This window comes from Prionailurus bengalensis, chromosome X, assembly GCF_016509475.1.
Source record: "Prionailurus bengalensis isolate Pbe53 chromosome X, Fcat_Pben_1.1_paternal_pri, whole genome shotgun sequence".
NCBI lineage: Eukaryota > Metazoa > Chordata > Mammalia > Carnivora > Felidae > Prionailurus > Prionailurus bengalensis.
This window is the reverse complement of record NC_057361.1, coordinates 67204432-67348610: the sequence shown is the minus strand read 5'-3', so window position 1 is coordinate 67348610 and position 144179 is coordinate 67204432. Positions and strand designations below refer to the sequence as shown.

The 144179-nt window shown below is 36.4% G+C and overlaps 2 protein-coding genes and 2 non-coding genes across 5 annotated transcripts; 3 read left to right on the top strand and 1 right to left on the bottom strand.

Moving 5' to 3' along the window:
- The first annotated feature begins 11230 nt into the window (after window positions 1-11230).
- LOC122478074 lies at window positions 11231-11333 on the top strand. Its single transcript, XR_006295840.1, has one exon. It is a non-coding gene; the product is annotated as a U6 spliceosomal RNA (small nuclear RNA).
- A 478-nt stretch (window positions 11334-11811) lies between these two features.
- LOC122478118 lies at window positions 11812-11965 on the top strand. The gene has a single exon (XR_006295869.1). It is a non-coding gene; the product is annotated as a small nucleolar RNA SNORA62/SNORA6 family (small nucleolar RNA).
- A 2229-nt stretch (window positions 11966-14194) lies between these two features.
- Window positions 14195-17785, top strand: LOC122477716 (SH3 domain-binding glutamic acid-rich-like protein 3). The gene is made up of 3 exons (XM_043571034.1): window positions 14195-14336; window positions 17051-17218; window positions 17621-17785. Exons 1-3 carry the CDS (start codon window positions 14289-14291, stop codon window positions 17684-17686), a joined length of 282 nt encoding a protein of 93 aa, XP_043426969.1. The 5' UTR covers window positions 14195-14288; the 3' UTR covers window positions 17687-17785.
- A 23324-nt stretch (window positions 17786-41109) lies between these two features.
- On the bottom strand, window positions 41110-125716 carry SH3BGRL (SH3 domain binding glutamate rich protein like). Of its 2 annotated transcripts, none has more exons than XM_043571520.1 (4): window positions 125471-125716; window positions 54410-54595; window positions 49650-49730; window positions 41110-42460 (listed from the first exon to the last, which is right to left on the bottom strand). In XM_043571520.1, the coding sequence occupies exons 1-4, from the start codon at window positions 125513-125515 to the stop codon at window positions 42428-42430; spliced, it is 345 nt and encodes a 114-aa protein (XP_043427455.1). In that variant the 5' UTR covers window positions 125516-125716; the 3' UTR covers window positions 41110-42427. The 2 variants fall into 2 exon arrangements, with proteins under 2 accessions (XP_043427455.1, XP_043427456.1); XM_043571521.1 differs by lacking the exon at window positions 125471-125716 and adding an exon at window positions 68996-69082.
- Between the last annotated feature and the right edge of the window lie 18463 nt (window positions 125717-144179).

The window sequence follows — 144179 nt, the reverse complement described above, 5'->3', positions numbered from 1 at the left end:
ATGATCCTTTTAATAGCTGTAGAAAAAGCATTTCACAACGTTCAACATCCAGTCATGATAAAACCCTCAAAAAAGCAATGTTAGACAGGACATACCTCAACATCATATAGGCCATATACAAAAAACCCACAGCTACTATCATCCTCAAAGGGGAAAAAGAGAGCTTTTCCTCCTCTGAGGAACAAGACAGGGATGTCCAGTCTCATCGCTATTATCTAACATAACACCGGAAGTCCTAGCCTCAGCAATCAGACAACACAAAGAAATAAAAGGCATTCAAATCAGCAAAGAAGTCAAACTTTCATTATTTGCAGATGACATGACACTCTATAGAGAAAACCAAAAAGTCTCCACCATAAAATTGCTAGAACAGATACATGTATTTCCTGAAGTTGCAGGGTCCAAAATCAATGTAAAGAAATCTGTTGCATTTCTGTACACCAATAATGAAGCAACATAAAGAGATATCAAAGAATCAATCCCATTTACAACTTCTCCTAAAACCATGAGATACCTAGGAATAAAGTAGGAAATGAGATACCTGACTGACTTATTTCGCTTAGCATTATACACTCTACTTCCATTCACGTGTTGCAAATGGCAAGATTTCTTTATTTTTGACTGCCAAGTAGTATTCCATTGTGTACATATATCACTTATTCTTTATCCATTCATCAGTCAATGAACATTGGGCTCTTTTTGCTATTGTTAATAGCACTGCTATAAGCCTTGGAGTGCATGTGCCCCTTCAAAAAAGCATTTTTGTATCTTTGGATAAATACCCAGTAGTGCAATTGCTGGGTCATGGGGTAGTTCATTTTTAATTTTTTGAGGAACCTCCACACTGTTTTCCAGAGTGCATGCACCAGTTTGCATTCTGACCAACAGTGCAAAAGGGTTCCCCTTTCTCCACATCCTTGACAACATCTGTTGTTTCCTGAGTTGTTAATTTTAGCCATTTAAAAAAATTTAATGTTTATTTTTGAGAAAGAGACAGAGAGAAACAGAGTGCAAGTGGGGGAAGGGAAGAGAGAGGGAGACAAAGAATCTCACACAGGCTTCAGGCTCAAAACTATCATGAAAGAGCCCCACAAGAGGCTTGAACTCACAACCTGTGAGAATATGACCTGAGCCAAAGTTGGACGCTTAACCAACTGAACCACCCAGGTACCCTAATTTTAGCAAATCTGACAGGTGTGAGGTAATATGTCATTGTGGTTTTGATCTGTATTTCCTTTATGATGAGTGGTGTTGAGCATCTTTTCATTTGTCTGTTAGCCACATAAGTATTTTGATGACATACAGGAGGGAAAAAATTGAACTCTGGGAGTATAATTAAATGCATTTATAATTTTGAATACTAGGAAAATTAGTGACTTTTTTATGCTATGTACTCTTAACACTATTGGGATTTCATAGTGTTTTTTGCTTTTATTTCCCTTGCCTCCAGAGACATGTCTAGTAAGAAGTTGCTATGGTTGAGGACAAAGAGATTGTTGTGCTTTCTCCACTAGGATTTTGATGGTTTCCTGTTTCACATTTAGGTCTTTTCATCCATTTTGAAATTCTTTTTCTGTATGGTGAAAGGAAGTAGTCTAGTTTCATTCTGTATGTCCCTATGCAGTTTTCTGAGCACCATTTGTTCAAGTGACTGTCTTTTTTTCCATTAGATATTCTTTCCTGCTTTGTTGAGGATTAGTTGACTATACATTTGTGAGTCCATTCTCTATTCTGTTCCATTGATCTATGTGTCTGTTTTTGTTCCAGTACCATACTGTCTTGATGATTACAGCTTTGTAATAAAGCTTAAAGTCCAGAATTGTGATGGCTCCAGCATAGATTTTCTTTTTCAACATCACTTGGACTATTCAGGGTCTTTTCTGGTTCCATACAAATTTTAGAATTGTTTCTTCTAGCTCTCTGGAGAATGCTGGTGCTGTTTTAATATGGATTGCATTGAATGTGTAGGATTCCTTGGGTAGTATAGACACTTTAACAATATTTGTTCTTCCAATCCATGAGCATGAATGTTTTTCCATTTCTTTGTGTCTTCTTCAATTTCCTTCATAAACTTTCTATACTTTTCAGCATACAGATCTTTTATGTATTTGCTTGGGTTTATTCCTAAGCATGTTATGGATTTTGGTGCAATTTTAAATGGGATCAATTCCTTGGTTTTCTTTCTGCTGCTTCATTATTGGTGTATAGAAATGCAACCAATTTCTGTACATTGATTTTATATCCTGTGACTTTGCTAAATTCACATATTGTAGCATTTTTTGGTGGAGTCTTTTGGGTTTTCAATGAGAAGTGTCATGTCATCTGCAAAGAGTAAATGTTTGACTTCTTTGCCAATCAATATGCTTTTTATTTTGCTTTTTTGTCTGTTTGCTGTTGTCTGTTTACTGAGGCTAGGACTTCCAGTTCTATGTTGAACAACAGTGGTGATATTGGACATCCCTGTCATGTTAATGACCTCATAGGGAAAGCTTTCAGTTTTCCCCCATTTAGAGTGATAGTAGCTGTGGGAATTTGATGTATGGCTTTTATGATGTTGAGGTATGTTCCTTCTATCCCTACTTTCTTGAGGGTTTTTATCAATAAAGGATGCTGTATTGTCAAATTCTTTTCTGCATCTATTGAAAGGATTATATGGTTCTTACCCTTTCTTTTATTTATGTGGTGTATCAAATTGATTGATTTGCAAATATTGAACCACTCCTGCAGTCCAGGAATAATTCCCACTAAAAATTGGTGAATAATTCTTTCAATGTACTGTTGAATTCGATTTGCTAGTATCTTGAGAATTTTTTCATTCAGCTTCATCAGGATATTGGCCTGTAATTCTCCTTTTTAGTGGGTCTTTGGTTTTAGAATAAAGGTAATGCTGGCTTCTTAGAATGAGTTTGGAAGCTTTTCTTTCATTTCTATTTTTTGGAGTAGTTTGAGAAGAGTAGGTATTAACTCTACTTTAAATGTCTGGTAGAAATCCTCCGGGAATCCATCTGACTCTTATTTGTTTGGAGATTTTTGATAACTGATTCAACTTATTTGCTGGGTATGGGCTTGTTCAAATTTTCTATTTATTCCTGTTATGGTTTTGGTACTGTGTGAGTAGAGTGTCTAGGAATTTGTCCATTTCTTCCAGATTGTCTGGTTTGTTGGCATATAATTTTTCCCAGTATTCTCTTATAATTGTTTGTATTTCTGGGTCATTGCTTGTGATCTCTTTCATTCGTGATTTTATTTATTTGTGTTTCTTTTCTTTTTGATAATTCTGGCTAGGGGATTATCAATTTTGTTTATTCTTTCAAAACAAAACCCACAGCTTTTAGTTTCATTAGTCTGTTCAACCATATTTTTGTTTCTATATCATTGATTTCTGTTCTAATCTTTATTATTATCCTTCTTCTGCTGGTTTTTGGCTTTATTTGCTTCTCCTTTATCTATCTTCTTTAGGTGTGAGGTTAGGTTGTGTATTTGGGGCCTTTCTTTCTTCAAGAGATAGGCCTGAATTGCAAAGTATTTTTCCTCTTAGGACTGCCTTTCTTACATCCCAAAGTGTTTGGACCGTTGAATTTTCATTTTCATTTGCCTCCACGTATTTTTAAAATTACTTCTTTAATTTCCTGGTTGCTCTTTACCCCTGTACCATCATCAACAGAGCTCCTCCTTGTTTGAAGTGTTGGAGTGTTTGGACCTTTAACTAAGTGTTCTTTGATTTGTTTGTTGAATTAAGCCTGGAAAAAAAGGAGAGTGAAACCCTGATCCCAAAAAGAGAAAAGGAAAGGAAAGAAGGAATAATGAACATAGAATAAAAAACTATAAGGTTGATTCCAAAGAAGAAGGGGAAAAAGGCGGGGGGAAGCAGAAGAAAAGGGAAAAAAAAGAAGACAAAGGAAAAGAATAAAAAATCCTGATCCAAAGAGAGAGAGAGAGAGAAGGAAATGAAAAAAAAAAAAAGATAAGAAACTATGAGCCTCATTCCAAAATAAAAAAAGAATGAGGACGAAAATAATAAAAGAGTTATGTTTTGGTGCCTACGAGGTGCTGACTCTGTTGGTCTAGAGGAAAGGCCAGGTATTTTGGCTCAGAGTCAGTCTTGCCCCAGTAAATACGCAGTTGCCAGGCTTGGAAGGGCAAGGTTTAGTGTAAGTGGGTTACACCTCCATTGGTGGCTACTGTATTGCTCTCTGAAGTCCCACCATTTTGGTGTTGGCAGGGGGAATGACGCCACCCCAGTCTCTTGCCTTCACCAGGGATCAAACCCTTGCTGTTCAGGCAGGCAACTCTCATTGAATACCTAAGGCAGTCAAGTTGCTCTGGGTCTTTTCTTTGCCTATGCTTTTTCTTTGGTGTGTTGCTGGGTTGAAAATCCAAAGTCTTAAAGGACCTGGCATGGTGTGTATACACCTCCTCTGGAGTACAGCCTCACCAAACTGATGATGAAAGGCCTTTGGCTGGCACCTGCAGGGACTTTTGTCCTTGGGGATGCAATAAGCCCTCTTCCAAAAGTACCCCAGGAAAGGGACTGTTCTCTTTCAGTGCACCCCAGAGATCTCTGCACCACGCTATGCACTCCAGGGCCAGCTCCCTCCTCCCCAGCAGTGTCCACCACAGCTCTTCTCCAGAGAAAGTCGCATACTTCCAAAACCTCAGAGTTTGAGCAACAAAGGCTGTTTGCAAAAAGTACTGGGACACTCAGTACTTCTCACTTACCAGTCTGTGGTCCAGAGAGGTTTTCTTTTTGTGCTAATTCAATGATGCACTATCTCTCTCTTTCTCTCCCTTTTGTCTTGCCACAGAAAGTTTTCCCTCCCCTCTGTGGCTCTGCCATTTTTCTCTTCCTCAGTTCACTTCCATCCACCTGGAACCTGCCAAGCTGTCTCCCTCCAACTGTGGAGATCCTTCTGCCACCCCACAGATTGATTTCCTGGGTGTTCCAAGTAGTCTGACCTCAATACATCTGTGTTTGAGGGATGAGAAAAGCCCAGGGTCCCCCTACTTCTCCACCATCTTAACTCTTCCCTCTAGTCTAGTTTCTTAAGTCAGTCCAGCCAACCTACAGTTGGTTTCTATTGTAGATGTGATATAAGTTCCTTAATTCTGTGGCTTAAAATTTTGTTAGGAGTGCATAATTTATAATTGTTTCCATAGGGAACATTACAAAGACTACATGTTGCTAAAGAATTTAGAAGAATTTCCCAAGGTTTTGATGCCTCTATATTCTACTCTTGAAAGTTTTGAAGGCTAATTTGAGTTACATTATTCCATATCAAATTGGAAGTCATACGATAGGTTATAGAGTAGGATTTTAGTGAGATTTCTTCCAAAAATTGTTTATAGAGTTCATATATCTTTTTTTTCCTTATAACTACTAAGCATAGAATTAGAGAGGGGTTGTTTATAAAACACTATACTTATTTTCTTGAATTTTATCTCCATTCAATAGTTTTGAGGTAAGTAGTTTCTCAAGAGTCTCAATGATAGGAGAATGACTCAATGGTATTATCTAGTGAGGGTAAAAGGGGACCATTAAAAGCATCATCTCATATGTGTTCCACAAAGCAACCCAAATCATACATGTTCCTCACATGGTTTCCTCCAATCTGTAAGTCAAGATAATTATGGCACATACTTGTATATGACCAAGATCAGTATAAACTTAGCTGTCTTTCATCCTGTTTTACTGTCTTTGGAATGGGCAATGCAACAAAATTTTCCTTTTTTTTTTTTTAACTTTTTTCTAATGTTTATTTATTATTGAGACAGAGAGAGACAGAGCATGAGAAGGGGAGGGGCAGAGAGAGGGAGACACAGAATCGCAGGTTCCAGGCTCTGAGCTGTCAGCGCAGAGCCCAATGTGGGGCTCGAACTCATGGACTGTAAGATCATGACCTGAGCTGAAGTCGGACCCTCAACCGACTGAGCCACCCAGGTGCCCCTGCAACAACATTTTCTAAAAGGGATGCTTTTTTTTCATTTTGCTACAGTTATCTCATTCACAGATTTTATTTTATTTGTATCATTTCTCTGTTTTGCTAAACTTTCTTTTACAACGTTATCTTAATTTTCCTTTTAATCAGGGGGAAATGAACTGTCTTCTATATCTATACATTGCTTTTTCCACATTTTCCCCATCATTTAAAATCTTCTTACATGTAAGTGGTTTGCAAGATTTTGTATAATTTTGTTTTTTATAAAGGAATTCAATTAGGAAGACTTCTACAAGCATTTTATTAGAAAAAAAATTCTAAACAGAAGAGTGTGGTACATTCCTGTAATGTAAAAGAACTCATTCAGGCAGTGTACATTGCCTGAATGTAAAAATGAACACTTGTCTCCTACATGAAACACAAGTAATTTATGGAGGCAGTGTTGCTCAAAGAATAGACAATAGCACCATGAATAAGGAGACTTGAGTCTGCATTAACTTTTCTTTCTCTTTCTTTCTTTCTTTCTTTCTTTTTTCTTTCTTTTGAAATATAATTAAGATACAATGTTATATTAGTTTCAGGTGTACAATACAATGATTCAACAATTCTATACATGACTCAGTGCTCATCAAGATAAGCCATTAACATTTTAAAATCAGGTAATTTATTTACCATTCCTGGATTTCAATTTTCCTATCAATTAAATAGTGAAAATATATTCCTTTCCCTTATTCACAGCATTATTGCCAAGATAATATTATATGGTATATATGAAAGTGTTTTAAAAAGTACAAACTTATACAAAAGTATAATTATTTTAATGTATGTATTAAACTGTAATAAATTATTTATTTAAAAGTTTTTGGTTAAAGTGCCTAATCCTTTCTCCATCTATAAATATTGTACATTGTTTTGTACTGTTCTTAATTAATATCATTTGAGTCACATTGAAAAAAAATACTACACCTCAGAATTTGTACAAGAGATGGATATTTATACATACTTTGGCCTCATGAAAACTTTCTGAATAGAACTATAAATGTAGCCACTTTTTCATTAATAGAAATAGCTTTGTCAAATTCATGACATATTTTTTCATTTTTTTTAACTTTTTTTAAAATTACAGTTAGTTAAGTGCGCCTGGATGATGCAGTCAGTTAAGCATCTAACTTCAGCTCAGGTCATAATCTCATGGTTTGTGGGTTCAAGCCCCGTGTCAGGCTATGTGCTGATGACTCGGGGCCTGAATCCTGCTTCAGATTCTGTGTCTCCCTCTCTCTCTGCCCCTCCTCCACTCACTCTCTCTCTCTCAGAAATAAACATTAAAAAAATAAAAAGTATAAATTCCAGTTAGTTAACATAGAGTGTAATGTTATTTTTAGGTGTACAATATAGTGATTTAGTGTTTCCATACAACACTTGGTGCTCATCACAAGTGCCCTCCTTAATCCCCATCACCTATTTAACCCATCTTCCAACCCAACTCAGTTTGTTCTCTATAGTCAAGAGTCTGTTTCTTGGTTTGCCTCTCTCTCTCTTCTTTTGTCCGTTTGTTCATTCATTTTTTTACATTCCACATATGAGAGAAATCATGTAGCATTTTACTTTCTCTGACTGACTTATTGCACTAGCATAATACTCTCTTAGCTCCATCTATGTCATTGCAAATGGCATGATTTAATTCTTTTTTATGGCTGAGTAATATTCCATTGTGTGTGTGTGTGTGTGTGTGTGTGTGTGTGTGTACCACATCTTCTTTATTAATCTATTGATGGACACTTGGGCTGCTCCCATGATTTGACTATGGTAGATAATGCTCCTATAAGCATTGTGGTGCATGCATCCCTTTGAGTTAGCATTTTTGTATTCTTTTGGTAAATACCTAGTAGTTGAATTGCTGGATTATATGGTAGTTCTATTTATAACATGTTGAGAAATTTCCATTCTCTTTTCCAGAGTGGCTGCACCACTTTGCACTCCCCCCAACAATGCAAGAGTGTTCCCTTTCTCCACATCCTCACTAACAGCTGTTTCTTGTGTTGTTGATTTGAGTCATTCTAGCAGGTGTAAGGTGGTATCTCATTGTAGGCTAATTTGAATTTCCCTGATCAGTAAATTGTGCATCTTTTTAAAAAATTTTTATTTATTTTTGAGACAGAGAGAGAGCGAGAATGAGAGCATGAGTGGGGGAGGGGCAGAGAGAGAGGAAGATACAGAATCTGAAGCAGGCTCCAGGCTCCAAGCTGTCAGCACAGAGCCCGGTGCGGGGCTTGAACTCACAAACCATGAGATCATGACTTGAGCTGAAGTTGGAAACTTAACCAACTGAGCCACCCAGGGGCCCCAAATTGAGCATCTTTTTATGTATCAGCTATCTGTTTGTCTTCTTTGGAAAAATGTTTATTCATGTATTCTTCCCATTTTTAAATTAGATCACTCATTTTTAGGTTGTTCAGTTTCATATGTGCTTTATATACTTTGGATACTAACCCTTGATCAGATATGTCATTACAAAAACCCTCTCCCATTCAGTAGATTGCCTTTTAGTTTTGGTGATTTAGTTTGGTGATTTGCTTTGCAGAAGTTGTGTTTGTTTGTTTGTTTATTTTGTTTGTTTATGTAATCCCAATAGTTTATTTTCAATTTTGTTTCCCTTAACTTGGGAGACATATCTAAAAATAAGTTGCTACAACTGATGTCAAGGAGTTTACTGCCTATGTTCTTCTCTTCTAGAATTTTTATGGTTTTCTGTTTTGCATTTAAATCTTTCATCCATTTGAATTATTTTCTGTGTATTGTGTCAGAAAGCGGTCCAGTTTCATTCTTTTGCATGTAGCTGTCCACTTTTCCCAACATCATATGTAGAAGAGACTGTCTTTTTTCTATTGCATATTCATTCCTGCTTTTTTGAAGATTAATTGGGCATATAGATGTGGGCTTTTTTTCCTGGGTTTTCTATTCTGTTCCATTGATCTATGTGTTTATTTTTGTGCCCTGTACCATACTGTTTTCATCACTGCACCGTTGTAATATAACTTGAAGTCCAGAATTGTGATGCCTCCAGCTTTGCTTTTCATTTTCAAAATTGCTTTGGTTATTTCGGGGTCTTTTGTGGTTCCATACAAATTTTAGGATTGTTTGTTCTAGCTCTGTGAAAAATGCTGGTGCTATTTTGACAAGGATCACATTAATGTGTAGATTGCTTTGAATAGTATAAACATTTTAACAGTATTCTTTCAATCCATGAACTTGGAATGTCTTTCCATTTCTTTGAGTCTTCTTCAGTTTATTTCACCAGCGTTTTACAGCTTTTAGAGCAGAGTTCTTTCACATATTTGGTTAGGTTTATTCCTAGGTAACTTATGGTTTCTGGTGCAATTGTAAATGGTATCAATTCCTTGATTTCTCTTTCTGCTGCTTCATTATTGGTGTATAGAAATGCAACAGATTTCTGTGCATTGGCTTTGTATCCTGTGAATTCACTGGATATATATCAGTTCTAGCAATTTTTTGGTGGAATCTTTTGGGTTTTCAATCTAAGATATCATGTCATCTGTGAAGAGTGAATGTTTGACTTCTTCCTTGCCAATTTGGATGCCTTTTATTATGTTTTGTTGTCTGATTTCTGTGGCTAGAGCTTCCAGTACTATGCTAAATAACAGTGGTGAGAGTGGACATCCTGTCTTATTCTTGACCACAGAGGAAAAGGTCTCAGTTTTTTTTTCCCCTTGAGGATGATATTAGCTATGGGTTTTCCATATATGGCCTTTATGATGTTGAGGTATGTTCTCTCTACCCCTACTTTGTTAAGGGTTTTTATCATGAATGGATGTTGTACGTTGTAAAATGTTTTTTTTTTTGCATCTTTTGAAAGGATCATATGGTGGTTCTTATTGTTTTTTTTCTTATTAAAGTGATGTATCACATCGATTGATTTGTGAATATTGAGCCCCCCCTTGCAACTCAGGGATAAATCCCCCTTGGTCATGGTGAATGATCTTTTTAATGTATTGTTGAATTCATTTCACTAGAATTTTGTAGAGAATTTTTGCATCTGTGTTCATCAAGGATATTGGCCTTTATTTCTTTTTTTTTAGTTGTGTCTTTATCCTGTTTTGATATGAGGATAATGGCCTCACAGAATGAATTTGGAAGTTTTACTTCCTTTTCTTTTTCTTGGAATAGTTTAGAAAGAACAGATATTATTTCTTCTTAATTACCTACTATCCAGTAATTGCATTACTAGCTATTTACCCAAAGACTGTAAAAATACTATTTCAGTGGGATACATGCATCCTGATGTTTATAGCAGCATTATCTACAATAGCCACTTTATGGAAATAGCCCAAATATCCACTAGCTGATGAATGGATAAAGAAGATGTGTTATATATAATATAAACTTATATATTATATTATATTATATTATATTATATTATATTATATATATAACAGTGCTGTTACACACACACACAGACACACACACACACTGGAATATTACAGAACCATACAAAATAATTAAATCTTGCCTTTTGGAATGACATGGATGGAGCTAGAGAGTATTATGCTGAGTGAAATAAGTCAGTCAAACACCATGATTTCATTCATATATGGAATTTAAGAAGCAAAATGAATAAGCAAAGGGACCAAAAAAAAAAAGAGAAAGAGGCAAACCAAGAAACAGATTCTTAATTATAGAGAACAAAATGAGGGTTACCAGAATGGAGGTGCATGGGAGGATGTGTAAAATGGGTGATGATTAAGGCGTGTACTTGTTGTGATGAGCACTGATGAATCACTACATTGTACACCGGAACCTAACATTACACTTTATGTTAACTAACTGGAATTCAAATAAAACTTAAAAATACAGAAGCTCTTATTTGAATTTTACAAAGGAAACAAAGACAGAAAAAGTTTATATACTTGTTGAATTTCACAAACATAGTAAATGGTAGAACTAGTATTTGCACCAAGCAATTGGATTTAGAATCCACTTACTTAATCAGTACACCATATTGCCTTTATCTGTACTAACGGAATGGAAGTTGCAGAACAACATATACAATATGATTCCATCATGTATATGTGCCAGGCATTTTTCTAATACTTCACATACACTAAGTAGTATAACCCTCATAATATCTCTATAAAACATATTATAATTTCCATTTCACCCATGAGAAAATGGAGGCACAAAGAAGTTATATAGGATGCACTATATTACACAGTTGTAAGTGGTAGAGTCTGGGATTGAACCCAAGAAGCCTCACTTCAAAGCCTGTGTAATAGTGCTCACTTTAGCAGTGCATATACTAAAGTCAAAACAAAACAGAGAACATTAGCATGGCCTTTGTGCAAGGATGACACGAAAATTGATGAAGCACTCCATATTTTTTAAAAAGTAGACTGTGGGGGCGCCTGGGTGGCGCAGTCGGTTAAGCCTCCGACTTCAGCCGGGTCACGATCTCGCGGTCCGTGAGTTCGAGCCCCGTGTCAGGCTCTGGGCTGATGGCTCGGAGCCTGGAGCCTGTTTCCGATTCTGTGTCTCCCTCTCTCTCTGCCCCTCCCCCGTTCATGCTCTGTCTCTCTCTGTCCCAAAAATAAATAAACGTTGAAAAAAAATTAAAAAAAAAAAAAAGTAGACTGTGTACTTAACTTTCATGTTATAAGTGACCTTTATGCCTTATAACTTAATAAATGTCATCATGTTTGTGAAAAATATACAAATCAAACTGTTAATAGTGGTTTCCTCTGGGAGGAGGATTTTAAAGAGAAGGTGATAGTGTAATTTTAATTTTTACTCTCTATATTTCTATGTGGTTTGACTTATAAAATGTGCATGAATTCATGTATTATTTGTATGATCAATAAGTCATGCACATTGTTAGAGCTTGGAGTTGAGGCCACTGGCTAGCTGATGAACTCAGAATTACAGGTAGTATGCTACATGAGGGGCAAGTCTTTTGGTAACATCACAAGGGTCTTTGCGCCAATGAGTGGACTTTGATAGTAATTCTTGCTACAAGTAAAGAATAAGTAATTAAATACATAAATAGTCACATATATAAAAGGACAAGAAAAAGTATACTAATTTCCTTAGAATATATTTTTTCCAGTCCCACAAGTTTCTGTCCCATTCTTGAGAATGATTTGAACTCAGATACAAACTGCCCAAGTAGACAGGGAAGCATAAACAAACATCTACATAGATGATACCACTGCTATCACAAAGAAATATCAAAAGAAAATGGAGATCTCATATTGTTCCTAACCTAGACTCCTTCATTGGTTATATCCATCTCCTTTGCCTCTCTCTCTTATATCCAAATTCTAGCAGTCCCCTGTCCTAAATATCTTTCCTTTTCACTATTGTCATTTTATTTTTGTATTGCTGCAAGTGCTTCCAGTCTTTCCCCCTTTCAAGTCCACTTGATATTCTAGATTGATCCACCTTTCACACAAAGAGCTAAATGCTTCAGAGATGTCTAATCATCCATGGATTAATAATAGATATAATTTATTGAGTGATTCATAAGTGAAAGATGCCCTTAGGCAACATCTCCAACTTATTTAATCTTCACAGTAAATTTGCAAGTTAAGATTTTCCACATTTTTATAAAAGAAGAAACAGCCTTGAAAAGACTATACGTCAAAATCTAACATGAAACCTGAAGGCCTCTGTGCTTTCCTATTTATTTCCTCAGTTTCTATTCCTCCACTTGCTCCCAAAGCTCCAATTACCACATTGCTTCATGACTGTTCCTTCTACCCAAAACTTCTTTATTATTATAATTTATTGGCATACTACACATCATTCAGGTTTCAGTTTAGCTCTCACTTCTTCAGGGACACCTGCCTTGACCCACCTAGCCTGATTTAGATTTCTGTACATTGCATTTATCTCACTTTAAAAGTTATCACTCTGTGAGTAACTTGAAGGTAAATGCTTCCTCTTATTCATATTGATATGCTTGTTCCCAAACATCACGCAAGCAGTCAGATACTTACCAATAACAATTATTATAGGGGCACTTGGGTGGTTCAGGCGGTTAAGCATCCATCTTTCGCTCAGGTCATGATCTCACAGTTCCTGAGTTAGAGCCCCATGTCAGGGGCGCTGACAGCTCAGAGCCTGAAGCCTGCTTCAGATTCTTTGTCTCCCTCTTTCTCTGCCCCTCCCCTGCTTGCACTCTGTCTCTCTCTCTCTCAAAAAAAACATTATTTTTTTAAATAATAATTATAATTTTCTAAACTAACGACATGTCAGACCACGTGCCAAACACTTTTACATACTCAGTTCATTTAATCCTGATAATGATGCTGTCATGTAGGTGTCACTATTCACATTTATACACTAACGATTGAGAAATTGACATTCAGAAGGAAGTAATTTGCCCAAGATCTATAGTTATCAAGTGGCAGAACCATGGAATCCAAATTTGCTTAACAGAAAAACTGGTGCTAAAATTCTTTAGTTCTTTAGTGTCAATTTCCATTGCTCAATTTTGGCAAACCAAAGAAATTCTGCAAACATTATCACTATCTTCAACTACTTGAAAATAAAGGCTAGAATAATGAGCTACGAATGTATTGAAGAAGTAGACATTAAAGCACGAAGTCATTGTTTTATACCAGGTGTAGGGAGGAAGTGCTAGGAGAGTTAGCGACTATTGAACCCACTATTACATAAACCAAAAGATCAAATCATAGGAAAGCTTGCTGTCTTCAGGAAGGGAGGAACATGGGAGTGGGAAAGTAGTCACCTCCCCAAGCTAAGAAAAAAAGCATCAAAGGTTGCTATGGTGGTCCCGTCCCTTCCTGTCCAAGTAAGCATTGGCGCCACTTGCTCTGTCACTACAAATTTAGGGAATACAAGTTTTAATATATCTCTTTATTTGCTATAACATTGTATTTTGATCATTTTCTCCCTCAGGTGTCTCAGCCCTTCATTTGCGGCTGTGGTTGCCAGACAAAACAGCTCATGTTTACCACCATCCCTAAGCAGGGAGTGGGAGAATGAGTAGCAGGAATACAGAGTCCACTAATTCTTCCATCCAGTCCTCCCCTGTGCCTCCCAGGCCAATGAGGGGAGAAAAGAGGCCTTAACAGAAGTTTATCACCCCAGAGTTCATGCCCTCTCCCCCAGGCTGGCAGTCACGATGCTCCAGTGTTCCTGCGTCACAAGGGCACTACTTTCCCAGCCAATCCAGAGTGTACAGGCCAACGGCTCTTAGCAACAGTCTGAGAAAAGGCACAGCCAGGTTTTGGGACTTCTGTTAGCTCAGCCTTAGGCGGTAATGAAGTGACTGACTCTGGGTTATTTCTGCAAAGTAGCCTTTAAGTGGAAACGATGAGCTCCATTAAAGTCTATTACACCAGCGTGTCAGGGTCTAGAGAGGTGAGTGGAAAGAAAAGAGCCTTAGCCGGCAAAAAAGACTAGAGTGAAGACATTCTAGTTGGGGACTTCAGGATTGTGCTAGGGCATTACCATCTCCTTCTTGTCTTTCATTCTTCAGCTCCTTCCTCTCTAGGTTTTCAGGAATGGGAGGTGCAGTGGACAACAGAGAATGTGGTTATTGCCCTCACCCTGGTTGTGCTCTAAGAACTGACTGCTTTGGGAGGTTTCTGGGTCCTGAGTTCAGCCAACTTTATTATTTACAGTAATTTTGCATATGTTTCAAATGGAAGAGATAAAGAACCTTTTTCTTTAGGATGTTTAGGATGGGAGATGGAAGAGCTAAAGAACACTGTTTAGGATAGGAGAGGGAAAATGCCAGTGAGTGAATGGCCATAATCCTCAGAGAAGATTGGATAACCTCAAAAAGACAAACTTAATTTCTAAAAAGAATATGTATTTGCATAGATCAGACATGTCTTAGGTTACAGTTTAGATGAACTATTTTGACCATGTTGTAGGAAATATTGTAGAACGGTGGTTTCAAACAACAATATATTGTGAGCCACATGTGTAATTTTAAATTTTCTAGTAATGACTTAAAACAAGAGATGAGATTGATTTTAATATATTTTATTTAACACAAAGTTTACAAAATGTTATTGCAACATATAACCAATATTTAAAAAGAGATGTTATGTATTTCCATATTAAGTCCTCAAAATCCAGTATGTATTTTGTACTTACAGAACATTTCATTTTGGACTAGGCACACTTCAAGTTCTCAATAGTCACATGTGGCTGGCTAATGGTTATCACAGCTCAGCTATACAAGGAATGTTATATGTCTAAGAACCTCATTCTGCAAAGTTTTTGGAAAAGCATGAAAACTGAAGAATTTAGAATGTATTATAAATGGCTAACAAACATTCATCACACTCCTTCGGTGTGTTAGGCACCATGATAGATGCAAGGAGCAATGAGATTTTATCTCAGCCTAGAAATAGTGCAATGCTTCTGCATAAAGCCTTAACAACTAAGGATTTCACCTGGGTACTAAGAAACAACAATAACAAGAAGCAGTTTTAAAACGAAAATCATGGACCTTTTGACTATTTTTAACATTGTAATTTATGTTATTGGATATGGTATTAAGATTCTATAAGAGGGAATGATTTGAAATCATTAAGGACCATAATGGATGCAGCAGAATATTCACCCAACTGTTGGTCTGTGTCTCTCAAACTGTAACATAAAAATCATCCGGAGGGCTTGTTAAAACATTCCTGAGAACCATTCCCAAATTCTATAGTTTTGGGGTGGGATAAGGCTGATGACGCTGGTCTTATAAATCACACTCAGATTAGCACTAGTCTAACAACTGTTTTCATAATGTGGTTCCTCTAAAAAGAGTTTTGAAAAAAACACTATAAAAATGTGACTTAAGTCACATGAATCATGCTTTTGCAAATTTGAAGACTAATGAGCCTCAGAAAGTAGAAATGTTGCATGATGGAATTTCAGAAACTTCTCCACTATCAGTTGGAAATAGACAAGGTTTTCTAAGCCTGACTGGATTATATTTTTAAGTCATCAAACAAAAAACCTTCTGCCATGCACTTTCACAGAAGTCATAATTGAATAAACTGGGGTTTGTACTTGTCAAATTGATTTTACATATGTTTTCTTATTCTAGCATCACAGATTTTATGTGGCAAAATTGCCCAAGATTGTCATGTGAAAATGTAGAAAACTCAAATTTTAAGATTTATGTTACAGTTATTAACAAAAAATGTACTTATAAACTATTTAATTTTTTTATATTTTATATTTGAGAGAGACAGACAGAGCATGAGCGGGGGGGGGAGGGGGTGCAGAGAGAGAGGGAGACACAGAATCTGAAGCAGGGTCCAGGATATGAGCTGTCAGCACAGAGCCCGACATGGGGCTTGAACTCATGAACCGCAAAATCATGACCTGAGCCGAAGTCAAACGCTTAGCCAACTGAGCCACCCAGGTGCCCCTACACTATGTTTAAAAGATAACCAATTATTACAATTATACTTTGGCAGTAGTGTTTCGGGGGAAAAGACAATGGGGGTGGATATACAGCCTTTTATAACAGATAACAGATATGTAAAGTTCATATAGGAGGACATAGCAAGAACTGACCACTTTTATTCACTCACAGTTTTTGTAAATCTTAATCCTCTGATTTATTTTCTCATTGTGTAGATTTTATCTCCTCACTTAGGCATAGTCTCCAATTATTGTTAAGAACATGCAGTTTGTTCTTTTAAATGTAAAAACCTGGTATCCTATTCATTTCCTACACAGGACTACCATAGATATTAGCATAAATTAATGCAGTGATGAGCTGAAATGTGTGCTTCAACTGTTAGCAGAATGTTCATACCATTTCATATGAAGTTTGAAATCAATATGGTAAATATTTATACCCCATTAGACATTTTTAACTCCCACTGACACCTTACTGTATTTCTTCATATACATATTAAACATATATACTATATATGTGTGTATGTGTATGTGTTTATCACAATAAAATTACCTAATTTTGCTGCTCAAAAAAATCACACCATTAAAATCTATTACCCTACCATAGCATAATGGATAGGGAAAATAAAAATAAAACATAAAACATTGGGGCCAGTTGATTAACATCTTTCCATCTCTTTATATCTTTGTCTATCTAGGTGAAGCAGAGACAGGAAGAAGTTACCAGAATTTTAGATACTTACAAAATAAAATATGAATTAATAGATATTTCTGTGAGTTTGAAAATACTTCAGGAAATGAGGACTAAAGTTTCTACCCCTAGGGCTCTGCCACCTCAGATATTCAATGGCCAAGAATATTGTGGGGTAAGAGTAAATTTCCATTTTTATTTTATTTTCATTTCGTATTTTAAGATTATATAAATGGGGAAACAATACATTTATGGACTGTGAGGGTGAGGTTTTTTCATTTACATAATAACTTAATTGTGTTCCTGAAGATAAGGCAATGTGTACTTCATTATGAAAAATACCATAAAAGGAAAGTATATCATGCTGCTTGTTTGGAGATACACAGTATTTTTCACCATACGTTATAGGATGAAATAACTGATACCTTGGGGAAATTCTTTTAACTAACTTAGCTGGTAGACATTTGCAAAGGCCCAGGCAAGATAATTAGCAAACTGACCTTGACACTTGAATTTAATTGTTTCATAAGTGAAATTATCAGCATTGATGTTACAAGTTAATTTTAATTCCTTTTAGGATTTTGAAATGTTTCACAAGGCAAAGGAGAACAAAGAGATTCTGAAATTCCTGAAGATGGAATGAATGTGCAGTGATGATACAAAATATGTTTACCAAGGTAGATCTGCATATACTTCCATATACATTGGTTACTTTTAATTAAAAAAAAATATGAGAGCTTCATAAGGTTAATTGATATCTAGATTCATTTGCAATCACTAACATGGGGCTTTTACAATTTCAATTTTGCTTTACAATCATTTCTTTGTTACATAGTGAACATTTTACAAAGATGTGTAAAAAACATTGTTAAACATTTATCAAGATCAAACTTCTCTTTATTTGACTGTACAAATGAGTTTAATACCTTTTTCCTTTTGCAAACTGATTAATTCATAATATAATTTTAGCAAAGTTATATATTTGATATTTGGTGTATGTGGTTTTATGCAGAAAAAAATATGTCTTTCAGTGGATACATACCAAACTGTGATAAATGTGGCATTGGATGTAACAGGGGATCAAATGTGTGTAGTTCACATGAAATAATGAATAGTAACTAGAAAATAGTGTCAAATATATTAACTAAGATTCATAAGCATCACGAGAGTATAAAATATACTATACTTTTCATACAAATAGAAATACAAATTTTCTGTTTTAAATTATACTGCTTTAATTGAAGAAATTCATACTAAATTAACTGTTGAAACACATGTGAACACAATTTAAAACTGACAGTAAAATTGTAAAAAATACACTTCAGTTTTGCAAAGAAAGTTTTAAAGGAATATATTCATTACCATAAAAACAAAAAGGTTTTCCTAGAAAAGTCTCAGAATAGAAAATATCTGACATATTCTCATAAGAACTTTAAAGGAAAATGAAATCATGGCCAAGTATCAGTTATATATGTAACCCAGTTAGTTCCTGAAAAAACAAATACAATAGAATCTTGGATTGCAAGTAACTTGTTCTGTGAGTGTTCTGCAAGGAGAGAAAACATTTATAATAAATTTTAACTTGATAAATGAGTAATGTTGCAATGCAAGTAGTACATGATGCTGAACGCCACATGATTACAACTGAGCCAACAGTTGTTGAAATTTGCTTTCTATACAACTGCTTTTGATTACAAGCATGTTTTCAGAATGAATTATGCTCACAAACCAAGGTTTTTCTGTGTAATAATTCCAAATCAACACTTAAATGGTTTCATCCTTTACCTTCAATTTTTTTTTCTTCCAAGATTTTATTTAAATTCAAGTTAGTTAACATATAATGTAGTATTGTTTTCAGGAATAGAATTTAGTGTTTCATCATTTACATATAACACACAGTGCTCATCTCAACAAGTGCACTCCTTAATGCCTATCACCCATTTGGCCCACGCACCCCTACCTCCCCTTCAGCAACCTTCAGTTTGTTCTCTGTAGTTAAGAGTCTCTTATGATTTACCTTCCTCTCTATTTTTATCTTATTTTATTTTTCCTTCCCTTCCCTTATGTTCATCTACTTGGTTTCTTAAATTCCACATATGAGATAAACAATATGGTATTTTTCTTTCTCTAACTGGCTTATTTCACTTAGCATAAAGCACTCTAGTTCCATTTATGTCATTGCAAATGGCAAAATTTCTAATGATTTCAAAAAGATTTCATTCTTTTTGATGACAGTAATATTCCATATTATATGTATACATCTTCTTTATTCATTCTTCTGTCAATGGACATTTGGGCTCTTTTCATAATTTGGCCATTGTTAATAGTGCTGCTATAAATATTGAGGTGTATGTGCTCCTTTGAGTAAGTATTTTTGTATCCTTTGGATAAATACCTAGCAGTAAAATTGCTGGTAGTTCTATCTTTAATTTTCTGAGGAACCTCCACACTTTGTCCAGAATGGATGCAGCAGTTTATATTCCCACCAAAAGTGTAAGAAAGTTCCCCTTTCTCCACATCCTCAACATCTGTTGTTTCCTGAGTTGTTAATTTTAGCTATTTTGATGGGTGTGATGTGGTATTTCATTTTGGTTTTGATTTTAATTTCCCTGATGATGAGTGATGTTGACCAGTTTTTCATGTATCTGTTAGCCATTTGTATGTCTTCTTTGGAAAAGTGTCTCTTCATGTCTCTGACCATTTCTTAACTGGGTTATTTGTTTTTGGGGTGTTGACTTTGACAAGCTCTTTATAGATTTTGAATACTGGCTTTTTATCTGATATGTCACTTGTGAATATCTTTGCCTATTCCATAGGTTACCTTTTACTTTTGTTGATTGTTTCCTTCATTGTGCAGAAGCTTTTTATCTTAATGAGGTCCCAATAGTTCATTTTTGCTTTTATTTCCCCAGTGTCTGGAGACATCTGTAGTAGAAAGTTGCCATGGCCAAGGTCAAAGAGGTTGCTGCCTGTGTTCTCCTCTAGGATTTTGATGGTTTTCTGTCTCACATTTAGGTCTTTCATGCATTTTCAATTTATTTTTGTGTATGGTGTAAGAGGGTGGTCCAGTTTCATTATTCTGCAGGTCACTGTCCAGTTCTCCCAACAGCATTTGTAGAAGAGACTGTCTTTTTTCCCATTGCATATTGTTTTCTGCCTTGTTGAAGAATAGACCATAAAGTTGTGGATCCATTTCTGGGTTTTCTATTCTGCTCCATTGATGAACATGTCTGTTTTTGTGTCAGTACCTCACTGTTTTGATTACTACAGCTTCATAATATAACTTAAAGTCTGGAATTGTGATGCCTCCTACTTTGATTTTCTTTTTCAATATTACTTTGGCTATTCTGGGTCTTTTCTAATCCCATTCAAATTTTAGAATTGTTTGTTCTATCTCTGTGAAAAATTCTGGTGCCATTTTGATAGGGATTACATTGAACGTGTTGATTGCTTAGGGTAGTATAGACATTTTAACAGTATTAGTTTTTCCAATCCATGAACGTGGAATGTTTTTCCATTTCTTTGTGTCTTCCTCAATTTATTTCATAAGCTTACTATAGTTTTCATCATACAGATATTTTACCACCTTGGTTAGGTTTATTCCTAGGAATTTTATGGTTTTGGGTGCAATGGTAAATAGGATTGATTCCTTGATTTATCTTTCTGCTACTTCATTATTGGTGCATAAGAATGCAACCAATTTCTGTACATTGATTTTATATCCTCCAATGTTGCATAATTCATCTATCCATTCTATTAGTTTTTTGGTGGAATCTTTGGGCTTTCCATGTGTAACATCATGTTGTCTGTGAAGAGTGAAAGCTTGTCTTCTTCCTTGCTGATTTGGATGTCTTTTATTTCTTTTTCTTGTATGATTGCTGAGGATTCCAACACTATGTTGAACAACAATGGTGAGAGTGGACATCTCTGTCATGTTCCTGACATTAGGAGGAAACCTTTCAGTTTTTCTTCATTGATGATGTTATTGGCTGTGGATCTTTCATATATGGCCTTTACGATGTTGAAGTATGTTCCTTCTATCCCTGCTTTCTTCAGAGTTTTTATCAAGAAACGATGCTGTATTTCGTCAAATGCTTTTCATGCATCTATTGAAAGGATCATGTGGTCTTTCTTTTTTTATTATTTTTATGTTATGTTTTATTATTTTTATTATATTTATGTTGATTGATTTGTGGTTATTGAACAACCCCGCAGCTAAGGAATAAATCCCACTTGATCTTGGTGAATAATTCTTTTAATGTATTGTTAAATTCAATTTGCTAGTATCTTGTTGAGAATTTTTGCATCTATGTTTATTGGGGAAATTGGTCTGTAATTCTCCTTTTTAGGGGGTTCATAGTCTGGTTTTGAATCAAGGTAATCCTAGCTTTATAGAAAGAGTTTGGAAATTTTCCTTCCATTCATATTTCTTGTAACAGCTTCAAAAGAATTCTTTAAATGTTTGGTAGAATTCCCCTTGGAAGCCATCTGACCCTGGACTCTTGTTTGTTGGGAGATTTTTGATTACTGATTCAACTTCTTTACTGGTTATGAGTCTGTTCATTTTTTTTTTATTTCTTCTTGTTTCAGTTTTGGTAGTTTATATGCTTCTAGGAATTTATCCATTGCTTCCCAATTGCCCAATTTGTTGGTATATAATTGTTCATAATAGTCTCATAATTCTTTGTATTTCCATTGTGTTGGTTGTAAACTCTCCTCTTTCATTCATGGTTTTATTTATTTGGGTCCTTCCCTTTTTCATTTTGAGAAATCTGGATAGGGGTTTCTCAATTTTGTTAATTCTTTAAAACACCAGCTCCTGGGCGCCTGGGTGACTCAGTCAGTTAAGCATCTGACTTCGGCTAAGATCATGATCTCACAGTTTGTGAGTTTGAGCCCTGCGTTGGGCTCTGTGCTGACCTCTTGGAGCTTGGAGCCTGCTTCAGATTCTGTGTCTCCCTCTCTCTCTGCCCCTCCCCTGTTCATGCTCTGTCTCTGTATCAAAAATAAATAAACATTAAAAAAAATTTAAAACACCAGCTCCTGCTTTCATTGATTTGTTCTACTGTTGTTGTTTTCTTTTTAATATCATTTATTTCTGCTCTAATCTTTATGATTTCCCTTCTTCTTCTGGTTTTGGTGTTTATTTGCTGTTCTTTTTCCAGCTCCCTTTGGTGTAAAGTTGGGTTGTGTATTTAAGACATTTCTTTTTTTTTCCATCTTCATTATTCCCCATAATTTTATCTTCTATATCATTGAATCCCTGCTATAGTTCATCCATCTTCACCATCATGGCATCCATTTGAGATTTCATCTTGGATATAGCATTTTTTAAATTGGCCTGACTAGACTTTAGTTCTTTTATCTCTGCAGAATGGGATTCTGGTGTCTTCTATGCTTTTTTCAATCCCAATTACTATTCTTGTATTCGTGATTTTAAATTTCTAGTTCAGACATCTTACTTGTATCTGTGTTGATTAAATCCCTAGTTGTCATTTCTTTCTCTTCTTTTTTGGGGAGGTGAATTTCTCCAACTTTTCATTGTCATTTCTTTCTGTTATTTTTTGGGGAGGTGAATTTTTCAATCTTTTCATTTTGGAGGAAGAAAAAAATAGTAAAATAAAATTAAACATAAAAATTGAAAACGAAAAAAAACCCCAAAAGTCAAATAAAGGAAGTTAAATCTTAGGTGTGTTTCAGTCTTCTTGTTGGGAGAAGCTTGATAGAAAAGAGAAAAAAAATAGAAAAGAAATAAAAAAAAACTTAAAAAAAATTAAAAATTAAAAACAAATTTAAATAATAAAATAGAATATAATAAAATAAAGAAAATATAGTAGAATAAAAAATTTGCTCTTTCTGTGTCCAAGAAAGAAAAAGAAAAGAAAAAAACAAAAGGAACACAACATAAAAACTGTAGCAAAGAAACAAATTAATAAACAAAATGAAACCCAAATGAAGCTAGATCCAGTTTCCCCGAGAATTGCAACTTTGCAGCACACTATGGTCCACAGTGGGTGGTAAGTGGGTGATAAGGATTTTTGCTGGTCTTTTAGGGGATGTGCCTGGAGGGCACAGGTGGGCAGGGCTTAGTGTAACAGCTCTGTTCTCCTGCTTAGCATACTGGGGTAGATCAGTGTGAGTGTGCTAGAGGTGAAAATGCCTTCAACCCACTCTCTAGCCTCCAGAGGGGGAATTTCCACCTTTACAGATGTGTTATCAATTACCCCTCTGTCTCAGGCTTCTGTCAACTCCTTGTCTTTACTGTGTGTTTAAGCAGTCTGACTGCCAGGAGGTGCCTCCCTCTAGAATTTTATCTCAGATGGGGCTGTGCTTCAAAACCCCACATTTCAGAGACCCCTGTGGTTTGGACTCACCCTGATTCTCTGGAGAAGGGTCTTGCTGAGCAATGACTGGGTACTGACTTGTCCCAGAAAACATCTTCATGATTGCATAGCAGCAGAGTTTGTGGTAACTCACAGCATACCGCAGGTGCCAGATTTTGATGCACTCATCTGGCATCTTTGTTCCAATATCAGTAAACGTGGCAGCTCTCTTGGGTATACTGGGATTTTTGCCCGTGGGGAGGCTGTATCACCTCTACTAAATGCACTGCAAGCAGGAGAACTGCTTCTCCCTGTGTGGCAGATGGACCCCTCAGACTGTACTGCCTGCTCCTGAGGAATCATCTTGCTTCCTTGCCAGAATACTGATAGGCACTGAGCTCTGAAACTTCAGACTCTCCTTGTGCTTCACTATTTATATAAAACTGGTGGTATTGAAATCCTCTCGTTTTTCCTTGCCCATGATTTTGGGGAACAGATTTTGTGTCTTCTGTGAGTGTTTCCAGTCTTTCTTTCTCTCTTTCTCTGCAGCTACTTTCAGGGGGAATGCTTTTCTTGTGCAATCCCAAAGCATTGCACTGTCTTCCCCTTTCTCTTTCTCTCTCTGTCCCCTCTCTGCAAAAATAGCTCCCTACCCACAGTGGCACTGCTGCTTTTCACTCCCCCCGCATTTATCTCTCTGCATCATGTACCTGCCAAGATCTCTGATTCAAATTATGCAGATTATTGCATTAATGCTCAGATGAATTTCCTAGGTGTCCAAAATAGTTTGATGCTGATATAGTTGTGTTTCAGGGATAAGACAAACCCAGGGTCCCCATACTACTCTGCTATCTTAAATCCCTCCAGTCATATGGCATTTATGCACATATATATATACATATATGCACATATATGTATATATAATATATGTACATATGTATATGTATATGTATATACATATACATATATGTGCATATATACAAGAGAACTGAAAATAGGTGCTCAAACAAAAAAAAATACATCACAAATATTCATTATGCATAATAGCCAAAAAGTGGAAACAACCCAAGTGTCTATCAACTGATTAAAGGTTAAACAAAATGTACTTATATCCATACAATGGATATTATTTGACAATAAAAAAAATGAAGTACTAATGCAAACTGCAACATGATGAATCTCAAAAGCATGGTACTTAGATGCAGCCAGTGACAAAAGACCACATATTTTGTGATTCTATTTATATAAATGTTCAAAATAATTAAATGCATAGATAGATAAAATAGATTAGTGGTTGCATAAGGTGGAGGGAGTGGGAGATTGGCAGTGACTGCTAATGCATACAGGGTTTATTTGTTGTGTGATAAAATGTTTGAAACTTAAGTTATAGTGATGGCTGTGCAAGGTTAAGAATATACTAAAAACCATTGAATTGTACACTTTAAATAGGTGAATTACTGTATGTGGATTATATATCAATGGAGATGTTTAAAGGTAATTATGCTCAGATAGTATTTATATTAACAATATGGTTAATGTTTATGTAGGAACTCAAACTTTTGTTAAATAAGAGACAGCTGATAATATTCAGGGATGAGGTTGGTAGGGTGAGGGCAGAAGAACTGAAGGCTCAAATTAATAAAATGTGAATAACTATTAATCAGTTTTACTGGAATTCTTCAAAAGAAAAGAAATATTTATTTTACATGGAAAAATGCAGTCAATGTCAATCTTTCTTTATTTTCACTATCCACATCAGGGTAACAAAATCAATGTGAGCCTTCCTTTTTCCTTTTCCTAAATGAATGGAATATGTGATGTGAAACCTGGCTCCACAAAATTCTCTGAATTTATACTTTCCAAAGCAAGTAAATAATCTGTTTCAAAATTCTGTTTCCACATTATACCTGGTGGACATAACAAATATGTACAAAACATTCCACCCAAAATACAATAAAACAACAACAACAAAAGAATAAATATTCTTTTCAAGTGCACATGGAACATTCTTCAGAATAGATCATTTTTAGGCCATAAAACAAGCCTCAAAAAATTTAAAAAAAATTGAAATCATACCATGTATCTTTTCTGACCATAATTGTGTGAAACCAAAATTAAATCATAAGAAAAAAATTGGAAAAAGTAAAACATGTGGAGACTGAACAACATTATAAACAACCAGTGGGTCAATGAAGCTATCAAAGAAGAAATAAAAGATTACATGTAAACAAATGAAAAGTGAAAACACAATGGTCCAAAATGTCTGAGACACAGGAAAAGAAGTTCAAGCAGGACTACTTCAAGAAACAAGAAAAAACTGAAATAAACAATCTAACCTTAGGCCTTAGGAACAAGAATACAAAGAACAAAAAAAGCCTAAGGTAAGTAGAAGAAAGGAAATAATACAGATCAAAGCAGAAATAAATAACAAAGAGAATAAAAAAGAAAAAAAATCAATAAAACCAAGAACTGGTTTTATGAAAAAATAAACAAAATGGGCAAATGCTTAGCCAGACTCATCAAGAAAAAAAGAGAAAGAACCCAAATAAATAAAATCACAAATGAGAAAAAAGTAACAATTATCAGTACAGAAATACAAAGGATTATGAGAATACTATGAACAAATATATGCCAACAAACAGGTCAACTTAGAAGAAATGGATTATTTTCTAGAAACATGCAATCTTCTAAAACTGAACTAGGAAAAAAAAAAGAAAGTCTGAACAGTCTGATTACAAGTAATAAAATTGAATTGGTAATCAAAAAACTACCAAAAAACAAAAGACCAGGAACAGATGGATTCACAAGTGAATTATACCAGACATTTAAAGAAAAATTAATACCTATTCTCCTCCAACTATTCAAAAAACATAAGGAATACATCCAAATACAATTTACAATGCTATAATTAGTATAATACCAAAACCAGACAGACACCACAAAAAAACAAAAAAAAACAAAAACAAACAAACAAAAAAAAAACAAACCTATAGCCAGTATCCCTGATGGGCATAGATGTAAAATACCTCAGCAAAATATTGGCAAGTGACAAAGAAAAATACATTAAAAAGACCATTCACCACAATTAAGTGGGATTTATTCCCACAATACATTAATGGTTCAATATTTGCAAATTAATCAACATTATATACCATACCAACAAAACAAAGGATAAGAATCATACAGTCATGTCAATAGATACAGAGAAAGCATTTAAGATTCATCATACATTCATAATAAAAAAACCTCTCAATAAAATGGAGTTAGAGCTAATACATCTTAAAATATTAAAGGCCATATATCAAAACCCCACAACTAACCTCAAGCTCAATGGTGAAAGACTGAGAACTTTCCCTCTAAAGTCAGGAACAAGACAAGGATGTCCACTTTTGCCACTTCTTTTCAACAGAGTAGTGGAAGTCCTAGACACAGTATTCAGACAAGAAAAATAAATGACATCCACATTGGTAGAGAAAAATTTAAACTATCACTATTTGCAGATGACATAATATACATAGAAAATTCTAAGGACACCACCAAAAAACTACTAAAATAAATGAATTCAGTAAACTGTCAGGATACAAAATGAATACCCAGATATCAGTAGTGTTTGTATACACTAATAACAAAGTCACAGAAAGATTAATTTTCTTTGCATTTATTTTTTTATGCTTCACAACATTTTTTTTTTATTTTAGTTAGCCAACATCGTAAAATATTTGTTTTAGGGGTAGAATTCAGTGACTCATTACATACAACACCCAGTGCTCATCACAAGTGACCTCCTTAATACCCATCATCTACCTAAGCCCATTTGCCACCCACCTAACTCCCTAAATGCTCAGTTTCTTCTCTATTAAGTCTCCTGTGGTTTGTTTCTGTGTCTCCTCTTCCCCACTCCCCTACTTCCCATATATTCATGATGTGTTTCTTAAATTACACACATATGAGTGATGTCATATGGTATTTGTCTTTCTCTGTTGACTTATCTCGCTTAGCATAATACCTTCTAGCTCCATCCCCATCATTGCAAATGGCAAGATTTCATTCTTTTTTTAATATGAAATTTATTGTCAAATTGGTTTCCATACAACACCCAGGGCTCATCCCAACAGGTGTCTTCTTCAATGCCCATCACCCACTTTCCCCTCCCTCCCACCCCCATCAACCCTGTTTATTCTCAGTTTTTAAGAGTCTCTTATGGTTTGGCTCTCTCCCTAATTTTAATTTTTCCTTCCCCTCCCCCATGGTCTTCTGTTAAGTTTCTCAGAGTGAAACTTAACATAAGAGTGAAAACATATGGTATCTGTCTTTCTCAGAAATCATCTGCATTCTTATACACTAATAATGAAGCAACAGAAAGACAAATAAAGAAACTGATTCCATTCACAATTGCACCAAGAATCATAAAATACCTAGAAATAAAGCTAACCAAAGATGTAAAATATCTGTATGCTGAAAACTATAGAAAACTTATGAAGGAAATTGAAGAGGATACAAAGACATGGAAAAACATTCCATGCTCATGGATTGGAAGAATAAATATTGTTAAAATGTCAATACTACCCAAAGCAATCTACACATTCAATGCAATCGCAATCAAGATTTCATTCTTTTTGATGGCTGAGTAATATTCCATTGTATATGTGTACCACATTTTCTTTATTCATTTATCTGTTGATGGATATTTGAGCTTTCTCCATAGTTTGGCTATTGATGATAATGGTGCTGTAAACATTGGGGTTCATGTACCACTTCAAACCTGTATTTTTATATCCTTTGGGTAAATACCTAATAGTGCAATTGATGGATCATAGGGTAGTGTTATTTTTAGTTTTTTGAGGAACCTCCATACTGTTCCAGAGTGGTGGCACCAGTTTGCATTCCCAACAACAGTGTAAGAGAGTTCCCCTTTCTCTGCATCCTTGCCTATACCTGTTGTTTCTTGTATTGTTGATTTTAGCCATTCTAACAGGTGTGAGGTCGCATCTCATGGTGGTTTTGATTTGTATTTCCCTGATGATGAGTGATTCTGAGGATATTATCATGTGTCTGTTAGTCAGCTTGATGTCTTCTTTTGAAAAATGTCTATTCATGTCTTCTGCCCATTTCTTAACTGGATTTGTTTTTTTTATGTTGACTTTGATAAGTTCATTATAGATTTTGGATATTAACCCTTCATCGAATATGTCATTTGAAAATATCTTCTCCCATTTTGTAAGCTACCTTTTAGTTTTCTTGATTGTTTCCTTCACTATCTAATGCTTTGTATCTTGATGAAGTCCCAATAGTTAATGTTTGCTTTGTTTCCCTTGCCTTTTGCCACGTATCTAGCAAGATTTTGCTGCAGCCAAGGTCAAAGAGGTTATGGCTTGTGTTCTTCTTTAACATTTTGATAGTTTCTTGTATCACATTTAGGTCTGTAATCCATTTTGAACTTATTTTTGTGAATGGTGTAAGAAGGTGGTCCAGTTTCGTTCTTTTGCATATTGCCATCCAGTTTTCCCAACACCATTTGTTAAGGATACTGTCTTTTTTCCATTGGATATTCTTTCCTGTTTTTTTGAAGATTACTTGACCATATACTTGTGGGTCAATTTCTGGGTTTTCTGTTCTGTTACATTGATCTATGTGTCTGTTTTTGTGCCAGAACTATACTATCTTGATGACTACAGCTTTGTAATATAGCTTAAAACCTGGAGTTGTAATGTCACCAGTTTTGTTTTTCTTTTTCAGGATTGCTTTGTCTATTCAGAGTCTTTTGTGGTTCCATACATATTTTAAGATTGTTTGTTCTAGTTCCTCAAGAAATGATGGTGGTATTTTGATAAGGATTTTTGTTACATGTGTAGATTGCTTTGGATAGTATAAACATTTTAACAGTGTTTGTTCTTCTAATCCATGAGCATACAATGCTTTTCCATTTCTTTGTGTCCTTTTCAGTTCTATATTTTTCAAAGTACAGATCTTTTACCTCTTTCATTAGGTTTATCCCTAGGTATCATTGTTTTGGTGCAATTGCAAATGGAATCGTCTTGATTTCTTTTTCTATTTCTTCATTATTGGTGTATAGAAATGCAATAGATTTCTGCAGGTTGATTTTATATTCTGAAACTTTGCTGAATTTATATATTAGTTCTAGCAATTTCTTGATGGAGTCTTGTGGGGTTTCTACATAGAGTATCATGTCATCTGGAAAAAGTGAGTTTGACTTCTTTCTTGCTGATTTCAATGCCTTTTATTTCTTTTTGTTGTCTGATTGCTGAGGCTAAGACTTCCAGTTCTATATTAAAAAGTAATGGTGAGAGTGGACATCCTTGTCTTGTTCCTTACTGTATGTGAAAGGCTCTTGGCTTTTCCCTATTGAAAATGATATTACTTGTGAGTCTTTTTTACCATTGCTGCTTTCAGGATTATTTCCTCAACTGCATAATTTTAATTTGACTATGATATGTCTTCATGATGATTGGCTTTTGTTGAATTTAATGGGAGTTCTCTGTGCTTCTTGTATTTTGATGTCTGTGTCTTTCCCCAGATTAGGGAAGTTTTCAGCCATAATATGTTTGAATAAACCTTCTGATCCTTTTTCTCTTTCTTCATTTCTGGGATACTATAAGAATGTTATTACATTTTTTTTTATAAATTTTTTTAACGTTTATTTATTTATTTTTTTTTAATTTTTTTTTTCAACGTTTATTTATTTTTTGGGACAGAGAGAGACAGAGCATGAACGGGGGAGGGGCAGAGAGAGAGGGAGACACAGAATCGGAAACAGGCTCCAGGCTCTGAGCCATCAGCCCAGAGCCCGACGCGGGGCTCGAACTCACGGACCGCGAGATCGTGACCTGGCTGAAGTCGGACGCCTAACCGACTGCGCCACCCAGGCGCCCCACGTTTATTTATTTTTGAGACAGAGAGAGACAGAGCATGAACGGGGGAGGGTCAGAGAAAGAGGGAGACACAGAATCTGAAACAGGCTCCAAGCTCTGAGCAGTCAGCACAGAGCCTGATGCGGGGCTTGAACTCACGGACCACGAGATCATGACCTGAGCCGAAGTCGGACGCTTAACCGACTGAGCCACCCAGGCGCCCCTGTTATTACATTTTAATAAGTCACTGAGTTCCCTAGGTCTGCCTTCATGATTCATGACCTTTCTTCCCTTGTACAGAAAGAGAAATTTAAAAACAAATACCATTTACTAATGATCCAAAAAGAATAAAATATGTAGAAATAAACTCAACTAAAGAGGTGAAAGTTCTGTACTCTGAAAATTATAAAACACTGATGAAAGAAACTGATGATGATATAAGCAAATAGATATTCCATGCTCATGTATTAGAAATATTAATATTGTCAAAATGTCCATATTATCCAAGGAATCTACACATTCAGTGCAATCTCTCTCAAAATGCCAATAGCAATTTTCACAAAACTAGAGCAAATAATACTGAAATTTTTGTGGAACCACAGAAAGCAATCACAAGAAAGAATCAAGTTGGGGGGTATCAGAATTTCAGAGTTCAAGATCTATTACAAAGCTGTAGTAATCAAAGCAATGTGGTATTGGCACAAAAATAGAAACATAGATAAGTAGAACAGAATAAAGACCCCAGAAATAAACCCACATTTATATGGTCAATTAATCTATGACAAAGGAAGCATAAATATACAATGAAAAGGCATTCTTTTCAACAAATCTTTCTGGTAAAATTGAACAGCTACATGTAAAAGAATGAAATTGGACTACTTTCTAACACCACACACAAAAATAAACTAAAAATCAATTAAAGGCCTAAATGTGAGCCTGGAAAGCATAGAATCCCTACATGAGAACACAGGCAGTAATTTTTCTGATATTAATTTTTCTAAATATGTACTCTCAGGTAAGGGAAACAAAGGAAAAACAAACTATTGGGACTACATCAAAATAAAAACTTTTGTACAGTGAAGGAAAACATCAAGGAAACAAGAAGACAATCTACTGAACAGACTATATTTGCAAAAGATGTAGTTGATAACAGGTTAATATCCAAAATATATAGAGAACTCATACAACTCAACACCAAAACAGCAAATAATCCAATCAAAACATGGGCAGAAGTCCTGAATAAACATTTTTGGAAGACAGATACAGATGGACAACAGACACATCAAAAAATACTCAACATCAGTAATCATCAGGGAAATGCGAATCAAAACCACAATAAGATATCACCTCACACCTGTTAGAATAGCTAAATCAAAAAGACAAGAAACAACAAGTATTGGTGAAGATATAGGGAAAAAAGAACATTTTTGCACCGTTGGTGGAAATATAAATTGGCACAGCCACTGTGGAAAACAGTATGAGGATTCCTCAAAAAGTAAAAATAGAGGGGCACCTGGGTGGCTCAGTTGGTTAAGTATCCAACTCTTGATGTTGGGTCAGGTCATGATCTCATGGTTTGTGATTTCCAGCCCTGTGTCAGGCTCTAAATTGGCAGTGTAGAGCCTGCTTGGGACTCTCTCTCTGTCCCCCTCTCTCTTCCCTTCCCTCCCCCCACATGCATGCACACATGCGCTCTCTCTCTCTGTCTCTCAAAATAAATAAATAAACTTTTAAAAATTTAAGAATAGGAATATCATGTGATCCAATAATTCCACTATTGGGTATTTACACAGGGACAACAAAAACATCAACTCAAAAAGATATATGCACCCTATGTTTATTACAGCATTATTTACAGTAGCCAAGACATGGAAGCAACCCTAAGTGTCCACCAATAGACAAATGAATAAGGAAAATATGGTATATATACACAATATTACACAGCCATAAAAAAGGATGAGTTTTTGCCATCTGAGACATTATAGATGGACCTAGAAGGTATTATGCTAAGTGAAACAAGTCAGATGAGAAAGACAACTACCATATGATTCCATTCATAAATGAAATCTAAAAAAAATAAATAAACATTGGTGTCTGGCAAAATGGGTAAAGGAAAGAGGGTGATACAGGCCTCCAGTTATGGAATGAGTAAGTCATGGGAATAAAAAGCAGAGCATAAGGAATAGTCAATGATATTGCAATAGCAATGTAATGACACAGATGGTAGCTGCACTTGTGGTGAAAATAGCATAATGTATAAACTTGTCAAATCACTAAGTTGTAAATCTGAAACTAATGTACCATTGTGTGTCAACTATACTAAAAAAAAAAAGAAGAAGAAAAGAAAAGAAGATCATAAGGAAGAGAAAAACGTTTATTTAAAATTCTATTTACCCCTCCACTAAGATTCTCAAATAAATGTTGACATTTAGCAATATAATCAAGAACCAATTTGCATTGTTTGTTGAAAATAGAAATTTTCGTGAAGGTAGCAAGGGTTGTATTTTCGAGGCAAATTTTGTGAAAACTCTTTATAAATCTCACCTTAATATTCAGAACTTCACTTGCTTTTTTTGTATCCACTTATATCTACTAGCATATGGTGCTAAAGGACACTGACAAAATGAAAGATTTCAATTTAGGAAGATTCAATCTATCCTTTTAATTTGAATTTATATATAGTAAGGTACAGCCTAGTAAATATAAACATCTCAAATATATCATTTGCTTTTGAAGGATTCTAGTTTTGACATTGTTAACTTATTTGGTAGTTTAAAAAATTCCAATGTAGTTAACATACAGTGTTGTATTGGTTTTAAGTGTACAATGTAGCAATTCAACAATTCCATGTATTGCTCAGTGCTCATGAAAATAAGTGTGAAAGATGCCTTTTAACACTATAATTCATAAGTATGTATATATAATATGTTGACCCTTACATTTTTTTTAAATTTTTTTTTAACGTTTTTATTTATTTTTGGGACAGAGCGAGACAGAGCATGAACGGGGGAGGGGCAGAGAGAGAGGGAGACACAGAATCGGAAACAGGCTCCAGGCTCCGAGCCATCAGCCCAGAGCCCGACGCGGGGCTCGAACTCACGGACCGCGAGATCGTGACCTGGCTGAAGTCGGACGCCCAACCGACTGCGCCACCCAGGCGCCCCGACCCTTACATTTTGAAACATAATCTCTTCATATAGAATGGAAAATATTTTGGTTTTTCAAAATGTCATATTGGCAACATTATGAGATTTATTTCTCATATGAGAAAACACACCAATGGAACATATAATTCCAAAGATGTTATAGTGTCTAATTCCATCTTGTGAAAATTTGGATTGAAATAGAAAATAGTTAAACACAAACTAAAATGTTTCATGGAAGACAAGGTAAATTTGAAGAATGAAATAGGTTGACATTGTTTTCAATAAACCACCATCATTGTTCTGAGCATAGAATACAACGATAACAATCTATCAAACAATTGAATTAAATGTTAATTTCTTTCTCTTTCCATGTCCATGTCAAGAATAGCAATTGATATGGGAAACAAAGGCAGAGGGAAATAGCAGATAGAATTAAATTTCCTTATAACCTGCAACCCATTGACAAATAGTTGAGGCATTTAGAGTACAATTTTCCTCCGGGAACTCCCTACTTTCTTAATGTTAATGCTTTGCTAAAGGGGAAAACAACCTTAGTTTGACAATAGCCAGGCCTCCAGTACTTGTGAGTCTTCTTTAGCATATGAAAATCTCATTGGAAATTTCCCCTTGACTTTACCTCCCTCAACTCCCAAATATATATATATATATATATAACCAGTCTCTCCACAGCATCTGGGTCAGCTCTTCCTGTCCACAGGTCCTGTCGCCGTGCTTTAATAAAATCATGATATTTCCACCAAGGACATCTCAAGAATTCTTTCTTGACCATCGTTTCAGAACCCCATGAACCCCACCATCACCTCCCAAAATACTCATCATATTTTGTGCCCAAATGCCAAACTATGCGCCCTTTCATCTGGACTCTGAGTGGTGCGAATTTGGTGAGTAGTTTCTCTTTTCTTCCTTTACTCTCATTTCAGGGGCCTTTTTGAGGAGTATGGTCTTATTGGAACAATTTCATGTCAATTGCTCAGGCTACAATTTTCTTGCCCATGGCTACTCTATGGGGAGGAGAAAGCCTGCCTTTTGGCTGGAAGTTAGTACCCTGGCCAGAATGGTAATAAGATCCAGAAACTTGATGCCCTCTCTTTATTCCTGTCTTTATACAAAGTTGTCTGTTTTGGACATGGGACAGCCACCTAAGTGACTAGCATGCTGCCAGTCTTAAGATTCCTGTGAGAAGTTTCCTCCTCATTGGTCTAATGGGATCCCCTCCACATCCCTGGTCTGGCCCCTTCTGGTTGTGAGACCTCCACTGGGAGCCACCTGAAACCAGTACCTGATTGAAATAAAACCCAACTGGGGACCATTTCCTAGGAAGTCAGCTGTAAGGACTACATGTGTTGGAATTTTGTTTAGATCATGATGGATTTCTAGCTTTACTGCTTTCTGTCATTGTCCTCAACTACAGAATTGGGTAATTTTGTAAAACTTTTCCAGTGTTTTCCATGGGTTAAAAATGGCTGGTTTTTCATGGCTTTCTCTGCAAGGCAAGCCACAGTGTGGTACATGGCCACCAAGGCACAACATCGCCTTCTCCACAGGACAAGCCACAGGATGGCACAGCAAGGCCTACTCAACAAGGCAAACTTGGTCCATATGCCAGCCCCCACTTGTAGTCTAGAATGCAGTGGGGAAGTGGGGGGAGGGCTGGCCTCCCTCCTACAGGGTTTCTAACAGCCGTTTGGTGGATCCTCGACCTTTGACTTCATTTGATGGATGCCTCAGGTCGCTTTGACACAAGGAACATCTGATATATCCTGAGCATGGGACACCACCCAGGAGTCAAGGGGGATCTTTGTGGTAATGGACCTTCTCTATTTTTTCTCTTCTGTTCCCAAGGACTCTCCCTTGAGATGCTTTTTTAACCCACTGGAAACAATTCAGATTACAATATTTAGGAAAGGACTGATATCCTGTAACACTGCATGGCCTTTGTAGGATCTAGCAGTTAGATCTCTTCTGCAGGAAACAGGGCAAATCGACAAAGGTCTCCTAGGCCCAGACCTTCATGGTTCTAAATCATGACCTGGATCTAAAGGCCTCTTATTATCTAAACTGGCCTCCTCCAAATAAACTCAGGTTGCTGGAGGAAACACAGGCCATCCCTAATGAAGGGGATACTGACTCTCTCTCTCACTGTTCCTAATAATGGGAGCTTCTCTTTCATTCATATCCTGGGTAATGGCTTTAATTGGAACCAAATGGTTAGTCTACCCCAGGACGGGGACTTTAAGGAATATTCCCAAGCAGAGAAGCTGCCAAAACTCCCTTTGTTTTGGGGAAATTCCCTGTCTATTCTGACCTGATATGGACTGCCTAATTCCACTAGTTGGTGGAAAACAAAAAAAAAACAAGGCATCTGCTCCTCTGTCTGAGCTGACAAGCTGTAGAACTGGGAACTCTTTCTCTACCTGCTGGCAGCATTTCACCTCTTCTGCCTTCTCCTGTTTCTGCACCACCTCGGGTGTGGCCTGAAAAGCTGATTCTGTACCATTCTCGGTGCCTCCTCAGGCACCACTGGCTGTCTAGGAGCAAAGAGCACTCACTTGGACTGCCTACTTCAGATTTTGCCACCAGTGTCTCAGGTGAAAATTGATAATGGGGAACAGATTGTCTTTTAAGTGGATGCAAGTGGAACATATTTAGTGTTTAAGCTAATTTAATTTTGTTGGTTTAATTAAAATAGACATATCTTTAGAGTTATCAACATTAAATATAAAACTCTTATTCTAACTAGGATTATTGAAGAAATAAGCTCGTGCTGTCTTTATTGCAATTTGTTAACAAAAAAGATGACTAAAAATGATGGTTAATTCTGTCTCAAAGTTTTCATGGGTAATTGTTAAGATAGCTTTCAGTCTTCTGTAGCCTAAAACTTTAACGTGTTGCTCACATGATAATTGGGATTGAATTAAACTGAACATGGGATTAAATGAACTGAGGAAGATTATAGTTTTGATTCTTGTTGAAAATATTGCTGGTTCTCTAATGTTTCCTCTTCCATATTAAGGAAACTGTCTCTTAAGATATCTATGATATACAAAAATGTCATAAAGTATTTATTTGTAAATTGAAGCATTTATCTTTTCTCTCTACATAATTCCCCTGAAATTCAAAAACTCTCAATGAGTATTCTTTCTTTCATGGGAATTACAATTGTTTGCATAAGTTCAATAAAAATGTGTTCATCTTATAACAGGTCACTGTTGGAAATACTGGTAATTTTACCAAGGCTTTGACTGGAATGTCTTATTTGAGGATGGCATTCATAGAGTCAGATATGATCAGACAGCTTTAAGGAACTAGGGTTGCCTTTATAAAACATGGAGCCATAAAGCCCCTTGGAAATGTTGGCCTGGTGCCTTGCTTACAGAGTTCCCAGCAGTCTTACCAGTTGAGTAAAGAATGTCACTTCCTGGCAGTTGCAGGAAACTCAGGATACTTTGAGGACCTTCTGAAGAGGAATTTGCCCAAATCTACAGGTATTGCAGGCATGTCTGATGGCAATACTTGGCTTCTGGCTTGGAGAGCCACTAAACATTCAATCTAGATTTCTTATGAAAAGTTCCAGCAAAGCAAATTTTAAAAGATCTGTATGATCAATCACTACTCTTGCTGAGTTCATGTAAATAATTAGGCCAAGGTTGTTAAAACTGGACTTGTTTTACAAATGAATTAGTCTTGATTTGATTATCTCCAGAAATGAGGGTTACTAGAGAGAAAAATTATTTTAATAATGCACATTTCTGGATGTTAAATTTTAGTTCTGATAGTCTTTAAATGTTGTTTGCCTAAGCTAGACAACTTGAGGTAAACTTCAGAGATATTGTCACAATAGAACAGGTATGGACAATCTTCTTGCTTGTTATTCTGTGGGGATAGTAACAGGTCCCAATGGGTATATTATTTATTTAAAAAACTAGAATGGGATGGATTTCCCCAACAATTTTATGAAAAGACTATAGTGCTTTATTAAATTATTCCTTGAGCCCAGTTTAACTCATACATCTCTAAATGAATATACAAGTCATAGTCTCCCTAAACCTTATCTGTAGTTATTAGAAACCCACCCCGTATAAACGAAGGAAATATGGTTTATTTAAAGGATTAGAAGTCTACTACAGGTAAGGGATTTAACTCCAAAATGGAAGGGCCTCTACTGACTCATATTATGGAATCCCACTGTAGTTAAATTAGAAGGCCATTACTCATGGACTCCTATATCAAGAATTAAACCTGGGGGCACCTGGGTGGCTCAGTCGGTTGAGCGTCTGACTTCAGCTCAGATCATGATCTCACGGTTTGTGACTTCAAGCCCCATGTCGGGCTCTGTGCTGACAGCTTGGAGCCTGGAACCTGCTTCGAATTCTGTGTCTCCACCTCTCTCTGCCTCTCCCCTGCTCAAGCTCTGTCTCTTTCGTGTCTCTGTTATGCCCAGAATTTGTGATCCCCAAATACCGCCAGGGAGCCAAGTCCGATGTAAAAACAAAAGAGCCTTTTATTCGAGCTAGCTCGAGCTCAATCCCCTACCTGCACTGGCTGGGGAAGGGTCCGAGTCCTGTTAGGCAGGTGAGCGGGAGGTTACTCAAGGGGAGGAGGCATGGTCAAGGTGAAGGACACAGAACAAGATGGAGTTGGCTGGTGTAGGCCCGCCCTTTCAGTCTCAATAAATAAACGTTAAAAAAAATTTTTTTAAAGAATTAAACCTGTACCTTCCTCACAGGAATCTAGTATTGTTGCAGGATTTTTTACCACAATACACAGAATTCATTGCCTTGCCACTTTGAAGAACAAAGAGGTGGACACAAAATGAGCAGCAGGCAAAATTTATTAGAGTATAAGATTAGAAAGGAAGAATAGTAGGAAAGCTCTGTTTACAGAGAAGGGACATTCAGAAGTGAATGCCTGAGAACTCTAGGCAAGGGTCCTTGTTTTATAAGGTTCTGGTCAGCCCTCCCTCTTCCCTTCTCCCTTATTCCTTCTCAGGTTCTACCCTTATTGTCTTTTGGGGTTTTTTAATGTTTATTTATTTTTGACAGAGAGAGAGAGAGCATGAGCGGGGGGAGGGTCAGAGAGAGAGGAGGACACAGAATCCGAAGCAGGCTCCGGGCTCTGAGCTGTCAGCACAGAGCCCAACACAGGGCTTGAACTCACAGACCATGAGATCATGACCTGAGCTGAAGTCGGATGCTCAACCGACTGAGCCACCCAGGTGCCCCTACCCTTATTGTCTTGATAGCTCTAGGTGCTGGGTTGTCCATGCCTGATTGGCTTGTTTTCGTTGTTATGAGGGGTTGTCTATGGCCGCACTTAGGTCTTTTGTCAAATTCCAGAGGGAAACCTGAGGAGGAGTAGGCAGTGTCTGTTACATTCTTAAGAGGAACTTTTATGCCCAGGGTGGGTTGCTGTGGTCAGACACTACCAGCATTGTTCCAAAATGTGTCTTTCCCCACCCAGGGACCTCAGATCCTAGTCCTTTCCCTCTCTGCCTATTTCATCCTTTTTTTTCCAATCATAGTATGCCAGCTGACATGCCTTCTTATTCCTGTGAACCAGTGGAAGACCTTAAATTTCTCTTCAAATGACAATAAAGGACTGGAGATTTTTTTTTTTGGCTTCTCTTTCTCATAATATTAACCTTATTTTGTTGTCTTTTCTGGTGTCTGCCTGGTGCCAAGACTCCTTCACCACCATAACTTCTAGCTGACAGATGATCTTTTCTACTCAAGGAAGTTCATATATGTTGTCTACCTTAGATTGGCTGCCTTTGCCTTTGGTAACTCCTGTATATGAACACCCAACTGACCAATGTTGACACACAGTTAGGGACATCTCTACACCCCTGTTCAGCAGGAAGAAGTTACAGAAGAAAATACCTTCCACCCTCAGAAACCTTAAAGATTTTAAGAGTCAAAAGTTTTCAGGGGGAAAGATGTGGGGAACAAAGGCAGAAGGAAATGGCAGATAGAATTAAATTTCCTTATAACCTGCAGCCCAGTGACAGATACTTGAGGCTGGCAGAGTAAAATGTTTCTCCAGGAACTCCCTATGTCTTAATGCTAATGATTTGCTAGAAGGAAAACAACCTTAGCTTGACAATGGCTAGGCCTCCAGTATCCTGTGAGTCTTCTATAGCATATGAAAATCTCATCGGAAACTCCCCTTGATTTTACCTCCCCCAACTCCCAAATATATATAACCAGTTTCTCCACAGGGTTCGGGGCAGCTCTGCCCATGGGTCCTGTCCCTGTGCTTTAATAAAATCAACTTTTTGCACCAAAGACATCTTCAAGAATTCTTTCTTGGTCATAAGCTCCAAACCCTACAAACTCCACCATCACCCCAAAAACCTCATCAGCAATGATTTCAAAAATTATGAAGAAGGTATTTGTAAGACACTGAACTGCTGGAGGAATGATTAACTCTTCATGTTCATAGTATTATTTCTTGTACTCCCATTTATAATATCAAAATAATTCACCATGATTAATGATAGGATAGTGAGCAAACAGAAGTAATAGGGATTTGCCATGTACTATTTGTCGTTATCATTTAAGAATATTATAATTTAGTACTATTACTTTTCTCATAATTCAAATGAATTGAAATATGATTTTGAATGAATAAGTATAAAATAATTGTCCACTTAGAATACTGCAAGAAACATTATCAGTGATGAGGGAACTTGGGGCAAGCTGAGGGCAAAATACAGGCTGGCTCTCCCCCCAACTCCCCTGCCCAGGTGGAATATGTGTGATATTTCTCAGACACTCCTGGCTACCCAAAAACAAAGGAAAGGGGTTTAAGTGCTTGCCATGGTAATGTGGGAAACTAAGGCAAATGAAAAATTAAATTCCCTTACTGCCTACAGCCAATTGACAAGTCCTTGAAATCAGCAGAGTGACCGCCCTCTAGGAGCTCAGCTCAGCTGCTTAGATGATGACAATTTGCTAGGGGCAAAAGAGAATCTTACCTTTTTTCCCAGCGTCAAGGATCCTGTAAGTCAAGTTCCTTTATCTCAACTGCCCCAAGACACATGCTGGCAATCATACTCCAAGCTTATGGTCTCCTGATATACATCTGAAGGGTCTTATGACTGAGGTTTTATTAAACAGTAATAAATGGCATTTTCCTAGCAACCACTAGCCCCTCAAGGTCCTGGAAACCTTGCTTCTAAAATTCCTTAAAGACTTATTCTATCCCCGATCTCCTCCCAACCTGAGGATATATAATGAGTTACCTGTCACGACCTCAGTGCAGTTCTTCCTACCCATGGGTCCTGTCCCCATGCTTGAATAAAATCAACTTTTTGCACCAAAGACATCTTCAAGAATTCTCTCTTGGCCATTGGCTCTGGACCCCATGAGTCCCCCATCATCCCAAAACTTCATAAATCAGCATTTAATAAAGCTCAGGAGAAAATATTGACCAAACATTTTTCTAGCATTTTCCAGAATCAATTACAAGGCACCCTGTTTTCTCTAGAGTTCTCTATGGCATATTTTTGTAGACAAAACAATGGAATAATTCTGTTTAATTCTAGTGTATATAGCAAAATTTAGAATCCTAAAAAAGGAAATTTAGAAATTACATTTAAATTATTTTCTGTCATTTTTTTCTTTTCTCCTTTCCCACTTTCTAAAACATGTATTACTCATCTAAAATTACTATTATACTATTTAGAAACTCCAGGAACACGTAAAATATGTTTCTAAAAGGACTGAGTTTATTGTAAAGCATCACATTAAGTTTGAATCTCAGTAAACAAAACTATGTCTTCACTGTATGTTGATTTTGGCATAGAACACAGACTTGCACACATCAAATGATAGGGTAAGGTAATTTAAAGTAAAAGGTGGTTTTTTTTAAGTAATAAAGTAGTGTGGAACTAAGGTACAATATGTATATCTTCCGGGTAAGTAATTAAGTCATAATGTTTTTTGTTTTCTTACAAGTTTTCATAATTAATATTTTAAAAATTGACTCTTTTATCTGATACTTGTGTTATCACTGGAATAGAAGCATAGAAAAGATTCTCTCTGCTTAGATTTACATATTCATACAATATGTGCCCAAGCTGAAACAAACATGTCAAATATCTGAGAGGTAGTGGCATTCATGACCACAAGTTGATTTAAAAGTGTGAACCATTAAGATTTTTTTTAGCAAAGACCTAAGGAAAACCAGACTTGGGCATTGAGTGCTGACCTATTTTGTAATAGTTAATTAGAAGTCTGAGCTTTTTGCAAAAGAATGCCATTTTAAAATTACATGCTAGCCCAGTTTCATAATATATATATGTATATATATACATACATATACATATATATGTATGTATATATATATATACATGTTTCAATGAGGCAAGCAACTTAGAAACATAATTGCATCATAGCTCTGCAGTTAAGGGAGGAACTTGTCAATTGAACATATCTGTTTTTTGTTTTTTTTTGTAGGAGATCATCTGTTCTGATCACTGAAGTAAACAATAAAGGGCTACATTTAGAAGCATAAAAAACCTGTTTAGTACATAAAAGTTTCAATTACAAAATAATGGGAATGTTATAATTACCATAAGAAATTACAATGTCTGACACATAAAAATTACCTGCAACTGCTTTTTAATCACAATAATGTTATATCAAAGGGTACATATTTTTGTTAGCTAAAATTAATGAGGCAATTTTGGAACAAGAGACAGATTCTTTTGCTCTGTTTTAAAAGCTGCAATAATAATACCAGAAAAGGCACAGGTCTTTTTTTTCTTTTTTACAATCACTGAAGTATATAAAATGCCTTGGCAGATAACAATACTATTCCATGACATCTAAAAATTTTGTTCACTTCTCATTCTCCTCATCATAATACTCACATTTTAATTATGTATTATTCATTTTGATTGTTTGCATGTGAAAACACCAAATAATCTATTATCTCAACATTAAGCTGATTTCTTTTGAAGATAATTTTAAGAGCAATAGAGATTCCTTTTTCAGGATGCTTAAGGCAGAATGTTTCAGGTTCATGCTTGCTGCTTTGCCTGAGCTTCTGCTTCCTGAAATGAAAAACAAACAAAACATAAATTTAAATATCACAAAACAGACATCCATGTACATTTTGGTTACACTATATTAGCTCAAATTATTAAGAATATTCAAAAACAAAAACAAATGTTTCCCAGAGAAGACTGCTTAAAAATTCTTAATAGAAAAACTATAAAATAGAAACTTCTGCTTAGAAGCAGATGTAATAGAAGACTGCCTAATCATTACTAATTGTGTGAAATAATTCCATAAAAGCCAGTGATTTCCAATTATAGTTCAAATTTTAAAAAATAGATGATTTCCTTTCTCTGTGATTTTTCATCAAAAATTGAGTGTTCAAAACATTGTCACCTAAAGTTTACAGTTAGTTGTTTTGTTTAATTAAGGTTTAAATTACTTTAAAAATGTGATATTTATTAAAATGTTGTTGCTTTAAATTTTATAATGGTAGGCAGGAAAACAGGTCAGGTTTTCTTTCTTCTCCTCTGGGCAATGAGTATTTCTACCATAGGAACTCTGACCTATAGGTGTGCTCTGGAACCTACCATACTACTTGACACAAAATACACTTCAAGGAAAGTTTATGGAACTAAAGATGGGTGGTAAGAGTGACTTTGGTGAAAGAAACTTCAGAGTTAGGTTGTAGAAATCATGCATACTAGACAATATCATTCTAAACACCTGTCATAAATTGAATACTTGATGGTCTCAGGAGGAGTAGGAGTAGCTGAATACTCCAGATACTCTGCCCAGAAGAAGGGGGAAAGAGCAAAAATGAAAGATGCCTAGATTCTTACAAAACAAAAAAAGGTAGAAATGAAAGAAAGAAGGATGCAAAAGAGGACACTGTAATTCATTTTTTTTAATTTTTAAAAAAATGTTTATTTATTTTTGAGAGAGAGAAAGAGAGCACAAGTAGGGGAGAGGCAGAGAGAGAGGGAGACAAAGAATCCAAAGCAGGCCCCATGCTGTCTGTGCAAAGTCTGATTTGGGGCTCAAACACATGAACCATGAGATCATGACCTGAGCCAAAGTTAGAAGCTCAACTGACTGAGCTGAGCCACCCATGAACCCCTGTAATTCATTCTTAATACATTTTCAACAAAACAGATGTAAAATACTACCTTCCAGAAACCTTGGCAAAAAAAAAAAAAAGATCCTAAGCGCTTTTAAAACTTTAAATATCATGTTACGTTGTCAAAATGAATATATCTTAGACCCTCATTATGCATTTTGTTTCATTTTATGGAACAAGCTTGTGAGAATTTCCTCATAACATAATGAATTTTACACTAAGACTCCTCAAAGGCTTAGCTCATATCATTGGGGAAGTAGTTATATAAAAATGTGAATATGGGCGCCTGGGTGGCTCAGTCGGCTGAGCACCCAACTCTTGATTTCGGCTCAGGTCATCACCCAGGGTCGTGGAATGGAGCCCTGTGTACAGCTTTGTGCTGAGTGTGGAACCTGCTTAGAATTCTCTCTCTCTGTCTCTGTCTCTCTGTCTCTCTCTCTCCCTCTGCCCCTCTTTCTGACTCGTGTTCTCTCTCTAAAAAAAAAAAAAAATAATAATAAAATACAATAGAAATAGAAATAAAAATGTGAATATGTGAAGTCCTTCTTTTTATGCACATCTAATGCCTCTGAGTAACTAGTATTTTGGAAACACCCTAAATCCCTAAAGTCACATCTTATCACTCTTTGCTGTAATTAGTTATAAATCCTTTAGCTCTCAGTTATCCCTTTTAATGGAAGAAATTATTGGCACAGACATCCAAAACAAAAAAGCTATTCAATTTTTTTGTAATTTGCCTTTGCAATAATACATTGTATTTAAAGTAAATTATTTACTTTTCTAATTATATTTTATCCATCAAATATATAAATTGTGCTAAAATATTTGTTAGTACATAAATGTAAGTAGCCAATAATTATAGTTCATGGATTATCTAATTAAACTGAGAGATTTGGAAACAGCCATATGAGGTATCTTCCCCCTTTATTCCTAATATAAACATCATTCCATAAATGTACCAATTTTGCATCAAATAATCCTGGGTTCAGATTTTAGCTCTGTTACTTAATAATTATGTAACCTTGGACAAATTAATTAAATTATCTGAGCATCAGTTTCCTTTTCTATAAAATGTCATTCAGGACACCTAGCTCATAACGATGGTTTAAGGATAAAATGAGTTGTATGTGAAGGGTCTAGCTCAGTGCTTGGCCATTTCAAGCATACGTCCTTCTTTCCTGCTTTTCTCTTCTCCACTTTTTGCCAAGTAACTAGGACCAACACCACAGCTAAGTGAAATTAATATAAAATTTCTCTTGGATATGTGGTAAAATAGAATGGGCTTAGTGGAAATAGGAATGTTTCAAATCTCACAGCAGAGGCAGACTCCATTGCTCCTCCCTGAAGCAGTGTGGTTCAACCAAAGCTAATGAGAACATTTCTGCAACCAGCATTCTCTACTCCCTCAATATACTACTAGTGAATATGCGTCAATAATTTTTTCTCTCAACATTAACATCACCAGATTTTTATTTTTTAGTAAAAAAATGTTATTTCATATCTGAAAACCATCACCTTCTATAAAAAAATGTTAGTACTCAGGAATAATCTTCCATATTAATAAAATAAATAGTAAATATTAATATACCCTGTTTTGAATGCATCCATATACAAAATAATATAAAAATTGTCTTTCACAGGAGGATTCCTTGTTTTATGGAAATATTTGTCAGAAGATATTTTTAAATACCAAGTTCTCCACTGAATTGGTTTTGAATAATTTTTAAATGTAAATAGAATGTATGCAAGTTATTTGGAACATAAAGAAAGGAGAAAAATATTCATGTTTAGCTATGGTTCAGTTCAGTCTCTTAACATAGAGTATTAATCATACAGTAAAAACAATTATATACCTTATTATAATGTATCTTTTCACAAAATCATTTTTTTAATGAAAGCACTAGTTCTTTCAGTGAATAAACTATTTTTGTCAACACTATTTTTGGACATTTAACTTGTTTTCAAAGTTTCAGGATTATATATAGTGCTTTGAAACATATTTTTATCCATAAAATTCATTCAGTGTTGATTTATTTTGGTTGACCCCACTGTTAGACATTTAATTTACTTCCAAAGTTTTAGGATTGCAAATAGCATTTTGATTTGTTTTTATTCATAAAACTTTTTCCATGTATAGAATTATTTCATTAATGAAGACTATAATACCCCATGTGAAATTACTGGGTGAAGAACTGTAAACATTTTAGGGTCCTTGATACCTGTTTGCCATTCTAGTTATCAAAAGAGAGTACCAATTCATACTACCACCAGCAATATGTGAGCATTTTAATGCACCCTTCTTAGCACTGAGTATTATCCTTTGTTTTATATTTACTAATTTCATGGATGAAAATTGAATCTCATTTTATCACATGTCTTTATTGTCAGTGCATTTTTCAAATGTGGGTTAACTAGTTGTATTTCTTATTTTGTATACTTTCTTTTTTTGAGAGAGTGTGTAAGCATGAGCAGGGGAGGGGCAGAGGATGAGGGAGGGAGAGAATCTTAAGCAGGCTCCATGATCAGCACAGAGCCCAATGCTGGGCTCCATCTCACCACTGTGAGATCATGATCTGAGCTGAAATCAAAAGCTGGACGCTTAACTGACTAAGCCACACAGTCACCCCTTATTTTGTATACTTTCTCTTTGTCAGTTCTTTCTGGAAGGCTTATTGTCATATTAAATTAAAGGGGGAAAAAATTCTGAAAGCTGAGCTGAAGAATAGAAAAATCATCATTCCGATATCAAATTTATCACTTTTAGTCTTGGAAAAAAAACCTTTTAAAAACCTATGGGGCGCCTGGGTGGCGCAGTCGGTTAAGCGTCCGACTTCAGCCAGGTCATGATCTCGCGGCCCGTGAGTTCCAGCCCCGCGTCAGGCTCTGGGCTGATGGCTCAGAGCCTGGAGCCTGTTTCCGATTCTGTGTCTCCCTCTCTCTCTGCCCCTCCCCTGTTCATGCTCTGTCTCTCTCTGTCCCAAAAATAAATAAATGTTGAAAAAAAATTAAAAAAAAAACCTATGAAATACTAGCATTCAAAATCTTCCTATCACCAAATAAAAGACATAGCATAGGGAATATAGGGAATACTGTAATAGCATTACATGGTGACAAATGATAGCTTACTATAATTCGTACAAAAGTTGAATCACTATGTGGTACACCTGAAATTAATGTAATATTGTGTGTCAACTATACTCAAGTAAAAACAAATTAAACAAAATAAAACAATCTCCCTATTACCAATCCTCCCTTAACTCCACTGTCAACTCAAGATCTTTTCTTATTATCCCAATCTATCCACTCTCTCCTTGCTAACATGCACTGTTTTACTTTATTCTTACTCCTAGGCTTAAATGAGGATGGAAAAAAAAAAACCTATCAGCTGACTGGCTCCACTATGAACTCATCAACTCTAGCTGGACCCTCTATTTTGCTCAGCCATACTTCCATTCACAATCTTAATCTACTCTAGACTATTTTCACCAACTGAATCCTTTCAATTCTCCTCAAAGTTCTAATACCTTAAATTTCCCATCACACCTAGCAGATGACCTTACACTAAATATAAGACATTTTAAAATATGAACTTCTCTAACCTCTTTGCACATTAAAATTTCTATTTTTATCGTTCTCTTCTCATTCTGTCCAATGTCAGAAAAAAATGCATGTCCTCTCCTTTCCAAGACTAACTCTTCCCCTGGATCACTCACTTTTTTGTTTCCTACATGATGTTTGTTTTATTTTCCAGTCACTCAGGTTAGAAGCCCTGTATATAGCTTCACTTCTTCCCAGTTCTTTACATACACAAACATCTCATAAATTTCTATATCTTATTATACATGAGTTTTCTATATCTCCTAAATTCATTTTTTCTTTCCATGGCCACTACACCACTTTAAGCCCTCTTCATTACTTTTCTGGACTTCTAAAGTACCCTCTAATGGGTAGGCCTATCTCTAATATCTCATTTCTCCAATATTTTATAATCCATACAGCTTTCAAATTTATTCTCTTAAGACATAGATCAAATCACATCTTAAAGTACAGAGATAATCTTATCACTGTATTCCCCCTTTTCCTACCTTGGCTTTTAGATACCTAGAGGATAAAACTGAAAGTACCTAACACAGCATTCATAATTTAGTCCAAACCTACCTAGTCAATCTCACCTCCTCTATTTAATATGCCCTATTATGGAGACATGCAGCACTACACTTTGCTCCCTGAAAATATCATCATGTGAAGCTACATGCAGTAGTTCCTGTTCTGCCTCTATGAAAGACACCTTAGTGTCCTTTCAGTATTTTTGAATCCCTAACAGCTCAAATGTCACTTCCTCTATGAAACTTTCCCCAAATTCCTTAAAAATAATTTATTATTATTTTCTCTGGATGCCTATGGCACTTTTTTTCACACCATACAGAATTTACTATAACATGTGTTGGATTATAATTATTTGTAGTCATATTTGTTATATAATTATTTGTATACTTTTCCTTCACTAGGTTAAAAACATTTTGAAGGTAGCGACTAAGTTGTATTCTCCATATTTGTCTCACCATCAATGTCAAGTTAGTGTTTGGCACTCAATAAATACTTACTGAATGAATGACTTCTACTTTTAACTAAAGAAGAGGGAGTAATCAGTCACAGAAAATAGATAATCCTTCTTTTCATACTTCCTCTTATCTGAACTGAAATCAATGATTTAACTTGGGTTTTACTAACTTGATTAAACAGAAATGTCTTACCTAACATTTCTTCCAACTTAAATTATACAAAGCCTAAAATAAGACATTTTATTCATGGGAAAAGAAATTTCAGGAAGGAAACAGAATTTCACAGTGAACCAGACAGCAATGTTAGTAAATTATCTCTAGTTGAAAACAAGTAATAACACAGATTCCCGAAATTGGAGAAGGAGCTGGAGTTCAAAGAATCCATTTAACATAAAATCAGTTGCTATGAATAAAACATAAAATGATAGAACAGGGGGGTATACATTCTGATTAAGCCAGCCTGTGTAGAAAAGACCTATGGTAAAAAGCATGGGGTGCCTGGGTGGCTCAGTTGGTTGAGCAGCCAACTTCAGTTCAGGTCATTATCTCTTGGTTCATGAGTTCGAGCCCCACATTGGGCTTGCTGCTATCAGCGCAGAGCCTGCTTCTGATCCTCTGTCCCCCTCTCTTTATTCCCCTCCCCTTCTCATGCTCTGTCTCTCAAAAATAAAAATAAACATTTAAAAATATTTTAAAAAAGAAAAGACCTATGGTAAAAAGCAAAGGTATATTTAAAGCCCATAGCTTTGAGACATTTCATTAAATAAGCAATTTAATTTTTGATTCTTTTCTTTATATGATCTCCCCAGGAAACACTGCCATTTGAAAAATTATTTGTTGCTGGCAGGGAGAAAGTCCCAAATTTAGCCAGCAATTTAGTGACCAGTTTAGAAACTCAAATGCTCTTAATTTTTATGTAATTTTTTAAATGTTTATTTATTTTTGCGACAGAGGGAGAGAGAGCGCGAGTAGGGGAGGGGCAGAGAGAGAGGGAGACACAGAATCTGAAACAGTCTCCAGGCTCTGAGCTGTCAGCACAGACCCCGATGCGGGGCTCGAACCCACGAACCGTGAGATCACGACCTGAGCCAAAGTGGGTGGCTCCACCGACTGAGCCACCCAGGCGCCCCAATGCTCTTAGTTAATTTGAATGGATGACTCCAGCATTTACTCTCACACAAAGACAATAGATGCTGCCAAGAAGATTACTATGAGTAAGATGTGTTCTGTTGATGTAAAACCATTCATGACAGCTGAAATAATGGAGTCTTTAAAGTTGGTAACCACTTATTTATGAATGGGTCAATGAGAGATCTACTGCTTTGGGTAACTTGATGGTGAAGTCACTCCACCTACGTCCCACTCACATACTTTATGTATTTGATTATGCACATGTCTGCCCTACCAGGAATTAAATGCATGCAAAAAAGGAGCATTTCCTTTCAGCCATGTTACACTGCCTCTAGCTTAATCTGAATACATAATAAGGGTAGACATCTCACGGACTAAAAAACCCAGCAGCAATAAAATGGCTAATAAAGCAAGGAAAAAAAGGAATCATACCTTTGAACCAGGTGGAGCTGTCAAGCCTAAAAAGGCATACACTGCATTATTTTCTCTGGCTTCAAAGAAGGCATCATAGTCCTTAATGAAAAGAAGGAAAGGAGAATAAGCAATATGTAACCAACAAAGGAAATAAAAGAGCAAATTTATTCATAACTAACTGATTGGTGAACCTTTTTTGGGGGGGGCATATAGGTTATCGAATTTCCATAGTGCTAGGACTCTGGGAAATGTAGTAAAGAATCAAGGCATGTTAGATCCTATTTAATGTGAGTTAGAATATATGCTATTTTGTGGGGCAGAAATTTCAAACCGGATTATTTAATATCACATAGCATTTAAATCTGCCTCAGGCCAAGTAGCTTTCTCCACAGCTAAAGCAGCCAACTATTTGCCAGCAAGAGGTTGCTTATTTCTAGTAGGAGAGGCTATTACTTCCATTCCCCATTATTTCTCTTTCATTATTTATTTTTTTTTTAATTTTTTTTTAACGTTTATTTATTTTGGGGACAGAGAGAGAGACAGAGCATGAACGGGGGAGGGTCAGAGAGAGAGGGAGACACAGAATTGGAAACAGGCTCCAGGCTCTGAGCCATCAGCCCAGAGCCCGACGCGGGGCTCGAACTCACGGACCGCGAGATCGTGACCTGGCTGAAGTCGGACGCTTAACCGACTGCGCCACCCAGGCGCCCCTTTCATTATTTATTAAGATAGAGATATCCTCAGAACCTTCAGTAGACTGAATATTAGCTATATATGCCCAAGACCATAAGAGTAATAAATCTGTGCTGTTTTTGGAAGGAGGGAATGAGATTTTCATGAAATATGACCAGAAGAGCAAATGGACCACAAAAAAGTTTCAATTCAGGGATCCATGAAAAGCCTCACATGACTGAATTTGGTTGGGCTTCCCACTGTCATCCTCTAAGCCACTAAGCATGCTTTACAAGTAACAAATAGAATTGCCTAAATTTGACTATGACATATAATCAATAGCAAACCTACTTAGAAAACTTGGAAACCTACTGCCTATAACTGGCCTTACTTTGTTTAATTTAAAACACACAGAAATAAGTCTGGCATTTTGGCTGATTTATTGGAGGTGAAGAGCACTCATAATTTTCTGGTTTCTCTAGAGACTTCCTCACCAACAGATTATCAATTATAGTTTTCTATATGTGTATGTGTAATTCCTGGTACTTGGAGGATCTGGAGATATAAATTTTAGATATATGTATAGTTCCTGATACTTGGAGGATCTCTCAAGCAATGGATGATCTTAAATTGGAACCTCACCCCCAGAAACATCAGAATTTCTCTCTCTTATTTAGGGATTCTTTTCACAGTCAGAATTGATTAGCCCTACTGGAATCTCCCAAGGATTAACTCAAAGCACCTTATCATGTACCCTAGATGCTGACAAAGGAATAAACCCTACACAGTAGGCACATATGAACAGTATCCTATGAGCTCACTCTTTGAGCTCACTATTCTAAAGTGAAACTAATTGGATACTAACAAACAATTTCATACTGAGACACATTACCTTTAAAGCACTCAAGGTAAACAATATACAAACAATATACATCATTTCTAAACTCAACCACTTGGAAGTAAACAAAATGTTAGTTGAAAGAGTCCAACAGTTGTAGAAGAGGTATTTCTTACCTCTTGTTCAAAGTAACAAAAAAAATTCTTATCAGTCTTTAAGTTCATGTGAAAGAAAGTAGGTCTTCAACTATATTTAAATCTGATCATAAAATTGTACTCTACTGATCAAGAAATGCAACTCTAGTTCAAGTGTTTTGGGATCAAAGTATATATATTTTTTAGATGTTTATTTATTTTTATGCAGGAGGGGCAGAGAGAGAGGGAGAGAAAATCTCAAGCAGGCTCCACACTGTCAGCATGGAGCCTAATGGGGAGCTTGATCCCACAAACTGTGAGATCGTGACCTGAGCCAAAATCAAGAGTCAGACACTTAACAGACTGAGCCACCCAGGTTGCCCTGGATCAAAGTATATTATCTTTTCTTGGCCTTGGACTTTGCAAGCCCAAACAGGTTTCTAACTCTGAGACAAAAGAACATTACCAGTTTCTCAATTAACCCAGATTAATTAAGTTATTCTGAAAATATTTATTAAGCACCTACTACATGCCAATCATTTTTTTGGTGCTAAGAATACAAGAGTAAACAGAATATTTTTAATTCTTTTTTAATGTTTTATTTATTTGAGAGAGAGAGATAGAGAATGCAAGTGAGCGGGGGAGGGGCAGAGAGAGAGGGTGATAGAGGAAAGGCAAACAGGAAATGATAAGGAAACCCAAAGATTAACAACAGCAAGAAGCTACTACCACAGCTACAAGGTTAAAGGAAAGAGTAGAGAAGATATTACAAAACCCAGGGGCTGAGACATGTAGTACCACAAAGGAGACATAGCCACTGTCATGGACACTTCCAGAAGCAAGAAAGAGAGGAATACCTTGGTTTTTCCTCTGTCTTCCACTCTACCAACCAGTATCTCCTATTATTGGCCAAACCTAATAGGTAGCCACTCACCAATGGAGATTGGGAAATGTAATTTACTGAGGTCAACCTCCCCCATAATACAGAATGGAAAAAAGAACAAAAATGGGATCTTTGCATAAATAGGAAAATGAAATACACAGTGTTTCAACAGCAAAGGTAAGAGGTTTAGAATAAAACAGATTTAGGCTTAAATCCTAGCTGTATGGTTTAGCAAGTCAGTTAGCCTTCTTCTAAGCCTCAATTTCTTCATCTATAATACAGGAATAACAATACCTACCTCATGGGATTAGTATGAGAACTAATTAATATAACACACATAAAGCATGTGGCACAATAGCTGACATATCATACATATGTTTTCTATGAATAGTTACTATATATTCTTCTCCATATGAGTCTGTATAGGGATAAATTTTAATTCTTATTGTTATTAAATTCTTAACTTAGTGTCTGGTATATAGCAGGCATTCAGTAAAAGTTGGATTCTCTTTCCATTAACAAATATTTATTTGATCAAGTCTCACCTCCTGCCCCTTCCTTTCCATCTCCTTATTTCTCAGTGATACCTTATTTCTATAACATACTCCATTCCTTTACAGTGTGGCTTCTGAGGGAGAAATAAACCAGGTAAATGCTTCTCAAACGTTACCCTTATAACCTAAAATGTGCTTGTTTTCAAAGTCAAATGAGTTAAAATTTCTGACTCAAAAAAGTTAAGAGAATATATGCTGGCTTAGATTGCACTGGATGGCCTCTAAGGCCTCTTCCAGCTCCTGGAATTCAATAATTTGCAGAAATTTCCATTATAGAGGCACTGAGGTTTCACTATCTAAATGAAGAGCCAATTGTCTTTTCCTTATCTGCAGAGTATGTCTTTACACATTGGCCCCATTAGCAGCAACAGTTGAAATCTCCAGGATGCTCCTCAGAACTGAACAAATTGAATTCACAGAGAAAATATTTTATGCCAATAAAGTTCTCAATTTTTCCATGGTTCCTCCCCTAGATTTTCTGAATTGGCACATAAAAAAGATCCCCACCCAAAAGTGTCCTTCTTACTTCCATATAAACCTATCAAGTAGAAGATTTGGATTTCTGGCTCTAATACATTTTTCTCTCAGTCATGCTAATTCTGAGGACATAGCAGTGCAAACAATTCTTTACTAGAAATTCCTATAGCCCTCACATATGCTTTCTGTACTGTGTCATCACATGGACATATATTTATAACCACATTCCAATTGCTTCAGGTGTGTGTGATTCTTCCGACATCTCACTCCCAACCAGCTCCTTAAGAGAAAAGACTGTTTTGTTTATACTTGCACTTGCCATAGTATCTAAAATTGCCAGAGACGACAGATGTTACTAAAAGAATAAAGGAAACTACTCTAGGGTTTAAATGAACTAAAGATGGCATACTTGAAAACACCAGTCACAAAGCAAAAACTCCATTTTTGTTTCCCTTGTTACTTACATGAGTTCAATTAGCTAACTTAAGATTTTATGAAAATTCATTAATAATATCAAAATAAGGGGCACCTGGGTGGCTCAGTCAGCTGAGCGTCCAACTCTCGATTTCCATTCAGGTCATGATCTCACAGTTCATGAGATGGAGCCCTACATCCAACTCTGTGCTGACAGTGCAGAGCCTGCTTGGGATTCTCTCTCTCCCTCTCTCTCTCTCAAATTAAAAAAAATATATTTTAAATAATACCAAAATAAAAGTATTACTAGATTCAAGTAGGAAATAAGATATTACTCTTTTTTAACTACTTTTAATCTAAATAAGTAAAGCAGCTGACTTCTTTCAGAAACTTCTTCATGGACAGGACAGAAACAACACAATTGCTCTAGATAGAATTCAGATGAAGAAATGGAAAGGCAGGGCACCTTCCTAGCTCAGTCGGTACAGCATGCAACTCTTGATCTCAGGGTTGTAAGTCTGAGCCACAGGATGGGTGTAGACATTACTTAAAAATAAAATCTTTAAAAAAAGGGAAAGGAAACTATGTGCCCAAGGTCTGTATTTATGCATTTACAGGAAAGTTGTGAGGTAGGGATGGATTACTCATCCATCTGCTTCCTAGTAGAAATATCCTAGCTGCCTAGGTTGGATGAAGAGATGAACAGGATAAATGGCTGTATGCAAATTTGGGGGTGTAGTGAAGGGGATAGGATGGATGTGAGGCAATCCATTTCGATAAAACAAGAGTTTAAATTGGTTTCTTACCCCACGGTACTGGCTTTCGTTGAAAATCTGAGGTGGCAGGGGGTACCCTGTGGCTGGTCGATTGTTTTCAGGTACATTTTCTCTCATCCACTTTCGATTCTCTTCATTGGCTGCAATGTCTTTTTCTTCAAATCCTATTTTGTTAGCTTCTAAAAAACCAAGCACATCTTGCTGTTTCTTCTTAATCTAGAACGCAAAGGACAAAGAAACTATATTGTTGAAAAAAATATTTTGTTGTTTTTATTTTTCAAATTAAAAGCCAGTGTTTGTGAACTAGCTGAAATTAATTCAGACACGGATCAAGATTTGTGGTTTCACAGAAGATATGTAGCTTTTCTTCTTTATTATTTTGTTGTTAATGATGTCTCACAACTGGATTGAATAGCTTTAAGTCTACAAATCCGTGTATAAACCTATTTTTTTTTCTTTATCCAAAGAAAACTCCCACATCTAATGATGCAGAAGTGAGGCTAGCTAATGCATATCAATAACCTAAAGTGCAGTTAAATCAAAACCGAGTAGTGGGAAGCTTTGCTTTCTGATTATCTACAAGCTTTTCTTAGTTTCAGCCTCATAGAAAATCTTTCCAAATGACTTGAGATTATGTCCTTTTTTTGCTTTAAATTTTATCTTTAATTTTTATTTTTGTATCTGTAAATTAAAAAGTCCATAATTATTATAGCTTCTAAGTGATTTTAGATCTTTCTCATGACAGAATAATTCTTAAAAATATATACCTGCTAGCATTTTTCCAGTTCTTTTTTTTAATTAACTTTTTATTTTAATCCCAGTGTATTTAACAGTGTCATATTAGTTTCAGGTGATTCAACAATTCCATACATCACCCAGTGCTCATCACAAGTGCATTCCTTAATCCCCATTACCTATATCACCCATTCTCGCCCCCCACCTCCCCTCTGGTAACCATCAGTTTGTTCTTTATAGTCAAGAGTCTGTCTCTTTGTCTTTCTCTTCTTTTCTTCCTTTGCACAACTGTCTTGTTTCTTAAATTCCACATATGAGTGAAATCAGAGGGTATTTGCCTTTCTCTAACTGACATATTTTGCTTAGCATAATACTTTCTAGCTCCATGTCCTTGCAAATGACAAGATTTAATTCTTTTTTATGACTGAATAATGTTCAAGTATGTATATATACCACTTTTTTTCATTCATTTATCTATTAATGCATACTTGGGCTGCTTCCATAATTTGGCTACCGTATACCATAATGGAATAAACATAGGGGGTGCACTTATCCTTTTTAATTAGCACTTTTGTATTTTGGGGGTAAATAGTAGTGTGATTATGGGATCATAGGGTAATTCTATTTATACATTTTTGAGGAACTGTTTTCCCCAGTAGCTGCACCAGTTTGCATTTCCACCAACAGTGCAAAAGTGTTTCCTTTTCTCCACAACCTCACCAACACTCGTTTCTTGTGTTTTTAATTTCAGACATTCTGACAGGTGTGAGGTGACAACTGATTGCGGTTTTGATTTGCATTTCTCTGACAGTGATGTTGAGCATCTTTTCATGCATCTATTGGCCAACTATCTGTCTTCTTTGGAGAAATGTCTGTTCATGTTTTCTGCCCAGTTTTTAATTGGATTATTTTATTTTTGGGGGTGTTGAGTTGCATCAGTTCTTTATATATTTTGGATACTAACCCTTTATTGGATATGTCATTTGTAAATATCTTTTCCCATTCAGAAGGTTGCCTTTTAGGTTTTTTTTTTTACTGTTTCCTTCACTGTGCAGAAGCTTTTTGTTTTCATGTAGTCCTAACAGTCTATTTTTGCCTTTGTTTCCCTTGCCTCAAGATATATATCCAGAAAAATGTTGTTATGACCGAGGTCAGAGATATCACTGTCTGTGCTCTCTTCCAGGATTTTTATGGTTTCAGGTCTCACATTTAGGTCTTTAATCCATTTTGAATTTATCTTTGGGTATGGGAAAAGAAAGAGGTCCAGTTTCACTGTTGCACATAACTGACAAGTTTTCACAAAAAACCTTTTGTTGAAGAGACTGTCTTTTTCCAATGGGATATTCTCTCCTACTTTGTCGAAGATTAATTGCCCATATAATTGTGGGTTTATTTCTGTTTTTTCTATTCTGTTCTATTGATCTATGTGTCTACTTTTGTGCCAGTATCATACTGTTTTGGTCACTACACCTTTGTAATATAACTTGTAGCCCAGAATTGTGATTCCTCCAGCTTTGCTTTTCTTTTTCAAGATTGCTTTGCTATTCAGGATCTTTTGTGGTTTCATACACATTTTCAGATTGTTTATTCTAGCTCTTAGAAAAATGCTATTGGCATTTTGATGGGGATTTCATTAAATGTGTAGATTGCTTTTGGTAATATAGACATTTTAATAATGTTTGCTCTTGCAATCCATCAGTATGGAATGTCTTTCCATTTCCTTGTGTCATCTTCAATTTCTTTCGTCAATGTTTTAGAGTCCAGAATACAGGTCTTTCACCACTTTGGTTGGGTTTATTTCTAGATATCTTATTGTTTATGTTGCCATTGTAAATGGGGTTGATTCCTTAATTTCTCTTTTTGCTGCTTAATTATTAGTGTATAGAAATGCAATAGATTTCTGTATAATTTTGTATCCTGCGATTCTACTGAATTCATGTATACCCTATGACTTCATGTAGTAGAGTCTAAAGGCTGGGATTGTGATGCCTCCTGCTTTGGTCTCCTTCCTCAATATTACTTTGGCTATTCGGGGTCTTTGGTGGATCCATACAAATTTTAGGATTGCTTGTTCTAGCTTTGAGAAGAATGCTGGTGCAATTTTGATTGGGATTGCATTGAATGTGTAGATTGCTTTGGGTAGTATTGACATTTTAACAATATTTATTCTTCCAATCCATGAGCACAGGAAGTTTTTCCATTTCTTTGTGTCTTCTTCAATTTCCTTCATAAGCTTTCTATAGTTTTCAACATTTCTAAAGTTTTCAGATCTTTTACCTCTTTGGTTAAGTTTACTCCTAGGTATTTTATGATTCTTGGTGCAATTATGAATGGAATCAGTTTCTTTATTTGTCTTTCTGTTGCTTCATTATTAGTGTATAAGAATGCAACTGATTTCTGTACATTGATTTTGTATCCTGTGACTTTGCTGAATTCATGTATCAGTTCTAGCAGACTTGTGGTGGAGTCTAATAAATAAAATGAGGGTTGTTGGGGGGGAGGGAGGAGAAAGTGGGTGATGGGCATTGAGGAGAGCACCTGTTGGGATGAGCACTGAGTGTGTTATGGAAACCAATTTTGTAATAAATATCATATTAAAAAAATAAAAGAAACTTGATTCTTGACATGACAGACAAGAAACTGAGGCTAGCAGGAGAGCAACTGTTTCTTCCAAGTAACAATTGTTCAGTGGCCCTGCTTTGTGTCTTTGGAGGGAAGGATACCTTGATTCTCAACCCTGACATGTGGACTGAAATAACTTCACATTCTTTGGGTGGAAGTGAGGGGTGTTTGCTCTTTTCAAAAGATTGATTTAAATTTTTGGACTGTGCCAGTGTCCACTTGCAAATGCTTTTATGTGCTGAAGAGGATACCAATAACCTTTTAACTCCAAACTAATTTCTTGTTTACAGCAGAAGTGAGGCAGAACCTCTGTTTATCTTTGCTAGCCTATGGGATGAGAAAGATAAGGGGAATAACCTCAAGGTTGACAAGACACCTTTTCTTTTGTTAATCATCTCTGCTCTGGCCTGCTTTGCCTGCAGTGCAGTAGTCCATAGTCCAATTTCACCAATTTACCTAACCTGGCCCTATTCTCCTATGAAAGCAGCTTTCTGCTATAGTACTAAATTTGGGGTGCTTTCACTCTGAATTTCTAATATTATTCCTATGTATTGGGCATCTTTGCACTGTTTCTATTTCAGGCCTTTGCCTCTCTCTCTCTACTCTTGGGGGCTCTGCACCCCCTCCCTATTTTGGGGTGCCTTTGCACCTCCTTATTCCTGGCACCTTTGTGCCTCCCTATTCTTGGGGTGTCTTTTCACCCCCCTATTCTTAGGGTGCCAATTTGGTTTACCCAAAATCGGGTGTGAGCAATTTTATGACTTTGTATTTCTTTATGCCTTGTCAACCCATTGGTGTAAGCCCAGGGGATTCCTAAGCTTATTCCCCACACCGTTTGTACTTTTGTTCCAGTCAGGATTGAATCTCATAAGCTTCACAAGATTTAGAATATCTGGGCTCACAGAAGTTATGGTTCATCTAGCATAGAGAGATACTTTGGGTTATTAGAAGGTATTTGTTAATTATTCCCAAATTCACAGGAATTTCAAATTGTGGTTGTTTTCAGACAAGACTAGGAGATATATATTGTCTTATTATTTATTTCAATCAATCACAATTACCATTTATAAAAGGCCCATTAAGTGACAGCAGCCAAAGTATGTCTTTTACATGTTATTTCATTTAATATTTAAAAAATTTTAACGCTTTTTACTTATTTTTGAGAAAGACATGAGTGGGGGAGGAGCAGAGATAGAGGGAGACATAGAATCCAAAGCAGGCTCCAGGCTCTGAGCTGTCAGCACAGAGCCCGATGTGGGGCTTGAGCCCATGAGCTGTGACATCATGACCCAAGCTGAAGTTGGATGCTCAACCTATTGAGCCACCCAGGCACTCCTTCACTTAATATTTATAATATGCTATAAAGAAGATACTACCTCCACTTTATGGATTAGAATACTGAAGTTAAAAGAAGTTAAGTAGGAGGAGCCAAGAAGGTGGAACAGCATGGAAGCTTTCGGTGTGTCTCCTGTCCATGAAATACAGCCAGGCCAACACTAAACCATCCTACACATCTAGAAAACTTATTGGAAGATTAAGACAACAATCTGCACAACCTGAACCACAGAATTCAGCAGAAAGAGAAAAAACTCATTTTTATTTTCAATTTTTATTAAAAATATGTCTTTAATTTTTATTACTATATTTTTTACTTTTGTGTAAATTTTGTCAAATTCTACTTTACTTCCATCATTTTAATTTAGTCTACTTCAGGGTACTCACCTTTTCAAATTTTCAAACAATTTCCTTCTTTTCTTTCCTTTTCTTTTTTTCTCTTTTTCATTTCTTTTCTTTTTCTTGAATGCAGAATGATAAAAGCTTCATTTTTACTTTCAATTTCTTTTAAATATATTTTTATTTAAATTTTATTACTGTATTTTTGCTTTTATGTAAATTTTTTTCAAATTCTATCTTACTCCCATCATTTTATTTTAGTCTACTAAGGTGTATTCACTTTTTCAAATTTTCAAATGATTTCCTTTTTTTCTTTTCTTTTCTTTTTTCTTTTTTATATTTTTCATTTATTTTCTTTTTTCTTTATCTTTTTTCTCTTGTTCATTTCTTTTCTTTTTTCTTAAATACAGAAAATGAAAAAATTCATATTTCTTTTTAATTTTTATTAAAAAGATTTTTCTTTAATTTTTTTCTACTATATTCTATACTTTTGTGTATATTTTTTTCAAATTCTATTTTACCCACATCATCTATTTTAGTCTACTTTAGTGTAACCATTTTTTCAAATTCTCAAACGATTCCCTTTTTTTTCTCCACCCCCCCTTTTTTTCCCTCTAATCTGTCAGACCACTTTCAACACCCAGACCAAAACACACCTAGGATCTAGAATAATCTTTTTGATTTGTATCTGTGTGTGTTTTTTTAATTTTTAATTTTTAATTTCAATATTTTTTTAATTTTAATTTTTTTATTTCAATATTTCTACCTCATTGATTCCTTTTATTCCTTCAAAATGGCAAAACAAAGGAATTCACCCCAAAAGAAAGAGCACGAAGAAACGACAGCCAGGGATTTAACCAACAGAGATAGAAGCAAGATGTCTGAACCAGAATTTAGAATCGCGATAATAAGAATACTAGCTGGAGTTGAAAACAGATTAGAATCCCTTACTTCAGAGATAAAAGAAGAAAAAAAAAGCCAGAATTATATTAAACATGCTATAACTGAGCTGCAATCACGGATGGATGCAGCGGTGGCAAGGATGGATGAGGCAGAACAGAGAATCAGTGATAAAGAGGACAACTTATAGAGAATAACGAAGAAGAAAAAAAGAGGGAGATTAAGGCAAAAGAGCACTATTTAAGAATTAGAGATATCAGTGACTCATTAAAAAGGAACAACATCAGAATCATAGGGGTTCCAGAGGAGGAAGAGAGAGAAATAGGGGTAGAAGGGTTATGTGAGCAAACCATAGTGGAAAACTTTGTTAAGCTGCAGAAAGACAGACATCAAAATCCAGGAACCACAGGGGACTTGCATTAGATTCAACAAAAACCAACCATCAACAAGGCATATCATAGTCAAATTCACAAAATACTCAGGCAAGGAGAGAATCATGAAAGCAGCAAGGGAAAAAAAGTCCCTAACCTACAAGGGAAGACAGATCAGGTTTGCAGCAGACGTATCCACAGAAACTTGGCAGGCCAGAAAGGAGTGGTGGTATATATTCAGTGTGCTGAATCAGAAAAATATGAAGCCAAGAATTCTTTATCCAGCAAGGCTGTCATTCAAAATGGGAGAGAGAAAAAGTTTCCCAGACAAACAAAAATTAAAGGAGTTTATTAACACTAAACCAGCCCTGCAAGAAATTTTATGAAAGAGTCTCTGAGGGGAGAGGGGAGAAAAGATGAATATATATATATATATCAATAGCAAACAATATATATCACAAGCAACAAAAGATTAGAAAGGATCACAGAACACCACCAGAAACTCCAACTCTAGAAGTATAATGGCAATAAATTCGTATCTTTCAGTACTCACACTAAACGTCAATGGACTCAATGCTCCAATCAAAAGACATAGGGTAACAGAATGGATAAAAAAAACAAGATACATCTATATGCTGTTTACAAGAGACCCACGTTAGACCTAAAGACACCTTCATATTGAAAGTAAGCGGATGGAGAACCATCTATCATGCTAATGGTCAACAAAAGAAAGCCAGAGTAGCCATACTTCTATTAGACAATCTAGACTTTAAAATAAAGACTGTATCAAGAGATGCAGAAGTGCATTATATCATAATCAAGGGGTCTATAGATCAAGAAGACCTACCAATTGTGAACATTTATGTGCCAAATGTGAAAGAACCCAAATATATAAATCAATTAATCACAAACATAAAGAAACTCATTGACAATAATACCATAATAGTAGGATACTTCAACACTCCATTCACAGCAGTAGACAGATCATCTCATCAAAAAATCAACAAAGGAACAATGGCTTTGAATGACACATTGGACCAGATGGACTTAACAGATATACTCAGAACATTTCATCCTAAAGCAGCAGAATACACATTCTTCTCCAGTGCACATGGAACATTCTCCAGAATAGACCATATACTGGGACACAAATCAGCCGTAAGTAAGTACAAAAAGATTGAGATCATACCGTGCATATTTTCAGACCACAACACTATGAAACTTGAAATCAACCACAAGAAAAAATGTGGAAAGGTAACAAATACTTGGAGACTGAAGAACATCCTACTAAAGAATGAATAGACTAACCAAGATGTTAAAGAAGGCATTAAAAAGTGTATTGAAGTCAATGAAAATGATAACACCACAACCCTAAACCTCTGGGAATGCAGCAAAGGCGGTCATAAGAGGAAAGTATATAGCAATCCAGCCCTTCCTAAAGAAGGAAGAAAGATCTCAGGTATACAACCTAACCTTATGCCTTAAGGAGCTGGAAAAAGAACAGCAAATAAAACCCCAAACCAGCAGAAGACAGGAAATAATAAAGATTAGAACAGAAATTAATGCTATTGAAACCAATAAAACAGTAGAACAGATCGATGAAACCAGAAGCTGGTTCTTTGAATGAATTAACAAAACTGATAAACCACTAGCCAGTTTGATCAAAAAGAAAAAGGAAAGGACCCAAATAAATAAAGTTAAGATTGAAGAGGAGAGATCACAACCAACAAAACAGAAATTAAAAAAAAATAGTAAGAAAATATTATGAGCAATTATATGCCAATAAAATGGGTAATCTGGAAGAAATGGATAAATTCCTAGAAACATATACACTACCAAAAGAGAAACAGGAAGAAATAGAAAATTTGAACAGACCCATAACCAATAAGGAAATTGAAATTGAATTAGTAATCAAAAAATCTGTCAAGAAACAAGAGTCCAGGGCCAGATGGCTTTCCAGAGGAATTCTACCAAATATTTAAGAAAGCGTTAACACCTATTCTCTTGAGGCTGTTCCAAAAAATAGAAATGTAAGGAAAACTTCCAAACTCTTTCTATGAAGCCAGCATTACCTTGATTCCAAAACCAGACAGAGACCCCACGGAAAGTAGAACTATAGATCAATTTCCCTGATGAACATGGATGCAAAAATCCTCAACAAGATATTAGCCAACCGGATCCAACAATACATTAAAAAAATTATTCACTATGACCAAGTGGGATTTATACCTGGGCTGCAGGGCTGGTTCAATATCTGCAAAACAATTAACGTGATTCATCACATTAATAAAAGAAAGGACAGGGGCGCCTGGGTGGCTCAGTCCGTTAAGCAGCCGACTTCAGCTCAGGTCATGATCTTGTGGTCCGTGAGTTTGAGCCCCACGTCGGGCTCTGTGCTGCCAGCTCAGAGCCTGGAGCCTGTTTCAGATTCTGTGTCTCCATCTCTCTGACCCTCCCCCATTCATGCTCTGTCTCTCTCTGTCTCAAAAATAAATAAACGTTAAAAAAAGGTTTTTTTTAAATAAAAAAAAAATAAAAGAAAGGACAAGAACCATATTATCCTCTCAATAGATGCAGAGAAGGCATGTGACAGAAAACAGCAAACTTTCTCGATAAAAACCCACAAGAAAGTAGGGATAGAAGCATCATACCTCGAGATCATAAAAGCCACATATGAACAACCCAATGCTAATATCATCCTCAATAGGGAAAAACTGAAATCTTTCCCCCTAAGGCCAGGAACAAGACAGGGATGTTCACTCTCACCACTGTTATTCAACATAGTATTAGAAGTCTTAGCCTCTGCAATCAGACGACACAAAGAAATAAAAGGCATCCAAATCGTCCAGGAAGAGGTCAAACTTTCACTCTTTGTCGATGACATGATACTCTATATGGAAAACCCAAAAGATTCCACCAAAAATCTGCTAGATCTGATCCACGAATTCAGCAAAGTTTCAGGATATAAAATCAATGAACAGAAATCAGTTGCATTCCTATACACCAGCAATGAAGCAATAAAAAGAGAAATCAAGGAATCAATCCCATTTACAGTTGCACCAAAAACCATAAAATACCTAGGAATAAATCTAACCCAAGTGGTGAAAAGTCTATATGCTGAAAAATATAGAAAGCTTATGAAAGAAATTGAAGACACTAAGAAAAGGAAAAAGATTCCATGCTCCTGGATAGGAAGAACAAATATTGTGAAAATGTTGGTATTCCCCAAAGCAATCTACATATTGAATCCAATCCCTATCAAAGTAACACCAGCATTCTTCACAGAGCTAGAACAAATAATCTTAAAATTTGTATGGAACCACAAAGACCCCGAATAGCCAAAGCAATCTTAAAAAAGAAAACCAAAGCAGGAGGCATCACAATCCCAGACTTCAAGCTATACTACAAAGCTGTAATCCTCAAGACAGTATGGTACTGGCACAAGAACAGACACTCAGATCAATGGAACAGAATAGAGAACCCAGAAATGGACCCACACACGTATGGCAACTAATCTTTGACAAAGCAGGAAAGAATATCCAATGGAATAAAGACAGTCTCTTCAGCAAGTGGTGCTGGGAAAACGTGACAGCGACATGCAGAAGAATGAACCTGGACCACTTGCTTACACCATACACAAAAATAAACTCAAAATGGATGGAAGACCTCAATGTAATACAGGAAGCCATCAAAATCCTCGAGGAGAAAGCAGGCAACAACCTCTTTGACCTCAGCCTCAGTAGCTTCTTACTCAACACATCTCTGGAGGCAAGGGAAACAAAAGCAAAAATGAACTACTGGGATCTCATCAAAATAAAAACCTTCTGCACAGTGAAGGAAACAATCAGCAAAATTAAAAGGCAACCGATAGAATGGGAGAAGATATTTGCAAATGACATATCAGATAAAGGGTTAGTATCCAAAATCTACAAAGAACTTATCAAACTCAACACCCAAAAAACAAAGAATCCAATGAAGAAATGGGCAAAAGACATGAATAGAAACTTCTCTAAAGAAGACATCTAGATGGCCAGCCAACACATGAAAAAATGCTCACCATCACTCATCAACAGGGAAATACAACTCAAAACCACAATGAGATACCACCTTACACTTGTCAGAATGGCTAACATTAACAACAGGCCACAACAGATGTTGGCGAGGATGCAGAGAAAGAGGGTCTCTTTTGCATTGTTGCTGGGAATGCGAGCTGGTGCAGCCACTCTGGAAAACAGTATGGAGGTTACTCAAAAAACTAAAAATAGAACTACCCTATGACCCAGCAATTGCACTACTAGGCATTTATCCACACAATACAGGTGTGCTGTTTTGAAGGAGCACATGCACCCCCATGTTTATAGCAGCACTATCAACAATAGCCAAAGTATGGGAAAAGCCCAAATATCCATCAATGGATGAATGGATTAAGAAGATGTGGTATATATATACAATGGAGTATTACTTGGCAATCAAAAAGAATGAAATCTTGCCATTTGCAACTATGTGGATGGAACTGGAGGGTATTATGCTAAGTGAAATTAGTCAGTCAGAGAAAGACAAAAATCATATGACTTCACTCATATGAGGACTTTAAGAGACAAAACAGATGAACATAAGGGAAGTTAAACAAAAATAATATAAAAACAGGCAGGGGGACAAAACAGAAGAGACTCATAAATATGGAGAACAAACTGAGTGTTGCTGAAGGGGTTGTGGGCAGGGGGATGGGCTAAATGGGTAAGGGGCATTAAGGAATCTACTTCTGAAATCATTGCTTCAGTATATGCTAACTAATTTTGATGTAAATTTAAAAAAATAAAAAAATAAATTTAAAAAATTAAAAATAAATAAATACATAAATAAATAAATGGGGGGAAAAAGACATAATTACTATAAACACCCAGTACTCCACGTGGTGAAATTGTTGTCAATAAATAGTAGCTTCAAAAAAAGACTCGGGCAAATCTGAACTTATCCATGTAGCATGTAAACTCTCACCAGCATGGATTACAAATTCACTTCTGAATTTTATAGAAAGGTATAGAATAAAAAAGAAGTGGGACAGCAGTGGGGATTGGGCTAATGGGAACTTGAAGAGGTAAACTAAAAAATAAAAGAACTTGGGGTGTTTCTATAAATCAGTCCCCAAGAGGGGCACCTGGGTGGCTTAGTCAGTTAAGTGTCTGATTCTTGGTTTTGGCTCAGGTGATGATCTCACGGTTCATGAGTTCCAACCCTATATCCATTGGGCTCTGTGCTTACACTATGAAGCCTGCTTGCTATTCTCTCTACCCCTCTCCTTTGGCCTCTGTCTCTTTCTCTCAAAATAAATAAATAAACTTAAAAAAAATAAAATGACCTTATATTCACCTTCAGACTATGACATTATTTTGCATTCAAAAAGAGATACTGACAGTACTATTTTAGAAACACACATTAAGAAGAAAATGAGTGCAGATTTGACAGACAACAGCTAGAAATGTTTGATATTCCAATTATTGTTACAAACAATAAAAATGACTTCATTTTACCCCTGGAATTGTAACATCACAGCAGTGAAAATTTTATCTTTTCTCAGAGAATGTATATTTTCACATTACTAAAAGCTTATTTAAGAGAATATTTTTCATAGGGTTTCCAGTCTAACTTTACATCTCCAATTGTACCTTTTTTTTTTAATCCAAATGACTATCTCACATGCACAGTCTTTTTACCTTTACTCAGCCACATTAGAATGGGCCTTGGGGCTGGAACACTTATGAGATAAAGATCCCAAATAACCTGTGCTTGAATGACCACCTTGTGTGGATATCTTTCTTGTTTCATGCTCATTGAGTATTCTTTTGTCTTTTCTTAAAGCACGTACTTTACATGATACCTGGTCACCCCCACTGTTACATCTGTCTTCCTTAGGGAGAGGACAGTGTTCCTTCCACTATGGCATGAAAGGGATATGCATAAGGAAATTCACAAAGAGGGGTGCCTGGTGGGTTCAGTCAGTTAAGCATCTGACTCTTTATTTCAACTCAGGTCATGATCTCACACTTTGTGAGATCAAGCCCCACGTCCGACTCTGCACTGACAGCACAGAGCCTGTTTGGGCTTTTCTTTCTTACTCTCTCTGCATCTCCTCTCCTCTGCTCTCTCTCTCTCTCTTTCTCTCTCTCCCAAAAAATAAACATTTTTGAAAAAGAGAAACAAATCACTATGAGAGATGTCCTGGCCCTGGGTAACCAACACCCACCTTTGAAACTGATCTTTTTCTGTCTGTTTTCTATGTTTAATAAAGCATTGCTGCACCCCCCCCCAAAAAAAGAAGTAAATTTACTCAAAGTCACAAAGCTAGTGCCTGGCAGAGCTGGCATGCAAACTTAGATATCTCTAACTCCAAAGCTTAAATTAGTACACTACAATTCCATATCCATCTTCATGACATCTTAAATAGATTTAAAAAAAATTATACAAGGTTAACAATCTCTTACAAAGAGCAACAACACTTTTTGATGTGTTCTTACTATATAATTTAATGCTAAATTCTACTTACTTGACTATAATTTTGCTTCCATTATCGTCCAAATGAGTATGCACACAATTTAATCAATCTCCACATCATTAGAACAAAAAGTAACTAGAATACCCAAATCCAACATTAGGATCCTTTGCTGCTTGAAAAAGATTAGTGCTGGATCCCTGCCTAGGTAATGTTAGGGGCTACCATTCAATCAAGCATGGTAGCTACACTTCTGGTGAGCATAGGATAATGTACACAGAAGTTGAATCATTATGTTGTACACCTGAAAATACTATAACATTATGTGTCAACCATACTCAAATAAAAAAATTATAAAAAAATAATGTAGTTTCTAAGTACATACTGGGCCTCAAGGCCATTGTTCTTACCCTGATACAAGTAAAAATAAAATAAAATAGATATTATTTATGGTCTCAAGAAATTTATAAATTATAATCATAGGATTATAAATTCCATACTAGCAGATAATTTAAGCAATGGAAACTAGCCAGCCCTTAATCAAAGTCTGGCCTCTTTCTGCTGGATGGAAGTGGGTGTATTAGGGCTGGGGTAATAAGGGGAAACAAAAGGACAGACTTCACTTTAGGGTTTGCTAACAATGGGCTGCAGAATTTTATATGAACTAGGTTCCTGTCTGCATTGCACCAAGTGTAATCTAACTCCAAAGTTTAATATAATAATTATTACTTATTAAGGTTTTTTATGGGCCAGGCACTATACTAAGCCCTTTACACCCTTATATTTTTTTCACATGCTTATCTTATTTTGTTTCCACAACAGTGTTATGAGGCAGCTGCTATTATTTTCATTCCATATTCACAGATGAAGGAACTAATGCTCAAATGGATTAGAAATTTTCTTCAAAGCACACACTTGCCCAAGATTTGTATGAGTGAAAAGCACCACTTAAATACTAAGCATGATGAATAACAAAATAATGCACTACCACACTTGTTATCTCATACTAATTATACTGTCAACTTAATGATGGCTCTTTGAGTGAAGAGATGGTTCATATATTTTGTATCATTCTTACTTCCAAAGCTTGGCCTAAAGTAAGAGCAATAAAACCATTGATTGTTTCAAAGGTTTTATACACAGGGTAGATTTTTCTAGATAATCCCTTTAATCCTTTCCCACTCTGAAGTTCTGTGATAATGAAACAAACATGGCACAAGTAGTAAAGCCATTACAGAACTTTAAGACTTGATAAGACAAAGTTACAGTGAAGAAGCTGTTACTCATATGAACCTAGTGCCTTTATATATATATATATAAAGTTCTCCATTTAAAACTGTCACATATTTGAACAAATAAAGTGTGAAGTTAAGAACATTCCGAAGTGCTTCCACAAAAGTGTCAGTGACTTGTGGCCATAGGTAGCTACAGGAAATTAGTGCTAAGGGTGAAATAGGGTAACAGGTATTTTAGACTGTTCTGGCTGCTTTGGGAATGCCATTAAAGCAAAAACTTTGCTTGACACAAATCACATTGTTATAATCAAATATCAAAGCTAAATATTTGTGACAAGTGTGAGTTTAACATATGTGGATCTTATGTTCCAAAATAATTCAGACTAAGTTTGCACTAAGAATTTAACAATAAACTATAACAATAAACTGTCAATCTATTCCAGCCTCCACTTCCCTGCTCCAACCACTTATCATTATCAAGCTCAGTACAAAGAGATTTCAATCTTCTTTAGGGGAATTTTATTAGAATAAAGGAAATTTGGCATATGAAGAGGTATTTTATAGTTAGCAAAAATGTTCTCTAACTCACCATCTCTTTATGCAACAAATTCTGGCCGTAAGGAAACTTAATTACACAAATGACGGCTTCTTCCTAAAGCCACACTTCCTGCAAATGCTACAGGGCTTCTAATTCTGGTCAGACAGATTCTCCAGGCAGCCTTGCCATATAAGGATAAGCAAAAACACAGAAATCCTCCAACAGGCTAATGTAAGGTCACAGGGCAGGCATATGAAAACCAAATATGGTAGCTAAATTCTCTAGCTCACAACAGATACTTTAAAAAAAAAGGGGGGGGGCTGCAACCACCAACTCCAAACTATCAGTACTTGAATCATAAAAAACTAAATAATCTGTTCTTATTACTGTAGCAGATGACAAATATGAGCCAATATACTGGGTACTACATTAGCTCCATCTTTTTATTCTTTTCCTTTTCAACTATAATAAAAGCTACTGTGAAATGTGCTGCCAACATGGACACATTCAACAACAGGGTATTGCATCTGAAGAAATAAATTAATTAAATCTGTCCCTGTACAGAAACTAATGTAGATTTCTGAAGTATCTCATGTGAATAGCTTCTGCCCCATTGTAGGGGAAGGCACTGTATTGCACTATGACCAAGAAAAATATCCATGTAAGTGACATCCTTTGGTACTAAGGATAAGTCCTGAGGAAATCCTTTTCCTCACTTGAACTCCAGGATAGAACAACATCTTGAGATCTGGTCCATGGCCATAAAGAAAAGATAATTTCCCCTTTGCCCTACCAAAACCACTACAGCAGTAATAGCAACAGTTAAGATACTGTCTGTCCAGTGATCATAGAATTTCAATTAGAATTATATGCCTTTACAATTTTGAAGGCTGATTAATTCAGTTAAAGACAAATAAAATTAGAAGCATTTTGAGAGTGTGCATCAAAAGCCATGGAAACATTCATGTTCCTTGATCCAGTAATATCACTTCTGAATTCCTAGTTTAAGTAAATAATGCAAAAGAGGATAGAACTTGTGCCTAAAGAGTTTATGCAATGTTTTGGTGTGTTTTTATTGTTGTTGTCATTTATTTATTTTTTTAGCAGTGGAAGATTAAAAATTGCCTGCATCAAACTATTTGGACTTGGTTAAGTAAACAATGGTGTGATCATTCAAAAGATTGCTGAGTACAATTGAAACTGACCACTGTATGATTATGTAGCAACAAGGAAAAACATTTATGATATAAACAGTGAAAAAAGAAGTCTAAAGAATCATGTATTTGCTATGAATCCAACTTGTGACAAGGAAAACTGTGTTTTTTAAATATCAGATAGGAATTCAAACACAATTATTATTACCTCTTATACAGATAGTAGGAGTGCTATCTCTTTACAACTTGCTCAGGAGACTGAGTGGTGTTAGGATCATGAGATTATGGGGATTCCCTTGCCAAACTTTTTTAGTGGTGTTATAATGCTTTACACACGTTAAAAAATATTTCAAAAATCAATTTATGTATATAGAGCTCTTAATAAAGGCAGAATAGTATAATGCAAAGACAATAGATTATGGAACTTGTGGCAAGCACACTGTCATGGGGCTCCATTATCCTTACCCCTAGGATTCACTCCCTTGTATAATCCCTTCCCCCGGAGTATGGAAATGAACTGTTTCTTGCTTCCAATTAACAGAATATGGCAAACATGATGGAATGTAACTCTAGTGATGATATTGTAAGGCTTGACCTTTCTTGCTAACCCACACTAGAGTTTCTCTCTCCTTTGTTACATATGAAAAAGCAAGCTGTCATGAGTACTCCAGCCTCAAGGAAATTAATTATGCCATCAACCATGAGCTTAAAAGTGGATTCTTCCACAGTGGAGCCTCTAGATGACAAACCAGTCCTGGTTGACACCTTGATTTAGGCCTTGTAGAGAACCCAGCTAAGTTATGCCAGATTCCTTGATGCACTGACACTGTGATATAGTAAATGTGTACTGTTTTTAGCTACTAAAATGATAGTACTTTGTTACATAGCATAGAAAATTAATACAAAACCTGACTGACTTGGGTTTGAATTTGTATCCTACATTTCTTATCTGTGTGACTAAGCAAATTAATTAAATTTTCTGAGTCTCAAATTCCTCATTTATGAGGTGAGAGTAATAGCATTCACTTCCAAAAATGATTATAGAAACAAATATAGATGAGAGAAACAATGTACCTCTCATACTGCCTACAATAAAATAGGCTGGATTGTAAACAATAAGCTCTTTCATGGATGGAACCTTGTCTATCTTGCTCATCATGTTATCCAGTACCCATTATCATATCTTACCTATAGCAGGTGTTCTATAAATGTGTAACAAGTGAGAAAATAAATAAATAAATAAATAAATAAATAAATAAATAAATGTCAACTCTCAAGGAATGGTAGCTACCTATTTTAAATATTCGTAAAGAACCCTTGTTCTCAAGTTATTAAAAACAATGAATTACACCATAGTACATCAATCCTATTACAATACAGTTCTTCCAGAGCTATATAGTAAGGGAATGCAGATGAAGAGCCAGGCTCTAGAATCAAACTTATGAATATTGTATTTGCACCATTCAATGTAACTTTTTGATAAGCAGCTATCAATATCAATAGAAATTGCACATGAGGATGATAAATAGGTGTTTAAAGCAAATAGTGTAGTCACTAGGTAGTCACTACCAGACAAATGCTTTGTAAAGTGCTGGGATGACACCTCAACATTCAAAACGTCTAATGACTTCCCTCACTCATTTGCTGGGGCACTGAGAAGCAAGATGGGCTGTTAAGCACACACACCCAGCAAATGTTTGAGGGGCCACTCAGACTTTAAAGTTCTTCCTAAAAAAAACCTTAAAAAGATGAAACTGTTTACTGCATCACAGTAAAATTCCAGAAGTGTGTATAGAAACAGTGTCAAAGTAAGAAATTTTATCTGATAATATCCATAAAAATGTCCTTCTAATGTAAGAGAGTCTAATAGAAAGTTGTCTGATGGTTATATATTGCCAAACAATACATTTCTTGAGTCTTAGAGTAAATTTTCATTCAAAACATCCTGCCAAGGATGCATGGCTGATGCAGTGGGTAGAGCATGTGACTCTTGATATTGGGGTCATGAGTTCAAGCCCCATGTTGGGCAGAGAGCTTACTTAAAAAAAATTTCCTGCCAAATTATAAAACTGCTCTTTTTCTTATATTAGTTACTTTATCTGGTATCTATTAAACTGCTCCAAATGTGAAATAATTACCACTCCCAAATGACAGATAAATCTGAAGCAGTAGAAAAAATTCCAAGGTTAAGTCAATTTGAACCACGAACCCTATACCCATGACACTTAGCTAGTGTTCACTATAAAAGTCCACCAACATTTAATTCCTTTAAAAGGGGAAGGCCATGGGGCGCCTGGGTGGCTCAGTTGGTTAGGCGACTGACTTCGGTTCAAGTCATGATCTCACAGTTCGTGATCTCAAGCCCCACATCAGGCTCTGTGCTGACAGCTTAGAGCCTGGAGCCTACTTCAGATTCTGTGTCTTCCTTCTCTCTACCCCTCCCCTGCTCACGCTCTGTGTCTCTCTGTCTCTCAATAATAAATAAATGTTAAAAAAAAATTTAAAAAGGAAATAGACCAAAAAAAAAGTGAAACAATGAGTAACGAAGTCACTGAATTAATCTCTGTAAGCCCCCCAAAATCATTCTATGAAGAAGACCAATAATACTCCCAAATAAAAAGACACATGCAAATTCTCATGAATGCAATTCCTAATAACTCTAGGTTGAAAGAAAATGATTTCTCCACTTCCCTGTACCTTTCCAAAGGTAAAGGTAACTGCTTTTGCATATGTACTACTGCATTTTCAATCAGGTAAAACATCTCTTTGCTGTGTCCAAATTCTGTCTCAGTACAGTAAGAATATTTTAAGGCAATGGCTTTTTCAAACTACAGAGTAGTATTGTGGTGACAACAGAAAAAGAAGGAACAAAATAGAATGATTTAGGAAGGTTTGGTCTATTGCTAATGACATTCAAATAAGAGAATATCTCCATTGTCCACCATCAAATGTGGAAAAAAACACAATATTTTTGCATGTTGTTCAAATTCATGGAAATGGTACAAAATGCCCCCTATAACTTACTCAAATTCAATCTATTTACCCTTAAAAATTACCATTCTTGGGGCGCCTGGGTGGCGCAGTCGGTTAAGTGTCCGACTTCAGCCAGGTCACGATCTCGCGGCCCGTTAGTTCGAGCCCCGCGTCAGGCTCTGGGCTGATGGCTCGGAGCCTGGAGCTTGTTTCCGATTCTGTGTCTCCCTCTCTCTCTGCCCCTCCCCCGTTCATGCTCTGTCTCTCTCTGTCCCAAAAATAAATAAAAAACGTGGAAGAGTCCCAAAGTTTAAAAAAAAAAAATTACCATTCTATTAAATGCATGATAATAGGACATAGCAAATCTTTGTACACACACAATATCTGAGTGGCTTTCACAAATAATTCTATCATACTTTTAGATCACAGAGTCAGCTATCAAAACAATGAAATTTTTGTATAATTAAACAGCATGGTTTATTAATGTAATATAATCAGACAAATAGGCCTGACTTTATTTTTTTTACACACTGAAAAAAAAAAATACAGCCACCCTCAGTTACAGTCTAATCAAGGTAAAGAATATTTTATTTTATTTTATTTTATTTTATTTGGGAGAGAGAGAGAGCACTCAAGTGGGGTGGAGCAGCAGAGGGAGAGAGACAATTAAAAACATTCTTTTTAATGTTTATTTATTTTTGAGAGAGAGAGAGACAGTGTGAGCATGGGAGGGGCAGAGAGAGAGGGAGACACAGAATCCAAAGCAGGCTCCATGCTCTGAGCTGTCAGCATAGAGCCCGATGTAGGGCTCAAACCATGAGATCATGACCTGAGCCAAAGTCAGAGGCTTAACCAACTGAACCATCCAGGCACCCCAGGAGAGAGAGAGAGAAGCTTAAGCAGGCTCCATGCTGAGCCTGCTGACTCAATCCCATGACTCTGGGATCATGACCTGAGTTGAAATCAGGAGTCAGATGCTAAACCAACTGAGTCACCCAGGTACCCCCAAGGTCAAGGATTTTAAGTAGTGTTACACAAACATATGATTATTTCAATATATATTTTTTTTGCCTTTTTAAAGGAATTTTCAACAATCTTTACAAAGAAATGTATATTATTAAATGTTGTTTAAAAATCTAGAAGTTGCTTATATGACTATTTAAGTTCTCCAGGCTCAGTTGGTAGGCAATTCTTTGTCCAATTACCTTCCATACATGTAAAAAGTATGTCCTTGGTCACCCTCTCTGGATCTTCCTGGGAAAATAACTGCTAACCAAATACAGAGATAAGTAAAGAATCCTGGGGGCACCTGAGTGGCTTAGTTGGTTGAGTGTCTGACTTCAGCTCAGGTCATGATCTCGCTGTTCATGGGTTCGAGCCCCACATTGGGCTCTCTGCTGTCAGCAAGAAGCCTGCTTTGGATCCTCTGTCCCTCTCTCTCTCTGCTCCACCTCGCTCACATGCACATGCTTTCTCTCTCTCAAAAATAAATAAACATTAAAAAAATCTTAGGAAAAAAAATCCTGAAAGGGATTTCCAGTAAGAGAAAAGAAATACCCAACCTACAAGGAAGACAAATAAGTTTAGTAGGAGATCTCGACACAAAAAACCTGCCAGGCCAGAAGGGAGTGGCATTATATATTCAATGTGCTTAATGGGAAAATATGCAGCCAAGAATACTTTATCCAGCAAGGTTGTCATTCAGAAAAGAAGGACAGATAATGAATTTCCCAGGGAGTTGGTGACCACTAAACCAGTCCTGCAAGAAATATTAAAGTGGACTCTTTGAGTGGGAAAAAAAGACCAAAAGCAACAAAGACTAGAAAGAAACAGAGAAAAATCTCCAGGAACAGCGAATTTACAGGTAATACAATGGCACTTAATTCTTATCTATCAATAATTACTATCAATGTAAATAGAATAAATGCCCCAAATACATAGGATATCAGCATGGATAAAAAAAAAAAAAAACAAGACTCATATAATATGCTGCTTAAAAGAGACTCATTTTGGACCTAAAGTCACCTCCAGATTGAAAGTCAGGGGATGGAGAATCATCGATCATGCTAATGGATGCCAAAAAAAAAAAAATGTGAGACAGGAAACCACCAAAATCCTAGAGGAGAACACAGGCAGCAACCTCTTTAACCTCTGCTGTAGCAAGTTCTTACTAACATGTCTCTTGAGGCAAGGGAAACAAATGCAAAAATGAACTATTGGGAAATTTTGACAAGATGAACAGCTTCAGCACAGCACAGGAAACAATCAACAAAACAAAAGGCCACCTCTGGAATGGGAGAAGATATTTGCAAATGACATATTAAAGGATTAGTATCCACATTCTATAAAGAAGTTATCAAAAAAAGTTATGCCCACCCAAAAAATATAAGTAATCCAGATAAGAAATGGGCAGAAGACAAGAGTAGACATTTTTCCAAAGACATAGATGGCTAACAGACACATGAAAAGGTGCTCAACATCACTCATCATCAGGGAATAGGAATCAAAACCATGAGATGCTACACCACACTTTTCCAAATGGCTAACATCAATAACACAGGTAACAACAGATGTTGGCAAGGATGTGGAGAAAGGGGAACACTTTTGCACTGTTGGTGGGAATGCAAACTGATGTAGCCACTCTGGAAAACAGGATGGTGTTTCCTCAGAAAGTTGAAGATAGAACTACCCTACAGCCCAGCAATTGCACTACTAGGCATTTACACAAAGGATACAAAAGAATACAAAACCATTGATTTGAAGGGGTATATGTACCCCAACGTTTATAGCAGCAGCATCAAAAATAGGCAGGTTACAAAAAGAACCCAAATATCCATTGACTGATGAATGGATAAAGAAGATGTGGTGTGTGTGTGTGTGTGTGTGTGTGTGTGTAGTAATATTATTCAGCCTTAAAAAAGAATGAAATCCTGAAATTTGCATCAATATGGATAGGGTAGAGAGTATAATGCTAAATGAAATAAATCAGTCAGAGAAAGACAAATACCATATGATTTCACTCACATATGTCATTTAAGAAACAAAACAGATGAACATAGGGGAAGGGAGGAAAAGAAAGAGTGCAGCAAACCATAAGAGACTCTTAACTATAGAGAACAGAGGGTTGATATGGAGGGGATGGGTGGGGGGATGGGCTAAAGGGTGATGGGTATTAAGGAGTGTACTGTTGTGATGAGCATTGAATGTTATATGTAAGTGATGAATCACTAAATTCTACAACTGGGACCAATTTTGCTATATATGTTAACTAACTAGAATTTAAATAAAAACTTGAAAAAGAAAGAAAACAACTGCTAACCATATCCAGCTGCTGATGAATCCCTAGAATAATCTTTACACCTAAAGGGCAGCCTATGACTTCAGAAAGCAAACACAAAAACAAAAGAGTAAATAAAACCCTTTCAGACTACATTAGCAGTGGTGTTTTTTTTTCCCCTTTAGTTGGTGAAGTGATAATATTTCATTAGGAAATTAAACACTTTCCTTTTAAAAAAATTTAATGTTTATTTTTGAGAGAGAGAGCAGGGGAGGAACAGAGAGTAAGGGAGACACAGAATCTGCAGTGGGCTCAAGATTCCAAGATGTTAGCACAGAGTCTGACGTGGGGCTTGAACTCCAAACTTGGAGATCATGACCTGATCTGAAGTCAGAGGCTTAACTGACTGAGCCATCCAGGTGCCCTTAAACACTTTCCTTTAAAGAGAGTATGGCAACGTAGAGAATTCTGTATCTTGGCCAAAACAAATTCATTTGCCATAGGAAAAAATAACTAGACTGAAGTCTTAGCTGACCAGTGTGCCCCAGGTGAACATTCCGGAGAAAACTATGAATGTATTCCCAGACTCGAGCCAATAAACCATATTCCAAACTGACCAGCTGAGAATAATGGTTATATGTTACCTAATTAGTTAAATAAGACCAGGATCAAATGGTCCAAGAAGTTAACCAATAGTAAACTAAGGTTGCTAAACAAAATCGGCTTGGGCCATGCAGTTCTGTGGGTTTATTAGCGAGTTTCTGTGCAATTTAATTGCTACCATTGTTATTTGGATTATGACTGTCAAGAACAGCATGAACAGCAATAAAAACTACTGTCAAGAATTGTGAAAGATCTGATATTTTTATCCTACTTGCACACTAACAGATAAGCCTGCCATAGTTTTAAGAATGGTGGCAGAAAACATGAGACTTCTCCATCACAACAAGAGTAGTATCCAAAGTATCAGCATGTTCTTTTACCTTTTCCCTGTTCCTTAATTCCTTTATGTTTACACAGGAAGCCATGTTAGGTAACCCAGGTATTTTATACAGAGCCATACACAAATCTTCCCTTTGGTTTAGGGAGAGACACTGTCATCTTTCAAGGCAGGTTTTATCCTTGAAAAGATAATACAGAACAATGGTAGTCAGTGCCTTTGCTCACAAGATGTGCAGAAATGCAAGAAACTAATGGAGAACTGTCTGCCCACATCTACTATTTACAACTGATTTGGCTTTATAAGGTTCTCAACTCTTCTAGGTTTCTGAAGAGGAAGCTAATCTGAACATCAAACGTACTTTTGCCTGATGAAATCCTATCATTTCACATGGTTGAAAAGAAAATTGTGGGAGTTAAGTTGTATAGAAATTCTATTAAAAACAGAAATCATGGATTATTCAAGAATTCATCAAGCCAGACTAAACTCTTCTTCCCCCAGGGATAATACATTCATCAGCAGTCCCTCATAAGTTAGGTTGCTTATGTGTAAAATCAATTCTTGTGACCAATGTTACATCTTTAACTTCTCTAATTCAAAACCCAAATATCCATATGTGTGCCAAAACACAAAAAGTAAATCATGACCTCATTTTGAAGTCTAGACAAGCTGCAAAGCATTTATTCTCTCTGTAAACATGCTTTTGCCTTATTTTCATCCTGATTTAGGAAATTATTTGTTGAAATAAATCTAATAATAGTCAAGTTTAAAAGAGAAAAAAAAAACCTGGCAGTTATCACTACAGAATTCTTATGAAAGTAAAGTCTATGAAAAAAGGACTGTAATGCCAATGTTACTACTAAAATGTTATATGAACAGAATTGCTTTTATAGTTTGTTTTAATTTTAATCAATATTACAAGTAAGCATATGGCATAGGGAATAAAATTGCAAAAATTAAAATATTAATTTCACCTTATGATTTTTAAAAGTACTTCATTTCTGGGACAGCTGGGTGGCTCAGTTGGTTGAGCGTCTGACTCTTGGTTTCAGCTCAGGTCATGATCTCACAGTTTCGTGAGTTTGAGCCCCACATCTGGCTCTGTTATTGCAGAGCCTGCTTGGGATTCTCTCTCTCTCTCTCTCTCTCTCTCTCTCTCTCTCTCCCTCTGGCCCTCTCCCATTCATGTTATCTCTCTCTCTAAATAAATAAATACACATTAAAAAACATTGATGGACCTTTTAAAACATCTGCATGATATATGTCAATGATTCTTCATCATAGAATCCTGCACTTTTTAACAGCTTGAAGACTCACAAACATTTAAGTGACTAGTTTTGTAGGGCAACAGGGAATAATATAAAAATATTCCCAGCCTTCCAAAATGTGTGGAATTACATACTTCTTGGAATAAAAACAAGTAAAATGGTGAAAAATAAAGAGATTCATTGCTATGTTGTACTTAATTAAAAGATTTTTTTAATTAACATTTTTTTTTCTATTTTCTTCAGTCTATGCTCATATATTGGTAATGAAATCCACCATTCCTCCCAATCCTGTAGATGAATTCCTGTTTCACTGCTTAGCTCTTTGGGGAGCATAATAGGACAAAATACTATTTCTGTTTGAAAAATTTTAAGTTTAAGACACTAAATTCAATTTCCACACTTAAGTAAAATATTTATGATAGCTATCTATTTTTAAAGTTATTTATTTATTTTGAGAGAGAGAGAGAGAGCAAGTGGGGGAGGGTCAGAGAGACAGGAAGAGAGAAAGAATCCCAAGCAGGCTCCACACCATCAGCACAGAGCCCATTCTCACAAACCCTGAGATCATGACTTTGGCCAAGATCAAGAGTCAGAGGCTTAACTGACTGAGCCACTCAGGTGCCTCATGATACTTATATACTTTTAAATACTTACGCCATGTGCTAAATATTACACTAAGCACTTTAATTGCACTATCTCATTTTAATGGGTCAGAAAACAGTTAACCTTTTCCAAGAAGACAGATTCAAAGTAAGCAGCATTTTTTTTTCTAGTTTCAAGTTTTTGTTTAAATTCTAGTTAGTTAACATACAGTGTAATATTAGTTTCAGGAGTAGAATTTAGTGATTCATCACTTGCATACAACACCCAGTATAAGTGGCTTTTAATTATTTTTTAAATTGAGGTATAGTTGACATAATATTTTATTAGTTTCAAGTGTACAATATAGTAATTTGACATTTATATACATTACAAAATGCTCACCAGGATAAGTGTAGTTATCAGCTTAATTATTAATAATAGATGAAATAATTTCAGATATTAATTAGTTGATATACATTATCAGTTATCAAAGTGAAAGATTACTTCCAAAATACAAAGTAGACAAGTGTAAAGGAACTAAATAAATCCTAATTAATGGACTAGGCTCTTAAAACAAATGATCTCATTTAATTAAAAGATGATGCTGACAATAATATGGGACCACTGGTAAAAAGCAGGACATTGTTGATGCGGTTTTGGAGTGGTGGTGGGGATCTGGAGCCAATGGCTAAGAAAGAATTCTTGAGACATTTTTGGTGCAAAAAAGTGAGTTTATTAAAGCACAGGGACAGGACCTGTGGACACAAAGAGCTGAACTGGGGTTGTGAACTGGTTATATACTATGGAGTTGGAGGAGGTAAAGGCAAAAGGGAGGTTTCCAAAAGGACTTTCATACGCTAAAGAGGACTCATAAGATACTGGAGGCCTAGCTATTGTCAAGCTAAGTTTTTTTTTTTTTTTCCTCTAGCAAAGTATTAACATTAAGACAGTAGGGAGTTCCTGGAGGAATGTTTTACTCTGCCTATCTCAAGTATTTGTCAATGGGTTGCAGGTTATAATGAAATTTAATTTTACCTACCATTTCTTTCTCACTTTTACTCCCCACATCACTATGGAGGGGAGGGTGATGTTAGGGCTCCAGGAAACTGAGTCTATAGGTTTCTGAAGATTAGGTTATTGATAAGATTGCCTTTTTCTTATAATTTACTGACATTTGTAAAGTGATGGAGACTCATGTCCTACATGACTGTGATCTCTAACAGATAACCTTTGGTTTCTCCCTTTCCTTTGTTCTTGGGCTGCCAGAAGTGCCTGAGAAATGTCACACATATCCCACCTGGGGAGGGGGGGCATGCTGGCTTGTGCTTTGCCCTCAGTTTGTCTTTGTCTCCCTCATCATTGTAAATGAAGGCAGACCTTACATATATATGTGTATCATATAAATGTGTATGTGTTGTGTATATCTGAGAAGCAAAAGGTGAAATAAGGATCAGAGAGAGTAAAGATGATGAATTATGTTTTAAATGAATTGAGCTATAAGTCCTCTATAGGGAGGAGAAATCAACCCATGAGTATGACAACAGAAAGTGCTATCTGAACAAACAACCAAAGGAAAAAAAAAAAAAAACCTAAGCACAGCAAAACAAGATGATAAATTCAGTAAATGCTATCTTTACAAGTGAAGACGCTTTTTAAATATTTTTTCGATGTTTTATTTATTTTTGAGCGGCAGAAAGAGACAGGGCAGGAGTGGGGGAAGGTCAGAGAGTGAGGAAGACACAGAATCTGAAGCAGGATCCAGGCTCCAAGCTGTCAGCACAGAGCCTGACGTGGGGCTCAAACCCACAAATTGTGAGATCATGACCTGATCGGAAGTCAGGTGCTTAACCAACTGAGCCACCCAGGTGCCTGAGGCTTTTGTTTATGATAAACATATAATGGCTATTCACAGTAAGTAATGAACAATTGGTAAATTAATGCACTGTGCTTCTCTTTTGTTTCCTACTCCTACGGTTCACTGTTAATATAAATGCTTTTGTCTTTGTAGAGCTGTTACCACATCATCAATGCAGGCTTGCTAATCCTAATAGCCCTTGTGTGGAAAAAAGACTAAAATACACACACACACACACACACAAACATTTACATACAAGTTTTGTTATCCCTACTAGATTACAATCTCCTCAAAAGGCAGTTTCCACATCTGATTTGTGTTTGTGTCCCTCAGAATACCAGAATGCTTCACACATTGTGGGTATTCGATAAATATATTTTTTAAATGTTTATTTACTTTTGAGAGAGAGAGAGAGAGCAGGGGAGGGACAGAGAGAGAAGGAGACAGAGGATCCAAAGCAGGCTCTGTGCTGACAGAAGAGAGCCCTACATGGGGCTCCAACCCATGAAACCCACAAAACCCGAGATCACAAACCGAGCCGAAGCAGATACTTAACTGACTGAGCCACCCAGGAGCCCCTTCACTAAATATTTTTAGGTAAAGGCCCCTTCAACACAGAAGACCTTATTTAAATCACAATGCATTGCTGGAGAAGTGAATAAAGTACACCAAAGATGGCCGATGGGGCTAAAATAAACTCTGGTCTCTAGCTTAGAGACCCCTCCTCTGGGTTCTTCTTCCTTTGTTTGCTGCTCATGCAACCCCCCCCCCAAAGATATGGAAGCTGACGACTATAAATTACCCTCCCCACTTGCATTTGGTGTTCAGATCTTTGGAGAAATGGTCTCCTCTGAGCCCACCTGTGTTAAATAAATCTCCAATCCACCAAGATCTCTGAGTGCCGCTTGGTTTTTCTGCCAGCGTTCCAGCCTGATTCCACAAGATATTTGGTTCCCTGACCAGAAAACCCAACCGCGCTGGCCCATTGTTGCCACTGGCTTGGGAAAGGGAAAATGGTGAGGTGGTGACAGAATGAGGGATTGCAAGGGAGAGGGCAAGTCCTGCTTGAATTTCAGCAGTCTCCCGCTCAGGTGCCTCAGGCCGGCCCCTGCTCCACCATTCCCGCTGGACTCGAGGAAACTTGGCAGGTGAGGACCTGGACCTGAGGTCAGAAGCATTATGGCTGGGGCCCAATCTAGTCAGGCCCACTCACAAGAGTGGAAGGGGGACCTGATCACTCCCTGAGACTTCAGAAGTCTCACAGGTAGGAATTCTATGGGAGGGAATGTAATAACCTCTGGTGTGTATGTGAATGTGAATGTGCTACTTGGTCTAGCCTGCCTGCCAAATACGATTCTGTGGCTCCACAGGTGGGTGCCCTTGGGGTCCCCAGGGGCTCACGGAGTCTGAATGGGCCCATCTGAAATTCCATGATGGATGACACAAGGTCTGTGGCAGCATCAGAGTGGTTTCTGATCATGAGTCGCAGGGCTGGGACTGCTGTGGCTGAGCATTGCCTGGGTTCCTTCGGGACACAGACAGGAGGGCAACTGTCTGGTCTCCTCATTGGAGGGGGTGCCCCTGTCCCTCTGTCTTTGCAACTCCACCTGGTGGGAGCATTGTGGGGTCAGGACAGAGCAAGGAGGGGGTTTTTGGGAGACTGTGGAATTGCGATAGCCCCTGGCACATTGGGGACCCTATATGAGTTGGAATGGTCCACTTTTGTGTGGGGGGCCCTCTGGGGGAACCTTGGATGTCCCAATGGTCTGCTGCATCTGGCATATTGTCTACAGAGACCCAGGTCACCCTGATCAATGTCCATGCATCGACTCCTGGCTTGAAATTGACCCAAATCCTCCACCTTGGGTGCAATTCATCCATAGTAAGAAGAACCAGGCTAAGGTTTTAGCCACTTTACCCGGAAACTCACCCAGGGAACCAAAGAAGCGACCCACCACTCTCCTAGTGTTCTGCCTCCTCATGACTCATTAGGCTCCCTCCCCCTCCCCTGAGCTTGAAACTCCTCCCCCCTCTGTCGCACCACCTCCACCGCCCATTTCTCCTCCCCTTCTGGGCCTGGAGAACCCTCCCCCACAAGGACCAGATGCCAGATTGTGCCCTAGGCCATGCGCAGGCACCTTCGGCCAGGCGCAGGCACTCTCCAGATGTCGGTCCACATCCGCTGGTACCAAGAGGCTCTCTGGGGGATCAGAGCAGGGGCTGAGAAGGCCATAAATATGCCCAGAAGCAAGGGGATTCCCCTCCCCCCGGGGATTATTATAAGAAACTATGTGAGGCTTACACCCTGTTTGCTCCAGAGGCACAAAAGAGCCATGACAAAAGGACAGAGAAGGTCTAGCCGCCAGAACCTCCTTAGCAAGGGGTCAATGAACCTACTGCAAGGGGAAAGGACATTAAAAAGAATAAGTGTCCCAACCAGGGAAAGTCCCCAAACCCCAGCTGATATCAGGAGGAACCTTGAGAAGGGGACCTTATTGGTCTAGCCAATATAGAATCAGACTAAAAGGGGACACTGACTCTCTCTCCCTGTTCCTCTGCCTAATAGATGTGAAGGATTTTACCTCATACCCCAGGTTAATGGCTATAATTAGAGCCAACTGTGGTTAGTCTACCCCGGGACAGGGACTTTAAGGAATATTACCAAGCAGTTGCTGCTTATACCTTCCCCTCCCCCTCATGTTTCTGCACCAACTTGGGTGTGGTCCTGTTCCATCCTCAATGTCTCAGGCACCGTTGGTTCCTCCTCCCACCCTCCAAGTCAAGGAGCAAAGTGCGCCCCCCTTAGACCACCCATTTCAGATATCTCCACTGGTGCTCCAAATGAAAATTGACAATGGGGAAAAACTGATTGACTTTTACGTGGACGCAGGTGAAACATATTCGATGTTTAAACTAATTTAAGTTTATTGGACCTGTCTTTAAAGTTAACAGCAAAGGTCAAATAAGCTCATGTTATCTCTTTTGCAATTTGTTAATGATAGTTATTTTTTCTGTCTCAAAGTTTTCATGGGTAATTAAGATAACTTTCAAGGTCCTTGGTAACCTGAAACTTTCCAGATAGGATGGAATGCTAAAGCTTTGATTACTGAACATAGGTTTGTGTTTTCAACTTCTTATCGCTGAGAAATTAAGGCTATTCGGACCTATTGGAAAACATGCTTTGTACTTAATTGGTTCATGAATTTACCATTTAAAAAATTCTGATGTAAACACCTCTTAGTTGATTACTAAATCCTCAATTGGAGACTAAGGTTTCCTAAGAGTTAAAATTCTGCTAAGTGTACTTAAGACTGATAAAAATAAAGAAAAGCAACCCTGTATGTAGGAAAGTAGGAGGTATATAAGAAAGATATAAAGAATGGAAATACAGTTTTGTTGAGGGTAGAAGAAAGTAATTTTGTCCTAAATGAGACTGGTTATTTGGAGAGAAATGGTTTTGGGACAAAATTTGAAGGCAAAAGAAGGTTGTAGAAGGTTGAGATGAATGGAATTTTAAAAGTACACTGGTATAAGGTTGAAATTCTGCTTTTCTCTCTGCTCAAATGACAAAGTTTTCTTGAACTGTTGATCTGCTCTTGATAAGACAATGCAAACAAAGGTCTGTCCTCCAGGAAAATCAAAGTTTTAGGTTTCATCTTTATCAGGTCTTTGATTACTTAGTTAAAACTTCTCAATGTTAGGGGCGCCTGGGTGGCTTAGTCAGATGGGCGATGGACTTCGGCCCAGGTCATGATCTCACAGTTTGTGAGTTCAGGCCTCATGTCGGGCTCTGTGCTTACAGCTCAGAGCCTGGAGCCTACTTTGGATTCTGTGTCTCCACCTCTCTCTGCCCCTCCCCTGCTCATGCTCTGCCTCTCTCTGTCTCTCAATAATAAATTAAAAAACATTTAAAAAAAAAACTTCTCAATGTTAAAGCTAGGTTTTGATAACAACTATATAATGCTATACATTCACCTTTGGGATCTTTTATTGCCACTTTGGTTGAATAAATAAAATTTTAAGATTTGTAATGATCTGTAATCCTATTTAGGATGCACTTATGACTTCCTGGGGTTTCAACAAACTTCTCAGGATTTAAATGTTAAATGAAGTCTTCTTGACCAAGTAGGCCCTTTTATTTGGGATGCTAAGTTACTTGGAAAAGCACTGTCATACAATGGTAAACCTTAGGTTATATTGCACAGGTAAATGTTGTAACTGCCCAAATATATGCAATTCATAAAGTTTTAATGAACTGCCCAAATATATGCAATTCAGAGTTTTAATGTGTTGATATAAGGTCATCACAATATTCTGATTACTTGAAATGTTATGTGTCACAGAGATAACCGAATTTCTTTGTCAATTGCATCATAATGAACTCTCATCAGATCTTTAATGATGTTTATTTTGAGATTTTGTCATTTATAATTGTTCTTATTCTCTCACAAAACATGTTTCTCCTTCAAGAAGATTTATAAAAAGGACTTGAGGACAAATGCAGGTATTCGACATCTTTAAGATTAATACTAAAATGGGTAAGAATTTCCAGAACTAAAAAACTGCATTCAAATTGAACAAGAATTAGGAACATGGGATTAAATGAACTGAGGAAGATTATACTTTTGTGATTCTTGTTGAAAATATTGCTGGTTCTCTAACATTTCCTCTTCCAGATTAAGGAAACTGTCTCTTAGATATCTATGATATACAAAAATGTCATAAAGTATTCATTTGTAAACTGAAGCATTTACCTTTTCTCTCTACATAATTCCCCTGAAATTCAAAAACTCTCAATGAGTATTCTTTCCTTCATGGCAATTAAAATTGTTTGCATAAGTTCAATAAGAATCTGTTCATCTTGTAACAGGTCACCGTTGTAAATACTGGTTATTTTACCAAGGCTTTGACTGCAATAACATAATTGAGGATGACTTTCATAGACTCAGATATGACCACACAGCTTTAAGGAACCAGAGTTGGCTTTATAAAACATGGAGTCATAAAGCTCCTTGGAAATGTTGGCCTGGTGCTTTGCTTACAGAGTTCCCAGCAGCCTCACCAGGTGAGTAAAGAAGGTCACTTCTGGCAGGTGCAAAACCTCAGGATATCTTGAGGACCTCATGAAGAGGAATTCGCCAAATTCTACAGGCACTGCAGGCCTGTATGATGGCAAGTATTTGGCTTGGCTTCTGGCCTGGAGAGGCTACTAAAAGTTCAACCCGGAGATTCATTATAAAAGGTTCCAGCAAAGCAAACTTTAAAAGATCCTCATGAGCAATCATTATTCTTGCTGAGCCAGATTTGTTAAGACTGGGTTTATTCTACAAATGCAAATGCATTGGTTTCAATTTGGCTATCTCTGGAAAGCAGGAATTTTTAGAGAGAACAACTATGTTTCCACAATGCACTGTTATGGATGTTAAATTCTACTTATCATTGTCTTTAAATGTTTGTTGTTTGCCTAGACTAGACAACTTGAGGTAAACTCCAGAAAAATTATCACAGTATTTCATGTATAGGCAATCTTCTCTGCTTGTGATTCTATGGGGATAATAATAAGACCCCATGGGCATACGATTATTTAAACAACTGGAAAACAGGATGGATCTCTAAATATGCAAACCATATCTTCCTTAAACCTCATCTGACAGCTACCAGAAACCCGCCCCTTTTGAAGACTTGGAGATGGAATTTACAGATATGCAACCAATAGAGAATTCATTTTCAGGTATCACCCCATGGGTCCATCACTCCAGAGCTAAGAAGGCCAACTCAGAGTAACCTCAACCTGGCAAAATGATCCAGATCCAGTCAACCCGCTTAAGCTGACCCTCAAAAAGACACTGGCCTCTGAGATCCCCAGTCCTGTTCCAGCCACAGCCCAGAAACTGGCTGGCCTGTGCACGGCAGAAGCCAGAGGAATCAAGCCCCTGGGCGTGAACCTAGCCCAGGGGTTTGGATGCAATTCTGCCAGCCCTTGCCTCTTACTGGTGTCATAGCCCTGATCTTACTTCTTACTGTTGGGCTGATAGAGACTGCACCAACAAGCTGGACATGGGACAAAAGATGCATGCTGGGTCTCACATACCTCCTCTGGATGAGAGGATTATTAAATATTGCCTGTATATTATGATAACCTCTCTCACCCTCACAACTGCCACTTACCCACTTTGCCCCCAGGATTGTTATATGACAATAAGGGGATCAAAGGCATTCAGCACCTTCACCTCCCTCCACAAAGATTGCTACAAGGGAAAACACCCACTCTCTGTCAGTCACCCGGTACCCCAAGAACTAAGTATTGGACCATAGAGATAACCCAAAATATCAGGAACCCATGTCACAACAAGGGCCTCCAGAGAGGGAAGTGAGCTTCCCTTCCTCACTTACCTTCACTTACCTCACTTACCTCACTTACCTTCCTCAATGGGGGAAATCTCAGATGGGGGAGGGGTGCAAGACAGTGCCCTTCAAAGATTATAAAGGATACCCAGGACAGGGTAATAGAAGCCATAAAGGCGACCACTCCCCCAGAAGCCTACCAGGGTTTGAATCTTTCAGCCCTCAATGAGATGCTTACCAATTCCCCACTCCAGCATTGGGCCAACACTACTCTACAAGTCCTCCATACAATAGATAATCACACCCAAACCTGCTGGATGTGCTTGCCCTTCAGCCAGAGGGCTTACTTAGCCACTCGTATCCCTTTGACCTTGGAAGCTCCTGAAAATCTCAAACCAACACCTCTGTCTTAATTGGACCCCTGGCCACTGGGATCCGTCTCACAAATGCCAACAATCTAATCTTTACAGTCCCTGAAGTTATGAATGGTACCTCTCTATGTGGAAGAAATATAACCTTAAAGAGGAATACAACCCTATGTTCAACCCCTGGGGTGTTCTATCTGTGTTCTAATTTGGCCTACCGATGCTTAGAGGCCAACTGGACTCAGATATGTTATTCTGTCTTCCAAACCCCAGAGATATCCGTATACACGAAGATAAGTTCCTAACAGCCTTTAGCCCCAAGTCCCAGGCTAAACGGGGAATCCTGCTACCCATTCTGATAGGAGCAGGAATTGCAACAGGAATAGGAGCCAGAATAGGGGGCATAGGTTCATCCATAGGACTATACCATAGACTATCTCAAGAGCTAAATGAAGACATGGAATGGGTGGCAGATTCTCTGGTAACCTTACAAAGCCAAATAAACTCTCTGGCATCAATGACCCTCCAAAATAGGTGAGCCCTTGACCTCCTCACTTCAGAAAAAGGAGGGGCTTGCATCTTTCTGGGGGAGGAATGCTGCTATTTTGTAAACCAGTCAGGAATAGTTACAACTAAGGTTAAGGAACTCAAGAAAAGAATTCAATATAGACAACAGGAAAGTATCAATCAATGAAAAGGATGGGATCTCACAGATTGGGCATCCTGGCTTCCTGACCTGGTGGGGCCCCTCCTCTCCATAATTTTACTTGTATCCATGAGTCCCTGTATACTGAATGCTGTGGTACGTTTTATTGAAAACACTGTTGCTCACCAAACTACAGCACGTATCTTAGCCTTCTGAGAGTACCAACCTGTAAAACTGAAAGGTGATGCCTACTAATAGTTTTTTTCTAAAAGGCATCAAAGGGGGGAATGTTGGAGAAGTGAATAAAGTATGCCAAAGATGGCTGATGGGGCTAAAATTGACTCTGGTCTCTGGCTTAGAGACCCCTCCTCTGGGTTCTCCTTCCTTTGTTTGCTGAGCACGTGAAACCCCCCACAGATATGGAATCTGACAACTATAAATTACCCTCCCCACTTGCATTCGGTGCTCAGATCTTTCAAGAAATGGTCCCCTCTGAGCCGGCCGGTGTTAAATAAATCTCGGATCCACAATGATAGCCGAGTGCCGCTTGGTTTTTCTGCCAGCGTTCCAGCCTGGTTCCATAACAGCATCACTTTGATGTTTCTTGTCATGAGAATACTAACTGGATTTATTCTATTGGCACTGTAACCACTGTAAAAGTAGTTAGTAGTAGTATTTTTATCTTTCAGTCAAAACCTGTTTTGATCCAATTCCAAACAAGAAAACAAAGAACTTGAGAAAAGCAGAATAAATGAATTCTCAGTCCCAAAAACTAAGCCAGAAAAGAGGCAGGCAAAGAGATAAAGTAGATAAAAATGCTTTATAAGCATGTATGACTCTTCCCAGGTTTTATCTTCCTCTCCCCAACTTCTAAAACGTCTTGTTTGTAGACATTAAATAATCTTTCTTAAAGCTGTTAACCAAATACTTTATACATGAGCCACTAGAAGATCTATTTAGAATTGGTTAAAGTTCAAAGATGACTATATATGTACAACTGTTTTCTGTGCCCTGCCTGTATAGTTTGAGAAGGCAAACAAGTCAAAAATGAAAAATACACCCTGTGGCAACAAGCATGAATTTACATGCCGTATATAGGCACAATATCCAAAAGTTCATAAAAGATGAGGCTCAATTAGGGGCGCCTGGGTGGCTCAGTCGGTTAAGCCTCCGACTTCGCTCAGGTCATGATCTCATGGTCCGTGGGTTCGAGCCCCGCGTTGGGCTCTGGGCTGACGGCTCAGAGCCTGGAGCCTGTTTTGGATTCTGTGTCTCCCTCTTTTTCTGACCCTCCCCTATTCATGCTCTCTCTCTGTCTCAAAAATAAATAAATGTTAAAAAAAATTTTTTTTAAAAGATGAGGCTCAATTAAAATATTCATGGAAATGTGCACTGTTGTTCAACATTTTAAAGTTAGGTGGTGTCTTACTACTTAACTACTGCCTTACAACTGGTCAGCAGAGATCGCTACCTGAACATAGTCCCAAATAAACATGACCTGTCTGATCCTGTAATTTATAAGTGTCCTTTCACCAATCCTTTTCCTTAGCTTTCTCTTCCACTTTTTTTTTTGTCTGTGTTTCATAAAGAGTTATAAGGATCTACATAGTAAAGGCACATATGTCAGATACAAGGATTTTAGAAGTCAGGACGGAAAATCAATTGGGCAGATAAAAATGATTCTATAAAAAAAGACTGAATGGATTAATGCATACAATGTGCTAAAAACAATGTCTGATACACATTAAGTAATTCATGTTAGTTTTTGTTATTACTGATATTATTATTTCCGTAGGTGAGGGAAGTGGTATTGGTGTATCGGTAATACTGGTGTATTTTGACTCAACTTTGAGTCAAAAAACTAGGTTCAAAATAATAGATATATGATCACAAGCAAGTCATTTAAATTTTCTGGGCCTCACTCAGTGTCCTAATGTCCGAAAGAGTGACATTAGTACTTACGCTCATAAGTTATTAGGAGTATTAATGTGAAATATGATAATATATGTGAAAAGACTTTATAAATATAATAAGGATTTAATTCAATATAATTTCTTGACTTTTCTCCCACTACTGTACTTCTCCCTTGAGTCTATCTAATCCCCATGGTTCCAACTATCCAGGCTGTGTCTGCTTTCTGAGGGTTCCCTGGTACGTCAAAACCATATTAAGATTTCTTTGCACTATTATTCAATTCTATTCTATTCTATTCTATTCTATTCTCTCACACACACATACCACAAAACTTACTGGATTTCAGATCGGTTTCTTTCTTTTTCTCCTAGAATCCTATGTATTGTATCTTAAATAGTTCCCTGGACCTAGACTAATTCCAAACCCTACCACTTCTTTTATAAAGTCATTATTCATTCTCCAAACTGTGTAGTTTTCAGCTCTTTAAGAAAGACTTAGCTTAGTTTACCCAGATCCTCAGCTCCATAGCCTTAGTTATATGTAGCTACCTGATTCATTTTGATGTTGCATATGTTGCTCAAAATGTAGACTCTTGAGTCACATTCCTACAGATTCAATAGGTTTGCAGCATCCATGAATGATATTTTGAACAAGAATCCTGTGAGATTTCTGAAGCCAGTAGTCCCCTCAGTACACTGTGAAAAAACAATGAAATGTTTATAGAAAACTTAATATTGAGTCTTTCACCAGTCCCCTAGTCATATCTTTGCTCTTACTGTTGCCTTCTTTCCATCTCTAATTGTAAAACCTTGCTTATTTTTTGAGATCCAGCTCAAATGTGGTCTCCTAGTCAATTTCCCCCATACCTAACACAAATGTCCATTTCTATTGAATAAGATATGGAACATTATCAGCACTGGGGTACAAGGAAGGAAATATTGAGAGATCATAGAGTCTCTGGGCTTTACAAACCAAAATTTTATATCTGAGTATCTGTCCTTGAGCTAATAGAAACTGGAAAGGAATACTGGCAGCTATATCAGGACCAACTACTGATAATGAGAAGTAAATAAAAAATATCTGTTAGCTAGAACACTGTACTAGTAAGGAGTAGTCAAGTGATAACCCCAGTGGTCTCAGGGAAAAAGATGGCTGGTTACACAACTACCTAAATGAGCTTATGCAGTTGGGATTGGCCATATAATAAATAACAAAGAGGAAATAAGAGAGAGAAAGAGAGCTAACAGTAGGGTTGGCAGTGACACACGAGAAGAGTAGAAGGCTTGGGTATAGTTAATAAGTGGCAAAATAGGGATTTGAACCCAGAGCAACCTAATTTCACCACACTAGTGGATTTTCAGACCTTGGTGTGACTTGGAATATAATTTAGGGAGTCTAGACATGGACTCAGGAATCTGCATTTAAAAAAGAACCAGTGCAAGTGGGAAGTCTGTAAATTATATGTGGGAAATGGTGAACTTTGCTTTTCACTGCTTGCTTGAGGTCCCATTTCTTTCCCTCTCCTCATATCTATGTCATCTTTTCAGAGGTATCCAACTACCTAGCAGGCCCAAGCATTAAAAAAATAAATTCACTGAACTCTTTCCTCTTTGCATCATCCTTGCAAGCTCTGGGTTCTTAAAATTAAACTCCTTTAAACTTCCCAAAATATGAAAGCAACTATCTTTCTGTGACAGTTTGGTAGTGGTCTCAGCCAGACATACTATTTCCTGAATGCTTAAGCTCATAAATACATTTTTTCTTTGTTAAAGTTAAATATCATCATCATCATCATCATCGCCTTACATTTTAGCAAGTGCCCACTATGTGCTAGGTGGCATGGAGCATATCATATTCTCTCTTAATCTTCAAAAGAAAACTGTAAGGTTGATATTATTATCTTTATTTGTCAGAAGAAGAAATAGAGGCTTTGAGAGGGAAAAGTTAAGTAACCTTCTCAGTATAACCAACAGAATATGATAGTTTAAGCCACTACATGGGATTCGAACCCATGCAGTCAGAACCTAAACTCTGCGCTCTTAATTGCTCACCCTATAGCTGGTGGAAACTCAGATATTTCATGACTACTTATAAGCTCATTATTGTCTACAATAACTGGTATAAGTCAAAGACACTGCCACAAAAATTTTAAAGGAAGGCAAAAGGACTTAGTTCAAAGTTAGAATTAAAATCCTTCGTGATATTAGAACATGCTTGGTAAACCCCTATTACCAAGCTTATACACTCATGATCAAGTATTTGCATGCTGCAAGATCCAGAGAAGTTTAATGATTTTAGAGGGAGACAAAATTGAAAAAAAATGAGTAACTCCAGTTAAGTCACATATGAGAACTTTTAAATTTCTGTAAGGCCTATTGCTATGTTAAATATCATGCATCATCTCACAACAGAAGAAAGTTTTTTCCATGTTATAGGAAAAATATGCAATGGAGAACATTTTGTTGTAAAATAAGTTATAAAACAATGTAATCAACAATAGCATCTATTGGCTGTCTTTGGAAGCAAAATAATCAGAACATTGGAAGAAATAAATCATTAAAAGTTTAAAAAGGAAAAGTTGCACTGAACTGTTCATAAATGTTCTTTATAAATTCATCAAAGATAACTAAAAAGAAAGTGAAGAAAACCATTTCCTCATGCATAATTCAGAATTGATTTTATAATATTCACTCCATTACTTTTAGCAAGTGAGCAAGTTAAAGGTATTTCTACTTTGGTATAGCCTATTTATAATGGGAATCAACTTCCTCACACACAATTTGAGGAATTTATAAAGGGCCAATCAAGGGGCACCTGGATGGCTCAGTTGGTTGTTTCCAACTCTCGATTTCAGCTCAGGTTATGGTCTTATGGTTCATGAGTTCAAGGCCCACATCCAGCTTTGTGCTGACAGCATGGAGCCTTCTTGGGATTCTCTTTCTCCCCCCCTCTCTCTGCCCTTCTGCTGTACTCTCTTTCTCAAAATAAACAAACTTAAAAAAAAGAAAAGGCCAATCAAGTGACCACCTGTGTTTTTGTGACCTGTTTCTAAAGTCCTGTGAAAAATAGATTAGTCTGGATCATGGAAAGAGCCTAGGCAGTAGAGTTAAACATTAATAGTAAAGTCAATCAAAGATGAAATAATCTGTTGAATGATGGTCTAGAAACAGCACAAGTTTAACCAACAGGATATTAAAAAAAAAAAAAAAAACAAGAAACAATACGGTAATTAAGACAGGCCTGCCAAATGAGGAAGTACAAAAGTAAACCACTGCTATAATTTCTGTGGAAATCAAGCTTACTAGTTAAAATTCACATTTTCTTTACCAACATTAATAGTAGCTGACTTTTGTCCTTCCTATTAGAATAATGCTAAAGTAAAATCCAGGGTATGGATCCTGGCTCTGCAAATTTACTGGCTATAAGACCTCAACCAAGTTACCCAAATACTTTGAGACTTGGTTTTCTTATATGTAAAATGGGCATACTATACCTATTTCACAGCGATGTAAGGACTATATGAGAGAAGAATGTGAAGTGCCTGACTTTGAACTTGGTACCTCCAAAACACTCAATAAATAGAAAGTCTTTCCACAACCATTTCCTCATTTTCTTCTACACATTCTTCAAACTCAACCCAAAGTTCTACCTTTCCTAGAATATATTTCAGGCACATTGATTTTCCTTATAGTATCTGAATTCTTATAGCAGTGGTTTCTGATCTGTGGTCGAGATCACTGTGAGGAGGGAAAAACAGAGTTGTTACTGTAAATGATTTACAAAGCTCTAAGTACAGAAAGCATTTTCTAGAAACTGAAAGAATAAGTCTTGAACTGAAACATTTGACTATGTTTTCCTATATATATATATGTATAGAGAGAGAGAGAGAGAGAGAGAGAGACTTATGTAACTTAAAATACAAATTCATTTCAAAGCGCTACCAAATTCATGGTAGCTTTTGTTATTATTTACTTTCTTAATCAATGGATAATAAAAATTCAACTACTATTATGGTTTATTTCCATATTTATATTCTGAAAAGCTGTATCCCACTATTACAAGTGGCTCCATAGATGTATGATGCTCTCCAGTTGTTTACAGCAGACCTGGACTAGGGTGAAAGTGAGGCACTCACCTATAGTAAAATTTTAAGGGACTCCAAAAATCTTAATAATCAATATAAATAATATTTTAAAGAAATTTGTAAAATAAAAATTAATGCAAAAAATATATGATGAAAAAAATCAAAATTTTAAATAGACACGATCCGACAAGGCCTTAAGGTCAAGTAAGTTAGGTATGTCAAGTCAGTTAGGTAAAGTAAGTTAGGTTAAGTGCAGGGTCAGATGCTGGTTCATAAACATATTAAGAATTTGATCCTGGGAGCGCTTGGGTGGCTCAGTTAAGCGTCTGACTTTGGTTCAGGTCATGATCTTGCGGTTTGTGGGTTCAGGCCCCACATTGGGCTCTGTGTTGACAGCTCAGAGCCTGGAACCTGTTTAGATTCTGTGTCTCCCTCTCTCTCTGCCCCTCAAGCTCAGTCTCTCTTTCTCTCTCAAAAATAAATAAACATTATTTTTTTTTAAAAAAAGAATTTGATCCTGCATGTCTAAGGAAAAAGGAAATACTGTATCATTTTTTCACAATATGAAAAGTGTTTTATAAAGTGTTCAGCTAAATGTTTGAAAGGGCAAGCTAACCTATGCCTTGAGTGATTTCACAAAAACTGCTGTCTTAGCATGCAAAAACCAGAGCAAGCACAGAAGAGAGAATGAGAAGAGAAAGAGATGGGTATGCATTTGAAAATCTGAATTTAGTGGGGTGCCTGGGTGGCTCAGTCGGTTAAGTGTTAGACTTTGGCAGGTCATGATCTCATAGTATGTGGGTTTGAGTCCCACATTGGGCTCTGTGCTGACAGTTTGGAGCCTCAGGCCTGCTTCAGATTCTGTGCCTCCCTCTCTCTCTCTGCCCCTACTCTGCTTGTGCTCTGCCTCTGTCTCTCTCTCTCTCTCTCAATATAAGTAAATAAAAAATTTTTAATAAAAAAGAATAAAAAAGTCGAATTTAGTAATAAGAAAAAAAGTTCTGGGTGAGTATCAATTAAGCAATACAAATCTTGATGTTCAAGAAGGCTTACAGATAGCCTATTATTTTCCAAAGGGAAGGCAAATCATCTTTATCATCATTATCATCACTACTCTTTGTTGAATACTTACTGTATGCCAAGCATTCCATTGAGAGCTTCTTGTTTAGTCATCATAATGATCCTGTGATGTATGTGTAGACCTATTACCTTCATTTTATAAAGTGAGTTTCAGAGAGGAACTTGTATACAATGCTATACCTAGTAAAGGATTTTATAAACAACATGAATTTATCCAAATATATCTGTAATAATAATAATAACAAAAGCAATAATATCAAATAACATCAGTTATTGCTTTAAGCACTGTACTAACTATATTATCTTATTTAAACTTTAGAATAGCCAAGTAAGGTAGGTATTATTATCTCTGACTTACTGAGGCTTAGAAGTGTGCATGTGTGTGTGTGTGTGTGTGTGTGTGTGTCTATTTGAAGCAAATTTCTAATCACAAGATGGAGCCATTCCTGACCGGGGTGCCATGTCAGGAAACTAAAATTGAGATAACTTTTGTGTTCCTATACATGTTCCACTTGGCCAGAAACACAGTATATCCAGTCAGCCAATCCCAAAATGCCAGGCCAACTCTGGGCCTTCTCACCCCAAACAAGTTTGACTATGTGGCCCCAACCAACTAGATATTTTCTATTTTTCTCTTCCTTGTTCTTTATTCTTTATCCTATAAAAGCTTCCTGCCTCTCTTCGTGCCCATTTTGCAGTTCTCTAAATGGAGACTGTCTGCTTCATGAAGTGTTAAGTAAAGTTTGTTTGTATTACCTAAATTGTTTAATCATTTTTAAAATACACACATATATACATATATGAATATACATATATATTTACCATTTACTATATGACAGGTATTATGCTAACTACCACACACATTATTTCATTTAATTACATTTGTTAATGTCCAGAGAATATTGCTACTGCAGCCTTGTACCCAAAGCTGACACTTTTTCAACTGGGGTCTTCTAACAGCTTGGCATTATTGTTTATGTGGCTGAGTTTCATATAAGGCTCACTTATGAAAACGAATAAACATTACAAAACCAAGACCAAAGAAGACTCTTGGAATTTAAATGTAATATATTCACATTTTAATCTCAAAACAAACTACCTAGCATGCTTGTGTGTTTTTTCTGACAACTATGTGTTATTTTTCTACCCTAATAATCAATTTTCTGATTATATGACATCAAATGAGTGTCCAAAATACAATTCTGACACTACCTGTAGTTAGATTAGATACCACAAATTGGAGGGCTCAGTCTCAGGACTGCCCTCAATTCAGATGCCAGCCACTTATTTCTACGAGTGGGAATCTCAGGAAGCCCATACTTCCAACTACAAATTCAAGGGTTCCCACAACTATCCCTGCTCAAGATCACTAGAACAATTCACAGAACTTAGGAAAGTTCTAGGGAAAAAAAACCTCTTACTATTAGTTTATTGTAAAGGATAGAAATGAGCAGCCAGATAAAAAGGTACATAGAGTGAGGTTTGGAAGAATGCCAAGTGCAAGAATTTTGTCCCTATTGAATTCGTGCATCAGCAATTCTCCTGGAATGTGAATATATTCACCAACTCAGAAGTTCCCCAAACCCTGTCATTTTGAAGATTTTATGAACATTTCAGTATATAGGCATGATTGATTAAATCACTGGCTACTAGTGATTGAACTCAATCTCTGGCCCATCTCCACTCCCTAGGGGTGGGAATGAAACTTCCAACTCTCTAATCATTTGATTGTTTCTTCTGTAGCTCAGCTCTCATTCTGAAGATATGTTGAGGTCTTGCCCTGCCAAGAGCCACCATATTAGCATAAAATTAGGTGTGGTCATTATAAATAACAAAAAGCACTCTTATCATTCAGGAAACTCCAAGGATTTAGGAGTTCTGTGTCAGGAACAAAGGAATATATATATATATATATATATATGCACACACACACATATATATATACATATATATGTATATCTATACATACACATATATATGTTATACCACAATGGAATTCTAAAATTTAAATGACAAGTCATTGTGAAAACTGTTAGCACATTAATTTTGCACAAATTGAAATTGATCATTCGGTTTTGAACTTAACTACACTTAACTTTTCAGCAAAAATTTGACAAGCTCATCACAAAATTGATGATATAATCCCCATTTAATAGCACTTTAGTTAAACTAATAACTGCTAGCAGTTGGTAAGAGTTAGGAATCCTCCTTCTAATCAGCTATAGCAAAAAGTCAACTGTTTTGTAGCAGAGGACAAAAATCCCATAAAATAGTTTACTACTTTATTTAGATCCCTAGTTTAAATGGAAATGATTAAAAAAAGAAAATATCCAAAACTATAATCTAATTTTTCTATTCTAAAAATGGCAACAGATACTGATATCTTCAAAAGCTAATAATTTATACAAAATGAAATTCAATTTTCTTCATTTAAAGCCTAATGTCACAGAGTTAGGCATGATGAGTATTCACTTGACTGCAAATTTACAAATAGAACTTCATCTGCAAATCCATATTTTTAGGTACATGTCTGGCGAAATGTGTCATTCTTGTCAACAGAAAACTATTTTCCTAAAAGAGTAAGAGTGGACAACACTTATATTCACAGACTTCTACTAAAATTATATTTAAACTTATTTCTATGTGAAAATGTTTCAAGAGCAACCCACTATAATTTTTCTGGCTTTTTTTTTTTTTTTCTGTGGAGCCACAGACTACCAACTAGTGAATGTATCAGCCTTCAATATGTCAACACATTGTTCTCAGGAGTACTGACCTGGGAGTCAGTTGACTTGGAATCTAGTTCCTGAGCTGTAGCTCTTTATATATATATATATATATATATATATATATATATATATATATATATAATGAGTTCGAGCCCCACATCGGGCTCTGTGCTGACGGCTCAGAGCCTGGAGCCTGCTTCAGATTCTGTGTCTCCCTCTCTCTCTGCCCCTCCCCCACTCATGCTGTGTCTCTCTCTGTCTCTCAAAAATAAATAAATGTTAAAAAAAATTAAGAAAATAGTACTGCCAACTCAGGTCATGATCCCATGGTTTGTGAGTTCAAGCCCAGCATTCGTCTCTGTACTGACAGCTCAGAGCCTGGAACCAGCTTGGGATTCTGTGTCTCCCTCTCTCTCTGCTCCTCCTCCACTCATATGCCATCTCTGTCTCTGTCTCTGTCTCTCTCTCTCTCTCTCAAAAGTAAATAAACAAAAAAGGAAAATAGTACTGCCAATATTATCACCACTTTAAACTTGTAGAGGATTTTAGAGTTTATAAAGTTTACCATAGTGTTCTCAAGGCTCTATTTAACCTATCTTGTGACTTGTATCCTAATTTTATCTCAAATTACTCAATTTGCTCTATCCACACCAGGGATTGCCTGTATTTTCAAATATGCCAAACTAATTTACTCTTCTAGGTCTTTGCAGTTGCTATTATTCTTCCCGAAATGTTTTTTTCTTGTATGTCATCTACCTGGTTCTTCCTTCTTTCCTTTCGGACTATACAATTATCATCTCAATAGTGAGACCTTCCCTGACCACACTACCTGAAGTAAGTCTCTTGTTATGCTCTTAAACTAAACCCTGACCTCTTCCTTCATGGCACTTATCACAAGTTGTAATTACATATTTCTTTATGTGTTTACCTCTTTAGTATATTTATTTTCCATTAGATGTAAGCTTAATGAAATCAAAAGCTTTATCAATCTTGTTCATTGCTGAATGCCCAGGGCCTAGCACAGAGCCAAGCACATAGAAAATGCTCAAAGTATAATGAATGAATATACATTCACTCATTATAACAACCTCTGGAATAGGAAGAGCAACTACTGGTATACTCATTTTCTAGTTGAGGTCACTCAGGTTCACAGAAATGAAATGATCTATAACATAGCTATGAATGGTGGAACTAAAACTCAACCTCTGAATTTCCTACTCAAAATCCAATGTACTTTCTACTACACCACATGTCTAGTAACTCCCTAATTACTAGTAATGCCATATCATTTAGTCATTGGCACCTCCTCCATAGCTTCTGGAAATGAATTCTAAGCACAAGAGATGAATATGCATTACAGACTTCCTTAAAAAAGAGTTACCCAATTGTCTATGTTCTTTTCAAAAGAGTACCTCCATTTCATCCAACCACTCAGGACTCCCAAATTTTAATAATAGCGTACCTTAAAATCTCTAAGTCCAAAATATAATTTATAAGCTATAGCTCATGTGTCATTCTAATGTCATTTTGTTGAAAAAATAGAATTATATATTCAAATAATATGAACAAAGTAAAGTGGATTGAGTATGTACCATAGTTTAAAATGGACTGTTCTTCTTGTAAACACATTAATAATAATTACTACTAGGCGAGTCTACACATATTTATGGGCAATCCCTGTAATCATGTTTTCTAGAGCCCTAGTATCTAAAATTGCCTGCTTGATAAAATATACAAAAGAATGAAGCCACCCTCTGTCAGTTTATTTTGTAATGATTTCTTTAAATTAGAGCGTGCAGAAATCAAAAAAAATGAGTGAAGTATGTTATCCTGTGAGTTAACATTACAGACATTAGTTCACCATTTATTGTACTAAGCCCACTCTTGGCTTAGGCTATTTACCAGCATGTACAGCTTACCAAAACTGAAAAAAACAATGACAATTTATTTTCAATTACATTATTTAAAGAGTATTTGTAATTTAAAAGTTATTATTTCTTAAAGCTTAAATAGCAAATGAATTTATTGTGCCTTTAAGACTTAACCAAAGACAGCAAGTAAGAAAATAAGTCATTTGTAGAGCAAAAGTAAAAACTGATTTTCTTTATGCTAGAAAGCTATCAAAAGTTCCATTTGATAGTTTGTTCAAGAATGTTTGTGCATTCTTCACATACACTCAAGCCCCAAGGGTTTTGCAAGAAATTAGGCAGGTTCTCTATTCTGAAGTAAATCTAGCAGAGTAAGGGCATATGGTAGTGGGAAATGTAAAGAACAAAACATTTTGGCTGTTTTTAAGTAGAAAAATAAAATGGAACTCTTAAATGAGAGATTAATTAATTGCTTTAGCAATGGCTTTAATAATCGCCTTCAGATCACAATAAAATGTGGCAGTTTTAAATTCAAAACTGAAAAATTTGCATGTTTTTAACTGATTTGGGGTCTAGCAAGCGATTATTCAACATTTGGCATTTGGCACTCCATTTTTCACAATGATACCATTGTTGTGAAAAGCCCAAAGCATTTATTTCAGGTACAATTTTACAAGTTTCCTCATGATAGGCTTAAGGGATCTGTAATACAGGCAATGTTAAATCCAACTTTACCTAAGAAAAATAAAAGTAGTGACAGAATCAAGTGAACTGGCTGAGAATATATGATTTATCAATGGAAGAGCAGGGAATTCTATTAGTTTCCTACTGTCACAATAACAAATTATTACAAATTTAGTGGCTTCGATCAACACAGATTTATTCACTTACAGCTCTGGAGGTGACAGTTAGAAAATAGTCTAATGGGGCTTAAATCAAATGGTGGCAGGGCCAGTTACTTCTGAGGGCTCTAGATGGAATTTCATTTTCCTAGCTTCTTCTAGTTTCTAGAGGCTACCTGCACTTCTTGGTTTGTGACCCCTTCCTTGCATCACTCTAACCTCTTATTCCCATCATTATATGTCCTAAACACCCTTCTGTCATCAAATATTCCTTTGTCTCCTTCTTATTAGACCCTTGCAATTACATTTAGGGCCCACCTGTTAATCTAAAATAATCTCCCCATCTCGAAATCATTAATTTAATCATACCAGCAAATTCCCTTTTGCCATATAAGGTAATATTAACAGGTCCTGGAGATTAGGACCTGGATATCTTTGGGAGCTAGAGTTCAGCCTATATCAGAATAAAATTGAATCCAAGCACATTCATGCTTCATCTACTAAACCAAGGATGACTTGCCCATGGCTGTATGGCCGCCATGAGTTCTTATTGGTTTTCTGTGTGACTCTGGGATTTTGGCAAAATAAATAACTCTCTCTCTCTCTCTCTCTCTCTCTGTCTCTCTCATTTACACATTGTTAAAACAGATTATCAATGTTCTAATTTAAAATGACAATTTTCTTTAAATTAACATAGAATAAAAATAAAAATATAGATAAAGTATTTGAGTCAATTTTCAACACAGCATAACATTTTCATAGTAAAAAACCATATTGTTAAGTTCTACCTTTAAGATGGTCAGGAGTAGACCAAGATGTAGAGTAAAAGCCAGGCCTACATACCAACATTTGAAAAAGATGGCTGGTCAATAGCACTGCTAAGAATTTACGCAAGGGATACAGGAGTGCTGATGCATAGGGGCACTTGTACCCCAATGTTTATAGCAGCACCTTCAACAATAGCCAAATTATGTAAAGAGCCTAAATTGTCCATCAACTGATGAATGGATACAGAAATTGTGCTTTATATACACAATGGAATAGTAGTACGTGGCAATCAGAAAGAATGAAATATGGCCTTTTGTAGCAACGTGGATGTTACTGGAGAGTGTTATGCTAAGTGAAATAAGTCATACAGAGAAGGACAGATACCATATGTATTCACTCTTATGTGGATCCTGAGAAACTTAACAGAAGACCATGGGGGAGGGGAAAAAAAAGAGGTTAGAGAGGGAGGGAGCCAAAACATAAGAGACTCTTAAAAACTGAGAACAAACTGAGGGTTGATGGGGGGTGGGAGGGAGAGGTGGTGGGTGATGGGTATTGAAGAGGGCACCTGTTGGGATGAGCACTGGGTGTTGTATGCAAACGAATTTAACAATAAATTTCATATTTAAAAAATAATAAAAATAAATGAAAGAAAGAAAGAAAGAAAGAAAGAAAGAAAGAAAGAAAGAAAGAAAGAAAGAAAGAAAGAAAGAAAGAAAAAGATGGCTGGTAATTACCTAGTGAGTTCAAGTATAGCAAATGAAAAAAATCTAGATAAATTAGATAATTCTTTATCCCTACGTCACCCCATCCTACCCCCAAAACATTTTTACCTCTATAGATAAAAAATTTTTGGAGACTGCATCTGAATTATGAAGATTAGTTTTGATATAGGCAATTTATGTAAAATCACATTTGTTCTCCCAGTGATGTCACTGATGTGCTGTGTGACCTTGGTCAAGTCTTTTTATCCTTCTGAAACTCAGTTTTATGTGTGAAATAAGTTTAAACAAGATGAAATTAAAAATTCCTTTCAGATAAAGTTATTACCATGAAGGACATAACCACCACCTAGAATAGATGTCCTTATTATAGTGAAATACAGAGCAATCTAAAAATACTAATTGAAACTAGCAAAATTTCTAATCCTTACTCTGCTACCATTTCTTTAAGAATTCCAGGGCTAGTCACTTAATATTATCATATCTTAGTTTTCTGCCATTCATTGATGCTTAACAACCTTCATATAAATTAAGTATTCTATTGTTTGCCATCTTCATGAAGCTTGGAGAATAGGGAGTATTATATTGCTTGTTAATTCTCCTTAATATGAGATGTGACCCATTTGTTTAGTCACAAAGATCTTAAGGATATAAAAGCAGGGAAACTTGCTTAAAATCTCTCTTGAGGAAGAAAATTTTGGAGATTATACATTAAAATAGGTCTGTGCTGGGCTCCTTCTGTCAAGCTGTGTCCATATCTCTCTATATGACATAGTCAGAAAGTGTTCATATGGAGATTAAGTTATATTGACAATCCATAACATAATCACTCTGCCCAGTGATGTGTCTCTCTCAATAAAATAAGCAGGCATGCAGGCACAATTCCTATGATGCCAGATTAGATAGTTCAGGGCTCTGATCACAGTTTCATACAGACAATTGACAAATGATCAAATCATTGGAAAAATGCTCAACTGTTCCTTATTTCCTATAGGGAAATATCCTACTTCTTCATTACTGACAATATTTTAAAACCTCCTATTTTTAATCCTCTATTTTCAATTCTCTAAACTGAGACTATTTAATTTGAACATTGGTTTATTAGATTCTGTAACAAATTGCCACAAATTTAATGGCTTAAACTAACACGAATTTGATATCTTAAATTTCTGGAGGTCAGAAATCCAACATGTTATAATGGGCTAAAATCAAGGTGTTGGCAAGTTTGCATTCTCTTCTGGAAGCTCTAGAAAAGAATCCATTTTGTTGCTTTTTCCAGCTTCTAGAAGCTATCTGCATTCCTTGGCTCATGGCCTATTCTTCCATTTTCAATCCAGAAATGCCTGTCAAACTGTTCTCATATGACATCAATCTGATACTGACTCTCCTGTCTCTATCTTTTACTTATAACAAAACTAGTGATGACATCAGTCCCTTATGGTTAATCCAAGATAATTTCCCATCTCAAGATCTTTATTCACATCTGCAAAGTCCTTTTTGCCATGTAAGGTAATACAGTCACAGGTTCCAAAGATTAGGATGTGGACATCTTTGGGAGGCCATTACTCTGCCTACCATAATTGGTCTTAATACTAATTAATAATTAATCCATTGTGATTGTATGTAGGCATTCATCTATGTAAATTCACTCAGTGAATTCACCCAATAAAGGTGGCCATAGTAGCCCAATTATTGTAAAAATGCCTCTTCAATTTGCCCCAATAGAAAATAGGGGATTTGAAAATTACTATTCCACTTAATTATAATACATAGGCACAGCTCTTATCTCTATCACATTTATTCCAAGTGTCACTGCCATCAGAGTCTCTCTCAGTCACAAGGACAATCTGAACACACCATTAATCTTAATATGCTTTTGTTAAAATTTATTAAATTTCTCAGAAATACAAGTATATATATCCAAAAGTACATTGAATATTTACAGTAATTTTTCAGGATTAAAAACTTTAAAGATAATTAGTGAAGCTCAAATTAGAAGGTGGCAGCCAAGATGGTAAAAGGCCTAAAATATATGCATTATATGGAATACTTGAGAGAACTAAGAATGCTCAGTTTGGAGACAGATATTCAAAAAATATTTTCAAAAAACTATAAGGAGACATGATGTGGGTATTCCCTGAGATGAAGGGCTCTGATATCAAAGAGAGGATTTAGTACCAAAAAAAAAAAATCCAGACCACAAGGGAGAACTTAGAATGAACCACATTTTGGCTTAATTTGAAATTACTTTTATTTTATTTTTTAAAGTTTATTTATTTATTGAGAGACACAGAGAGAGAGAGGGCACAGGAGCTGCGGGGGAGCAGAGAAAGAAGGAGAGAGATAATCCCAAGCAGGCTCCGCACTGTCAGCACATGATGGGGCCTGATTCAGGGCATGATCTGATGAACCGTGAGATCATGACTTGGGCCAAAATCGAGTCTGATGCTTAGTCGACTGAGCTACCCAGGCACCCCTTAAAATTACATTTAATAACTGGAGTTGTCTAACAATGAAACAACCTGTTTGAATAATTAGTAGAAGTTGTATTTATTAACTTAGTCGTTAATAGTAGTAGTTGTGAACAGTTAGTAGTAAAAGTTAACTGGAGCTGTTTAACAATGAAACAATCTGAAGAATTACTAGAAGTATTAATGAAGCAGGCAATATTTAAAACACTATTTAAAAAAGGATGTTGCACTGAATAAAATGTTGGACACACTGGGCTGTAGGTCCAGTTTACCCAGAAGATTCTATGAGTCTAGAATTAGACTTTGCCGATAGATACAATTTCTTCCACATAAGACCTTACACTAATGCTGCTTACTTTATTAAGGCAGCAACATCATTAGTAAAAGTAAAGCAACTGATCAACAAGCATTTACTGAATATCTCTTTTGGCTTCAGGATTGAAGACATATATGATATAGTTCTTATTCTCATAAAGTTTAGTGGAATGGTTAGAACATAGCCATAAAAAGATAATGGAAAATATGATGAGCAGCCCTCGTGAAACACAGACAATAAGTGCTAAAGGAGTTTAGATGAAGAGAGAACTACATTACTTTAAATATCCAGGAAAGACTATTTGTGAGAAGGGGTAATAAATAAGACCAAAGCCTATGAAATGGGTGGAAAAGGATAACTCAGGTGGAGGAAACATGAGGAGCAAAGGCACAGAAGTGAGGATTTATCTGGCACATTCAGGAAGTGGTAAGCCCAGTTGTCTGACCCAAAGAGTGCCACTAATACAATGCTTTCTACTAATTACACACAAATGATTTTTAATACATGAATGAAGATGTTTATTTGTGTCCATACTAATGTGTAATAGAAAAAATAATTAGCATATTAAATCCATGATTCCACAGATACTATTGTGTGGGATAAATTAAGTTCTTTATTCACGCATGCATCCATTGATTCCATAAGCATGTATTCATTACACTTTCTGGTGACTGGGCCCTGTGCTACAGTCTGAGAACACAACAGAGATAAACAAAGCAAAGTCCCTGAGTCCAAGGAGTTCACAGACTTATAGAGAAGATAGATATAAGCAGAAAATTACAATATGCAATGATATAAAAATATGCACAAGGTGTTACTGGAAATGTATACACTTTTAATGAGTACTGAGATTCTTAAGTCATGACCTCCTATTTCTCAAGTTAAATATTATCAACATAACCCCAGCCATAATGAAAAAAAAAACTTTCATGGGAACAAAATTTCAGTTAATGTTTGGAAATTCAAAAGATTCATCAAAGAATATACAAAAGAAATGGGATGAATTTAGGTGTCTAAAAATCTGACAAAGGCCTAATTAAAAAAAATTTTTTTGGAAAAATATTAGTTATCTGCCCATACTTAGGTTAAGGTGCAGCATTTCTTTTTCTGGGGCCTTGAAATTATTTACAGTATAATTTGTAGTGACCCATAACTTTGGTTAACAGTCCAACTAGGATCATTCTATTTCCTTAGTCTTAATCATATAAAATTAACAGAATTGGTACTGGCGTTGCAGAACTTACCTCAGGCTTGAAAGGCTTGAGAAAAGGCCTAGGTGTTGAGTGAAATATAGTCTCTACTTGTATAGAGCTTTTATGAAGAAGTCAGCTTTACTTAACTCTACATATCATTTATCAGGTCATTATCTGATCCATTGTCTTCTTTAGAAAAGACTGAAGTTGAGTCAGCTTTAAATCAGCAATCTCCAAGAAGAAACTATAATAACACTTCCTTCATGGTTTCTCTAATTACTGAGAAAAAAAAATCTGTGTTTCCAATCCCAGAGTTGAAGAAAAAGGAAGGAAAAAAGACTATTGACAAAAAAAATGACTGAACAAATGGTAATTAGTGGTCTTTTTATTATACTATGTAAAAAAAATGGAGTATAAGGAAAATGCAGTGGGGTCATAAGGGAGACTAAAAATAAGATTTTTTGTATAAAATGAAGTTATTAAATACAAAACATCTTAATCTCAGGTTGCCCAGATTAATTATGACCTGAAATAATGTCTTCTGATATCTATTCTTTTTAAAAAAAAATTTAATATTTATTTATTTTTGAAAGAGAGACAGAGTGAAAGTGGGGGAGTGGCAGAGAGAAGGAGACAGAATCTGAAGCAGGCTCCAGGCTCTGAGCTGTCAGCACAGGGCCCGACACGGGGCTCAAACCCATGAGCAGTGAGATCCTGAGCTGAGCTGAAGTCGGATGCTTAACTGACTGAGCCACTCAGGTGCCCCTGATAACTATTCTTGATGAACTCTCAGTCTTGCTTCCACCTATGTGGTTCCGGTTTAAGCATATAACCTGTGCTTTAGCTCATCTTCCTGATTCACAAATTGTATTTTAAAGAAGTCATATTTGGGGTATATATGATAGGGTTTCACAAAATTTGTTTATAATTTAGGATGGTCTTGAGACTGGTACCTACTGCAAATTTGCCTGAAATAGTTGAAAAATACTCAAAGAGAGTAGATTTTTAATATTTTACAATTAAGTATAAGAGGTCCTAAGACATTCAGAAGAAATGGAGGGTGGGAAGGAAAATATCCAAAAAGAGAAAGATTATTAATGAAAAGAATGTGATTATTTTCAATAGCATGGGATTCCCTTTCCAGAACACAAAAATAAATATACTGAAGTCTATATGTGACAATTCTAATTTGGAAATGTGAAAATAATAAGCAGCATTATTAGCCTACTTTTCTAGAGTTGAAGGTCCTGTATGACTTTTTCTTAGTACCCTTTTCCTTCTTTAAAATACAACTTCTTTGAACACACATTTGTTATTAAATGTCATGTTCAACTAACTGCAAATCACTGTGCATTCTTTATTTATTTTGAGACAGAGAGAAAAAACACGAACATGGGAGGGACAGGGGGTGGAGAGAATCCTAAGCAGGCTCCATGCTATCAGCACGGGGCCTGATGTGGATGTCTGGAGCCAAGATATCATGACCTGAGCCAATATCAAGAGTCAGACACCTAATCCGATGGCTGAGCCTCAGGTGCCCCAATCACTGTGCATTCTTACAAGGGCATAGAAAAGAACCTGAGAGAGAGAGAGAGAGAGAGAGAGAGAAGGGAGGAGGGAGAAAGTGAGGGAAATATAGAGGACAGAAAAGTCTACAATATTTCTTCTTAAAAAAGAGTTCATTTTTCAAAGGAAAAAGAATAAGTATTCTCTTCTATGCCCAATATTAGAATTTCAAAATAAAATAAAGAGCTAACGTTTTCTTGAAACCTAATCTTGAACTAGTAAAAACAAACATACAATTCTAAGTTATAACAGAAAAATAGAAAGGCCATCCTGCCTTGGCAGTTTTAACAAATTATTTTGGGCTGCTAATGAAAATTATTTTCTTTCAAAGGAATTCAAAGTACTTACTATTAATAACATTTAAAAAATCTAACTAACATTCAAGGGAAGTTGGGATAAGGTCATTTCTTCTATTTTACAATGGGGAAAAAAACCATAGAGATTAACCCATTATTCTAACATGTTGTATACTCCCTAATCCAGGGCTTTCTTGTTGATTAGTACACTAAAAATGGAAAGTATTCCAAACAAGTTACTACTAAACAATGTTAAAAGTCACAGTCTTCAGTTAAGAGTTCTAGAACAGCATATAAAAATAATTATTCACCATGATCAAGTGGGATTCATTCCTGGGCTGCAGGGCTGGTGCAAAATTCGCAAATCAATGTGATAAATCACATTAATAAAAGAAAAGATAAGAACCATATGATCCTGTCAATCGATGCAGAAAAAGCATTTGACAAAATTCAGCATCCTTAATAAAAACCCTCAAGAAAGACGGGATAGAAGGAACATACTTAAACATCATAAAAGCCATTTATGAAAAGCCCACAGCTAATATAATCCTCAATGGGGAAAAACTGAGAGCTTTCTCCCTGAGATCAGGAACACGACAGGGATGTCCACTCTCACCACTGTTGTTTAACATAGTGTGGGAAGTTCTAGCATCAGCAATCAGACAACAAAAGGAAATCAAAGGCATCAAAATTGGCAAAGATGAAGTTAAGCTTTCACTTTTTGCAGATGACATGATATTATACATGGAAAACCCGAGAGACTCCACCAAAAGTCTCCTAGAACTGATCCATGAATTCAGCAAAGTCGCAGGATACAAAATCAATGTGCAGAAATCAGTTGCATTCTTATACACTAATAATGAAGCAACAGAAAGAGAAATAAAGAAACTGATCCCATTCACAACTGCACCAAGAAGCATAAAATACCTAGGAATAAACCTAACCAAAGATGTAAAAGATCTGTATGCTGAAAACTATAGAAAGCTTATGAAGGAACATTCCCTGCTCATGGATTGGAAGAATAAATACTATTAAAAGGTCAATAATACCCAATGCTATCTACACATTCAATGCAATCCCAATCAAAATTGCACCAGCATTCTTCTCAAAGCTTGAACAAGCAATCCTAAAATTCATATGGAACCACAAAAGGCCCCGAATAGCCAAAGTAATTTTGAAGAAGACCAAAGCAGGAGGCATCACAATCCCAGACTTTAGCCTCTACTACAAAGCTGTCATCATCAAGACAGCATGGTATTGGCACAAAAACAGACACATAGACCAATGGAATAGAATAGAAACCCCAGAACTAGACCCACAAATGTATGGCCAACTCATCTTTGACAAAGCAGGAAAGAATACCCAAAGGAAAAAAGACAGTCTCTTTAACAAATGGTGCTGGGAAAACAGGACAGCAACATGCAGAAGGATGAAACTAGACCCCTTTCTTACACCATTCACAAAAACAAACTCAAAATGGATAAAGGATCTGAATGTGAGATGGGAAACCATCAAAACCGTAGAGGAGAAAGCAGGGAAAAACCTCTCTGACCTCAGCTGAAGCAATTTCTTACTTGACACATCTCCAAAGGCAAGGGAATTAAAAGCAAAAATGACCTACTGGGACCTCATGAAGATAAAAAGCTTCTGCACAGCAAAGGAAACAATCAACAAAACTAAAAGGCAACCAATGGAATGGGAAAAGATATTTGCAAATGACAAATGGGACAAAGGGCTAGTATCCAAAATCTATAATGTGCTCACCAAACTCCACACCCGAAAAACGAACAATCCAGTGAAGAAATGGGCAGAAAACATGAATAGACACTTCTCTAAAGAAGACATCCAGGGGCGCCTGGGTGGCGCAGTCGGTTGAGCGTCCGACTTCAGCCAGGTCACGATCTCGCGGTCCGGGAGTTCGAGCCCCGCGTCAGGCTCTGGGCTGATGGCTCAGAGCCTGGAGCCTGTTTCCGATTCTGTGTCTCCCTCTCTCTCTGCCCCTCCCCCGTTCATGCTCTGTCTCTCTCTGTCCCAAAAATAAATAAACGTTGAAAAAAAAATTAAAGAAGACATCCAGATGGCCGACAGGCACATGAAAAGATGCTCAACATCGCTCCTCCTCAGGGAAATACAAATCAAAACCACACTCAGATACCACCTCACGCCAGTCAGAGTGGCTAAAATGAACAAAACAGGAGACTATCGATGCTGGAGAGGATGTGGAGAAACGGGGACCCTGTTGCACTGTTGGTGGGCATGCAAACTGGTGCAGCCACTCTGGAAAACAGTGTGGAGGTTCCTCAAAAAATTAAAAATAGACCTATCCTATGACCCAGCAATAACAGTGCTAGGAATTTACCCAAGGGATACAGGAGTGCTGATGCATAGGGGCACTGGTACCCCAATGTTTATAGAAACACTCTCAACAATAGCTAAATTATTGAAAGAGCCTAAGTGTCCATCAGCTGATGAATGGATAAAGAAATTGTGGTTTATATACACAATGGAATACTATGTGGCAATGAGAAAGAATGAAATATGGCCTTTTGTAGCAACGTGGATGGAACTGGAGAGTGTGATGCTAAGTGAAATATGTCATACAGAGAAGGACAGATCCCATATGTTTTCACTCTTATGTGGATCCTGAGAAACTTAACAGAAGACCATGGGGGAGGGGAAGGAAAAAAATGGTTAGAGAGGGAGGGAGCCAAAACATAAGAGACTCCTAAAAACTAAGAACAAACTGAGGTAAGTTTATGGGGAGTGGGAGGGAGGGGTGGGTGGGTGATGGGTATTAAGGAGGGCACCTGTTGGGATTAGTACTGGGTGTTGTATGGAAACCAATTTGACAATAATTTTCATAATAATAAAAAAAAGAGTTCTAGAACAGTTGTTTTCTCTATAACAGCAAGTAAGTAGTATAATAACTTCACAACAAAATATTTTTTTCTGGAAATTAAACCTTTTAAAGGCACTACATTAGATATTACATTAGCCATGCCATATAATTCTCTTCATTAATAACACCATCAACTATCATAACAAAAATACCTAGTACTTGGGCTTTAATGAATTACTAACTTGAAGGTGCTTAAACTGCTGATTTTGAGATTAAAGTCAATAAATCACAAGTCTCATGAAATAACCAATATATTGGAATATTCCTTTTTGCCATGAGATTAGAGGGTACTGATCTGTAGGCATGAACAACACCCAGAATGTTTCCCTCCAAAAAAGAGTGATATAAAAGAAGAGAAAAAGTACCATCAAACATATTTTAAGCTTTCAAAAACAAGGTAGGTTGTAAACTCTTAGGACAAACATCTTGTCCTTCACAGAGTTGAATATTTTGTCGTCAGATACTAGGAAATATATGTTGAGCTGATAACTAGTTGATTTCTATGAATTGCACAGTGCTTTACTTCCTTTGCATCCATGGTTACAAGAATCTGATCTCCCTCTTTACTACACAGAAAAAGGTAAAACATATTCTTCATTGGTCATGCAAAGTTCCATAATCTAAGTTCACAAGTCTAAGACAACAGAAAATAGAAGAAAGAAGTACTGCAGCATATTACCAAGGGAGGTTGAAGATTTCCTTCTTTAGAGATTTTACTAAGAGGAAATTGATTACAATCTTGGTGGGACAGTTCACAGGCAGTCCTTATTTGGATAGACTGGATGACTTCCTAGGCTTCTACCTAGATGCTTCTAATAGTTTATTTTCAGTACATTTGATGTTGATGAAAATAGAAGATACTGAAAGCCAATTTTTTTACGAAGGAGAATTAACTTTCAATGTTAAACTCTAGGTTTCTTAATAACAAGTGACATTAACAACCAAAAATATTTTTCCATGTCTTTTCCATCTATAACTAGTTTTTTTAGTTCACTAAAACACCATTATAAAAATTTGAAAGCCTTAATGCTATTTTAAGAACTATCTGGTACTAGGAGAAAATTTATCCACCCCAACAACAGGGTCCAACTGGATTTCAATGCTTATTAACTCTTGGTATTTAGGCAACAATTTTTTTTGACAGAATTTACATGTTTGTGGCAGGGAGTTAGAAATATGGTGGAAGGGGAAAGGAGGGACTAAAATTATCTTTATTATCTAATAATTGGTGGAAACATGAGGAGAAATATTGTTTCAGCACTTAGCCTCTTTGCCATATACTTAATCAAAGGCAAACATATTGAATAGCCTAGCTATTCAAGTCTAGCTATTCAAGTCTAGCTTAAGATACAGTCCTTATCGGGGCACCTGGGTGGCACAGTCGGTTAAGCGTCCGACTTCAGCCAGGTCATGATCTCGAGGTCTGTGAGTTCGAGCCCCGCGTCGGGCTCTGGGCTGATGGCTCAGAGCCTGGAGCCTGTTTCCGATTCTGTGTCTCCCTCTCTCTCTGCCCCTCCCCCGTTCATGCTCTGTCTCTCTCTGTCCCAAGAATAAATAAACGTTGAAAAAAAATTAAAAAAAAAGATACAGTCCTTATCAAATTTAATTGTAGCAATGGCATGAGCTAAATCCAAAGTAAATAAAGCACGTTGATATGAAGAACCCTGAACCAAACAGTGAACCATATACTGTAGTTGGGAATCCCATAATCCTTGGAAAAGAAGGAAAGAGCCAGGAAGAGAACAAAGGGAGAGACAAAAATAAGATGGTTGAGGTAGTACAAGTAAAGGAGTCAGATTTTTGTAACACATAACTGTTTACACAAAAGATCAAAGCTGGGGTGATCCCAAAGTGAAGGGATTATAGAGTGGTCTAAAAGGTATTTTTTAGATAATAAAACAGGAGTCTAGCGTCTTTGTTCCAGAATCCCAAAGTAACTGATAGAAATAGTAAGGCAATAAAACCACACATCTTCATCTTGTTGCCATTGCTACATTTGGCTTTAATCAGAACTGTATAATAATCATACTTGTGCAAATTGTTCAAAAATAAGATGAAAGTGTAAATTGTGCTTAGGACCTATTTCCCACACCCTTCTCTAGTGAAATGGCAGGAAAACTGAGTAAAAGTTAAATTCAATTAATAAACTATCACTGCTTTTGGAATAGTTATTCAAGGTGAAGATCATTGTCAGGGCAACTGGAAGAGGTAGACAAAGTACCCTGGGACATTTGTTGATGGGCAAGAGAATGATAATTCCTGTGAGACAGCATACCAACTTGCACACAAGTAGTCCCTAAATTACTTCTGCTTTTGAGCCCCTCATATATACCTCCTTATTCGTAAACCACATAGTTTGGTACCCCAAATTGATGTCTCTATATGTTCTCCCTTATTCTGGCTCAGAGAAGAGGCCAAGGATTATTCCTGGCTGTTTTTTGTCCTTGAGGACCCGGATCCAGAGTTTAGCCCAGTGGATGAAAGTAAATATTTTATGAATGAATGAATGAATTTTGGAATAAGAGAATCCTCAGTACAGCCTAGAGATCTAGAATTGGCAGGACCTGTCCACCCTATCTAAGATTCTGCACTTGAGTATCTCTGCCAAATTTTTATATAGTATATGTATGTACACATATTATAAAGTTTGTTAAATGTAGAAGTACTAAACCAGAGCTCCATAAACACTATAAAATTGAATTTAATAATTTATGTGGATTCCCACATTTCTAATTTCTTTTCATTTATCTTTCTTTGTCTTTTTTTTTTTTTTTTTGAATTGCTTTCACCAGATCCCAAGTCAGCCCAGAAATCTTAAGGGGGTTATCTGACTAACTACTCATCTCCCAGCCCTATACTCCTTCTTGCCTCTTGGAAGCTATATTAGGATTGAGAGTAGGGGGACTAAATGTAAAAGAAGAAACTAAAAAAAAAAAGAGGATAAATTGTACTTTTTTATGACTAAAATAATCCATCTAATAGAAGTTAGAGTTGAGAAGAGCAATATTTTCTAAAGAGTCAAAGTAGTCTTTGCTGAAGTTTGCCTAAACTCTTACTGAAGTAAGAGTAAGGTAAATTTTCCAGCTGCTCTTTATAATTTCTATAAGAACTTTGACGTTCCCGCCTATTCTCTTACAAGGGTAATTTAAATTTACCACTAAAAATAAAGACATTTTGCTACATAGTCAACACAGATTTTATATGGTCACTGAAATTAGCAAAGGCTTTTATACTTTAAAGAGAATGCTTTCTGAAGTAATTTAGATATGTCTTGATAAAGAAGATTGAAAATTTCAATAAATAAAATAAAGATGTTTATTTGGTTTCATTGTTTTCTCATCACAAATATTCATCTTCTCTCTGTGTCATAATTTCTAAAATATTAATTCTTCAATATTTCAACCACTAGTAATTGAGTTAGTTTAAAATTGATTCTACAATGAAATAAAAAAAAACAATGTTCTGATAAATCTATGCTGGGGAAAGTGGCAAATAGGATTTTTCAGGGAAAAATTCCACTTCACTTAGTTTTGTTCTATTTTAATCACTCTAAAATAATGTTATTTTAATTATTTTCAACTATCTTCCTTTTTTCTTTTCATCCAACTACTCAAATGTTAGTCTACATACTCACCTCTTCATCATTACATAATGCATTTATTTACACTTTCTAATATGGCTTCTGTCCTCAGAATTCCACTGAAAATGAAATTTTCAAGATCATTAATAATTTCCTTATTTTTAATTCAATGGCCTTTTCAAATCAGTTTCTTTCTTTTTTTTACAATTTCTGTATGGTACCAGCCAACAATGGTCACCTTTCTTCAAAACTCTTCCCTACTCCAGTTTCCACTAAAGGATGTTACTCTGATCTCTCTTAATGAATCCTCCTGTTTCCTTCTGCATCTGCTTCCTTTCACACCATCCTAAATGTGAACATCCACCAAGATACTGTGTTTGTTCTCAGCCCTCTTTTCATCTCACTTTATAATTCCTCCCTCCAAGTGAGCTCTTCTTTCCTATGGTTTCAAGCACTTCTTTGTGAATGACTGTAAAACCTGTCCTCTAGCCACCAACTTCCCCAAGTTCTAGTCACACATTTCTCACTATCAACTGCATACCTCCATTTGGATGACATGTTTGTACTTGAATTTAAACATCTCATCCATTTATGCATCAACAAATATTTATTTAGAAACTTACCATGTATAAGCATATTCTGGACAGTAAGGAGCTCATGGTCTGGTGGAGAAGGTAGGTAAGTTGTTATCTCCATTGAATTTTGAAATAGTACTATTCTAAAGTAGAGCTCTACAAAGGATCTTAAATTTCGACAGGCTCGTCATTCTGAGAGGAGGAAAGCTAAGACATAAACTGTAAAAACATTGACTTGGCCTCAAAATCTGTTCTTTTATATACAGAAACCCACTTTATATGACTTAATTACTGTGGTAAAGACAATCTCTACAGCTTGAGAAAATGTTTAGAAAAACATTCTAATGCTATTTTTTCCCCTTTTCAATGTCTATTTTTTTTAACTTATTTATTTAAATTCAAGTTAGTACTAGTTTCAGTGCAGTACTAGTTTCAGGAGTAGAATCCAGTGGTTCATCACTTATAAACACCCAGTGCTCATCCCATCAAGTGCCCCCCCTTAATTCCCATCACACATTTAGCCCATCCCCCCACCTACCTTCCCTCCAGCAACCCTCAGTTTGTTATCTGTATTTAAGAGTCTCTTATAGTTTGCCTCCTTCTCTGTTTTTATCTTATTTTTCCTTCCCTTGCCTTAAGTTCACTTGTTTTCTTTTTCTTTTTTTTTTTTTAATTTTTAATGTTTATTAGTTTTGAGAGACAGAAAGAGAGTGTGAGCAAGGGAGAGGCAGAGAAACAGAGAGATACAGAATCTGAAGCAGGCTCAAGACTCTGAGCTGTCAGCACAGAGCCTGACGCAGGGCTCGAACCCATGAACCGTGAGATCATGTCCTGAGCCAAAGTAGGATGCTTAACCAACTGAGCCACTCAGGCGCCCCCATCTGTTTTGTTTCTTAAATTCCACATTATGAGTGAAATACAACAACATGCGATCTTTTTTATCATATGCTTTTACAAAATAAGGGCTCATTGGTAATCACATGAAATAAATGCTGCTATACATTTTTACTAAAACAAAACCAAAATAGACACATAAATTAATGCTTACCATTTCAACTTCAAATATTTTCAGGAAATCTTATAGTGGCATCAAATAATGGTCCTTTTTGCAAGTGCGGGTATAAAATTAGTCATAATGGCCTCACTCATTAGGAGATATTCTAACTACTTTTCTTTATAATTGTTGAAGCAGTTCATGTTTTGGCAACCCAATAATTCAGATTTTGCTTTTTGTTCCCCCAGAATCTCTCAGCATGAGGTATTGCACATTAAGGTATCTAATTGTTGTACCAAGAGCCCCTTTTGAGATGTTCTCTATATATTCCAAGCAATAATATGCTTGTGAACTGTTTACCTGGTTTTAAACATTATCCTAAAAGGACAGTTCTAATATTTCTTTATCCACCCACATTATGCAGTAAAAAAAAAAAATCAAATCCATCTCTATATATGAGAGATTTTCAAAAAGTAATTAGAAATTAATTTATAGAAAATTTACTTGGTCATCTAGACATAAATTATTTAGATAAGATTGTGTTAGATCCTTTGTGTTTTGAAGCATCATAGAGTGCATTACTTTTTATGAAATCTAGAGTCACTGGCTTTCAAAAGTACACATATGCTGTATGGAAGGTAGGACCTCTCCAGAGCAGTCCTTGATATTTGGGCAATATAAAAATTTCCTGGGATGTGTAGTTTTAGTTCTTGAGATCAACCTTTTGGTAGTCAGACTGAATTCCAAGTGAGATAAACTTCTCTCTTAAGGTTCCCATGCAGAGTCTGATCATAACCAATTTTTAAGGGGATATAAGCAGATACCAAACAAAAATTATTATTTAAACTTCCAAATGTAATCATAAGTACTAATGCAACTGGACAATAAGTCAGTGTTTATTCACAGTTTCCTCATAATATTTTTGTACTTGTCTTTCAACAAGCTTTTCTTAAAAATTCCAACTCTGGTATAGAATTGGCTTTATTCCAGATCCTGTCACACTTCCTACTTATTCCCTTTAAAATTCACCAAGTCTTTGTCTCTGGAAAACTCTGTATATCATCCCACCACCCTTGATTGTCCTCTCAACATTGCTTAGAAAATATAAACTTAATATTCCTAAATTTTTAAATAGAAATTTATTGAAAAAGCCTCACCCCGACTACTGCATCTTTTGAGTTCAAAATAGTTAGCTGATGCACAAGACCAAAAATATTTAAGTTTCTGAAAGTGTGAAATCATATACTATAATTTTCAGTAATGGATTTCTAAAACACTTGTAGAAGCTTTCTTCCATGATATTCTCATTTTATCACAGCTATATTCCATTTCTGGGGGTTACGAGAAGTACAGAAAGGTTTAGCGACCTACACATCACATGGGCAATACCTCACCCTAAAGCTACCTGGTCTAGCTGAAAGCTTAAAATCCATTCTAAAAACAATTTCTCTCATCTACTTTTAGTTAGACTGCCTTACACAAGTAATTTTATTATATTGAGATAAAAGTACATATTCTGCATTCTAAGTAATAGAACATATTGAGCTATTATGACTTTGATTTTCTGCTCTGAAGAATTCTAAGTTCTCTACATGATATAACAGACCACCAGAATTATTCTTGGTGCTGCTATAAAGCAAGTAATTAAGAAGTACTTTTCATGATTTTCCAAGTTTATCAGAAAAGCAATTTTGCAATGACTTATAAATTAATTTCAAAGCCACATTCATAGTGGATAATCAGTAAATATCAACCAGAAGGCCAAATAGCATAGTTGTTAAGATCATGAGCTCTGGCATCAGACAAACCTGGGGGAGGGGTGCTTTGCTAGCTCTCTTGACCCTGTTTCCTCTTCTTAAAAATGGACAATGTTAAGAGTACTGACTTTGTTGAGTTGTCAAAAGAATTCAATGTATATAATGTATGTAAAGTTCTTACCACTATCCCTGGTACATTTTAAGAGCTCACTGACAAATTATTTGCGTGAGAATTTAAAGTGAGATAATTTATCATATTTTTAACCTAGCCTCATCTTCCTTCTAAATAAACTGAAATACCACGCTGGATAGAATGGTTTCTGATATTGCAGCTACTATTAAGTATATATTTAGTGTTTTATTTTTATTTTTTAATTGTTTTAATGTTTATTTTTGAGAGAGAGAGAGAGAGAGAGAGAGAGAGAGAGCACAAGTGGGGGAGGGGCAGAGAGAGAGGGAGACACAGAATCTGAAGCAGGCTCCAGTCTCTGAGCTGTCAGCACAGAGCCTGACGTGGGGCTCGAACTCACAAACCTCAAGATCATGACCTGAGCTGAAGTCGGACGCTTAACCAACTGACCCACCCAGGTGCCCCTATATTTACTGTTTTAATTTTAACATTGAGAAATATGCTGCACTTAATGATGAAATAATTGTCTAAGTGGTGGTGGTAAAACAGACAAAATTTTCCCAAATTGTAACTGTTAACTGAAATAAATATTCTCTGGTATTTAAAAGGTAAAGTTCTATTTGTTTTGACTCACTGTTGGAAATCCCCTAAACAAAAATGTTTGGCTTTAACTCCAACTCTGATAGGGTCTCATTTTCAGAAAGGACTAAACTGAAGGGCCAGAACTCAGACTAGAATCCAGAACCAGAGTTTACAAGTCATACTAGTACTGCCTTCCTAATAAATTTAGAAGGTAAGAATCAAAGAAAGCCATCTCTGAATTATGTTGGTTTATAGCAACATAAAAAAACTTTTTAGAGAAAAGAATCAAAGTCATAAAACTTCAATACATGGCACAAATGCTATTTTAAAATCTGTCCTTGGCTAGGCAATTTTTTTCCACTTTAGAGAAAGAGAGTACAAGTTGCAGGAGAGGGGCAGAGGGAAAGAGAAGGAGAATCTTAAGCAGGCTCCACTCACAGCACAGAGCATGATGCAGGGCTCAATCTCATGACCCTCAACCAACTGAGTCACCCAGGCACCCCTATGCAATTTTATTTTTATTTTAAAGAAAGAACTAAAATGTATCTGAAATTGATGCTGCTAACCAACCCCCTTACTTCCCTCAGTTGCACCTAATTCATGTATAGATTATGGATGAAGACACATTTCCCTGGTTAGGCATCATCTAGTCTTTTTTTTCCCCAACATTTATTTATTGTTGAGAACAGAGAGAGAAAAGCATGATCAGGGGACGGGCAGAAAGAGAGGGAGATAAGGAATCTGAAGCAGGCTCCAGGCTCTGAGCTGTCAGCACAGAGCCCAACGCGTGGCTCAAACTTACAAGCCGTGAGATTATGACCTGAGCAGAAGTCAGGCGCTTAACTGACTAAGCCACCCAGGCGACCCAGGCATCATCCAGTGTTAAATGACAATTATAGATCCATAGTCACATGAGAAGGTTTTAATGTACTATTGACCTAATTTTTGTTCAATACCTATACACTAAAAGGATGTGTAAATTATACAGTGTTTAGCAGTGGCTTCTGGAGTCAGAAAAACTTGGGTTCTAATCACAGTTCTGCCATTTGTAACTCTTTGATCTTGAAGAATATACCTAATGGTTCTGGGTCTTAGGGATACTCTCTCCAAGTGCATGAAATAGATATAATAATAGTACTTACACCCCAGTGTCATTATAAGGATTGAACTAATTAAGATTATGTATGTAAAACACTGGGCACAGTGCTTGATATATATAATGCATAAATAAATGTTAGCCTTTACTATTACTAGACTCAAATCTTGATTAGTCACATTAATGAATGAGTAATAAAATAAAAAATCTAGCAACACTGACACTGTATACTTTTATATATACAATCTTTGAATTTGTCATGATTTTTTTGAATTTATATTTAATTTTTGCCTAATGGTTCTGGCAATCTGCAAAACTTTAAACAACCTAATAAAGCCAAATGTGAAGGACTGGGCTAGCAAATTAGCCCTTTGCTTAGAGTTCTGCTCAACTGGCCAAGTGTAAATGCCAGTTTTGGCTCTCTTATTAATAAAAAGTCATAATAAATGAGCTTCCCCTTCTCTCTAAATATACGTTTGTTTAATCTTGGTCTGGATTGGAGGAAATAATTCAGTACTAGGTTTAAAAGGCCTCCTGGTGGGCTATAAAGCATAACTGAAAGCAGATGGTCAGATAATCACCAACAGATTCTCACTGTTTAATTTTATCAGTAAGAAACGAAATATAACCATGGATAATTCAATTAAAGCAGAAAATATTTCTATAAAAGATATATGTTTCAGGCACCTAATGGCTCAGTCAGTTAACCATCTGACTCATGACTGCAGCTCAGGTCATGACCTCACAATTCATGAGATCAAGCCCCTCATTGGGTTTTGTGCTAACAGCACAGAGTTTGCTTGGGATTTTCTCTTCCTCTCTCCTTGCCCCTCCCCAGCTTGCACTCTCCCCCTCTCTTTCTCAAAAATAAATAAATAAACTTGGGGCGCCTGGGCGGCTCAGTAGGTTGAGCATCTGACTTCAGCTCAGGTCATAATCTCACGGTCTGTGAGTTTGAGCCCTGCATCAGGCTCTGTGCTGACAGCTCAGGGCTTGGAGCCTGCTTCATATTCTGTGTCTCTCTCTCCCTCTGCCCCTCCCCTGCTCATGCTCTGTCTCTCTCTGTCAAAATAAACATCAAACAAAACTTAAAAACATAAATAAATAAATAAATAAATAAACTTTTAAAAAGATATATATTTGACTGTGCGATATATATTTTAGAGAAGAATTTAAAGATTAACCACAGAGAATTAGAACACTTGACCTGATTGTATCTGAGGCGTCAATTTTTTTTTTTCAGGTCAACTCAAGGGGAGAATTGACCTTACAGTTTATTGATCGAAACTCCTCCTCAGTAGAGAAATTAGTCTTTGAGCTAGAGATAAATCCACTTTATCTTTCTCTTCTACCAGATTATAAGTCTAATTTTATACTAAATTTCCAAAATACATTCTTCTCTGAAACCATTTGACTTTTAAAAGCTCAAAAATCATCACCGATAATTGTGTTTTCCAAGCCTCTTTAATTTGGGCAAAATTATTCCAAAAACTTTGTCATTACTGTTTTGAAATTGAGGAAGTCAGTCATCAAATATAGAGCATCAGGCTGAAGGTGCTGATATTGAGTTCCTGCATTTGCCAAGTGAAAGTTATCATTTCCCACTGTTTTAGAACATCCAAAAAGTATGTCAATGCATTCATATGATGAACAGTTTCTGATTTTGTCCTTTTAAGTAGTTTATCAATACCTTTAAACAGCATTCAATCAAATCTTGACAGTTATAACAAAGACTATAGCATACATCAAATCAATGTTCAATTTATAAATGCAGAGTCAGAACAGCAAAATACTCTGTCACCTAAAATACAATTACTTGGAAATCATATAGATGAATAGCTGTAGTTTAATTATTCCACATCTATATTATCCAAATGAAAAAAAATACTGTGACTCATGCTTTGGCAATCACAAACATTTGTTTTATTTAAATGTTTTTATAACTTGTATAGCAGATACTGTCGTAAAGAAAAATTATGTATATTTAATTTATTCATTAGTAATAGTTTATGTTTTAGTAGTCATAAAAGAGATCATCTTACAAATTTTATTTCATAAATAAAACGCCTAGAAATGATCTATCCTACCACAATCTTAACATTTCTACACCAAGCACACCTAGAATGCATAGAGACCAAACAATGGAGATTATTATGGGTCCAAGGAAAAGAAGTTTGAGAAAAAAAAAAACCCTCTCAAACCAGTTAAAAATCTCTAAGCAATCATCACTCTAGCAATTCTGATCAAAGGCCAATATTGATTTTTGTTAAAAGTTATTGAAATTTATTTTTATAGGTCTGTGCTTACTATTTTCCATTAAATACAAATTTATAGGGCATTACAATCTCAAGGAAAAAAAAAACCATGGTGTATACCTCTGTGTTACAGTGGGTCAAGACATGCACAAACAGATCTGAACAGGCAGAAATCGCTAAATCACTTCCTATGAACAAACAACTTTGGAACTGCATTGCTGCTAAATTGTTTCCATAAAAAGAAACAATATTAATGCCTGAATTTCCATACCTTGATCTATAAAAAACAGTTCCAAATGGGCATGTCTCTATCTCCCAGTCCTTGAGTAAATGGTCATCTACCCCATTTACTGGCATTCAGCTTTGGACATACTATCTCTCCTCCACATCAGCTCCTCTTTTTTCTAACCTCTGGGTGTGTGTGTGTGTGTGTGTGTGTGTGTGTGTACACACACACACATACTCAGGCAATTCTTCCACTTAAAGGGCATAGTTATTTCTGTGCCTCTCACCTCCTATTCACATTTATCTTCTCATGCCTCCTAGCTATGATGCACCAGTGGAACAATATATTTGTTGGTGGTTAAACACATGTTATTGGATTCAAACAGCTTGTATTAGATACAAGTTCTGTGGCTTCCTACTTATGTGACCTTGGAAAGTTGTTTAACATTTCTGAACCTGTATTTCCTTAACCTAAAAAGAGAGATAATCATAAGACCTGATTCATAGGACTAAAAAATGTCAAGAAAAAAATTAGATAGCACTTGACACAATTAAGTGTTCCCACTACTATTATTATTATGGCTTTCTAGAAATCCGTTGCAAAAATTAACATACTTACTTTCATTTCTAAATTTTTGAGAAGCAAGTGTTACTCTTCTGTATTGGGACAGAGTTGAGTAAATGAAAACTTTTCTGTTTTTTAAATCACTTATAAGACTATCTCACTTTGAGTAATTTTTGGGTTCCTATTATGATTTTTACCCCAAAATTTCTAAATTGTGTGTTAAAAACTATATGGTAGCAATCTTAAGGGAAAAACTTAGTATTGCCACTTGAATATTTCCCATTTATGTTATAAATGAGCTCTTCCTGAAGTACACTCACTTTATACCATTTTAGTATTATTTAAAAGTATCCATAATTTATAAAAAAATAAGAATTTATTTTGTCAATATGTATAATTTTGATAACAGGCTCAAAAAACTATAGTTACTTAAATAACAGACAGATCTAATTACGCATAAGAAAAAATTGAAACAAAACACAAATAGCATAAATATTTACTATTTGTAGAATCTTCACCATTCTAGTCTAACAATGTACATAATAAGAGAAAGCAGTTATTTTTTAAGGCCCTTAGAAACTTAAATCTTAATAAAGAGAGAGGTACAATTGTTCTTACTTTAATAGAAATTGTGAATGGAGTTTCTTTTTGAATATACTTTTGGAGGAGGGGTAGAACAAGAAAGCAAAGAATAAATAGCAGTACTGTAACTGCGTATCACCCAAAATGAAACTAACTTCCTGATCTGTTCAATCTAATCAGGAATTTAAGTAAAGTTATTAATCTGGTCTTTAAAATTTTACAATTGTTATACTGGACTTGAGACTCTGAGCAACTCAAATGTTCCTCTGAAATATCAAAATATATATGGATAATAATGAGGCAAGAAGCTCATAAAATAAAGTTCAAAGGTAATATAAAAAGTTCTCTTTATGTTTTCAACCTAAACTTGCCCAAAAAATGTAAAGTTAAGTATTCCATCTGAAAACTGTCTGAACATACCCACACACGGTGACCAGAGAAGATAAAGTTCAAAGTTCAAGATTCCTGTGATTTCACATAAGCTTCAGTTAAAATTTTTTTTTAGTGTTTATTTATTTTTGAGAGACAGAGAGAGAAACAGTGCGAGCAGGGGAGGGGCAGAAAGAGGGAAACACAGAATCCAAAGCAGGTCCCAGGCTCTGAGAGGTCAGCACAGAGCCCCATGCGGGGCTTGAACCCACGAGAATCGTGAGATCATGAACTGAGCCAAAGTCGGACACTCAACCGACTGAGCCACCCAGGCACCCCCAGAACCTTCAGTTTTATCCCAAACCCACTTGGGGGTAAATAAACAAAACAAAAATAAACAATAACAGTGAAAACATGGAATAGCTGCTGCTCTAAAGCTCAGAAGAGGGATGCAGTTCCTACCTCCTACATCCTGAACTCACACATAAGAAATGTGCTACTTACTGTTAGCTTTTCTCTTGAGTTGTGAAAAACAGGTACTTTCATTTATCATGGATATACACTCAGCTTTCACCCCAGTTTACCCTATTGCTCCCCACAGCCGCTGATATATTATTGTAAATTAAAAGCACATGAATCCAGGGGGGACCTGTCCTATCATTTTAAGAAGCAGCAACTGGAGGGGTGCCTGGGTGGCTCAGTGGGTCCTACTTCAACTCAGGTCATGATCTCAAGGTTCCTGGGTTTGAGCCCCATGTCTGGCTCTGTGCTGGTAGCTCAGAGCCTGGAGCCTGCTTCAGATTCTGTGTCTCGCTCTCTGTCTGCCCCTCAGCCGCTCATGTTCTGTGTCTCTCTCTCAAAAAAATAAATAAACATTGAAAAAAAAAAGCAAGTGGAGTCTGCCTCTACACAAGAAGCCACTTATTTTTTAGTTCCATTTTTAGTTCTTAATATAGTTGAAGCAGTTAGAAATATTACAAGTAAAATCTTTTGAAAAAAGAAAAAAGAAAAAAATCAAAATAAGGGCCAATATGGAAGGAAAAAACAGGCCCCTTGTCACATTAAAGTTAAAAAAAACCCACAACTTTGCATCATTGTTCCCCAAATCCCCTCCCATTCTGCCTAGTTCTAACACTTTTTAGGCTGAATTTAAACACCCTCTCCCACACATTGGCAATATAACTCTCTGATTAAAGGGGTCTCACTTCAAAAATAATCACAATGCCTAAATAGGCCTCCACTCAATTATCTTCAGTTAGCATGTTTTGCATCCTTACAGAACTGCACTCCTGCCCTTGATCTCAGTACCTAGAAGCACAAATGGCAAATTTCCCACTCCAGAAACTCACCAGTGTGTGATTTTACTTGCCTTCTTCCCCTAACCTTAAAGACCCTAAGCCACCATCTCCCATCTACCAAAACTCAGTAGCCGCCTTTTTCCTTCAAAAAAGAAATGTGGTTCTAACATAAGGCAAACAAAGCTAAACCCCATGGAAAAATGAAATCGATGCAACAAAGAGAAGAAACAGAAGAAGGGGAGGAGGGGTGGAAGATGTGTGTGTTTTCTGAAAAAACAGCTGCCAGAGGAACTTCAATTTAAGGGTTCTGGGGCAGAAGGAGACTGGTATGTAGGAAAACAAAGTGGTCTCCCCACCCTCCTTACCGCCGTAGAACCAGAGGAAGATGCAATATACACACGGATCACCATCTTGGGAACGATGGCCGGCCGCTGTTGTTTGGGTCCTGCAAAGGGCTAGAGAGCAGCTGCCGCAAAGGCTGGAATCCACCTAGAGGTGGAACAGAGGTTGGAAGAGAAGGGTGGGGGAAGTTAGAAAGGGAAATTGCCAGAGACCCGCCTCCTCCCTTGACTGCTTTCACTGAGCTCAGAACACTGCAGTCTCAGCCCCAAAGCCTGGAAAACACAGGCTCATTTGCATCATTTCTATTTTTTTTTATTAGGGAATCTCGAATAACACCGCGAGATCTGTTGAAACATTTATTTTTTACTATTCTCTCCCCGAGAAGAGGTAGAGGAGAAAGAAAAAACAAAAGAAAGGGTTGAATTAAATTATATTAAAATGAAGGACATTTTCCCACAGAAACTAAAAGTTCTGTGCATAACTTCCTGGTCAGAAATGTATGCAAATAAGACAGACCTTTCCTGAAATAAGACGCTCTATGTTGAATACAGACACTGGTAAGAAAGCCCATGCCTTCCAAGCCTTGTGCATTTTAAGACTCCTATTATGTAGTGATTATCTAATGTTGGTTGGTAGCAGAAATTAGGCACTGAAGAAGTAACCAATGACACAGAAGGTTTAAGAAGTTTCAGGTTTCTCTAAGCCCAGAAACTGCAGGACTAGTTTTCTTTCTGTTTCACTTTTTGTTATGATAGGGAATCCTGTCTCTGTGAAAATTCACAGGAGGCCTGACTGGCAAACTCAATAATGGAGGAAGAAATTGCAAACAATAACAAAATTGAAAATACAGTGTAAGAAAGTGAATGACTTTTTGCTTTGTTTTGTTTTTTTAACTGACTGAAGAAAGGGAGTTTGAATAGTATGTTGCAGAGATGTTTAAATGATGAACAGAGAAAATAAACGGTTATTTATAACTAGGGAATGAATAAACAATTGATAATGTCTAGAGAGGGACCCTGTACTTCAGAGTGTAATTTCATTATCCCAGATTATATCATATGAACAGAAATAAGAAACTTGCAAGATGAATAAGAGTGAGGTGAGGTAGTCACTTATCTGTCCTACTTCTTTCCTTTTCCTTTGCAGTTTTTCCTCCCTCTCCATTCTAGTGGTGTAATCACCTTTGTCTAGGTTCATTCATTGTAATACCTTCCTAACTGTTCCCTATTCATAGGTTCTCCCTTCTTCAATCTGTATGATCCATACAACAACCTTGAAGGGTGGATATTATAACAACAATTTTACAGATGAAGAAACTGAGACTCAGGAAAATAAGTAATTTTCCCAATGTCATATAGCTGGTAAATTCGAGTCAGTACTAGACCTTAAGTCAACCAACTTCAAAGGCCACCCTCTTGCCCATTCTGTATCACATTGACCAGAATAAGTAAAGTACTCAATAATAGTTACCTATCTTTCCTTCTAAAATATTACTTTCATACAGGGCACCTGGGTGGCTCAGTTGGTTAAGTGTCCAACTTCGGCTCAGGTCATGATCTCACAGTTTGTGGGTTCGAGCCCCACATCGGGCTCTGTGCTGACAGTTCAGAACCTGAAGCCTACTTCAGATTCTGTGTCTGCCTGTCTCTCTGCCCCACCCATGCTCATACTCTGACTCACTCTCTCTCTCTCTCTCTCTCAAAAATAAACACTAAAAAATTTAAAATATTACTATCATATATCACTAAACATAGCTCTCCATAGACTATCAAATCAAACCTAAATTATGTTTCTAAGGATCTCCTTCCATAATCTGGCCCTACACTAGCCATAGTATTATCCCTTCCTCCTCCAAACTAACTTCCCTACATAATCATTGTTGACTCCCCATTGAAATCACCATATTTATTCTCATTTTCATGCTTTTTCTGTTTTTCTCTCATTCTTCACTTTTCTCCCACACCCTTTTACTCTTTTCTGTCCTCTTCATGTGTCTAACTCCTCTAGATACGACTCAAAATCATTATACAAATGATCAGGCAGAAATAAGTCAGGGTGATAAGCTACTTTCATTGTTGTCTAATTCAGGGTGACTGTTATTGTGCTTCCCAGTCCACAGGATAGGAAAATCTTCATTCAGGTTTTGATTTGGCAAAATGTACACAATTTTTCATATACATATATCGCCCAGACTCCTGTCTCTTAGTGGTCAACATGTATTCTATTTGGACATTTTGACCCATAGTCTCTTTTTAATTGAAAAAATAAAAGAAAGAAAGAAAAACTCTTGTACTTATTCTACATACTCATAAAATAAATTTACATCTGCAGAGAACTGGATGGCGGAATGAATAATGAGTTCAGTTTATCTGAAACTCTCAGGAATGGGAAGATGATTCCTGGTATTTAATTAAGTTTAAATCCAGATATATTAATCTAAGTGAAAATTTCACCAATAAACAAAATCTTTTGTCCCTTATTGACAATACTTGGGATACATGAGGGGACTGGTTTTTACCAATATTTTTATCCTAGAAATTAACATTATAGATTATGTTAGACTTATACCTTACTATATTCAACCATCCCTGGAATGTATATTCTAGAATAGACATTTTTGCTTCATTTTAATCTTACATAAAGTAGTTCCCCAAATCATTTTAATATAATTTTACTGGAAAGATTATGGCCTGATTAAAGTAAGATGGATCAAAGAATTTTCAAACAGTATTTGTGACTTATTGCCATAAGATATCATTTATTTATTTATTTATTTATTTATTTATTTATATTTGTAAAATATAATTTATTGTCAAATTAGCTTACATACAACACCCACTGCTCATCCCAACAAGTGCCCTCAATGCCAATCACCCATTTTCCCTCTTCCCACCCCCGTCCACCCTCAGTTTGTTCTCTGTATTTAAGTGTCTCTTGTGGTTTGCCTCCCTCCCTCTCTGTTTGTAACTATTTTTACCCTTCCCTTCCCCATGGTGTTTTGTTAGGCTTCTCAAGATCCACATATGAGTGAAAACACATGATATCTGTCCTTCTGACTGACTTACTTCACTCAGCATATGTGTACAATGGAATACTACTTGGTAATGAGAATTAAATCATGCCATTTGCAGCAACATGGATGGAACTGGAAATCTACTGATTTATTAACCAAATGTTAGTATTTTTCAAAATTTATAAAATAAGTTCATGCTGTGTTCAGAAAATTTAGCAAATATTGGAAAGAAAGAAAGTATCTGGAGATAACCATCTTTAATACATTGATGCAAGCCCTTCTAAGTCTAGTCAGGGATAGATGAGAGTGGGTGTGAAGGGTTGAGAGAAGTGGCAGGAAGGAAGAGAGTAAAAACATTTTAAAAATTATCATAGGATACATACTATTTTGTAAATTACTGTTTTTCACTTACAAAGCATTTGAAAAATTATCCCATGTCAGGAAATATTATTTCACATGATTTTTAATGGTTTTACATGGTTCCATTTCACAAACATACCAAAAGTTATTTATCCAGTTCTGCACTATTGGACATGTTGCTTGTTTTCAATTATTCTATATTGTAGTTAATGCTGCAGTATATGTTTATCTACAAATTTTTGTCCACACCTCTAATAATTATTTTGGAATAAATTCTTACATGTGGAATTGCTGGCAAACTAGATAGGCACTCCAGCCTATTAAAATGTTATCATTTGGGCCCAGCATTGCCCTGGTCTAGACTGGAAAAGAATGTTGATTTCCTTGAGGAACTATCTGATGTTACCCCAATCACAAGAATGGAGCTGTGGAGGTATGAGTAGAGATTTTATGAACTTGGTCTTAGATATTGAAGTCTAACGACACTTCTTAGCAGGTTTTACTCCCCTCTCCTCCCTCACTGAGTTTTCTAAGTTCCTAACCTTAGCACTTTTCTGATATGCAGGTAAGTTCCTACAAATGCTTCTCTGTCCCAAATCCCCTTTGCCGAGCCAGATACTCATACTAGTAATGGTGTCAGAATGAGTACACCACTACTCAAAATATACATTTTGGTTCCCTGTTTTGAATTTTTAGGCCAACTGCTGAGCTGGAGGGTATAGGACAATTTCAGTGAGCTGTACACACAGTGATGAAATTGGAGTATAGGTGAAAAGATAGAATAAGAAGACAGGATTGAGGATATCTGTGATATGGAAGAGTTAACATAATGGGAGTCTCATAATTTCTGGTAGAAATGGATCATGCATCTTGCATAGGGTAAGAGCTAGAAGACATCTCATTCAGAAATTCTACCTCAATTTCAATCTCCATATTTCCTCCCTCTCAAACCTTTTCACTATATTCCACTGGGGGTTCTGTTTATGATGAGAAAACTCTTCTACATATTCAACCTTTTCCCCATTCTTTCTACCTCCTTGCCTGAACTGATACTTGTTTCTTCAGGGCAGCACTTTCCCTTCTCAAGTAGAGACTACTTATGCTGTCACACCCCATTCAGGGTTGGGAGTCTTCAGGCGGGTTATCTTCAGGAGAGAAGGTCTGCCTAGAAGCTTCATTTTCCTACTCAGCAAATGGCCCATGGGAAAAAGCAGCTCTAATTTATCACTGAGTTCTTTGGATTTGTAATCCATCCCCTTTTCTTGCCCTGGTAATTCCTCACTTTTTTGACTAGGTCTTTGATATTTTTAAGAAGATTTTGTAAAGTGTCTTCTAACATTTAAATTGCCTTTTGCAAGAAGGTTGTTCTGGATCACCCAGTCCATTATTGACAAAAGCATAAAATTTCCTACTTTTAAACTTTTGAGAAAGTGAAAATATTATTTAGCCCATAATACAAAAAGAAGACTACAAAATCACAATTAAGAAATAGTGAAATAGATGGAAAACATTACCATGTCAGCTTTTTTAAACATTAAATTTAACATTCATCAGTATTTTACTTCACTTGAAAACAATTTGCAGTTTAGATTTTTCTTCTACAGCAGCAGAATTCGCAAATATATATAATGGTTGTAGAGAAATCACTGTCAAGCATAATTTAATGACGTACTTGGTGCTAAATGATTTTAAAATTAAAAACAAAGTTATAGGGGCACCTGGGTGGCTCAGTCGGTTAAGCATCCGACTTCAGCCCAGGTCATGATCTCACGGTTCATGGGCTCAAGCCCCGCATCGGGCTCTGTGCTGACAGCTCAGGGCCTGGAGCCTGCTTTGAATTCTGTGTCTCCCTCTCTCTCTGCCCCTTCCATACTCACCTTCTGTCTCTCTCTGTCTCTCAAAAATAAACATTGAAAAAATTAAAAAAAACCAAAGTTATAAAATATTAATATTTTATTTAACATTTATATTTGAGTAAGAAGATAGGTACATTTGAATTTTTAAAAATTTTGATACACTGTGGAGTGGTGTTTCCAAAATAAGAGTGCCTAGGTTTTTAAGTGTTCAAACAGTGTTTGAACAGTGTTCATCAAACAGTGTTGGATGAAACCACCAACAATGTTATTCAGTGATGCCCTGGTCTCCATGCTTCCATCTGCTTTGGCAGGTGGAAGATTAAGAATATATCTTTTCTTTATTAACAGACAACACATTAACACATACATATCTAAATTTAAAAAAATATTGCACTTTGGAGGACTTACTGTTTCTCTCTCCAAGTGTCACCATCAATGGCATTATCTGCAGTGGAAACAGAGTACGTTAAATAACAGAGAATTGTGCTTAGGAGTTCTAAGCCTGTTTCAGTCACCTGCTACATGGTGATGTGCATCAGCAGGAACTTTAGGACTTGGTGCCAGAAGACATCTTGGAAGTACTGGGTCCAGAGTTCTGATCTCATCCAAGATGTTATGACCATAGTTGTAGCAGCTACAGGGTGCCACACCCATGAAAAATAAATGTTCTGTGCTTGAAAAAGCAACGCTTAAAGATAATTTTTTTTTATCAGCTCTGTACAGAATTCCAGCAGAGAGGTAGAACGTTATTTTACCCATTGTCCTTGAGCAGTAACAAAAAAAAGGTCTCAGGGAACTGAACAGAACTCCAGGCAAGAACAACTATTTCTAAAACCTGCTGATACTTGCAGTAAGGGCTACTGGCCCATTAATCTTTCACTGGGTGTCACTGATTCCAGAAGAGTAGTGAGTCAACCTGTGAGGATAACTCCATTAGCATCACAAAGAGATGAAATGGTCTAGGTTGGAGGGTGCTTTTCCAAGTATTAGTTCTTCCAAATGAGGCCTGCTTTCAGATCCCTTCCTTACACACGTATACACACCACACCATACCACAATTCCACAATTTAAGGAATCAAAGATCTGAAAAGGACCTCAGAGATCAAATTCCCAGCCCCTTACACACCCTGACAATAACAACAACAAGTGGTCATCCAGGCATTAATTGCAAACACCTCCAGTTACAGTGAACTCACAATTCCTGAACCATTCCTATACTGTTTTTGTTCAAGGTAAAATTTTAGAATTTTTTTCTGATGTTTAGCTGAGCAGTTTCTTTTTATGTTCCTTTGATACTAATAATTCATAGTTATCAACTCATTTCTATTCTTGTGAAAGCCTTTGCAATAGGAATCCTCTCCTCCAAGTTAATATTTCCAGTTTCTCTAACCAGTCTTTTTTTTTAACTAACCTTATTATGCTGTAATGTCCAGAGTCTCTCCTCTAAATAATGTTCCAGTTTGTCAATTTCTCTCTTCTGCAGAGGGTGGTCCCCAAAACTAAATGTCTTGTTCCAAGTATGATATGACTACCATGGTGTAGAGTACTAAGGGATCCTCATTCTGGACCATGTGTTTCTCTTTTAGTCCTCCTGCATGATGAGGAATGGCTTTTAACATTGTCATAATTTTTAATATATATATATATATATATTTAAACATATATATATATATTATATTTAATTTTTATAAGGTTTATTTTTGAGAGAGAGACAGGGATGGGCAGAGAGAGAGGAATACACAGAATCTGAAGCAGGCTCTAGGCTCTGAGCTGTCAGCACAGAGCCCAACGTGGGGCTCATCCTCAAGAACCACAAGATCATGACCTGAGCCAAAGTCAGACACTTAACCGACGGAGCCACCCAGATGCCCCGACACACCTTTTAATATATTAAGAGCCCTTTTGGATATGTCGTTTAGGGGAATATTTGTGCAAAACTTTTGCACATTTTTTAATCTGTCTTGTTTGTTTCTATTCTGAATAGCAGCCTTACTACACATTTTTTAAAGTTTTAATTTAAATTTCCTCTTAGTAATATATAGTGTAGTGTAATATTAATTTCAGGTATACAATATAGTGATTCAACACTTACATACAACACTCTGCACTGATCAAAAGTGCCCAACTTAATCCCCATCATTTATATAATCCATACCCACCCACCTCTCTTCTGGTAACCATCAGTTTGTTTTCTATAGTCAAGGGTCTGTTTCCTGGTTTGCCTTTTTTTTTTTCCCTTTTGCTCATTTGTTTTTTTTTCTTAAATTCCACATATGAGTGAAATAATATGGTATTTGGCTTTCTCTGACTGACTTATTTCACTTAGCATAATAGTCTATAGCTCTATCCATGTTGTTGCAAATGGCAAGATTTCATTCTTTTCTATGTTGAGTAATATTCCATGGTATGTGTGTATATATATAACATATATACATAGCACATCTTCGTTATCCACTCATGGACACTTGGGCTGTTTCCATAAATGGGCTAGTGTAGATAATGCTGCTTTAAATATTGGGGTGTGTGTATCTCTTTGAATTAGTATTTTTGTATTCTTTGGGCAAATACAGTGTAGTGCAATTGCTGGGTCATAGGGTAGTTCTATTTTTAACTATCTGAGGAATGCCCATACTGTTTTCCAGAGTGGCTGCAAAACTCTGCATTCCCACCAACAGGGCAAGAGGGTTCCCCTTTCTCCACATCCTCACTAACACCTGTTACTTATGGTGTGTTTTTTAAACTTTATTTATTTTGAGAGAGAGAGACAGACAGACAGACAGACAGATGTGGGGCTTAACCGACTGAGCCACCCAGGCACCCCTCTTATGTTGTTGATTTTAGCCATTCTGACAGGTTTGAGGTGATACATCATTGTAGTTTTGATTTCCATTTCCCAGATGACCAGTGATCATGAACATCTTTTCATGTGTCCGTTGGCCATCTGTATGTCTTCTCTGGGAAAATGTCTATTCTCTCCATTGTTAATTGGATTATTCATTTTCTGACTGTTGAATTTTATAACATCTTTACACATTTTGGGTACTATCCCTTATCAGATATGTCATTTGTAAATACTTCTCCCTTTCCCTAGGTTGCCTTTTAGTTTTGTTGATTGTTTCCTTTGGTGTGCAGAAGCTTTTTATTTTGATGAAGTCCCAATACTTTATTTTCCCTTGTCTTCGGAGACATAGCTTGTAAGAAGCTGTACAGCCAATGTCAAGGAGGTTACTGCCTGTGTTCTCTAGGATTTTTAATAGTTTCATGCCTCACATTTAGGTCTTTAATCCATTTTAAATTTGTTTTTGTGTACGGTGTAAGAAAGTTGTACAGTTTCATTCTTTTGCATGTTGCTGTCAAGTTTTCCCAACACCATTTATTGAAGAGACATTGTTTTTTCCCATTGGATATTCTTTCCTGCTCTTTCAAAGATTAATTGACCATATAGTTTTGGGTTAATTTCTGGGTTTTCTATTTTGTTCTCTTGATCTATGTGCCTATTTTTGTGCCAGTACCATACTGTTTTTATTACTACACCCTTGTAACACAACTTGAAGTCTGGAATTGTGTTGCCTCCAGCTTTGCTTTTCTTTTTCAAGGTTTCTTTGGCTATTTAGGGTCTTTTCTGTTTCCGTATAAATTTTAGAATTGTTCTAGCTCTGTGAAAAATTTTCACAATTTAATGCAATCAAGGATTGCATTAAATGTGCAGATTGCTTGGGGTAGTATACGTATTTTAAGAATATTTGTTCTTCTGAGGCACCTGGGTGAACAAAGGAGGAGAGATCACAACCAACACTGTCGAAATACAAACAATAATAAAAGACTAATATGAGCAATTAAATCCCAACAAATCGGGCAATCTGGAAGAAATGGAAAAATTCCTAGAAACATGTATAAAAGCTGAAACAGGAAGAAATAGAAAATTTGAACAGACTCCTAACCAGTAAAACAAAAATGTATCAATAATAAAAAAATCTCCCAACAAAGAGTCCAGGGCTGAATAGCTTTCCAGGGGAATTCTACCAAACATTTAAAAAAAAGAGTTAACACCTATTTTTTGAAGCTGTTCCCAAAAACATAAATGGAAGGAAAACTTCCAAACTCATTCTATGAGTACAGAATTTCCTTGATTCCAAAACCAGACAAAGACCTCACTGAAAAGAACTACAGACAAATTTCCTTCATGAACATGGATGCAAAAATTCTCAACAAGATACTAACAAACCTGATCCAACAATACAGTTAAAGAATTATTCACCATGATCAAGTAGGATTTATTCCTGGGATGCAGATCTCATTCAATATCCACAAATCAATATCTGCAAATCAACCAATGTGATACATCACATTAATAAAAGAACGGATAAGAACCACATGATCCTCTCAATAGATGCAGAAAAATCATTTGACAAAATACGGTATCCTTCTTGATAAAAAAATCAAGAAAGTGGGGATAGAAGGATCATACTGCAACATCATAAAGGCTGTATATGAAAGACCACCACTAATTATCATCCACAATGGGGAAAAACTGAGAGCTTCCCCCCTAAGGTCAGGAACATGACAAGGATGTCCACTTTACTCTCACTACTGTTATTCAACATAGTGTTGGAAGTCCTAGCCTCAGCAATCATACAACACAAAGAAATAAAAAGTATCCAAATTGACAAGGAGGAAGTCAAACTTACACTCTTTGCAGAAGACATGATACTCTACATGGAAAACCCAAAAGACTGCACCCAAAAAAACTGCTAGAACTGATACATGAATTCATCAAAGTTACAGGATATAAAATCAATGTTTAGAAATCTGTTGCATTTCTATACAACAATAATGAAGCAGAAGAAGGAGAAATCAAGGAATCGATCCCATTTACAGTAACACCAAAAATCATAAAATACCTAGGAATAAACCTAATTGAAGCGGTTAAAAAACTATACACTGGGGACGCCTGGGTGGCGCAGTCGGTTAAGCGTCCGACTTCAGCCAGGTCACGATCTCCCGGTCCGGGAGTTCGAGCCCCGCATCAGGCTCTGGGCTGATGGCTCAGAGCCTGGAGCCAGTTTCCGATTCTGTGTCTCCCTCTCTCTCTGCCCCTCCCCCGTTCATGCTCTGTCTCTCTCTGTCCCAAAAGTAAATAAACGTTGAAAAAAAAATTAAAAAAAAAAAACTATACACTGAAAACTATATAAAGCTTATGAAAAAAATGAAGAAGAAACAAAAATTGGAAAACCAGTCCATGTTCATGGATTAGAAGAACAAATATTGTACTACAATTTGGGCAGTATCGATACTACCTAAACAATCTACATATTTAATGTAATCCCTATCAAAATAACACCGACATTCTTCACAGAGCTAGAACAAACAATCTTAAAATATTTATGGAAGCAGAAAAGACCCTTAATAGCCAAAGCAATCCTGAACAAGAAAATCAAAGCTGGAGGCATCACAATTCCAGACTTCAAGATGTATTACAAAGCTGCAATCATCAAGACAGTATGGTACTGTCAGAAAAACAAATAGATCAATGGAACAGAATAGACAACCCAGAAATGGACACTCAAATGTATGGTCAACTAACCTATGACAAAGGAGGAAAGAATATCCAATGGAAAAAAATAGGCTCTTCAGAAAATGATACTGGGAAACCTGGACAGCGATATGCAGAGAATGGACCTGAATGACTTTCTCACACCATACACAAAAATAAACTCAAAATGGATGAAAGGCCTAAATGTAAGACAGGAAGTCATCAAAATCCTAGAGGAGAAAACAGGAAACAACCTCTGACATTGGTCACAGAAACTTCTTACCTAACATGTCTCCAGAGGCAAGGGAAACAAAAGCAAAAATGAACTTTTGGGACCTCATCAAGATAAAAAGCTTTTGCACAGAGAAGGAAAGAATCAACAAAACTAAAAGGCTACCAACAGAATGGGAGGAGATATTTGCAAATGACATATCATGGAAAGGGTTAGTGTCTAAAATCTATAAGAACTTATCAAACTCAGCACCCAAAGAAACTAATCCAGTGAAGAAATGGGAAAAGACATGAATAAACACTTTTCCAAAGAAGACATCCAGATGGCTAATAGACATAAAAAATGCTCAACATGACTCATCATCAGGGAAATACAAATCAAAATCACAATGAGATACCACCTACCACCTGTCAGCATGGCTAAAATGAACAACTCAGGCAACAGCAGTTGTTGAGGATGCAGAGAAAGAGGAACCCTTTTGCACTACTGGTGGGAATTCAAACTGGTGCTACCACTCTGGAAAACAGTATGGAGGTTCCTCAAAAATTAAAAATAGAACTACCCTACGACCCAGCAATTGCACTACTAGGTATTTATCCAAAAGATACAAAAATGCTGATTCAAAGGGGCACATGCACCCCCATGTTTATAGCAACATTATCAAAAATAGCAAAATTATGGGAAGAGGCCAAATGTCACTCGAGTGATGAATGGATAAAGAAGATGTGGTTTATATATACAATGGAATACTACTTGGCAATGAGAAAGAATGAAATCTGGCCATCTGTAGCAACGTGGATGGAACTGGAGGGTATTATGCTAAGTGAAATAAGTCAGTCAGAGAAAGACGGACACCATATGTTTTCACTCATATATGGATCTTGAGAAACTTAACAGAAGACCATAGGGGAGAGGAAGGGGGGAAAAAAGTTACAAACAGGGAGGGAGGCAAACCATAAGAGATTCTTAAATACAGAGAACAAACTGAGGGTTGATGGTAGTGGGGGAGAGGGGAAAGTGGGTGATGGGCATTGAGGAGGGCACTTGTTGATACACACACACACACACACACACACAATGGAATGCTACTTGGTGATGAAAAAGAATGAAATCTTGCAATTTACAACAATGTGGATGGAACTAGAGCATATTATGCTAATTGAAATAAGTCAGTTAGGGAAAGACAAATATCCTATGATTTCACTCATATGTAGAATTTCAGATACAAAACAGATGAACATAAGGGAAGTGAATCAAAAATAATAAAAAAAACAGGGAAAGAAACCATTAGAAACTCTTAAACAAACTGAAGGTTGCTGGCAGAGTGTTGGGTAGGGTATTGGGCTAAATGGGTTAGGGGCATTAAGGAGGATACTTGTTGGGATGATCACTGGGTATTATATGTAAGTGATGAATCACTAAATTCTATTCATGAAATCATTATTACACTATATGTTAACTAACATGGATTTGACTTTTTAAAAATGGTATTTGGAAACCTGGACAGGGACATGCAGGGAACGGATGCAAAAAAAAAAAAGGATTAGTATCCAAAATCTATAAAGAACTTATCAAACTCAACACCCAAAAAATAAATAATGCAGTTAAGAAATGCGCAGAAGGCATGAATAGACATTTATCCAAGGGAGACCTACAGATGGCTCACAGACACATTAAAAGATGCACAACATTACTTATCATCATGGAAATATAAATCAAAACCAGGATAAGATATGACCTCATACTTGTCAGCCTTGTCAGAATGGCTAAAATTAACAACTCAGGAAATAACAGGTGTTAAGGATGTGGAGAAAGGTGGATCCTCTTACACCCTTGGTGGGAATGCAAATTGGGGCAGCCACTCACAAAAAGAGTATGGAGGTTCCTCAAAAGATTAAATAGCTCTACCCAATGATCCAGTAAATGCACTACTAGATATTTTCCCAAAGGGTACAAAAATAGTGAATCTAGGGATACATGTACCCTGATGTTTATAGTAGTGTTATCTACAATAGTCAAATTATAGAAAGATCCCAAATGTTCATCAACTGATGAATGGATAAAAAAGATGTGGTATATATATATATATATATACACACACACACACACACAATGGAATATTACTCAGCAATTCAAAAGAATGAAAGCTTGCCATTTTTAATGATATGAGTGAAGGTAGAGAGTATTAGTCTAAGTGAAATAAGTCAGAGAAAGACAAATACCATATGATTCCACCCATATGTGAAATTTAAGAAACAAAACAAATGAACATAGGGAAATAAAAGAGAGGCAAACCAAGAAACAGACTCTTAGCTATAGAGAACAAACTGAGGGTTATTAGAGGGGAAGTGTGTGTGGTGGGGGAAGGGTTAAGTAGGTAATTGGTATTAAGGAGGGCACTTGTGATTAGCACAGCATATGTAAGTGCTGATTCACTAAATTCTACACCTGAAATTAGTGTTGCATTATATGTTAATTATCTGGAAATTAAATAAAATCATGGAACAAAAATAAAATTGCACATGAAATATTACAAAAATTGACACATGTTGCACAACTTATTAAGTCTTGATTAATTTCAAACGGTTTAAATGCATACAGAATATATTAGAGTAGAAATCAATAACAAAAAGAAAACTAAAAGATTACCATATGTTTGAGCAAATTAAGTAACTACTTCTAAACAATTCATGAATGAAAGTGAAAAATCCACCATTGAAATTAGAAAATTTTGAACTCAATGGTGAAAATGCAGCATACTGGAACATGTAATAATAAGAGGTTATTATGGCTGATGTCAAAGAGCTTATTGTCTGTATTCTTATCTAGAATTTTGATGGTTTCCGATTTCACATTTAGGTGTTAAATCCACTTTGGATATATTTTTGTGTATGGTATAAGAAAGTGGTCCAGATTCATTCTTTTATACATAGCTGTCCAGTTTTCCCAGTACCATTTGTTGAAGAGACTGTCTTTTTTCTATTGGCTATTCTTTCCTGCTTTGTCAAAGATTAGTTGACCATATAGTTGTGGGTTCATTGCTGAGTTTTCTATTCTCTTCCACTGATGTATTTGTATGTTTTTGTGACAGTACCATACTGTCTTGATAACTACAGTTCTGTAATATGACTTGATGTCTAGAATTGTGATGCCTGCAGCTTTGCTTTTCTTTTTCAAGATTGCTCTAACTACTCAGGTCTTCTGTTGTCCCTTATAAACTTCAGGATAATTTGTTCTATCTCTGTGAAAAATGCTTGTGATATTTTGATAGGTATTGAATTAAATGTGTAGATTCCTTTGGGCAGCATAGACACTTTAAGAATATTTGTTCTTCCAATCCATAAGCATGAAATGTTTTCCCATTTCTTTGTTTCATCTTCAATTTCTTTCACCATTGTTTTATAGTTTTCAGAGTTTTCACATCTTTTATCTCTTTGGTTAAGTTTATTCCTAAGTATCTTATGGTTTTAGGTGCAATTGTAAATGGGACTGATTCTTTGATTTCTCTTTCTGCGCTTCATTACTGGAGTATAGAAATGCAACAGATTTCTCTATGTTAATTTTGTATCCTATGACTTTACTGAATTTGTGTATCCATTCTAGCAATTTTTTGGTGGAGTCTTTTGGGTTTCAATATAGAGTTTCATGTCATTTGCAAATTGTGAAAATTTGATTTCTTCCTTGCCAATTTTGATGCATTTTATTTCTTTTTGTTTTCTGATTGCCGAGGTTACGACTTCCAGTACTATGTTAAATAACAATGGTGAGAGTAGACATTGCTATCTTCTTCTGGACCATAGAGGAAAAGCTCTCATTTGTTCCCCATTGAGGATGATACTAGCTATTGTATTTCATATATGTCCTTTATGATGTTGTGGTATGTTCCTCTAACTCTACTTTGTTCAGGAGTTTTATCTTAAATTGATGTTGTACTTTGTCAAATGCTTTTTCTGCATCTATAAAAAGGATCATATGGTTCTCATCCTTTCCTTTTCAAATATGGTGTATCATGTTGTCTCATTTGCAAATATTGAACCACACCTGTAGCCCAGGAATAAATCCCACTTGTCTGGGTGAATTCTTTTAATGTTCTGTTGGATTTGATTTGCTTGTAATTTGTTGAGAATTTTTGCCACCATGTTTATCAGGGCTATTAGCCTGTAGTTCTTTTTTTAGTGGAGTCTTTGTTTGGTTTTGGCTTTGGGGTAATGGCCTTATAGAATGAATTTGGGTGTTTTCCTTCCATTTATATATTTTTTGGAACAGTTTAAGAAAAAAATAGGTATTAACTCTTCTTTAAATGTTTGATAGAATTCAATTGTGAAGCCATTTGGCCCTGGTCTTTTGTTTGTGGGGAGATTTTTGATTACTGATTCCATTTTTTTGCTGGTTATCAGTGTGTTCAAGTTTTCTATTTCTTCTTGTTTCAGTTTTGGTAGTTTATATGTTTCTAGGAGTTAATCCATTTCTTCTAAATTGTGCAATTTGTTGGCATATAATGTTTCATAATATTATCTTATAATTGTATTTCTGTGATGTTGATTGTTATTTCTTATCTCTCATCTATGATTTCATTTATTTGGGTTCCTTCTATTTTCTTTTTGATATATCTGGCTAGAAGTTTATCAATTTTATTAATATTTTCAAAGAACCATCTCCTGGTTTTATTGTTCTGTTCTACTGGCTTTTTTTGTCTTTCTATATCAATTATTTATGCTCTATCTTTATTATATTCCTTCTTCTGCTGGCTTTAGGCTTCATTTTTTTTTCTTTTTCTAACTCCTTTAGGTTTAGGTTTCTGGTATTTATTTGACATTTTTATCGCTAATTGAAATAGGCCTATATTGCTATATACTTTTTCTGACAGCTTTTGCTGCATTCCTAAGGTTTGGAACCATTGGGTTTTCATTTTAATTTTTTTTCCATGTAATTTTAAATTTCTTTCTATGTCCTGTTTGAACCATTCATTGTTTAGTAGCATGTTGTTTAACCTGCATGTATTTATGGTTTTTCCAATTTTTTTTCTTGTGGTTAACTTCAAGCTTCATAGAACTGTGGTCAGAAATACCATATGAGTGGTATGATCTCAGTCTTTTTATACTTGTTGAGGGCTGATTTGTGACCCAGTTTGTGATCTATTCTGAGCAATGTCCCATAAGCACTTGAAAAGTATGTGTATTCTGCTGCTTTAGGATGGAAATATTCTGAATATATCTGTTAAGTCCATCTGTTCTGGTGTGCCATTCATAGCCATTGTTTCCTTGTTTATTTTCTGCTGAGATGATCTTTCCATTTCTGTAATTGGGGTGTTAAATTACCCTACTATAATTGTATTATTATCAATCAGTTCCTTTTTGTTTGATATACTTTTTTAAATGTTTATTTATCATTGAGAGAGAGCAAGCACAAGTGGGGAAGGGGCAGAGAGAGAAGGAGACACAAAATATGAAGCAGGCTCCAGACTCTGAGCTGTCAGCACAGAGCCTGATGTGGGGCTCAGACTCACGAACTGTGAGATCATTACCTGAGCTGAAGTTGGACACTTAACCAACTGAGCCACCCAAGCACTCCAATATTGATTTATATATTTTGATGCTGTCATGTTGGGAACATAAATATTTACAAGTTTTAGAACTTCTTGTATATAGTCCCCTCTATAACAATATAGTGCCCTTCTTTTTCTCTTGTTATAGTCTGGTTTAGAATCTGGTTTGTCTGATATAATTATTACTACTCCAGCTTTCTTTTAATGGCCATTTGTATGATAAATGTTTCTATATTCCCTCACTTTCAATCTGCATATGTCTTTAGGACTCAAATGAGCCTCTTATAGACTACATATAAATGGGTCTTGTTTTTTATCCATTCTGACATCCTATATCTTTTGATTGGAGAATTTATTCCATTTACCTTCAGAGTAATTATTGATAGATATATATCTAGTGCCATTTCATTACTTTTTTGTTGTTGTTTCTGGAGATTTTTCTCTGTTACTTTCCAGTATTTGTCACTTTTGTTCTTTCCTTTCCAGTCAGAGAGTTCCCTCTTATATTTCTTGCAGGGCTGGTTTAGTGGGCATGAACTCCTTCAGTGTTTATTTGTCTGGGAAATTCTTCTCTCTCCTTCTCTTCCATATGACAGTCCTGCTGGATAGAGTATTCTTGGTTGCAGATTTTTTTTCCCATTCAGCACATTGAATATATCATGCCACTCCCATGTGGTTTGCCAGGTTTATGTGGAGAGGTCTGTTGCTCATTTTATTGGTCTTCCCTTGTAAGGAGGGACTCCTTTTTTCTTGCTGTTTTTATGATGTTTTCTTTATGGTTATATTTTGCAAATTCAATTACAATATATCTTGGTGTTGGCCTGCTTTTGTTGATTTTAATGGGGGTTCTCTGTGCCTCCCAATTTTGGACATATGTTTCCTTCCACAGATTAGGGAACTTTTCAGTTATAATTTCCTCAATAAACCTGCTGTCCCCTTTTCTCTCTTCTTCTTATGGAGTCCTATATACAAATATTACTTTTGATGGAGTGACTGAGTTCCCTAAGTCTACTCTTGTGACCTAAAATTTTACTTTCTTCTTTTGTTCAGTTTTATTATTTTGTATAATTCTATCTTCTATATCACTTATTTGATCCTCTGCTTCTTCCATCCTCATGGTCATTGAATCTTGGTTATTGCATTGTTTATCTTATCCTAGTTTTTTATAGCTCTTTTATCTCTGTAGCAAGGGTCTCCCTGAAATCTTCCTTGTTTTTCTCAAGTCCAGCTAGTATCCTTATGATGTTGCTTTAATTTATGGATCAGGCATATTACTTATACCTGTTTTGATTAGATCCCTGGTTGTGACTGTGACCTTTTCTTGTTTTTTCTTTTGGGATGAATTCCTCTGTCTTAGCATTTTGTCTAGGTCTCTGTCCTCTTCTCTGTGTTCAAAGTAGATTATGTTACCTGCTCCTGAAGACAATGCCTTTATGAAGAAAAGGTCACATATTGTCCAAAGCCTGGTGCTACAGGAAGTGTCTTTGGTTCGTGCTCTGTGCACTTTGCTGCTGTGTTTTAGCTGCTGTATCCCTCAGGTCAATCGTCTGTACTGTTTCTCATTGCCTGCAGTGGGCAGTGTTTGGACCTTGGTTAGGGTGTCAGGAGTTTTAAGTTAGGTGAGCTCTGGTCTCCTTGCTAAAAGAGACACGATTCTATTTCCACTAGAACTGAAGCTTTGTAGAATTCTATGTTCAGTAGCCATAGTGTGTGCAGAACTGTTTTGCTTATCTTCTGGGGGTTGGGACTTGCTGCACTGGTCATTAGGTGCACTTGCATGAGAGAAGAGAAGCAGTATCAGTGGAGTGCAAGAGGGTGGGACTTGGTACAAGCAGTTTAGGCAGCCAGTGTTGGAACTATGTTGTTTAATGAAGTTGGTTTATGCTGAGGGGTGGGAGTGTATAATAGTGCCAGCCAGCTCCTTGATCCCTGGAGAGGGGAGTCTGTGTTTGCTGTTCTCAGGGAAGCTCTTTCAGAGTATCAAATAACTTCCCCTTGTGCATCACAGGAATTTTTCAGATCGTTGATTTCATAGTGTCTGTTTCTGGGTTACTTGCTTGCCTGAACACAAGTGCAGCATACCTTGAACTCTACCCTATCCAGGCCTGCTGACTTTTAAAATGCCAAATTTTGGAGACTTGGTGTGCCAAGGACCTGTGCTGGTCCTCTGGAAAAGGGTCTCACCTCACTGGG

What these genes read in the sequence shown, in the direction of transcription:
- SH3BGRL (XM_043571520.1), bottom strand. Translation starts at nt 125,515, where the DNA reads ATGGTGATCCGTGTGTATATTGCATCTTCCTCTGGTTCTACGGCG. An exon ending in ACGAAAGCCAGTACCGTGGG is followed by an intron (nt 49,731 to 54,409) that starts GTAAGAAACCAA and finishes CTTTTCATTAAG; the next exon opens with GACTATGATGCCTTCTTTGA. An exon ending in CAGCTCCACCTGGTTCAAAG is followed by an intron (nt 42,461 to 49,649) that starts GTATGATTCCTT and finishes TTTTCATTTCAG; the next exon opens with GAAGCAGAAGCTCAGGCAAA.
- LOC122477716 (XM_043571034.1), top strand. Translation starts at nt 14,289, where the DNA reads ATGAGCTCCATTAAAGTCTATTACACCAGCGTGTCAGGGTCTAGAGAG. An exon ending in GCGTGTCAGGGTCTAGAGAG is followed by an intron (nt 14,337 to 17,050) that starts GTGAGTGGAAAG and finishes TTGTCTATCTAG; the next exon opens with GTGAAGCAGAGACAGGAAGA. An exon ending in ATGGCCAAGAATATTGTGGG is followed by an intron (nt 17,219 to 17,620) that starts GTAAGAGTAAAT and finishes AATTCCTTTTAG; the next exon opens with GATTTTGAAATGTTTCACAA.